Source organism: Leguminivora glycinivorella, chromosome 11 (genome assembly GCF_023078275.1).
Source record: "Leguminivora glycinivorella isolate SPB_JAAS2020 chromosome 11, LegGlyc_1.1, whole genome shotgun sequence".
Classification (NCBI taxonomy): domain Eukaryota; kingdom Metazoa; phylum Arthropoda; class Insecta; order Lepidoptera; family Tortricidae; genus Leguminivora; species Leguminivora glycinivorella.
Window position 1 is genome coordinate 416,824 of NC_062981.1, and position 144,179 is coordinate 561,002.

The 144,179-nt window shown below is 36.3% G+C and overlaps 2 protein-coding genes across 2 annotated transcripts; one reads left to right on the forward strand and one right to left on the reverse strand.

The window, feature by feature from the left end:
* The first annotated feature begins 36,546 nt into the window (after positions 1-36,546).
* Positions 36,547-39,079, forward strand: LOC125230946 (protein charybde-like). The gene is made up of 3 exons (XM_048136247.1): positions 36,547-36,888; positions 37,165-37,510; positions 37,738-39,079. Exons 1-3 carry the CDS (start codon positions 36,834-36,836, stop codon positions 37,820-37,822), a joined length of 486 nt encoding a protein of 161 aa, XP_047992204.1. The 5' UTR covers positions 36,547-36,833; the 3' UTR covers positions 37,823-39,079.
* LOC125231282 lies at positions 38,012-93,817 on the reverse strand. Its single transcript, XM_048136722.1, has 3 exons — positions 93,428-93,817; positions 88,501-89,208; positions 38,012-38,251 (listed from the first exon to the last, which is right to left on the reverse strand). The coding sequence occupies exons 1-3, from the start codon at positions 93,815-93,817 to the stop codon at positions 38,012-38,014; spliced, it is 1,338 nt and encodes a 445-aa protein (XP_047992679.1).
* Between the last annotated feature and the right edge of the window lie 50,362 nt (positions 93,818-144,179).

Genomic DNA, 144,179 nt, shown 5'->3' on the forward strand with positions numbered 1-144,179 from the left:
TACACAGCAAAAAGGAGTGTACAAGTTCCAATGAGGGTTCGGGTTGCCGACGGCTCAAAGGACAATAGACGGAACAAATTAGTTCCGTAAGTCCTCCCGTCGTTAGCACACCGCACCCTCGTTGGGCTCTGGCAGCCTTACTCGCCGGCAGGAACACAACACTATGCTACAGGTAGTTCTAATGATTTCACTCCATTACCATGGGATCGCTCCGAGCTGTTGTATCCATCGTAGGCGTTTATTTACCTGTATTATTAGAACAACTCCGTTACCCACATATGGACAGTCGCCATCAAATATATCGGAGCTGCCAAAGCTCTCTCAAATATCGGAACACATTCTAATCTCTTGACTATAGAACTATATAATACGGGACTAACAAAACCCATACAAAAAACCGGCCAAGAGCGTGTCGGGCCACGCTCAGTGTAGGGTTCCGTAGTTTTCCGTATTTTTCTCAAAAACTACGGAACCTATCAAGTTCAAAACAATTTTCCTAGAAAGTCATTATAAAGTTCTACTTTTGTGATTTTTTTCATATTTTTTAAACATATGGTTCAAAAGTTAGAGGGGGGGGACGCACTTTTTTTTCCTTTAGGAGCGATTATTTCCGAAAATATTAATATTATCAAAAAACGATCTTAGTAAACCCTTATTCATTTTTAAATACCTATCCAACAATATATCACACGTTGGGGTTGGAATGAAAAAAAATATCAGCCCCCACTTTACATTTAGGGGGGGTACCCTAATAAAACATTTTTTTCCATGTTTTATTTTTGCACTTTGTCGGCGTGATTGATATACATATTAGTACCAAATTTCAGCTTTCTAGTGCTAACGGTTACTGAGATTATCCGCGGACGGACGGACGGCCGGACAGACAGACATGGCAAAACTAACTATAAGGGTTCCTAGTTGACTACGGAACCCTAAAAAGTGTACCACTGAAATGTATGGGCTTTTTAGGTGTTAACTAGATGGCGCTGTTTTGCAGACGAAGTGGCCAAAATCATATTTTTCCCAAATATTTTTGCGTTTTTATCCATCCATACTAATATTATAAATGGGAAAGTGTGTGTGTCTGTTTGTTTGTCCGTCTTTCACGGCAAAACGGAGCGACGAAGTGAAGTGATTTTTTAAGTGGAGATAGTTGAAGGGATGGAGAGTGACATAGGCTACTTTTTGTCTCTTTCTAACGCAAGCGAAGCCGCGGACAACAGCTATTTCTATATAAATCATCCTTGCTCTTAACTATTGAAGCGTGTATACATAATTCTGAGAGATTTAGCAGTTCCGATATATTTGACGGCTTATATAAACCTTTATTCAGACAACCTCCTATCTCACTCCATATTACAATCAAAACACACCCCTACATTATTTACAATAAAGATGATATTTCAGTGAAATTCTGATTTAAATTGAAATTGGTACCTTTGGGAAAAGTATGGGAAAAGTTACGGAAACGGTACACATGTTATGTTACCTAATTTGAACCTTATGTCAACGAGTTAAAGTACCAGTCGGTTAAGTGTTGGTTGTTTGAACTAAACCTAAGTTGGTGAAGTCGGTTAAATAAGCGTTAATGAAAGGTAATGGATGGTAATTTTGGAGTTGGTACATAAATGAATGAGTTTAGTTCTGTACTTAATGTATTATTTACGGTACAGTTTGGTTGTTAAAGGAAAGGAGTTAAGTAACTTTAACTCAAATATTTACCATTCCTACCAACTAACTTACTTACTTAGGTATGTGTTTTTTTTTACTGTAAAAAAAAGGTTCTTACAAAGGTACCTAAACTTATCCCATATAACCTATTTGATTCAAAATCTACTATTTGTTGATTTTTCTAATTGTATACATATTGTGTAAATTTTATAAATTGTAACTCAAATTACATATTTCGATTCATGTTTTTTAAGATTCCGAACCTTATTTTAAAAGAAAAACGATGGAACTTTTATAGGTTCTAGTCTGTCTGTCCGTCTATTTGTTTCTCATGCCTATTCCATGCTAAAGAGAAACAAAAAAGTACTTAAGTAGCTTAATTAGAACCTAAATGGCAGAATTTTCACACGTCCTCTAAAATAAACTCTAATTAGTTCTTTGAAGCACGCCGCCATACAAAATGGCGGTTCTATAAGGGCTACCAAAATCGCCTTAAGCCGGCAATCGAACCCGGTACCCATTGCTCATCTACTAATCCTGGCGTGGATAATCGAAATAATATAATGCAATAAAATTTGAACCTAATAGTGGGAGGAATAAAGTTTAAAATGGAGTGGTGGTGATGGTAAAAGGTTATTAGTTAACAGTACTGGCGGGGGCCAGAGAGGGAAGCCTACTCGTTGTTTTAGTTATTTCTGAACTGTTATTAATATAAACAGGTACCAAAATATGAATAGTAAATTAAACACCGTGATTTTTTTTTGTTTTCCGTTAAATTCGACACGTAGCTAGGTTTATTATCAGGAATCACCCTGTATGTCACTTCACGCTATTTTTTTATCCTTTTCATACATAATAAATGAATTTATTGGTGTGAGAGACCCTTAAGAATAATATTCAAGTTAGTGTCAAGTGATTGACGGCACATGTCAAAACAAATAACATTGGGAAGTGGTAAAGGCTGTGACACACGTAAAGGCTGTTACGAAGCTCATCTCACAACCTCATCTTATGCCAATATATATTACCTAAATGCAATCAGAATCCTTTGTTCCTTTAAAGCGTAATCCATACTAATATTATAAATGGGAAAGTGTGTGTGTCTGTTTGTTTGTTCGTCCTTCACGGCAAAACGGAGCGACGAATTGTCGTGATTTTTTAAGTGCAGATAGTTGAAGGGATGGTGAGTGGCATAGGCTACTTTTTGTCTCTTTCTAACGCGAGCGAAACCGATGGCAAAAGCTAGTTCTTTATACTTTCGATAATAATACAAAACAGTCTGTTCTCCCTAACAAATCGATCGAATCAAAATCGCTCCTAACAATAACCGTCAGCTGTCCACCCCTACTCACTGACCTTGAACCCTCATCCCTAAACTCAACCTTAAACCTTACACCATAAAACCCATTTTCCTTTGATATAACCCATAAAAACTATTAACTGAAGGGTGTTTGTAGTAAAAAGGTTTTTAAATAGTTGGAGTTTAGGTTTATTTTTGGCTGGAAGGAGTTCGGTTAGCAACAGAGGGTGATGAATTCTAGTTATTATTTTGTTGGGCATCGGAAAGGTTAAGTTGTAATAATAGCTGTTAAAAATGAACTAAATGGATGGTTTTTTATGTGTAATAATTTAATAATTTTTGTGTGATGAGCACAGATAACTGTTCCTGAGTCATGGATGTTTTCTATGTATATAAGTATTTATATATTATATATATCGTTGTCTGAGTACCCACAACACAAGCCTTCTTGAGCTTACCGTGGGCCTCAGTCAATCTGTGTAAGAATGTCCTATAATATTTATTTATTTATTATTTATTTATTTAATAATTGAAAACAATAGATTTTTTTTTATTCAAATAAAGGAGTAAAATAACAATTTAATTTTTTCTGCTTAGGTAAATTCGTTTTATTCCTCTTTGGTTTGAAATTTCAGTTATTTTTGTTATCTTTCATGAATATTATAATGTTTTTTTTATTAAATTCCTTATTTATTTGCAAAGTAGCTTTTGCCCGCGGCTTCGCTCGCGTTAGAAAGAGACCTTTTGGTCTCTTGGTCTTGGTTTTGGTTTTGGTCTTGGTCTTTTGGTTGGCTTTTTTTGGTACTTTTGTAGTCTGTATCACTCTCCATCCATTCAACTATCTCCACTTACAAAATCACGTCAATTCGTCACTCCCTTTTGCCGTGAAAGACGGACAAACAAACAGCGTTCTCTCTATCAAAGATGCACGCTAGCTAAGCTGAATATGCACTTACATAGTGTTAGTTATACAGCGTGTGTATTCCATACGGGCGAATATCTTAATAACGATTAGTATCGAACCCAAGGAGATTAACTATATGTTTTCTTTTTGAATAGACGAGATTTTTTTTTCATATATAATAATTCAGCACGCAATGTATTACGTCCACATCAATTAGCGTACCTACCTAATTGTCATTACGACATGACGTTTATGTCATGTGAAATTAAGTTTGACGGCGTACATTGCCGCTTGGTCAGATTAAAAAAATTAACTACTCTTAATTAATAACACTTTTTAACAAAATAATTATCTTAAACGATTCGTTTGATTAGATACTATAACTGGATACATTATTCGCCCGTATGGAATCCACACGCGGTATACTTACTTATAATCAATAAAGAAAACTGGGGTTAGTCTGTAAATTATCGGAGTTTTGTAATTTTGAACTTCATGGTACGCTATTTTTGGTAAGAGGGAAATGAAGATTTCGCATGTTTTTTATTTTTATAAAAAAAAATTAGAGTTAGCAAATTTCCAACATGCTCGCCTTATGTTTAAAACTTAAAATACAACTTTTAAAAATAAGCACTTGTACATTAGAGTTATTTTAACACTTGATCCGAGCTCAAACACCAAATCGGCACGAAAAGATAGAACGACCCATAAAGAACTAGCTTTTGCCCACGGTTTCGCTCGCGTTAGAAAGAGACAAAAAGTAGCCTATGCCACTCTCCATCCCTTCAACTATCTCCACTTACAAAATCACGTCAATTCGTCGCTCCGTTTTACGGTCAAACAAACAGATACACACACTTTCCCATTTATAATATTAGTATGGATAAAAGGCATAAATGACTAAGTTACAGTTACATTTTTTCATGAAACATAAATAAAGAAATAAATAAATATTATAGGACATTCTTACACAGATTGACTGAGGCCCACGGTAAGCTCAAGAAGGCTTGTGTTGTGGGTACTCAGACAAAGATATATATAATATATAAATACTTATATACATAGAAAACATCCATGACTCAGGAACAAATATCTGTGCTCATCACACAAATAAATGCCCTTACCGGGATTCGAACCCGGGACCGCGGCGCAGCAGGCAGGGTCACTACCGACTGCACATGGCTAAGAACACTCCCGATTAACTCAGCTTTCAGACAAAAAAAAAACTAAATCTAAATCGGTTCATCCGTTCGGGAGCTACGATGCCACAGACAGACACACACACAGACAGACAGACAAACAAACAGACAGACAGACAGACACGTCAAAATTATAGCACCCCGTCGTTTTTGCGTCGGGGGTTAAAAGGGGACTTACTAAACAAAAGAAGAGAAATATACTACATCTTTTTAGTACGAGTAAATCTACATTATAGGTACCTAGCTTACAATTAGTTTAAAATTTTAATCACTTTACCCTCATAATTGAACTAAATCTTGAAACACTTCATGTACACAATAAACAATAACTCCAAACTCCTTGCGTTATCCCGGCATTTGCCACGGCTGATGGGAGCCTGGGGTCCGCTTTGGCAACTAATCCCAAGATTTGGCGTAGGCACTAGTTTTTACGAAAGCGACTGCCATCTGACCTTCCAACCCGAAGGGTAAACTAGACCTTATTGGAATTAGTCCGGCTTCCTCACGATGTTTTCCTTCACCGAAAAGTGACTGGAAAATAGCAAATGACATTTCGCACATAAATTCCGAAAAACTCATTGGTGCGAGCCGGGGTTCGAACCCGCGACCTCCGGAACGAAAGTCGCACGTACAAGCTTACCGCTAGGCTACCAGCCCTTTTTCAATAACTACAAACTATTATTCAAAAACATCATTAATTTTCAACTAAAGTACTTTATTTAATTTACATACATACATACAATCACGCCTGTTTCCCATATAGGGGTAGGCAGAGCACATGAAACTGCTAAAGTTACAGTGCCACTCTTGGCAAATAAGGGGTTGAAAGAAAACGAAACTGTGACATTGCAGTGACAGGTTGCCAGCCTCTCGCCTACGCCACAATTTACCCCATATCCCACAGTCGCCTTCTACGACACCCACGGGAAGAAAGGGGGTGGTGAAATTCTTAACCCGTCACCACACGGAAAAATTTAATTTATTTATTTAATTTAATTTTATTTTATTTTATTTTATTTATTTAGGATTACCAACTTGGATGCTCTTAAATCTAGATACAACAGTCTTAACTGATGTTTATCTAATTATAGGTAACCACAACTTACATAGGTGTCTTTCACCAGTGATCTACAACTAAACATGCAATACCTAAATCATTATTACCTAACTAATAAGTACATAATTTAATACCGGTCCATTAAATTACAAAAAAATGTTAGTTTTAGTTTTACTACCTACATTTGAATACAATAACAAAAAATAAAACCGCCTTCAAAAAAAAAGCGTGTTACAAAACACGGAGAAACTAAAAAGCCAAAAATAATAAACCTTCGAATTCAGATTTCTTATCGGATTGCAATAATCTAAACATCCAAATTATAAACAAATCAATTATTTTTGTAGTCGGTACCAGACCTGTTCGTCGCCTTGCTATTTCCTGTTTGCCCTACCCAACCATACGCAGGCTGGTCCCGACTCCAAAAATAATTGATTTGTTTATAATTTGGATGTTTAGATTATTGCAATCCGATAAGAAATCTGAATTCGAAGGTTTATTATTTTTGGCTTTTTAGTTTCTCCGTGTTTTGTAACACGCTTTTTTTTTGAAGGCGGTTTTATTTTTTGTTAAAAAATTAATTTATTTGTTGATTTTTAGTGGTTCCTAGTGATATTATATGTATCAGTCCGAATATATGTACAGTAGTGAAAGAATTGTCCTTTAACTCCTAACCATTGAGGAGTTGACCTTCCATCATCAGCTCAGCCACATAAAATTATTACCATCAGGCGCAAATACTGGTGCACCTTTGAAAAATACACAAAAAACATTACATGTGCCTATAACATTTGAAGAGTTCTCTCGATTTCTCCAAGATCCCATCATCAGACCACGACTTGGTGCCAATGGGACCATCTCGGGGTTATACCCGTTCGATCAAAAAAAAAAATTTGAAAATCGGTCTACGATTCTCGGAGATATCGAGTAACATACATACAAAAAAAAAAAAAAAAAAAAAAAAAAAAAAAAAAAAAAAATCAGTCGAATTGAGAACCTCCTCCTTTTTTGAAGTCGGTTAAAAAAAAGGTTATTTGGTAACTATTATAATATATTAAGTTTAATAGTATTTTATACAATCGTGATATAATACAAAGCTTTTCAGTCGAGTACAGTCAACCAATTGGAACCCTAGGCCACTGTAGAACTATCTCATAGTAACGTTATAAATCAGATTGTAGGAAATCTCTTACTGCTTGTTATTTTGACATGGTTGTAGAGTGGCCTAGGGTTCCAATTGGTTGACTGTACCATGTTTAGGCCACGAAGCTTGCTGAGTGGCCTAATAGTACGGTACGAGAGTGAAAAGCTTAGTTATATCAGGGTCATTATTTCAATGCATGAAACTGTGTTCAGACTTGATGTACAGAAAAGTATACGTAGTAAATGATATTTTATTAACTTTACGTGTTTATTTTGTTAATACTATTATCGTCCAATAATGTTTTTTAGAATATTGTAAGATATTTTTCTGAAATTGCCGATTTACGTAATAAACATCACGCTACGTGGTCAGTTCGAATGAGACATCGTCTACTGCTCACTACTGTTAAAAATACATATTTAGCAAAAACGCAATGTTAACTTTATATACTTATGTGGAAGTATGTTGGCTATAATATAAAACAAAAGCACAAAAAATACAGCAATGATGAATATCAATATTGACATGATTTAATTTGTTCCTAAAACCATCATCACTCTCGTGGTCACTCATATTTAGTAATATTTTTGGCAAAAAAAACTGGTCACATCGTAGTATTTATACGTTTTAAATACATTAGCAACACCGATACTCTGCGTCAAAAGTTTGGTAAATAGTTGGACACCGATGACGGACATCATTTATGATTAATAAAATGATATTGTATCTTGTCAAGTCTGTGTCAAAGATCGTGCGTCACTTTTGTTGACTTAAGTTTAGGTAAGTGTTTAATTATTAAATTATATTAATATGCTTAATTCATGCTTTCTGGGGTTAATTTACACGTCGACCATGTAATTCCGTTATAACTTAAAAACTATTCAGTATAAATCCGTTAAAGCAGACTATCGTCACTTTCGTGGTCGTCACTTTCGTGATCCGTCACTTTCGTGGTCAAAAGTCACTTTCGTGGTCGGACACGAAAGTGACTTTTGACCACGAAAATGATGCATCGGGAGATGAATTTGTTAAATTTAATTATTAAATTAAAGTTTTTTGTAAGATATATGCTTATAATACTTTGACATGTAGAAATAGTACGAAGTGGTAAATATTAGTATTTTGGTGATTAAATTTATAAAATAAGTTTTACAGTTCAATTATGCCAAAATGTCTGAAAAAATTTAAACGGATGCCAATGTCATTCATAGCAGAAGTAAGGTAGTAAGCTAGAGAAAGTTATTAAATAAGAAAATAAAATGGATTATTATTTAAAAAAAATACTGTTTAAATACCATAGCTGTGTTCACGAGAAGATACTTACTTCTCGTAAACAAAGCTACGCGAAAAAAAAATGGAGGGATCTAGCTAAACGTTACGGGGATAGAATAAAGCAAAACAAGCCAAATATACTAAAAGAGTTATTAGAGAAGAAACGCCACCTTCAAGTGAAATATCAGAATATAACCCGTCCCCTTCGCGCGCGTCTGCGGGTAAAAAAGCGACTCTTAAAAATCGCAGAAAATTAAAACACGATTATGTCGATTATTTAAGAAGAAAGGTGCAAATATTAGACACTAGATTGGCAAATTTAAATGACAGATAAGAGAAAAAAACAAAAAACAATTTAAAAGAGCAAAGAAAAGCTTGAAAAAGGAAATAATATGAAGATCAAAACAAGATACCCAAGGAAAAACGAAATCGATTAGTAAACTTAGATTAAAGAAGACATAGTTAAGATTTATTTAGAAGACATCGATATCTGTAGATATCTGCTGGCAAAAAAGAGAAAATAAGCTTATTAAACAAATACACCGTAACGTTCTGGAACAACGCGATCACAGGAAAACATTTACTCGGAAAAACCTTATTCGAAAAGCATCTAAGTGACAATTCAACTGAAAGTCGGGATGTTTGATATGAAAGTGTACAACATGCATACCATACCGATCTAAAAATAATAGGTATCACATTTAAAACAATATTTGATTCAATTACAGTGATTAAATTCAGACGTTAAGGCGTAGACTAAGTTGGGTAACTAAAGTGATGATTTGAATTCGTCACTTTCGTGAGCAAGTCATTTTTATTTTTTTTAATGAACGTGCAATGTTTATGTCAAGTTCATTGCTACCTGACTGATTGCAATCGATGGTTCCTAAATCATGTTATAACTGTAATTTCTATTATATATGTAAAAGGCTTAAAATCTGATGAAGTGTTATTTTTCGTGGTCATCATGGTCACTTTCGTTACCACCAAATATAGTTTTTTGAGTTTTTTTACATAAATAATTATTTTTGATCTCTAACACCATTAAAACTTTGATTTGTATATCTGACTACATCCATAATAAACAAAAAACTAATCAAAAAGAGCATTTTTGTTTTTGAACATTTTTAGAACCCCTTGAAATAATGACCCATCACTATTGTATACGATACTTTTTCTACGAGTCATCATCTTCATCATCAATGGACGGAAATATCATCATTCATGCAAGTTAAAATTAATGTTAATAATAGCGTCGTTCACCTTTGTATCAACATCGAATTACCTAGCAACCAATTGTTTGTAATAACCGTCTCTGATTGGCCGATAACGCGACAAATAAAAAAAAATGTATTTTAGATGCAGAAAAATTTGCCAGGTATCGCAAATTAGTATAGAAATTGTATGATGTTCTATTTTTGAAATTATTACAGTTAACTTAAAGTCAACTATAATGAGATTACATATATTATTATAGTTGAGTCGGAACTCCCATAGAGTATCCAACACTGAAAAGTTAGCACTTATAGTTTAGTCTGTGGTGTCCTAATTGACAGATTACAGTCGACGAGTAGAAAAAGGTATTGGTGGGTGATGTGTTCCTTCATTCATGGTAAACTTACTGAGTACATAATTTATATTATTAAACCAACTAAAGTTAGTTGAGTGAACAATTTGAATAACTTCTTATTCTTATTATTCTTAATGACAACCTATGAAGGGGTAAGTTACAGTAATGGTCAAGTTTCGTCTATTTTCTTCAGTAAACAATTATGCCTACATTTTGTATTACAATACACCCAAGGGAGGGTTAAAGCTGTCTGACAGAAATCGCTTTTTAGCGATAAGACCGCCTCTTGTCTTGCCTATCCTACTTAGTTGTTTCCTGTATTGAAGGGTGCAATAAAGAGTATTGTATTGTATTGTATTGTATTGTATTGTATTGTATTGTATTGTATTGTAGTGTATTGTATTGTATTGTATTGTATTGTACAATACCAAACAGAACGGATTTTCATTTTATGGAGTCACCTAGATACTTTCTTGAGGTAGTTTGAGTTTTGTGTAACCTGTGCGAAACAAGGGCGGGATGCTAGCTAAAAATAAAATTAAAATTTTGAAAAATACCCCGACTGCGACATAGTAGACCGATTTTCATGAAACATGGCTAAGAACACTCCCGACTAACTCAGCTTTCAGACAAAAAAAACTAAATCTAAATCGGTTCATCTGTTCGGGAGCCACGGACGGACGGACGGACGGACGGACGGACGGACGGACGGACGGACGGACGGACGGACGGACAGACAGACAGACAGACAGACAGACACGTCAAACTTATAAACACCCCGTCGTTTTTGCGTCGGGGGTTAAAAATATGTTAACATCGTAAGCAAGATACATGGATATGAACAATTTAAAGAAGTTCTCAATGACAAGCTGTAGTTTATTGTGTTACAGAAATGGTCCTGTTTGTGACTAAATTTCTTGAGACAGTAAGAAATAGTCAATTTGTAAATAAGTTGAGAAAGTACCTAAATAACTACGATAAGTTCGTCACAATATATCGAATACTTACTTTAATGTTGGTTGTCATGCAGAGCTCGACACACATAGATATAACCATAGTTATTTAATTCTAATCTTCTAAACAGTCCTGTTAAAAAATAATTTTAATAATAGCCACCTAAAGCTCGCAAGGGTGTCGGGGGCGACTAGTGACAGATGCGTTTTTGTTTCCACGCAGCGCTGTGATTGGCCGAGAGCGTGACGTGTTGATGACAGTTATGGCCGGCAGAATCTATGGCTTGAGGGGTGTGTGGTAATGGTGGAACGGGGCTTTGCAAACGTTGCTGCTAGGATTTTAGGAAAAAAAAAACAGTATAAACGATAAAACATCTAGCCGCTTAGAAACATACAAAAAGATTTTTCTTGTAACTTTTATCAATAATTAAAAATTATTTGTGATGTGGCGATGACAGTTATAGCCAGCAGAATTTATGGCTTGAGGGGTGTGTGGTAATGGTCAAACGGAGCTTTGCAAACGTTGCTGCTAGGATTTTAGAAAAATACAGTATAAACGATTACTTTGACATCTAGCCGCCCGCTTAGAAACATGCATATTTGCATAAAGATTTTTCTTGTAATATTTTTTTATCGATAATTAAAAACAAAGATATTTCTTTGTGATGTGTCGATGACAGTTAAGGCTGGTAGAATCTATGGCTTGAGGGGAGTATGGTAATGGTGGAACAGAGCTGTTTGTGCGGTGTTACAAAAGTTTTAGAAAAATTGAGGAATAAATGCTTCGTTTTCATCTGCCCTTGCTTAGAAATTTATAAAAAGGTCATTCTTGTATTTTTAGCTTGACAAATAAACTGAACTGAATCTGTCGACACGATTCGAATATTAAAATAATTAAGTATGTTAGTTATAAACTAACTCTAGATACAAAATGTCAAGAATGGAATTTCTTTCTGTCATCACTTTTCATTCTGTGATAATATCTGATTCATGTCGTACCACAGAATATTTATAATAGTACAAGTACAGAAGGTTGATTTTCACAAAATGCCGCCATTCTAAATTCTTACCTACATTAAGAGCGCTATGACAAAAAAAGGCGATATATTGTAAAATGTACAATATTTATCGGCAAAATTGTACACTTTACTCATACTAAAAGACAGTTAAAGTACTTGTTTCAGTTAGAAAATCTAATTAACTGTCGGTTCATTAAAAAACATATGGATGAAAAAGCGTTTTCAATTAGTAATGATTTTATTTCTGATGCTCGTTTAGGAAAAACCGCGCGAAGTACAGATTTCGGAGCTCTTATTATGTACAATTTGATAAGCTCACTCTCATAAATGCGGTAAATTTAAATTCCTAATATCTTGTACTTTAGGCCCATTAAACAATATTTATCATTTAATCCTTTGAAATTGAGAAATTGAAAGTAAAACGAACTCAATTTTGTCTTGAAAATACATCGAAACAAGTGATCATTTCTCCGAAAATCTACATGTTATCGAAGTTATTTTAGTATATAAATAATCTGCACAATGTGCTTAAATTGCTGTTATCCATTTGTCGTTATAATATTTTATCATGATTTTTTGCCAATTTTTTGAAAACTAGCCTTCCTGTCGCTATTTTACCGGCGACGGACGCCTGCGATTTCAGTGCCGCGCCGGAGCTCGAGGAGGTAAGACGTATGTCGCTTTGGTCTCCGAGTTTTCATCGCAAACGTCGAGAATATTTATCGTTGTGTGGGTCGGACGCCTTGTTTATACACGGGCTATCCTCGCATTGTGTGTGTGTAAACAGCGACCAACGACTTTGATCCTAGATCCGTAAATATTTGCTTTTGTAATACTTTGTTATGTTTGAATGTTAAAGTATTACAACATTGTGATGATAAAAATGTGAAAATTACAATACGGTCAAGATGATAAGACACATCAAGATGGTACTCGGAATCTGATGATGGAGCCAGAAGGTGGTCACCAGTACCAGTGAACCATGTAAGTAAACGACTTCGTGTTTAGGCTCGTTGGGTTCGTCTCAACAAGACCTTTGACAAGAAGTGGTACTCAGGGTCTGATGATGGAGCCAGATGGTGGTCACCAGTACCAATGAACCATATAACTAAACCCAGAGATGGGGAAATCGTAATCGATTCCGGATTACACGATTACTTGATTTTACTTTGTAATCTGACACTACTGGGTGTCAGAGTACTTGTAATGTAATCAAGTGAAACGGTAAATTACCATTACATGTAAAGGAATCACTAATCATCTATACAATCATTACTATTACCAATAATTCGGAATCATAGTCGATTCAAAATAACTGAAATTATTGACTTGATTACTTTCAGATTACGAATATGTAGTACCTCAGATTGCTGACTGTCACTTTGATACAAAAGTCATCATGGGTGTTGTAAAATAGGTTTTAGGGGGTGCTGATTCCAAAATTAATGATCAATGTGGAATCTGACATTGCTGACTGTCACTTTGACACAAAAGTCGTCATGGGTGTCGTAAAATAGGTTTTAGGGGGTGCTGATTCCAAAATTAATGACCAATTTGGAATCTGACATTGCTGACTGTCACTTTGACACAAAAGTCGTCATGGGTGTCGTAAAATAGGTTTTAGGGGGTGCTGATTCCAAAATTAATGACCAATGTGGAATCTGACATTGCTGTCTGTCACTTTGACACAAAAGTCGTCATGGGTGTCATAAAATAGGTTTTAGGGGGTGCTGATTCCAAAATTAATGACCAATGTTCAATCTGACATTGCTGACTGTCACTCTGACACAAAAGTCGTCATGGGTGTCGTAAAATAGGTTTTAGGGGGTGCTGATTCCAAAATTAATGACCAATGTTCAATCTGACATTGCTGACTGTCACTTTGACACAAAAGTCGTCATGGGTGTCGTAAAATAGGTTTTAGGGGTGCTGATTCCAAAATTAGTGACCAATTTGGAATCTGACATTGCTGACTGTCACTTTGACACAAAAGTCGTCATGGGTGTCGTCAAATAGGTATCCGGAGGTGTTTGAAAACTAATGACCAATTTGGAATCTGACACTGTTGACTGTCACTTTGACACAAAAGTGATCATGGGTGTCTTCAAATAGGTTTTCATGGGTACTGATCTCAATATTAATGATCAATTTGGAATCTGACATTGCTGACTGTCACTTTGACATAAAAGTCGTTATGGGTGTCATCAAATAGGTTTCCAGGGGTACTGTGCAATGTCAGGTTCCAAATCGGTCATTACTTTTTAAATCATTTCATTAATTTTGGAATCAGTACCCCTAAAAACTATTTGACTACACCCATGATTCCTTTTGTGTCAAAATGACAATTAGCACTGTGAGATTCCAAAATAGTCGTTAATTTTGGAATCAGCACCCCCGGAAACCTTTTTGACGACACCCATGACGACTTTTGTGTCAAAGTGACAGTCAGCAATGTCAAGATTCCAAATCGGTCATTAATTTTCAAATCAGCACCTCCGGAAACCTATTTGACAACACCCATGATGACTTTTGTGTCAAAGTGACAGTCAGCAATGTTAGATTCCACATTGGTCATTATTTTTGGAATCAGCACCCCCTAAAACCTATTTTACGACACCCATGATGACTTTTGTGTCAAAGTGGCAGTCAGCAATGTTAGATTCCACATTGGTCATTAATTTTGGAATCAGCACCCCCTAAAACCAATTTTACGACACCCATGACGACTTTTGTGTCAAAGTGACAGTCAGCAATGTCAGATTCCACATTGTTCATTAATTTTGGAATCAGCACCCCCGCAAACCTATTTGACGACACCCATGACGACTTTTGCGTCAAAGTGACAGTCAGCAATGTCAGATTCCACATTGGTCATTAATTTTGGAATCAGCACCCCCTAAAACCTATTTTACGACACCCATGACGACTTTTGTGTCAAAGTGACAGTCAGCAATGTCAGATTCCAAATCGGTCATTAATTTTTAAATCAGCACACCCGAAAACCTATACTCGTGGTATATGCACTTGAAATGTGAAAGTGAAAATGCTAGAATGACATGTAAACCACGAAGTTGTATAGTCATATTGTTCATTGGTATTGGTGACCACCATCTGGCTCCATCATCAGACCCTGAGCACCACCTTGAAGTAATTAGAATTGTATTTGTCTTATTTTATCATCATATTAATATAATTATACTTTACTCTAATACTTATCATATAACAAAAGCAAATATTTGGGATGGGATCTACTTTTATAATTATTACTTTAATTTTTTAAATAAATTTTAACATAATTGATATTATTTCGCGCTATATTCTCGTATTTTCGTACAAAATAATGTTTATTAGAAACCAAAAGTTTATATCGAGATAGTAGATTGTGGTTGTTATCAAAATTCCATAGAAAGGATCAAGATTGTTTTGTCCATTATTGTAGTGCGAGCGAGTGATAAGACGTGCTAGAAAGGGTCGGCATATTGGGCTCGCGCGGCGGGTAAAATACCTAATTTCGCCCGACGCCGAAATGTTATAACGCTCTTAACAAACGGACTGCACGCGTGCAGCCGACATTGAATTCTAATGCGCCGCGCGAAAGTCGTCAACTCGTCACCATTTCGCTAAAAAAATTTTCACTTTTGTATGAGCCGGGCCGCGCGAATCGGTCGAATCTCTATACAAAGATAAAAAAAATTTTTGCGAAAAAAAATTTTTATCCTACTTTTTCCTGATGAGAATACGATACTGAATACGCCCTTAAACGGATCACCACCATTTTTGTTACACCCTGTACATATTTTACTGCGTTTTGAATATTTTGAAAATTGACTCTTTTCAGGCGATACATTATGAAATTAGAAAAACCCATTTATTTAATGTGTATCCGGTTGTTTTAACATTTTCTAATTTCAATATAACTTCTTATATAAATACTCATATAAAAACATAATCACTGTTGAACTAACAAGGTTTTATTATAAAATAAGGATGTTACCTATTATAAATATCATTCTTCCGTTTTTGTTCTATTAACTTTTTTGTATAACAAAAAAGACAAAGAACTGGCAATAAACAATCAACTATATAATTTCATTTGATTTATGTCGTATGATTCATTTTCTGTAATGCAAAATCAGCAATTATTTACAGTTAGGAAATGACTCATGAAAGAAAACCTTCGCCACCCGCATTAACTATATGCAACTACAGAAAAACTATTTTAATACTTAATGCTGATTTTTTTCTACTAAATTCGTTCCGTGAGTCACCCGGTATGTGACTAAGGTTCATATAATGTATTAAATGTATAATGTATATCAGCCCTTGTGTATATCTAAGAACGAAAACTAAGCGGAAATGAAACAACAGTCTGCCCTCAAATACTTTAAAAAAAATATGTTAATAAATATAAATAAAAATGTCAAAACCGTTTTATAAAAGTTTACTTTTAAGTTAGGTACCTACCTAGTACCTACTATTGTTTTTCGCTTGATCGAGTTGGGCTTTTTAGGGTTCCGTAGTCAACTAGGAACCCTTATAGTTTCGCCATGTCTGTCTGTCTGTCCGTCCGTCCGTCCGTCCGTCCGTCCGTCCGTCCGTCCGTCCGTCCGTCCGTCCGTCCGTCCGTCCGTCCGTCCGTCCGTCCGTCCGTCCGTCCGTCCGTCCGTCCGTCCGTCCGTCCGTCCGTCCGTCCGTCCGTCCGTCCGCGGATAATCTCAGTAACCGTTAGCACTAGAAAGCTGAAATTTGGTACCAATATGTATATCAATCACACGAACAAAGTGCAAAAATAAAAAATGGAAAAAATGTTTTATTAGGGTACCCCCCCCTACATGTAAAGTGGGGGCTGACCTTTTTTTTTCATTCTAACCCCAACGTGTGATATCCCCTCTAACTTTTGAACCATAAGTTTAAAAAATATGAAAAAAATCACAAAAGTAGAACTTCATAAAGAATTTCTAGGAAAATTGTTTTGAACTTGATAGGTTCAGTAGTTTTTGAGAAAAATACGGAAAACTACGGAACCCTACACTGAGCGTGGCCCGACACGCTCTTGGCCGTTTTTTTTTCGAAAAGATTTAATTTTTAAGTTTGTCTATTCTAATTTGAAAGTACCTACTATCGATAGAATTTTTTTTTATTTATTTAAGAAAGAAACAAACGGTCTTTTACAAAAATATTAGTACATAGTATTTTAAAAATCTAAACCTGGAGTTTCATTTATGTTTTAAATATAATGCAGTGCAAAACAGTGAGTAACACTTTTTACCGTATAAATCTATCAGTTACACTAAGATAACAATATCTTTAGTGATGCTTACCCAATTCATTTATCTAAAAAAAATGCGCTTAAAGGAAAATCAGCAAATCGCCCTGCAGGGGGAAAACAAATAAAATTTCACGGTGTATACATGGGTATACACGGTGTACGGAACTACCTCACCTCGTGCTCAACCCAAGCACCTACGGAACCCTACAACCCCTATCGACCGGCCTAACGGCTTTGACGTAAATCATAACAACGGCCCCAAATACCAGTAATCCTGTATATAATGTAATTATCGTCCGAAGGTAACTTATGAGTCAGAAACTGAATTATGTGAGGGTGATATTAATTTTGGGTTTAGTGGGACATGAACTTTTTTTTTTAATATTGGGGACACCTTACACAGATCAACTTAGCCCCAAACTAAGCAAAGCTTGTACTATGGGTGCTAAGCGACGCTATACATACTTAAATAGATTAATACATACTTATATACATAGAAAACATCCATGACTCAGGAACAAAATATCTGTGCTCATCACACGTGTAAATGCCCTTACCGGGATTCGAACCGACTGAGCCAGACCGGTAGTCAACATTGAATTTAGTGTTTTAGCAGGGGCGGCTCACTTCGCGATTCTATCGCCGCGCTACAATTACACGCCGGCGGCCGCGAGCTCGCGGCCCATTCAGTGGTGACGACAGTGACGACCTTCGCGCGGCGCAATAAAATTCAATGTCGGCTGCTCGCGCGGTCCGTCCGCAGGTAAAAATGTAGAATGGCGGCACTTTGTAAACATCAAAGGAGTGAGCATTCTGTACTTGTACTATTATCCAATATTCTGTGGTTTTAGCTGAATTTCGTCACTTTACGTTGTAACTTGGGTTCTCAATACTCTCAGAGTAATGGAAAAGGCTCACTCATTAAATTTTTACATAACATTTCATTAATTTTCTTCATTCATACTAACCAGCGATTTTATACACAAAATAAGGTTCGATGCTAATAGAATGCATATGACTTCACCCTTAACCCTTCTTTTAATAAAAGCTGTAGTTATACCTATTTCTAGTGATTCACCAAGTAGTATAACATGTATACTGGTCGTGTTTGTCGCTCCTGTATTGGCTTACACAGCCATGAAAAACGTTGTCGCCCCACGTGACACTGCTTGTATACACCAATGATGATGATGATGAAATGTATACTAATTTGTGACGTTATCTGGGTAAAGGGACCTTATCGTCGATGGCGCTTACGGCGTTATGAGCGATGTTCGTATACAAATACGACGCCACGGGACGTAAGCGCCACCGACAATGAGGTCCCTTTACCCAGATAACGTCTCATATTAATGTTGATGCAGACCTAAAGAAATCATAAAAAATATCTAAGATTGAATTTTAATATGATAATGACGATTGTGAATTATTTTTTTTATACCCGTAGACAATAGACAAGATGATTTCATTGTAATTGAGATTTATATTGAAGTTTGACCACTACTAAACCACAACATCGGACCACTTTTGCGGTTACAATACATTCGTAATCGACTACCTATACCATTCAATAATATAGTATTAGCACAGTAAAAGAGTTATTAGTTATAGTCAAAGAAGATCGAGAATTAATGTCAAAGTGAATAGCCTGCGCACGACTCAGAATTCAAACTTATAAATGTCACATTTGACAAGTTAGCCTTGCCGCATTTCGGCACTATTTTGAAAAAAAAAAAATCTTAGGTATCTTCTTCTGTCACCGAAATGTCAAATGTAGACTGTAGGTATAGAGATTGGGTACGTGAGGTTACTGCGTATCAAAATTGAGTACCAGTGTGGGATACGAGATTTTTTCAAAGTTATTTACGATTTGTAATTTTGTATCGTAATAGGTAGTAGGTACATAAATCGTGAGGAAACCGGACTAATTCCAATAAGGTCTAGTTTACCCTTCGGGTTGGAAGGTCAGATGGCAGCCGCTTTCGTAAAAACCTTGTTCCTCCGTCCCCATTTCACCTTAGAACCACCAGACAATCGGCAATGCGGCATCACTTTACGGTTAGTATTCCAAAAATACGCACTAAGCGTTTCACTTCAACATTTATTTTGCGAACCGCCAAGGAGTGGAATGCCCTGCCTGTCTGTGTTTCCACATGAGTACAATCCAGGTCTCTTTAAAGCAAGAGTAAATAGGTATCTCATAGGTAAGCGTGCTCCACCGTAGACCGCATCATCACTTACCATCAGGTGTGATCGTGGTCAAACGTCTACCTATTCATACTAAAAAAAACTAATGCCTACGCCAAATCTTGGAATTAGTTGTCAAAGCGGACCCCAGGCTCCCATGAGCCGTGGCAAATGCCGGGATAACGCAAGGAGGATGATGACGAATAGGTAGGTACATACTGGGCATATCAAGTAGTTTTGATTGTATTTTTATTGTAGTTTTCTAAGGCGTTCTAGCATAAAAACCCCACTTTTCGTGTTCCACAGCACGAAACCCTTCTCCCTATTCTTATCTCGCCGCAGATAGCAATTAACTCGCTCGACGATTACGAAAAATGTGTTAACTGGCCCTGTGGCTACCGATACCATCTGTGGCAAAGACGAGGAAAGAATACAAACTGTAGATGTCAGTACTGTTTCGTACCTTACCTTTACAACGTTTACTGTACACGAACGCTGCCAGTTTTTTTTTCTAGACTGGTGTAGTGTCCAACTGCTGGGCAAAAGGCCTCCCCTCGCTTCTTCCACTCAACCCTATCACTTGTGTAATCCTGTCAACGTGGATAGAATGCTTCCAAGTCATCCCGCCATCTCTTTTTCGGTCTGCCTGACTCCGGCCTGCACACTCTGTGTTATTTTCACAATAGGGTCATGTCAGCAATCTGGATCCGAAATGTATAAAATTATCAGAATCTTGCCATACATTTCGGATTGTCGTTGAAAATTGCAAACACTACCTTGTCGTTGAGGCAAGAGAAATTATATTTTCCCCTCACTAGCTCGCAAAACGCATTTTATCCACTAGTGGGTAAAGTAATTTGACCTTGAATAAAGTCAAATTAACTGCTTTAAAATTGATAAAAGTAGATGAATCTAGTAATAAAGATGATTTACCATCTGTGGAACTACTGGAAGCAGTGATAAACGCATTTTTTGCGTTGTAGTTTCCTCGCTATAGTGAGGGGAAAAGTTTTGTGTTACACTTGGGTGCAAATGTATTTTACTTCTCGTGTGTTAAAAAACTCGCAAGTTCAGGATTCTATTCTCGAACCACGAGCGAAGCGAGAACTATAGAATCCTTTCACTTGCTCGTTTTTCAATTCCACACTCGGCGTTAAAATACAACTTTGCCCCCTTGTATAACAAATAACTATTAATTTTGCCCAGGGCTAAGATTAACACTATAAGAATCCCTACAGACATGTTTCTCTCTGCAATGTTCTTTTAAACATTTTTTGCATAATACGTAAATACGTCACTTTTAAAATATAACTTAATGAACTGATTTTTGTTGCGATGTATTACGATACTTAAGACTCAATAAAATAATCAATTCAAGCTCATTTTAGACTTTACCCATTTGCCTAACGAGATTTTTCTAAGAGGAACACAATGTAGACCTGGCATTAAGTCCGCCATTTGTACTGTTTTACTTTTTTGTATTGTATTATTAAATTAAAACGGGAATTAATCGCGTAAATCACCGGATTCCACGATTAGCAAGTGTAAACGTGAGAAAACTTCCGGTCCCATACCATCGGATGTAGTGAGTGTTGTATGTAGGCAAAGTGGCAACCCTAGCGTAAAAGTGACTCATGACAATGACAATCAAGTGCGGGTAGTTCAAAAAACTCATAGGCTACAGCTAGAAGATGTTGATACAACTCCCAGCCAGTCTACCCGTGACCACGGACGTAATATTGTCATGTCCGAAACGTCGGGTTAAATATAAAAGTAAGTTTTACGCGATTAAGTCTGTTTTAATTTAATAATATGAGTGAAGATCGTGTTAGTTTTCTGTATGGCAGGCAACTTGGTTTAGAGATTATTATTCTATATTTTTCCCTCGTCTCTGGTGTACACGGAAGCCAGATTAGAATACGAATACATTTGGTAGTTTCATTTACATAGTAATGTAGAACGGTAGTATACAAACGTGTGTTTATAACGCCAGCAAACTAATTATAAGACGTTTTTCTACTATCACTACAAATGGCCCTTAAAACGATTCGAATTTTAAAAGCAGTAAACACCTCACAATCGTTATATTTAAATCAGATGAAAAAAAGAAAACAATCTTAAAAAAAGCACCAGTGTAGTTCAGCATAATAAACTTTTGCTATTTTAATATTACTAACTAACCTATATTTAGTTGTAGCTGTGCATTTGTATAAAGCTAAATAGTATTAAAGCGTTTCACATTATACGATCCGATATTGGATGTTAGGAAGGACGTCAAAGGCAAAAATCGAAGGCGGCGCCTTTAATTTATAAGACACTGGTCCTACATCCGACATCGGATCGGCTTAAGACGCTACAGGAGCGAAAATGCTAAAATTGAAAAAAGCCGGGCCCCTTTCAATTTGGGAATTTTATTTAAAAATACTAGTGTTATTAATTGGATTTATCGAAAAAAAATCGTCCATTCAGAACAATTCAGTTAAAAGATATTGCGAAATAGTACATTACGATACAAGTGCGTAAAAATGGAAGTTCGAAACGAGTGGCGATAAATTAAAACACGACCGAAGGGAGTGTTTTAAATCGACACGAGTTACGAATTTCCTTTTTGCACGTGTATCGTACGACGTTTTTCAGTACAGATGAGCCTTCAAAGTTTCGACCTGGCATATAATGAACCACTTCTCGCACTAGTGCGTAAAAAAAACACCATCTGTACTGAAATAGTTATTTGTTATACAAGGGGGCAAAGTTGTATTTTAACGCCGAGTGTGGAATTGAAAAACGAGCAAGTGAAAGGATTCTATAGTTGAACCACGAGCGAAGCGAGTGGTTCTAGAATAGAATCCTGAACTTGCGAGTTTTTTAACACACGAGAAGTAAAATACATTTGCACCCGAGTGTAACACAAAACTTTTCCCCTCACTATAGCAAGGAAACTACAACGCAAAGAAATGCGTTTATCACTGCTTCCAGTAGTTCCACAGGTGGTAAATCATCTTTATTACTAGATTCACCTACTTTTATCAATTTTAAAGCATTTAATTTGACTTTATTCAAGGTCAAATTACTTTACCCACTAGTGGATAAAATGCGTTTTTACCCGCTGCTATTAAAGGACAAAACACGTGTTTCCGAGCTAGTGAGGGGAAAAAATCTTTAAAATCGAAGTTGGACTGTTTCCTTTTTCAAAACTTAATAAATCGTAACGAAATGTGAGAATCTCAACAACTATGAAATAATCTGTGTCGGACCGTTTTCAAAATTTTTCACTTAAAATTTTAGGTTTTGGCTAATTGTTACCAATTTTGAATACCACACCTTTTTAACTATAAAACTCCCGTGAGATTCATACATATTTAAAAATATTTTAAGCGGGTTACTCACGTATTAAGTCCCACCGAGCACCGAGCAAGCGCCCGCAGTATGCGTCGCGCTCTCGACATGTAAAGGCGGGGTGTCGCTACTCTTGAGAAAGGTTCTCGAAATTGAACCGAAACATGTCGAACGCTATATCGACTTAATACGTGAGTAACCCGCTTAAAATATTTTTAAATACCACACCTTTTTTTGCGCCAAAATCAATAAGGCCTTTTTGGAAATTTTTGATTGCCGTCTTTAAAAGTAAGAATATCAAAAAAAAATCAAAACCGACACAGATAAAAATAATAATAATCTGTGTTGAAAAAATCATTGCTCTATCTTCAAAAACCAGGGAGGAAATACTCGAGAGCGTTTGTATGGAGAACGACCCCCCCTGTATCGTATTAATTTTATTTTATTAAATTTTACATAAAATACATCGTTCTGTTTCACCCTGTATTATCTTTTCGGCCCGAACCGGTAGTATTTTGTATATTCTATTCACTAAACCGTGTTCGAATTTTTCGGTTTCTTTCGTCACGCTTATACTTTTATGCATTTTTGGTAATAAAACCCGCTTCCGACTTTAAGGCTGCTTTCAAAAAAAACGTCAAAAGAATGTAAAATTGATAGTTTTAGTCGGTGAAATACTACACTTTCCGTTATCCAATAGATTTATTTAATTCAAGTTCCAGTTAGAGCATCTTATTATCTTGATTTTTATAAGACTGGATTTTTGAAAACTAACTCACTAAATTAATTATGAATTTTTCTCTAATGCACGTTTAGAAAAACGCACGTATAGAGCTGAATCAGTCGATCTTATTTGTAAAATTTGGACAATTTTGAATATTAAAACGGGTAAATTTATAATTCGTATATCCTGTACCACAATCATTTCAGACTAGATTTTTATTTTAAGTTTTTTGAAAAAGAGTAAACTAGCCTAAGGCGAATTCAATTTTTTTCAGAAATTACCTAAAATTAAATGACAATTTCTTTGAAAATCTACATCACATCGAAGTAAGTTTTGTACTAAATTAATCTGCAACGTTTACTTAAATTGCTGTTATGCCTTAGTGATTATAAATTGCTATTATTGATTTTTGCCAATTTTTTGAAAACGAGCCTTCACCGGTACAATTATTACCACATTTGGACATTTTCTCATATTTTGTTAGATCAAGTAGAAAAAGTCCTATAATGTGATATATATTTATAAACTACTCGCAAAGCCCTTTAATTTGATACCACACACGGTATGATCAAGCGCTCGGTTGCGATTTCACTATTTTTAACACGAAAGCCCTCTTAACATACATAATTATGTATGTTTAGTTATATACATCCATATTTATTGTTATGTTAAAATTTGGAAAACTCGATGGAAAGCAGGCACCCATCCATGGCTATGTACAAAACCATTGTGCGTACCATTTATGTGGGACATAAACAAGAAATATCTGGGCGACCGAGCTTCGCTCGGTTCTATTTTAATATATCACGTCTTTAGATAAAAAAAAAACTCTTATAAATACAAAAACAAAAAAAAAGACAAAAAACAAAAACTTAATTTCTGGCCGGGATTCGAAACCCTGACACCTACGATCTATCTGCGTACATTAGACCGACCTCGTGCGACTGAGCTACGCGGAATCGATGCGCGCGCGGCGAAATTAAGGACCATATTTTACGTTTACAAATGCGAAAGAAAAACTCATGAAAACTCGAAAATTCGCGTTTTCCGGGATCTAAGGCTACGCTAGATCGATTTTTCACCCCCGAAAACCCCCACAAAACAAATTTCAGCGAAATCGTTAGAGCGGTTTCCGAGATCGTCGGTATATATAAATAAATAAATAAATAAATAAATAAATAAATAAATAAATATACAAGAATTGCTCGTTTAATAGTATAAGATATGTAATAGGTACCAAAGAGGATCGAGTATTATAGAGTACTGTCGAAGTAAAATGTGTAATCACAGTGCATAGACTGCCATCTCTTGACACAGGCTTGAAACTTTTGAACCTCAGTTTTGACAATTTGGCCCATACTCTCAGCTTGATATGTTTTAAAATGTCAAATACTAATATTAGTGCCATCTAGCTGAGCGTACCCGAAAGGTGTAATGCCATCTAGGTGATCTAGGCCACCGTACCTTTTTCTGTATGGTACTGAGGTACGTTTTTTCTTAGACTTTATCTGTCTATACGGAGTTATACACGGTGTTTCCGGTATCACTCAAAACCTCAGACACCCCAACTGATTTTTATTTTTTTAAACTCATCTAGAGTATTCATCTTTTAATCTGATCGTTACTTTTTTTTAATTGAATTTTTAATTTTCTGTACAGATCTACTTGACTTTTAGCTCTACACTCAATAAAATAATTGCTAACTACCATCATAAACCATAAGACTATTTATTTGTGTACGTTACTGCAACGACATAAGGTTTACCAATAGACAGCTAAGATGTCACTGTAAAATACTTTAAAGCTTTGTCACAGTAAACTTCAAATTGGACAGGTAATCGCAGTAAGTAAATAAACTCAATATTCAAAATGACAAGGTTGTAATTAGGTACGAGTTCAATTTGTTATGACTTATGATAAACATGATTAAACTGACAAACAACGTCAAACTAGTAGCGGAAAAAATAAAGCGTCCAAGTAACCGGCCAGTATTAATACCCCTAAATACTGAAAAAAGGTAAACAACCTCTAGCAATGCGATATACACAATGTTGTATTACGAGTACAATAGAATGGACATGTAAAAAATAACTAATAATACTAATTTAAATAAAAATATTACCCCCATCAAGATATAGCTCAATCGATTCTACTCTCGATTCTGAACAAACTGTTTTCAGGTTTTAGTGTTAAGTGAAACACGGTGTATGTATATGTCTTTGTAGGTACATATAAAATAATTTACAATAAACATATTGTTTTTTAATGCTAAATATTTTTAACCCCCGACGCAAACATGACGGGGTGTTATAAGTTTGACGTGTCTGTGTGTTTGTCTGTCTGTCTGTGTGTGTGGCATCGTAGCTCCCGAACAGATGAACCGATTTAGATTTTTTTTGTATGAAAGCTGAGTTAGTCGGGAGTGTTCTTAGCCATGTTTCATGAAAATGGGACTACTATGTAATGGTAGGGAGTTTTTTAAAAAAATAATTTTGTGGTTAGGTTATTATCTTTTTATTACGAAACCGTAGGTAAGTACCTTAGTTACGTATTTAATTTGGTAATATCTAAAAGTTGTATGTAGGTATTGTAGGTATATTACTTAATTTATATTTCCATTAACTTACGGTTTCAAGAATACCTACAATTTATATGAGTATGATTTGTATATGAGAGTATCAGATTCTTAGCGACTAACGATTTTTTTTTCATTACTTGTAACATTTTTTTTTTACATTTGGTACCCTATTTGTTGACTTTGTTAAGTCAGAGCCAACATATAACTACCGAACATTATCTGTGACACGCAAAGGGTTGACTTCATATCCATACAATATAACTGACTTTATAAAGATATCTTCAAAAAAAAATTACAAATTATTATTGTAACCGGTTCCGAACAATAGTCTAAAGAACGAGTGGATCGGAGAGGTATACTCGATCCAAGAATGATATAAATAATAAATAAAGCGTATCCTTGAAATATATGGGCTTTTTAGGCTTAAAACCAGATGGCGCTGTTTCGCAGCCTGGAAGTGGCCAAAATCATACTTCGCCCCAAATATTTTTGGGTGTTTTTATATTTTATAAGAACAAATGACATAGATATTTGTCAATACCAATTTAAAAAAAATGTGGGCATCATCAATGTAGTTATAGTATTTAATAGGTGGCGCTAAAAAATCGAGGTATCATTAGTATGAAGTGGACGAGAAATCTAAATATATAAAAGAAGAAGCTGACTGACTGACTGACTGACTGACTGACATATCAACGCACAGCCGAAACCGCTTTTCCTAGAGATTTCAAATTTGGCACGTAGGTTCCTTATACAGTGTAGAGGAGCACTAAGAAAGGATTTTCCAAAATTCACCTCCTAAGGGGGTCAAATGGGGGTTCAAAGTTTGTATGGGGAAACAAGATTAGTTTGACTATTTTATTCGAAACTTCACAGGAAGATTCCTTAAGACATATGACTGAATACGTATTTCAGGTTTTTTGAAAATTTAACCCCTAAAAGGGTGAAAAGGGGGTGATAAAGTCAAAAAATCAATATGGGTATCGTTTTTATGGTTTATCGGGTCGCTGATCACGATAAATACAACGTTTTTAAAATCTAACGAGGCGGAAGTGAAATACCTTCTCCCCTGTTTTGGTGCAATGGGGTTTAAATATCAAAAAAATATATAAAAGAAGATATTGACTGACTGACTGACATATCAACGCACAGCCGAAACCGCTGGTCCTAGAGATGTCAAATTTGGCACGTAGGTTCTTTATATAGTGTAGATGAGCACTAAGAAAGAATTTTTCAAAATTCGCCTTCTAAGGGGGTCAAATGGGGGTTCAAAGTTTGTATGGGGAAACAATGTTAGTTTCACTGTTTTATTCGAAACTTCACAAGAGGATTCCTAAAGACATATGACTAAATACATGTTTCAGGTTTTTTTTGAAAATTTTACTCCTAAAGGGGTGCAAAGGGGGTAAAGTCAAAAACACAATATGGGTATCGTTTTTATGGTTTATCGGGTCGCTGATCACGATAAATACAACGATTTTAAAATCTAATGAGGTGGAAAAGAAATTTTCCCCCCTGTTGTTGTGAAACGGGATTAAAATATCTAAAATAGCCATAAGTATAGGTTTAGTTTTTATCTTTACTTCTGGTTCAACAGATTTCAAATTGACACGGAAGTTCCTTAGAGGAGCACTAAGAAAGGATTTTTCAAAGTTCACCTCCTAGCATGATAATTTGACAGGGGCAAGGACAGGTACAGGGACAGGGACAGGGACAGGGTCAGGGTCAGGGACAGGGACAGGGACAGGGACAGGGACAGGAAGGGGTTAGGGATAGGGATAGGGATAGGGATAGGGATAGGGTTAGGGATAGGGATAGGAATAGGGGACGGGGACGGAGATAGGGATAGGGAGAGTAGGGGGTAGGGACGGGACGGGGACGGGGTCGGGGACAAGGATAGAGATAGGCAGTGTAAAATGCAGGTGGCTCAGTGGGAAGGGATTAGTATTTAAGTAGGCATCGGCGAGTATCCTGCATCCGTAATAACTATTACATTCAAAGTGCTGTAAGAAGATCGTTGTTTGCTTGCCTTTTATGTGTTTACGTTTGCAATAAGTATAAGCAAAATGGAAAAAATTGTAAGCAATAATGCAAGGAAGTATTTTTTACCCTAGCGACCATAGCGTTGAGATACTGGCTATGTGGGTTGTATGAAGTTTCCCCAGTATAAATATTTATATAGGTAAAATACATACATATTCGTACCTACTACCTACGCTGTGGTCGCTGTGTAACAATTCTACAATCATTGCAAGAATTTCTTTTAAAACAATAGTAATATGTGTAAGGTACAGTCAGCCAAAAAGCGGTGTAAGGTTCTTGGCTGACCGTACAGCAAATAGATCAGTTACAATGGCCCTCCAGTCGACAATTTCCCCGCTTTACCTTAATCGAAATAATCGCGGACAGATGTACCTACAAAAAAACCTACGGATCCAAATGAAAATCTTATTTTATAAGAATACTTTTATTACGCGGGCGAAGCCGCGGGTAAAAGCTAGTCCATACTAATATTATAAATGTGAAAGTGTGTGTGTCTGTTTGTTTGTCCGTCTTTCACGCCAAAACGGAGCGATGAATTAACGTGATTTTAAGTGGAGATAGTTGAAGGGTTGGAGAGTGACATAGGCTACTTTTTGTCTCTTTCTAATGCGAGCGAAACCGCGGGCAAAAGCTAGTCTTATATAAATTATCCTTGCTATAAGTACACACATAAACCTACATATTACACTACATAGTCCTATGGTTGCATAATCATACAGTCCATGTAAACCATATATGTTTTATATTTTTACAAAATAAATACTTACGTCATTTAGGTATCTAGTCAAAATACTGAATGTCAAAAGTTGTGTTGGTATTTGAGTTTGTCATTGTTATATCCGATTCATATCGTATTTGGAGCTAATTTTTGAGGCCTCAACAATATTTTGTTTTAATTCCTTATTTATTGTATTATTATTTTTTGTATTTTGATATGTGTTGTTTTTGATATTAAGTATTTGGATTAAATTGAATTGTCACTCACGATAAATCCACCACCTAAATAGCTAGACCGAGTAGAGGTATAGGCACAGATGTCATATATACCATAGATCAAGCAAACGTATCTACTTAGCGTGTCAAATGAACTCAGTGAAATCCACTGAGTTGTCCGTCTTTACTCGCAGCTTGCAGCTTTCGGGCGTCAATTTTTGTAAGTTGAAGTCAACCAAAACATAAAAAATGCCTCGTTACGTGATATTCAATTGCAACAACACAAAAATTATGAAAAATCAAGAGCCTGAGACATATTTAAAATTACAGGCAAGAATCAACTTCAGTACAAAATTTGACACGCTCGGCCCCTATACAAATATATGAATTTGTTTCTTCTATCTAAATTAAGTTCTGTGGGTATAGGTCTATAGGTATTAAGACATTTAAGACGCTACGGGAGCGAAAATGGAAAGGACGACGGTTTCCTCCATCAAAACTTATTTAAACGGAACGAAATTTGAGAATCTGAATAATAATGAAATAATATGTGTCGGACCGTTTAGATTTTTTGGCTAATTGTTACCGATCTTGAGTACCACACCTTTTTTTGAGCCATATTGAAAAAAGCCGTTTTTAGAAATTTTTGATTGGATCTAGCGTCTTTTCAAATAAAAATAGAAAAAAAATCAAAACGGTCCGACACAAATAAAAATAATAATAACATATGTTGAAAAAATCATTGCTCTATCTTCAAAAACAAGGGAGGAAATAGTCGAGAGCGTTTGTATGGAGAATTGACCTGTATCGTATCGTCTTAACTAAGCTATTGTATGCCAATATGTGTTTAGCTAATTACTAGCAATTTCATTTGGATAAACGTCCGTAAGTGCGTTTTCACATTATCCGATCCAATATCGGTGTAGGACCGATACCCTAAACATTACAGGCGCCATCTTGGATTTTTTTCCATTGAAATCCTTTTGACATCCGATAATATATCGGATCGGAAATAAATACTGGGATTTGACTATTGACTAGACTAAAGTATAATTGGTAAATAATTAGGCATATAAAAACAGTTGAAGCGATTTCGAGTTGATACCTAGTTTTTTTTTTTAACATTATACATACTTACAAACCAGCAAAGATAAGATCATATAGGTACCTACATACTTACTTTGCTCTACAACGACACTTTGATACTTACTTTGACCCACAATTTGATACTTACTTTGCTCTACAATGACACTTTGATACTTACTTTGACCCACAATTTGATACTTACTTTGGTCTACAATCGGTACTTACTTTGGTCCACAGATACTTATGTTGGCCCAGCATACTCCACCAAGCTTTACTTCTATCTCGTCCACATTGTTATTGTCCTGATAATAGTTGTGCCACATTAGAATTATATTTTTATCGATGTCATAAACAAAAAAAATACCTAGTCCTCCGGTCTGCTTATAGTGAGCATATTTTTTTAATATATGACATTTATTTCAGTTCAGAAGCTTCTTCTCTCCCAGTTATATTTGAATACAGGCGTATTCTAGTTTTAAAAAACGTCTAATATTACATCCAATCCATATCATGACTAGATCTAATTTTAGACTTTTTTACAATTTGAATACGCCTGTTATATTACTATAATCATATGGAACCCACTGAATACACGTAGAAAAAATACAAAAAGAATGAAAACTCGTATAAAAGAACAAGATTAAGGCACCATTTACACGACGCAAGAACTCGCAAGCGACTTTCATTACATTGCGGCATTGGAGTGGTAAATTGTAACATCAATAGTCCGCAATGTAACTAAACCATCTAAATGAGCCTTAAGAGCCATACTCGTGTATTCAAATAGGTCAGCAGATTAACAGCTGTCATTACAGGTCTCAAGTGGCCGCAGCTTTATCTAAACGACCAGTTATCTCACCCGATACGCTGGCACACATTCGGTCTCGATAAGGCTCGATAACCCAATCCCAAGGTCTCTAATTTAGGCAGAAATTAAAACACGATTTGCTTTAATGGGTTTATTTTTAAATTTGGAACATACAGACTAAATTCTTGATAAAGGTTAAATTAAAGAGAACGATTATACATCAAGATCATGTTTATACACATAGTTGTTGTAACATTTTGTAACACACAAGTACTATAACAAATATTATGTATAATATTTAAAGGTAATGACTTTATTTTTACTTAGACGTGTAGAAAAAAAAACATAATTAAAAATTGTAACGAAGAAAAAGAAAAAACAACTCAGTAACAATAGGCGATATTATTGCTAAAAACAGAAAACACATTATTGAAAAAACATTCATAATACGTTACATAACGCTAACAATGATGATAAACTTAAAGAAAAGGACGATAATATCAAAACAATAGCAGACACGTGTGGCACTGACTAAGAAACTCGACACAAACAAAGCTAATTTAAAATTGCTAATAAGTGGTTGCCTAAACTTGGCACAACGTTTACACGAGCATTGAATACTGATTATGGCCAACATTTGCCATGGAAATGAGCAACCCAGCCGAATACAAATGACTACCAACACTGAGCTGTAAACCCGTGATATTTGAATAGGTGGTTAAGGATTGGCGATGTTGGTTCGAGTTCCTGAATAAATATTAGGCTTCATAAGAGAATGAGGCAATCTAGGTGATGTTTAATGCAGTGAATTCGAGGCCTAAAATAGTTGTTTAAGGTGAATACGCTGCTGTTACAAATGAAGTGTCTACGCACTTTTGCGTGTGCAGCAGAAATATCAGAATATATGAAAATAAATATAACACTGTTATAATTCTATTTTTGAAATAAATACTTTGTTTTTAAAACTAACAACAGTATCAAATGTGCTATTGCAAACATAGTAACACACATACCTAATTATGTTAATACATGAATTGATTACAGCAGTACCAAAAGAAAAGAACCCAAAAAAGAATGCAATCTTAGAATTATTCTTGAAGACATTCAAGTCGATAGTAATAAAGGGCTACTTGGTAACTTGGTAAACCTGCCCCGACCGGTCGGGACTATAAGCCCATACGTCCCGTCACACGTCCCATCTCGTGTGGGTCCACAAAGGATGCTACCTGCTCAAGACTATTGTCAAGAACTTTATCGCAGGTTTTATTATAACCAACGGGCTTCCCAAATCACGCGACCCATAATAGTGACGTATTTTTATTGAATAGAGGATTATAAACGGTGATTTTGATTTTAAATAATACTTTAATGCTTTAGCGTAACATGGGAATTTAGATAAAAAAATCCTTTGTCGATGTGAAAAGTTAACGAACTTAACAATTTTTAAATGTTTACAAGTTTGCTGATCGTATCGAGTTTAATCACACAGTTCTCGCTTGTTATACTCGTGACAATGGATATTTGCTTTATTATATCATAAAGAAAACAACGGCGTTTCTTGATATCATAATAGCGTCATATTAATAAACTGAACAACGCTATCTACTTTGCGATCAAGTTTACTTAAACGATAATTTGATTTACATTTATATGCAGATACCTACGATGATTCAAATTTATTTTGAGCGATGTAAATTGCAAATGAGTTGAACAAGTAAACACATTTATATACAAAGTCCAAAAGAATGGCGGGGAAGTTGTCAAAAACCTTTGGCCCAGTTGTTTAATTTCGCTGGAGCCGATTTGGCCGATACCGGAAATTAAAAATGAATGGACACAATGCTTTAGGCATCCATTTTTATTGAAAAGCTAAAATCCGTGACTTTAATCTAACCTTATTGCATATAATACGAATTTAAAGTAGATATCTCTAGTCAAATTTTGCAATTTGCTTCGGTTGAAATAATTTGTTTTTTTTTTACCTTTTCTATTTTACAGTTAGAAAAAAATGTCATTTATTGAAAAATATAAGGTTTAATTCTATCACAATTTAGTTTCTTAGTTTCAAAAGTATTAAAAAAATTTATTTCATAATTTAAGATGTTAGCTAAACGTGGATTATTGAAAATGAGTAACTGAGACATTTTTGAATTGAGAATTACTAAGTATAGTTAAATATTACAGACTTTTGTTTTGTTGCTGTTCTAAAGTCGTAAATTGTAACAAAAATATCGATATTTTCTAAAGAACATCATTTATGAAACTGACTTTGATACACCAGTCCCCAACTTACAATTTGCAAACTCTTTGTCCAACGGACCAAAATGAATCACATATAATTTACGCTAAACCAAAGACAGGACGCGACTTACCGTGGATAATTGTAATTAAAGAGCAAACAATAACTCATTGTCTGGAAGTTATATTGTTAAACAATCGTTGGCTAATATCCGACCATTCTCAGTACTAATGGGACAGTTCTAGGCAGTTTAGAAATATAAAAAGGTATTGAAACGGTAGCAAAGGTGAACAATTAATGCTGAATTGGATAAAGAGCTGATGGAAAGAGATCTTGATGTGAAATAGTATAAACCTAACTATTTATGAGTTTTCGACTATGTTACTTTTATAAAAGTTTTCCGTATCTATGATTTACATTAAAATGTTTCTTGGTTAGATTTTACTGCTACAAGTAGTAGTAGGTTTGCCTTTGAAAGACGCAAAATTTATAATTTTATAACACTTTGTCTTTACAAACTTTTCTCACAGTTTCTATGACAAACTTTCAAAGGTGTTGGAAATGTTCCAGTCTGCGAGGCGCAAAAGAAGCATTTTTGTACTTTTTCATTCTGTAATTTTGATTGAAATCAAAAAATCTGCTCAGTAAGTTACAGACCGGTGCTCAAAAGTTATTTTTTGTACAAAGCTTAGTTTCGTACGAATATTACAACTGCTCCAGTTATACCCATTAGAAACTTAAATGCTCCCAGTCACGTACCCCATAACCCCATTACGTGCTTCTTACATCTGGATCTGCTATTTTAAGAACTGTTTAGTTTCGGTACTTTCGGTTCGTGTACCGGCTCTTATCGCTATGCCTATTAACTGTTCAGATAAAACGATTCGGCGTCGGTTTCGACATTCGCTCGATGTTTTTGGAAAGAAAACTGTTGGAGTTTACACGATTTTGACGGATTTTTTTATTTGAAGTTTTAGCCCAAAATGTCGAGAAAAAAAGTTGAAGAAGATTGTTAAGAATTACACAATTTTCAAGAAATATCTGATCTAACTTGAACTTTTCTTAGTTATCTTTTTTATCTTGTGTGATAATCTAGATATGACAATTAATAGGTATAATTTAATTAGGTGATTAATCATCAATTATATAATTTTCTGGTGATTTATAAATGAATTATTTTCTAAATTCACCTGTGACATATGTGGCAAAAGGTGTCGTGCTGCCATCGGACTACTAAGCCACCAAAGACGATGTAACGGCACCACACAATAAAATCAATGCAACAATCATCTGCTAAGATATCGTGGCCAGTGATGATTTTCTAAATTAACGAACTTATGAAGACTGTTTTTTTTTGTTGGATATAAACTATAATGAACCTACTTTAAAAAAAACTTGATTAGGTTTTAGGAACAAAATCAAATTTTCACTAATCATTAAAACTGATTACCTACTTTATTACCAAAGTTTTGTCAACTACTCAAGAAGTCATTATTGCGAGTATTTCAATACTATCAACACCTAAATGACATCGATAAATAAAAAGTCACTCAACACAATACCTCGCATTGAAATCGAGTGATGTTTTTCCAGCGCTGTGAGTCACGAAGGCCAAGTTACCGGCCGGCGCGGCCTAGCAACAGTTTTTACCTTCTTTTTACACCGTTTTTATTACTTATGAGTTTTTGCGATAGATTACACTGATTGTTTCGAGCTTCGTTATAAATGCTGATGTGTATTTTTTAATATTGTACGAAGTTTTTTTGTCAAGGTTTTACTAATCATTTTAATACTTCAATTACTAAGCATTATTTAAAGTCTACCAATTATTTAAGCTTATTCTGATGTCTTTATAGTAATTTTAAATTCTAAGCTGTCGATGTCGGTCAAATGTAAAAAATGTTATGGGGAACATTTAACTACTAATTATCTTAATTCTGTTAATAAACTCAACTTTTTTTTAGCATCTGATGTCTTTAAAGTAATCTAAAATTCTAAGCTGTCGGTCAAAAGTAAAAGATGTTTTGGTGAACATTTAAATTTCAAATACACTACATTATTCTCTGGGGCTGGAGGGACCGAGAAGTTGGTCGAACTTTCCCGAACTGATGCAACCGCTGATATCGTTACAACTTCTTCAATTTCCGCTTTGGGTTTTTTACTAGTAATCATTTCTGGAGTTTTTCGAAAGTTTGCATGAAAGTCTATATGGAAGTTAAATTGATTTACATACATAAGTTGGTGATTATAAAACTTAATATTTAGTAATTTTGGTAAAATCTTAGTTATATTTTGAGATTTTACAAACATTTCATCATTTTAATTACTTTATTAAGAATGAAAGTAAATTCGTTTTAATTTATTTACTTATACTTTTTTTTTATTTACACTGACTTACAGTTTTATTTTCATTTCAGGTTTGGATTTTTACTTAGGTACAGTTTTGGAGTTCCTTAAGAAGTGCCAAGGTAGATTTTATCATCACTTTTTAAACAAAATACTTATCTTCTAGCCTTATTTTCTTTAGGAGTAGCTACTTATCTACTTAGTTTTAAACTGCAATTTTTAACATTTAGACTAAAATATACGTTCATAAAGTTAAGAGAACAAACTTTTTTGTTATTTGAACACAGTTTTCATAATTTAACAAAATTTTATATTTTCAACTTACAATTCATGGTTCCATAATTAACCATATCATTACCACCTTAATTATATACTTAAATATTACACACAGTACTTACATGCTAAATACATTGTTACAAAACCGGCTATCATACACAGAACGAACACTGAAATCTTTTTATTAGACACCTTATCTGTGTTTATCGAGGACGCCAGCACATGAGCCAGCCACGCAGACTAGTCTGATATAGCCCATAATCCTACCTGATATCGTTTAAAAAACAAAATTACAAGTTACATGAAAACGGTTACCGATCGCAGACAAAGAACTTTCGAGAAACTTACAAACTAGCAGTCTTGTAACTTATAACTACACTTTTGTAACGTCTTATTTTGAGCACTTTGAAGGGATATAAACGGTTATAGCCCTAGGATTCGGTAGGATAGATGAACCGGCGTATGTGGGACAAAGAAGCCGGCCGGCCGGGGCCGGTGGCGGCGCGCAGCGGCCGAGCGAGACGACCGACGCGGCCGGCGGGCGGCGGGAACTGGCGCGCGGGGCCCCGCGGCCGCCCGCGCCTCGCCGCCCGCACCCCCGGCCGCGGCTCTCTATATAACCGCGCGTTCCGCCATATTTCGTCAGTCCGTCAGACAGAGCGACAGGGTCGGGTGGGTCGATAAGTGAGCCGCGGGCGAGTGACGAAGCCCTGTGGTTACGAGATCAGATCTGATGCAGTGTTAGCCTTGGACGTTTTCATTTCCCATCGATCTCTCACGATACACTAGTCGGTCGGTTGAGTGCGCATTCGCAGTACAAAAGAGACTTGTGATATTTTTCTAGTATATAAGTTCCGGGACGGAACACTTTAATTTTTCGTATTAAAAAGTGTACAATATAAGTAAAAATTTGGAAAACATGGAGATATTGCCGGTCACGAATCAGTTTAGCGGAGTGTTCAACAGTGAAAAAGGTGAGGATGCTTGACTTTCTATTTGCCGCAGCCGGCTTTCTAGCTCAGCTGTTGCCAAGCGGCGCGCGCACTTCGGCGATCAGCTGACGTGACAGTCGCGCTGCGCTTACCACACTGCGCAGCTCTTTACTTGTATAACTTTATCATTGCATTAACTTTCAAAAATAGTGATTATAAAATTTATAAATATACCTACTTTTTAACAAAATAGAATTTTCAACTTAAATTTTTGTGTTAATGAGCAGTAGTTCTAAAGTACCTTCTCTATTGTTATAGCTTGGAATGGGCCGACATGGCGGGACGCGCCGATGCCGGTGCCGACGGAGGCGGCGCTGGCTCAAAGGCTGGAGCGCGAGCTCCGCGCGGCCAAAGGAGCGAGCGAGCTCGCCGCCGCCGAGGTTCTCGTGCCCGCCGAACTTTTGGCGAGAGCGGCGCGGCAGCTCCTAGCGCTGGCGGAGGGCGAGCCCTGCGGCTCCCGGGGGGCGGCGGTCATCGTCGACGTCGCCGGCAGGAGGCTGGCGGCGTTCAAGATCGACCCCAACATGTTGACCACGCATGAAATTCATCTGCATCTCGAACATGATGCGACGAACTGGACTAGCCTGTTGCCGCAATTTTTAAAGTAAGTTTCTTGTCATACAAGCTCTTCGTCATATTCTCATAGTATTCTCAATTATTCATTGTGTAAACTTAATTTTCTTTCCATTTCAAATTTACTATGCCAAGTTTTTCAAACTATAATTAAAACTTTCGAAAACGCTGAACTGAAAATTAATTTCCAATTATAAGTGATAGGTGAAATTGTAAGTTAATTGATGTGATATTAACAGCTGTTTCCTATTGTTACAGAAATTTAACGCGAGGCGGCACCATCATAATCAGCCCCCAGTTCACGATAGAAAAACAAAAGCTCTTCCGAAGCGAAGCGGAGTGAACCCGCGATGCGAGTCGACTGACTGCCCTCCTCTCGATCTACGTATCGTTATTTTAACAAATATCAATATTATTATATGTATATTAATTATTATATATTTTTAATAAGAGAAAAAAAAGCACAGCGTGATATGTAATGTATAGTTGTAGTGTTAGCGAGCGGGTAAGGCGCAGAGTTGTAAAGGGCTTGTTACGACTTCTTCGGTTGAGTTGCTGCTGAGGTGAAGGAGGTGTAAGAAGCCTTGTCGGCGCGCTGAGGCGAGCGAGCGGTAGCCGGCCGCCGGTCGGCGGTCGGCGGCCCTCGCCCGCGTCGGCGCGCGATCCCACCGCTGCGCCGCCCGCGAGCCGTACTTACGTTATCTCCGTGTGTAGGACGCCAGGCGCGGCGCGCGCCCGATCTCAGCCTGCCGCGCGTGTGATACAGAATGCCCTGAACGATTTAGTTTTAGGTATTATTTTTTGTTTCGAGTTCGATTCTATTCTGAAGTTGTAGGATTCGTGTATCGTATTTATTAGAGGCGATCTCCGAGGAGGTCAGATATGTGTACGTTTTTCGTAATGGTACTAGTTCGTACATTTGTTTGTGATACTACTTTTGTAATGTATAAAATTTAAAGAGAAAAAGATACTATTATGAATGAGAGCACGCATGCAGATAATAATGTTAGAGGTGTATTATAGTGCCGAGAGTGAACGGAGGCAATGAGAGAGCCGGCGAGGGGCGGCGCGCACGCGATGGTCCAACTTGCCCCGCTATGCGGGTAAAGATGGAACCCGCGTGCGGGCCGCTGCCCCGCTAATATATTGCAAAGATCTCACGTTATATTATAGTTATTATTAAAAGTATTAAGTTATTTAAGTTAACATAAAAAGATTGTAATTTTTTGTAAGTTTGTTTTGTGCCGCCGAGCACGCTCTGGCGGTTTGACAAAAGGCAGACGATGCATTTTCTTCATCCAGTGTAATTACTACATATAATGTACATCAATAGCCTAACCGTTTTAAATGGAAATCTAAATGTTTGTAGGGTCCAGTGTTAACGCACAATACTTATCATAGAAATAGAATCACTTTCAACAAAAACATTTTTAAAAATGCTACAAAAACATTTTACTTCTAAACTTGAAATGTCGACATATACAAAACTAACAATAATAATAAATGTATCAATTGTTTATAATTGATATTTATTTGATAGACCGTAAAAGAAAATGTAGAAATTATTGAAAAGAAAATACATAGTTTCAATAATGGAAAACAATGGTTTCAATGATCCTTTCCCAATCCCGAGCCACGCCTTCGAAGAAGGCTTGGCTGTTCTATTACCTTTATTAGAATGCTATGGATATATTCCTGAGCGTTGAAAACAATCAGTCCATGACGACGAAAACAATGACATCACCGCATCAGCAAACAGCTTGAAAAACAAAAGCGGAGCGAACAGAAAAAAAACTAAACAGGCCGCCATTTTCCACATTAGCATATCGAATAGGCCCGAGTAAGATTTCGTGACCAGTTGTAACCGGTTTGAACTAGATGGGCGCTGGAACCGGTTCCGCTGCAACCCCATCCAGTAGAAACATACAAACAAAGCCATTAAATATACTAGTTTTGGTCGTTTCTACGTTTATCTCGATTCCACGATGGATACCAGATGCGTTCGAATCGCCTTTTAGAATATACCACTTACTAAGTCTATTTAGGTCTCGCAAACTTTGAACAGTTTTCAACTTTATCTCACTTGTTGCAAAACACATTTTCCGTGATATACCTTGTGATTTATCACATACTGACTTGCCAATATGATTCGTATCTATATGTAGAAGAAACATAGGTTCTTATCGTGGTCTAAATCACCATTTGAGCCGATTAAAATGATTATAAACTCGTGTCAAATGTTCAATAAAACGTGTATATAACATGTCACTCATAACATTAAGAAGAGTACTGGATACAGTTTTTATACAAATATGACTGTAATACCTGCATTTAAAGTAGAGTGTGGTACGACTGAATACTTAAACTAAATGTGTAATAACCTAAAATTTTTCAACAAATAGATATTGTCAGGAGTTCAGTACAACAACTACTTATTATTCCCTCTGTATCCTTGCATATAAAACTGCTATTTTTAAACTCAGAGTGAGTTAAATAGTTAACAAGTTGAAATTGAAGTTTAATTCAATGTAATTACGACTCGAGGTTGTAGAGATACCCTACTCTAGAAGCGTATATTTGGCAAGATATAAAAACAAGATGGCTGCCGTTTGACGAAAACGCCGTAAGCGTTGAAATTGTGGGCGAAGTTACGGCGTTTTTGAAGTGGAAGCGATCGTATAAAAATTATTTAACCGTTTTTAAAACTGGGACACGAGTCTTTGAAACCCAAACATGTGCTGAACCGATGAATTCGCTGGCCATGTTCAATTTAAATTTGTAATATTCGGAATTGAAAAGTTTCTGAAAGGGAAAATATGTTGTAACCGTGCTAAGTTGAAAAGTTTTTTTTGATGCATAGTAAATAAGGGATTTAAAGTAAGAAAAGTAGCAGTTTAATGCTAATTAACAACTGACAGTCGTGGACAGGGTTCTCTGGTTTAGAAGCGTAAAATGTGTTTTTCTCAGTCAGTGCCAGTTTCTTTTTTAAACCAGCTTGATTTAAGTTGTTGCAAAACAAGTCAATAAACTTTTAGGTCCTAGTACCTACTCCACAGATGTCATATATACCATAGATCAAGCAAACGTATCTACTTAGCGTGTCAAATGAACTCAGTGAAATCCACTGAGTTGTCCGTCTTTACTCGCAGCTTGCAGCTTTCGGGCGTCAATTTTTGTAAGTTGAAGTCAACCAAAACATAAAAAATGCCTCGTTACGTGATATTCAATTGCAACAACACAAAAATTATGAACAATCAAGAGCCTGAGACATATTTAAAATTACAGGCAAGAATCAACTTCAGTACAAAATTTGACACGCTCGGCCCCTATACAAATATATGAATTTGTTTCTTCTATCTAAATTAAGTTCTGTGACCTACTCATATAATATATGACTTCAACAAACTTTTTTCCCCTCACTAGTTCGGAAACACGTGTTTTGTCCTTTAATACCAGCGGGTAAAAACGCATTTTATCCACTAGTGGGTAAAGTAATTTGACCTTGAATAAAGTCGAAATAATTGCTTTAAAATTGATAAAGTAGGTGAATCAAGTAATAAAGATGATTTACCAGCTGTAGAACTGCTGGAAGCAGTGATAAACGCATTTTTTGCGTTGTAGTTTCCTCACTATAGTGAGGGGAAAAGCTTTGTGTTACACTCGGATGCAAATGTATTTTACTTCTCGTGTGTTAAAAAACTCGCAAGTTCAGGATTCTATTCTCGAACCACTCGCTTCGCTCGTGGTTCAACTATAGAATCCTTTCACTTGCTCGTTTTTCAATTCCACACTCGGCGTTAAAATACAACTTTTCCCCCTTGTATAACAAATAACTATTATCGATGTAGGGAACAAATCAAATTATTTTTATTAAATATTTTTTATGTTAAAAACTTTCATTTATTTTAATTGTTTTAAAATATAATAATTAATTCGATATCGGTGTCAGCGATCTAATGAAAATTTTAAATTACGTATAGAATCGATTAACTAGGTACATATTAAACTAATGTATTAGTTTATTTAATTGATTTTAAATAATACATTAGTCACAGCGGTAAGTAATTTCTACATGAACAATATTCTGCTCATGAAAGGTCCCATGTGTAGATATAACTTTATTTGTTAAACAATCCTTCTCAGAAGTATGTGCTTATAAACAAAGCGTTTTATGTAACACATCTTATTTGTGAGAAATAAGAGCGGATATGATATTTCATTTTAATAAAAAGCCCACAACGGAATCATTAAATGAAATGACGTACAACTCAGTTTACCATAATCATTATCTAAAGGTTGAACCCTTTCTATAATTATACATTGTTACTCATTACTTATTCCATAATGCGGGCAACTTGCCCGGTTCAACTCGAGGGTTTGACCCGTATCAAAACTATGAGTTTTCATTATTTATTCACGTTGGGTGATATGGGACATGATCTAGTGTAGTTGGATAATCTGACCGATCTGATATTTTTGAGGTACTCTTGGTAAGGTACAATTGAAACAACCCTTTACCAGGGAACCCTCTTTATAACTTGTACACTCCTTTTTGATGTGTACTTAAACTGCAAATGGGAGTGTACAAGCCAACGCGCATGTGACACTCCTTGAGTTGCAGGCGTCCATAGGTTACAATGACCGCTTTCCATCAGGCGGACCGTTTGCTTGTTTGCCACCGACGTAGTATAAAAAAAGGCAAATTTTGATTATTCTCGGGCCAATGCTATTTCAACTTCCTGATAACAAATTAGATTGAATTTTCGAGAATTGTCATTTATTAACCGACTTCTTTACTGAAAATAAAGAAGGAGATTATATATATTCGGGTTCATTTTATGTATGTTACCTGATTACTCTGAGACCCGTGCCGTGGTCCGATTTCGATAATTCTCTTTTTGTTTGAAAGGAGCTACCTCCAAGGTGGTCCCATATTAATCTGGAGCTGTTCTGATGATGGGATCCATGAAGAGTTGAGGGAACTCCCCAATTTTTAAAGGCATGTATGGTGATTTCAGTGTTTTCTTAAGTAACTCGAGTAGTTTCTCTCGAAAACTAGCACTTTCATAAAGTGAACCTCATGATGATGATTGTTCTTTTTGAAGTCTGTTGTATTTTTTTGTAAAAAGTTTTTATTATATTATAGTTAGATGAATGGGATCATAGGTAGGTAGTTCTTTATCTGCTATAGCTATGCTAGAGCACAGTAAGACGAGCTAAGCGAAGCGCAAAGGCACTACCTACAGTCTGACCAAAAAGAGTAGAAATTAAAAAGTGGCAACATCGTATTTTCGTCCCGTTTTCTCACACATATTTATTTGAAAGGGATGACACTACAAGTTGCCGTTTGTAAATCTCTACTCTTTTTGGTCAGACTGTATCTTTTGTTTGATTTTTCAGAAAATCTTTCTACCTGGATAACTTTCTGGTTCGAATCCGGTAAGGCATTTCTTTTTGAGTTCATCACTAATATTTATTCCTAAAGTTCTGAATGTTATTTATGTATCTACGAATGAATTTATAGCATTTCTTTTTTTTGCCATTTTTTTTATTTTGATTTTTTTAAGGAATTTTAGGTCAATTGTACTCAGAATCACGAGTACTTCCAATTTCACTGGGAGACAAAAAGTGTCCCAGAATTTCCATACATTTTTGTTACTTTCCTCTTTTGTTACCCCATACAACATGTACGGAAATTGGTAACAAAATAAGAAAAAATCGTATGGGACATTTTTTTAACTACTAGCATTGAAAAAGCTAGTGATTCTGAGTAGAAATAGCATTTTTTTTTCAAAAATATCACATTTCATAAGAGTGGCAAAAAAAAAAGAATAAACCGTCGCTCAGTAGTACATGGCTGGGTTCAAGGTAATGCATTCAAACTGCCTATGTAATAAATAACTTCTTGATCGAATCAAGCTAGCCCAAAACTAAGGCCTAAATCAAATTATCGGACCGGGTCCATTTTTCAAAACTGAAAGTTACAAGTTACAAGCGGAAGTCTATCTCCAACTTGTCATATTAGACATTGACTTGACAACCACTTGTAGATTGTAACGTGTAGCTTCGAAAAATGGGCCCAGGGTCGATATTTTATTAGTCAAATATTTATGTATCTTATACTTTTAAACGAGCAATTCTTGTATATTTATTTATTTATTTATTTATATATATATTTATTTACACTGACGATCTCGGAAACCGCTCTAACGATTTCGCAGAAATTTGTTATGTGGGGGTTTTTGGGGGTGAAAAATCGGTCTAACTTATCCTTAGGTCCCGGAAAACGCGAATTTTCGAGTTTTCATGCGTTTTCTTCGCGCGCCATCTCGTGTGCAGTAGTTGTACTGTTAAGACAGAATTCTTTCGGTCGATGTAAGTACTATTTATTGCAAACACTAGATGGCGACACAGGTCAAGGCTAAAACGAATAGAAAATACACTATTTGAGTTTTTGTGGCGAAATGCGCGCCATCTCGTGTGGAGTAGTTGTGTTGTTAAGGCTGAGAATTCTTTCGCTCGATGTAGGTACTATTCATTTTTGAACTAGATGGCGACACATGTCAAGGATACGAAACAGAACCGAGCGAAGCTCGGTTGCCCAGATATTATCTATTATCTACGCAAATATACACAGTGTTTTTTTTTTCCGTTAAATTCGACACGTAGCTAGGTCCATTATCAGGAACCAACCTGTATATCACTTTTAGTTAAATTCGCAAAAAAAAAATGTTTCATCATTTTCATACATAATAAATGAATTTATTAGTGTGAGTGTGAGAGACCCTTAAGATAACATTCCAGTTAGTGTCAAGTGATTGATGGCACATGTCAAAACAAATAACATTAGGAATTGGTAAAGGCAGTCACACACGAGTTTAGCAATTACCTTTATTTTTTAATAACTCGATAACCGCAAGAGTTAAGATGCTACTTTCTTAGAGAAATTAATTGTATGTATTTGATCTAAAAAACCTTCCCTTAAAGTTAACGGAATTCAATAAAACCAGGGTGTAGATATTTACAAATACAGTTTTACAAGTTACAGACAAGCTACTGATTTTAACTTTCACGATTATTACACATAATTATTTTTAAAATCGGGACTTAATCGCGTATAACTAATACATATTAAACTGACCTCTAACGTTTCAAGGACGGCGTTGTCCCCGTGGTCTCGGAGTCGGAGAAGACTGGCTTGAAATGACATCAACACCTTCTGACAGCCGCGCGAGTTTTTCGAACTACCCGCACTTGGTTTTGATTATCAACTTGAACTGTTTGCGCACTAGGGATGTTACTCTGTCGACATACAACACTGACGATATTCGATTTAACGACTGTCGATATTATTTTCCACTTACACTTATTAATGACAGGATTCCATGTGGTGTGTTCCAGTTTAATATGTAGTTATACGCGATTAAGTCCCGATTTAAAAAATAATTATACAGACAAGTTGTTTACTACTCAATCTAAAATAGTAAAAGAAGCAACAAACCGAGGAGAAGGTCGAAAAACAATGTTTTAGTCACGGCTTATTAGTTCACTTCTAAAATGACTTAAGTTACTTTTCTAACCCTTGACTTTATGCCCTTTTTATTTAGTTGCCTTTATTATGGTTCTTTTGGTAGCCTCTTTTATCGTGAGTTTTTATTTGTAAGTTTTGAGAAACAAACCAAACTTAATTTGATTTAATATGATCACAAATTGAGTGATAAGCTTTTACCTATTTCATCGATACTTAATATTATAAATGGGAAAGTGTGTGTCTGTTTGTCCGTCTTTCACTGCAAAACGGAGCGACAAATTGACGTGATATTTTAAGTGGAGATATTTGAAGTGATGGAGAGTGACATAGGCTACTTTTTGTCTCTTTCTAACGCGAGCGAAGCCGCGGGCAAGAGCTAGTAGTTTTATAAATGTGAATTAAATTTTGCTACTTACTGAAAAAAGATAATAATAATAATAATACCGCAGGGCGGTATGGGAGAGCAAGCAGCTACACGGGCGGTTCTACAAGGCCCTCACGGGACCCGATGTAGATCTGCTCGCATCGGTGAACTGGTTACGATTCGGGGACCTCTTCGGAAAAGCCGAGGGTTTTGCCTGTGCAATTGCGGACGAAGTTATGATGACGAACAACTACCGGAAATATATCCTGAAGGACGGTACGGTCGACATTTGTCGGGCATGCCGCCGTCCCGGAGAGTCACTCAGGCATATCATCTCCGGTTGTTCTCATCTAGCTAACGGTGAGTACTTGCACAGGCATAATCTCGTAGCCAGGATCATTCACCAGCAGCTTGCTCTTCAATACGGCCTTGTGGACCGCGAAGTACCGTACTACAAGTACATACCTGCGCCAGTTCTCGAAAATGGTCGTGCCACGCTCTATTGGGATCGATCTATTATCACTGACAGGACTATTGTAGCCAATAAGCCTGACATTGTCATAATAGATCGATCGCAACGCCGGACCGTGCTCGTCGACATCACCATCCCCCATGATGAGAATCTCGTGAAAGCCGAGAAGGACAAGTCCAGTAAGTACCTAGACTTGGCTTACGAGATAACCGCCATGTGGGATGTTGATTCGACGATCATTGTCCCGATAGTCGTTTCAGCGAACGGTCTCATAGCGAAGAGTCTCGACCAACATCTCGAGAGACTCTCGCTAGGTGGTTGGATCAAGGGTCAGATGCAGAAGGCGGTGATCTTGGACACGGCGCGGATAGTCCGACGGTTCCTCTCTCTGCAGCCCTAACCACCGGCAGCGTGGGCCCTGCCCCGCTGCTGGCGGCACCCTAGGTTAGGTTTTTTATAATGTGTTTATATGTTTTATATTGTTTTGTAAGTGTTTTATTTTGTTTTACTTTTATACTCATATTGTAAAAAACCTAATCTAAGAAAAGAGATAAATAAAGGAAATAATAATAATAATAAAATACTTTATTGCACTACTACAACGACAACAGCTAAACAAACAAATAAAGAACTTAAATAGTAGGTAACAACAGGCGGTCTTATCGCTAAAGAGCGATCTCTACCAGACAACCTTCAGACAACGAGATAGTGGATAGAAAAGAGTTAAGGGCAGTGCAAATATAATAAAAAAAAATGTAAATACCTAACTCAATATAAACTAAAAGCAAGAAAATAAAAAATAAATATAAGATTATCAATAAAATAAACTACATACAATCGTGAAGCGATAAAAATAAACTACTTAAACCTACACAAACTAAATAGATACATATTGAACATCCAAGCAAGAGAGAGTAACGACCAGGTAGCGCAAACAAAAAATGGGAAGAAGACTAAGGAAGAGATAAAAAGTGTTCCTTTAAACGTTTTTTAAAAATCGTCAGTGATAATAAAAAGTGAAAGAAATAAGAAAGATAATATTTTGAACCAAAAAAAAACTAGATATATAATAAATTAATATTTTCAGATGACAACCATGACTCGATCTGTTCTCGTCACACAAATAAATGTCCTTATCGGGATTCGAACTAGGGCTCTGGATACACGTGATTCACGCCGAACCGTAGCTACGTGACCTTAACACCGGCGGTACTAAGATCACGAATTTCACGAACACGGCAAGGTACGTACCTCGTACGTACGTACTTGCCTTAGCGCCCGGATTCACGTGACACGCCGCGGTCCGTGACACGCCGCCGCCCGAACCTATGTTCGTGTACAGAGCTTCGGGTGGCGGTTCCGTTGGGTACTTATCGTACGTTTTGTAGATTCAATACGCCCGGGAGAAAACCAAATCATGACTACTATGAATTATCACTTAGTACCTATACTTAATACTGGACGAAAGTTTTTTTTACATATGAATTAAACTTATATTTATGTTTTGCTTCGATTTTTATACAATACATATAACTAGCGGTCCTCCCCGGCTACGCACGGAGATTATCATAAAAATTGTTATAATAAGATATCCGTAAAAGATAGATATATGCCATCGCGGACTTTTTTGTAGACCTATTAGAGAGACACAATTTTCCAATACATTATTTTGATATAGCTCAAACGGTTTTGGCAGCGTTTTCGATTAAAGCTCTCAGCCAGCGGGATTTTGTCCAACTCGATTAGAAAATATCGTCATATTTTAACCAATTCAAACAAAACTTTAACAAATTATAAACCTAAACTTTCCTCAAGGATTACTCTATTCATAAATGAAAACCGCATGAAAACCCGTTCAGTAGTTCTTGACTTTATCACAAACACACAGACAGATGCAGCAGGGGACTTTGTTTTATAAGAGAAGATCAAGTGATTTATGGCGTTATTCGCTGTGTTACGTTACGGCCTAATATTGTTTATTTTTTGACATGTGCCGTCAGAATCCTCAAATACTCGACACTAACTTAAAACTGTAAGTGGTGACAGTTTAGTATAGTATGGAGTAAATATTGTCCCAGAGCTTAAGAACCTATTTTTCACACATGACAGCGTCCACAAAACGTAAAATCGTGTAATAATGGTTAAAAAAATCAAGTACTTAAAAACAATATTTCGTTTACTTTAAACATAATCTAAAACATGTTACATTTTTGCGGATCTTCGTTAGTAAGTATTTTACGATATTAATTTATAACGCAAGATTTACTTATTATGTCATTCATTTTTATTTTTAAACTAGTGCTGTGGCAGAGTGTAATTACGATTCAAATGACATTTCAGTAAGATAATAGAAATCGTTTATTTGTTTAAGCGCCTCCTTGTCCGTAGGGCCTAATCGATTCAACCAATTCGAAATTAATCGTTAGATTTGGCAAACGATACGTCTTAGCCACATCGCAACATACATCAAAACAAATGTGTCAAAAATGTGAACTTACGGATCCGGGACAATAGTTCTAATGAAATTCAGCAACACGACGCTTAGCCATATATTTCTGGTGAAGCATTATTATTCATATTCATATTCATATTCATTTATTTCGTAAATGCACAGATACATTACACGTCAACAGTTACAGTTCATATATTAAAATTTAGAATAATAATTAAACTTTAAATTTTTGAATTGAATTTAAGAGATCATAATACAATATTAAAAGTAATTAGAATAATAATTGGATACATTACATAAATGTTTAAATGTCACAAAATTCTTTTACATCGTAGAATGCATTTTTGATTAACCATTTCTTCAATTCTTTATAAAAACAATTATCATTTTCTAAATTTTGAATGTCATTTGGAATGCAATTATAAATTTTTGGACCTATTACATAAGTAGTTTTGGTAGACTTGGTGAGTCTGCATTTGGTCGTGGCTAGTTTTCCTCTTTGTCTGTCCCTCAAACATCGCAGATTGTCAGGTCTTAAAGGAAAGTTATGAATGTTCGTTCTTACGAATTTAGCGACATTAAATATATACTGAGACGGCATCGTCATTATGTTTAAGGAGATAAACAAATGTCGGGCCGGTGAGCCTGGCGGGGCGCGAGCTATTATTCTCACCGCCCTCTTCTGGAGCACGAAAGCGCGGCGCCAGTCGGCGGCGAGGCCCCACAACTCGAGACTATAGTTCAGTACCGCATGGAATAGTGAGAAGTAGCTACTGCGCACTTGTGCTTGCGGAAGTATGCACGATAAGCGTTTTAAGGCGAAGCAGATACCACTCAACCTTCCACAGATGTTACCGATTTGAATGTCCCATTTTAGCGCAGAGTCGATTATCACACCTAGGAACTTGGCGTTTTTTACTTGTGGGAGGACCGTGCCATTAACCGTGACAGCGAGGGGCCTGGGTGGCCTCCCACCTAAGTTAAAATGTAACACCTGGGTTTTAGCGACGTTTAAAACTAGTCCATTGACAGAGAACCAATGGAGTAATTTTTGTACGTCGCTAGTGATTGATTTTTCCAAACTATCGATATCAGGGGCGATAAGGATGTTACAAGCATCGTCAGCAAAGATAAACATATTTCCGTCTACAGCATCCGGTAGGTCATTGACCTGTAAGAGGAAACATAAGTTTGCAAGCGAAGATCCCTGCGGAACCCCTATGTCCACACTGCCTTCGTCTGATTTAACTAGACCATTTTTCAATACGACTGACTGCTGTCTATTTTTTAAGTAGTCTACCATAAGTAAGTCGTAAAGTCGGGCCACGCAATCCGAAATGTTCGAACTTCGTGGCTAGCACGGAGTGGTCGCAGAGGTCAAAGGCGCGTGTCATGTCGCACAAGTCGCACAACAGAATGGCGACGTGTGACGATTTTTCTTTGGCTATGATGGAATCGAGAGTTTCGCGAATGACGGCAACACACGAGCGGTGGCGTCGATAGGCGTATTGTTTGGAGTGTAACAGGTTAAACTGTTCTAAAAATGAATACACTCGATTGCTTATCCCCACTTCGAATAATTTGGCCATAGTTGGTATTATGCTAATGGGTCTATAGTTTTTAGTTCGTCTTTTTGACCTTTTCCCTTATAGACGGGTACAACTTTCACCTTTTTTAATATAGTAGGGTATATTCCCAATTTTATGAATGAATTAAAAATTATAGTTAATTGCACGATGACGAATGGCAGTGCTATTTTGAGTAACTTTGTTGTAGTATCGAATATATCACAAGTGTTTTTGGTAGTTACTTGTGTTGCGATTTTGTACAACTCATCTTGGCTGAAGGGAGTTAATTTGATGGTAACAGGACTAGGCTTAGAAGAGTTGCATAACAATAGTTTAGCCAGTTCGGGACGAGCCGTGGGCGCGCATGTCGTATTTGCAGCTGATAGGAAAAAAGTGTTTATATCATTTGCTAACCGGTTGGGCGAGTCATATTGTTCACCGCGGGTATCTTTCATTATCTCTAAACTGCACTGTCGCTTGCCAGATGCGCGTCCAGTGACGTTGTTAATAATTTGCCACAGAGTTTTTTGTGTGTTATTACTGTGCGATAACATGTTTAAATAGTACTCTCGTTGAGTGTTAGCTAGACTTTGTTCAAATTTTAAGGACATCGATAATATTCGCGGTAGTAATTCGATGCTAGTTGGATTTCTTTTTGAGATGTCAATTAGTTGTATGAGCATTTGTTTTTGCATAATTAAGCTGTTAGTGAACCAAGGACAGTTATATTTTTTAGAATGGCAAATTGGACGATACGGAAAGCATATGTTTGAGGTGTTGTTTAGGACGTTTATTAGTGATGTTAAAAGGGCGATTGGGTCGTTATTTGCCCTCAATTCGATTTCGGGCCAGTCTATAGAGTGAAGGTGATCTTTAAAGGACCTGATTTTGTGCTGTGGAAATGTGCGTGAGGAAACGGGTAAAGTGTTAGTGATTTCGTGAGTGATTGTGAGTTTTTGTGCGTAGTGATCGGACAGGTGAGTTTCAACTGATTGTAGTTGTGTGTTATGTGCGCTTAACAAGTTATTTGTGTAAATATGGTCTAAACACGTACTCGACATGTTTGAGACGCGTGTGGGAAAAGTGACCGATTGTGTAAAATCGAAAGACGTGATCAAGTCTACCAAAGCGCACTTTTGTGTGGAATCGGCGAGATAATCAACATTGAAGTCGCCCATTATTATTATTTGCTTATTTTCTAATACTATCTTATCTAATAATTCTTCAAAACATAAAATGAATCTTTCAAACGTTGTCAGATTTGATCGGTAAATACATATTATGATTGCATTATATTTAGGAAGTTCAATTGCTGAAATTTCAAGGACATGTTCTGTTGATATATTACATATGTCAGTCCTTTCCAAGAATTGAAGGCTATCTTTTACATATATGGCAGAGCCACCATGTTCTAATGTTTGTCTACAGTAGCTACATGCTAGTTGGTAGGTATTAAATGCTATAGATGAGATTTCGTTAGATTTTAACCAATGCTCAGTTAAACATAAGATGTCACACTGTAATTCGTTGCAGAGTAATATGTCTATTTGTTTTGTCTTGCTAGCTAGACTTCTTATATTTTGATGACACAAAACTAGATGCTTACTATGTTTGAGTGCAGTCTTGATCGGTTTTCGCGGCTTGTCTTGGGTTATGTCTAGTGGGTTTTCTGGTGAGAAAGGGCTGCCATTGGTTTATGGTGACATGCATTGGCCACGCAGACGGTGACGTGAATTTCTCAAAAACCGATTCTGGGATGCCGATTTTATAAGATTTGTAGCTGTCTCGTTTCGACTGGATTTCTTCTACCACATATTCTCCACTATGTACATTTTTGAGGTGTTGAGCGATACTGCTCGTTGTAGAGTTTGTGTTGAAAAAGCATCCGTGTACATACTTCATGTTTTCGACGCCTTCTAAGTTGGTATTTTCTGCAGAGCCGCGCACCATTAGCTTGTTTAGTCGCTTGTTTTTATTTCTGTTGTGGGCTTTGGTCCCTTTGTTTTGAGGGGGCGAAAGATTTGTCTGAGAATTAGTTGGTGTGTCGAGATTTTGAATTAACGGTGTGTTATATTCACCTACTCTAATATAACCTACTCTAATAAATATTATGATATTCTTAAGGTTTTCACATTTATTCTTTCATTTATTATGTATGAAAATGAAAAAGATTTTTATAAAAAGTGATTTACCTACCAAGTGGCTTTAATTAATTAATATTTAAGCTTGCTACTATGTAAGAATATAACGTAATCTTAAATGTAAACAAGGCAAACAGCAGTGTAGATGAACAAAAGATCAAGTTCTGTGAATCTTTGAGACGTACTATGATGACTATTATACTCCAGGTAAAAAAAAATATGCACACATGTGCGCGGGGCCACGGTTAAGACAAAAAAAATAACAGCTGCAGTTCTTATCAGTTACGGTACATTAAATAATACTTTTAGATAGTATATTCCTTTAAAGCACTGTATTGTTTGACGAACGAGCTCAGCTATCTTACTGTGGTGGTATTTTGTAAATAATAAGTGCAGTTCCACCACGTGGTAATAAAGACAGTAAGATTTACGAGCAGCCTCTTGTACGTGAAGCTGAGTGAAGTGAGCGATGTGTTATTTTTACATTTTGGGATTTTTTTATTTAATCTGGATGGGGCTGATTAGAATTTTAGTTTATTTCAATTAGTCACTTATAAGATCCCAGTTGACCAACACTTGAAGGCCTTGACACTTTACTTTAGCGGTGAATTTAAAAGTTATTGTCGTTGTTGTTTTGTTCAGTTTTTGTATTGTTACTGTTAATGTTTGAAACTCTTAACAACGAAGAGAGGTTTGGTGTGGAGATATGCCACCAGAGTTGGAGATTCAGCTTTATGTAGTCTCTGCAAGGATCGGACAAACAATGAGTTTCCGTGTCGTCATGGTACTACAGGATCTATCGCGAGGCATTTGACGTCAGTTCATTTGAAATCTGCTGTTACTGTTACGACATCAAACGAGTAAGTTAATTTTTTAAATAGGTGTAATCCATAATAAGTAAATGAAAGCAGCAGAGGTCTAAGTTTAAATACCATGAAAAAATAATTTTAAAGTTATTGCATGTAAATAGTATAACGAAGCTCACTTTATTAAGTAATGCTTTATTAAGCAATCAGTAATAAATGGCTTAGTTATTATATTAATTATTATTTTTGAAACAATTTGAAACAGTTTAAAACAATAAAATGATAATCCTGCGCCTTGAACAATCTTAAAGTAGACTTTTTTTACGACCATCAATCTTATTACTATATAACGTAATTACCTAATTAAATGGTGGCTATAACAGTTAAGTTGGCGTAAAATGTATAACATAATTATTAACTAGGTATGTGATAAAATTACGTTTCCGTGGATGTCATCCCATCGTTACATTCTTAATTTTTATACTAAATTGACAAATTTCATATTCCGTTCATCAATAATTGAATGGTACCGTGTATCTTCCTATTTCCTTATCTACCTATTAAATCTTATTAATCAGAGGGCAACTAGAGAGTTTTTGTCAACGAACACTGCAGACACATAATAAGCAGATTCAAAGGTATCACGGTGTTAACGCATGGTATTTTTCAACCACAACCACTCAACAGATAAGCTTAACAAAGGATAAGGTATAGTCATGGTATAGTGCCTTAACATAAAAGTAATATTTTAGTGAAAGTATAAGCATTTTCTGAATTTGAACTCGAAGCGTCGGTTGTAGCGTAGAGACAATGCTAACAGCTGGTGGTTATTCAATAATAAGTTGAATTTAGAATTACAACTGTTGAATACTTTTGGATAGAGTAAAAGACTCAAATGACTGGAAGGAAACTTTATCTGAAACGGTTACCAAATCTAGCAGTTACGCTTACAAAAGGTTACCTACCTATATCGTTGGTATTTTAATAACCACTTCTAAATTAAGCCTATCGGAAACCCCGGATCGTTTATTCAGTTATATTTATTTATTACTTTCATATTAATATTTGAAAAACCGCAGTATTGAACATAAATTTTAATTCAAAAGTAATTAAAATATAACCTCACGATACCGACATTTTTATTCATAACTTATAGAGACTGCATCCGATCTTATCTTCTCTCATGAAACGCCGCTGGCGGACCGGGCGTGTCACGTGAATTCGTACGTACGTACGTACGGATCTACGAACGTACGTACGCTAATTTCACGTGATTTATTTTCACGTGACGAACGAACCAGAAATCCGTTGCCGTGTATCACGGCAACGTGCGTACGGCTACGTGTTCACGATACACGGTCACGACCGGGAGCCCTAATTCGAACCCGGGATCGCAGCTTAGTCACTAACCGACTAGGCCAGACCGGTCGTCCCCTGTATAGAGGTATGTCTAAGGTTTTAATAAATAAATAAAACGTAGGTAACGAGTGATACAGATGTAATGCGAAAAGATTTGCCTTCGAATTGTTACGGAAACGTACGAACGTGTCATGCTATTTCAGTCAGTCTAGTACAAGATGTACTGACATTGACTGAACTAGCATGACAAATACGAACGTTTACGAAGGAAACCCCTGTACATATAAATCAACGCGTACATGTATAATTATCGTGATGACGAATCGAGCGATGCCACACGTGACCATTTACATAAGGTATTTCCATTTTTATTGGAGATTTCTATACATACGTATACGGATGTCACTTCACCTAGCCAAGTAGACCTTTCTAAATATATTATGAAGAATCTGACTGACTGACTGACTGAGGTGACATATCAACGCACAGCTGAAACCACTGTTCCTAGAGATTCCAAATATGTCACGTAGGTTCCTTAAAATGTAAGGTGTAGAGGAGCACTAAGAAAGGATTTTTCAAAATTCACCTCCTAAGGGGGTGCGGGGCCGCGGGAAAAAGCTAGTTATGGTACAAAACACTATTCGGAAATTTAGTGGATAGGAAAAACTTCTCAATACTTTATCGATGTTTGTCATCTTAGTGCGTTTTCACATTACACGATCTGATATCGGATGTACAACCGATATAATACACATTAAAGGTGCCTTTGATATTTGCCTTTTGCATTCTTCTTACATCCGATATCGGATCGGATAATGTGAAAACGCAAGCTAAGAGAGGCTCCCGGTTACTTTATAACTTTCCATAAAATCAGAATAATATATGATATTGCAATCTGAATTTAAACCAGTTCAGTGTATTTCCAGTTTTTTAATCCGGCTCGATACACACATAAAATCATTGCAAAACAACTCAATAAATTGTTACTAAGCGGGATGAGTCACAGGGCCTACCGCGGCCATTCGATGTTTGCATAGATATCTGTTCGTTTTTTTATGGGATAGGAGGCAAACGAGCAGACAGGTCGCCTGATGGTAAGCGATCACTGCCTCCCATGGACACCCGAAACACCAAAAGTATTGGAGGTGCGTTGCCGGCCTTGTTTCCAAACGTTAGTAGGGATTTTGACAAAAACGTCTTTGAAATGACATTTACTAAATATTGGAGTAAAAGACTGCGCCAAGAGGGACATGGCAGCCTTTAAGATCGACTACCAAAACTGGGAGAAGCTTGCGGAGAAGCGGACAGAGTGGCGAAAGTGCGTTGGAGATGGTCGCAGGTTCGTCTATGAGACCTGGTTTGCGGAACTTGCTGACAAAAGGGAAAGAAGACAGCATAGCGAAACGTCGCAATCAGTTGCAAGCTTCCCTTGTCAGCTATGTGGCAAAATATGTCTCGCATAGGTCTCTTTAGTTATCAAAAGCGATGTCTCTCGGACATTGCACCATAACTCGTCTGAAATAGACGCTAAGGTAGTATGTATGGAGTAAAAGAGATAGATTTAATCTTCGGCATTGGCGGTAGGCCCTAGACGATGTTTACATGACTTTTACGTTAGGTGTTAGTTTCACATATATGAAGTTATTATCAGTGTTATGTAAACAGTTACTTACGTCAATACATATTTTACATTGATTAGCGGACAAGATATTCGAATATAAACACTAAGTTATTTGGTCTACAAGAGCGCAAAGTTGTTGTTTATGTCCTCGTGCAATTTCGTGGCCGAAATAGTATTATTGATGTTTTATAACACGGTGTAACAGCCTAATGTCAATGCCGTGGCGCTATCCCTGTCACACAATGTTAGAAAACATTAAAATTAAACGTTTTTTGGTTAAAATAGCGCCTACGTGCTCTTTGGTGCAAACAACAAGTTAGATTTTGTTAAGTTTAACTATTAGTACATTCTACAAGGTACTTGTCATTTAAATCAACAATATATTTGATTCAACAAGTCGATTTGACATATCGTCACTACTTTTAAAAAAACTTGTATCTTCGTCTGTCAATGAAAAGAAAATTGTAGTATGTATGGAATGCATATAGACTTACTGCGTTTTAACTTTGAGGAACAGCGTGAGATACGAGATTTTTTAAAAGTAGTGACGATATATTGTTTTAAACATTTAAGTTTGGCTTATTCAATCAAACATCTTTTAACGAGTTTCATCTTGTTGTTCGTACAAATTCGAGTTGTATCATCAATATTGTGATTTATTCCGTTTACTAAAATACTTTTGTTTCAAACGGATAAACCGGCAAACCCGAACTTGTTAAATTCACAATGCAAATTTCTCTCAGTGTAAGTGCGTTTTCACATTATCCGATCCGATATCGGATGTCGGACCGGTATCCCATACATAACAGGCGCCATCTTGGATTTTTTCCATTGAAATCCTTCCGACATCCGATATCGGATCGGATAATGTGAAAACGCACTAACGATACCGTTCATTATACATTTTTTTTACTGAAAAAATTTTATAGGTTTGACTTTAGGCCGATTAAAAAGAAGAGCACCAATTTTCTTTTCGTGCAAAAGAATCAGTTCAACCATCAGAATAATTGTTATTGGTAGTAATAAACGATATATCCGTCGGAGATAGGCCTAGAAAGTTATTGCTGGCCGCTAGAACCGAGCCGTAAAACTACAGTTAACCTACTGCGTCTGAAATCGTTGCCAAATTGTACATGTGTTTTATATCTACACACACTGTACAATTGTACATATACTGATATCTAACGTTTTTTCAATTTCCTTGTCACTGTGTAGAATATATTTTATGTCACATTTAATTATACATACATACATATATATAATCATGCCTGTATCCCATAAGGGGTATGCAGAGCATATGAACTACTAAGTTTCAGTGCCACTCTTGGCAAAAAGGGGTTGAAAGAAATCCAAATTGTGACATTGACGTGACAGGTTACCAGCCTCTCGCCTACGCCACAATTTAACCCATATCCCACAGTCGACTTCTACGACACCCACGGGAAGAAAAGTGGTAGTGAAATCCTTAACCCGTCACCACACGGGGCATATAATTATACAGTGTATAAAGTTAATACGGGCGAATCTCTTAACGGTAACGTACCTAACGGTGAGTAAAAAGAAAAAATAGGTATTCATAAAAAAATAATTCGGCCTTCAATGCAATGTAATGGAAACACCCTCGCGTGTTAAATGATCGTTGACAGTTGTCATTGACTATCATAGCAATCATTTTTAGAGTACATTGCTGCTGAGAAAATTTTCAAAAAATAATTATGGGGTGAAAATTAAGAGTAACTCAAAATATCTTTTAATTGACGATAAAATAGTAAATAGGTATTCAATATAAAAATACTGGCTAAGGTCACTGACCCATATTAATTAATTTTTCTTCTTTTCATTTTTTTAGAGGCTATTAAAAATTGATTTATTCACATGATAAATTTACATACCTACCTATAGGCTAGTTTCCTATACTTAAAATAAAATATTTCATGCAGTGCACGAAATACAGCACCACACAATTAGAAGAAAAATATGAACATTAGTTATGTTTAAACATAATTTCTATTTAATAAGTCAAAAAGAAAGATATAAAGTAAATGAATTGACCGTGACGTCACTCCTCAGTATTTCATAGTAATTCCATATTTAGAAATCGTTTTGACAGTTCCTAAAAAGAAGCTGATTTGACTAGTAGGAAACTAGCCTATTGTGACTAAGAAAGCATAAATAGGTATAGTCCATTTCAAATACGAAGGCCCGATGGCACTCGAAACTTAACAATAGGGCTCATAATGTTTGCCTTTTGTTATCTAATTAGGCCCACTTCAAATTGGCACGCGTCGGTGCAATATTTTTGTCGGTGCAATCAGGTATCTTTTGTTATCACTAATCCTATTGTTAACGCTAATTGACCGTCTCAAGTGCCACCGGGCCTTCGTATTTGAAATGGACTATAATTATACATTATTCTGATACAAATGCCTTTCCAGCTCAATGATGAGGTTAAATTTAGTACCTATGCCAAAAATGGGATTGTTCTGTCTCCTTTAAGGGTCCCCTGCTCCGTCTTCACATTCGAAGGCCCTGATAAGTCTCCTGGGTGTCTCTCACCCTTACGGAGACTGCTCGAATAAGGGAAATTTTGGCCTTAAACTTTAACCAAAACCAAATGTTACTAAAACGTGTACCTAAAACGATATTTTCAAGCTAGATTCATGCATAGATATAAATAACCTAAACACAAAATTAAAATTTTGAAAAAACCCCTGACTGCGACATAGTAGACCGATTTTCATGAAACATGGCTAAGAACACTCCTGACTAACTCAGCTTCCAGACAAAAAAAAACTAAATGTAAGTCGGTTCATCCGTTCGGGAGCTACGATGCCACAGACAGACAGACAAACAGACAAACAGACAGATACGTCAAACTTATAACACCCCGTCGTTTTTGCGTCGGGGGTTAAAAAGTAGTCGCTATTTTTAACATTTTGCTCTTTTTAGCAAAAACATATACCTACCTAAAACATATAAAATGGCAAAGATATAAAACGCCAATATGAAACCGCATCGATGCATACATCGGATAGAAAATGGCCGGTAAATTTACAATTTGCCGTGAGGACGATGCGGAGGAAATGAGCCAAGTGCGGCACTACGGGAACTAGAAGCGAACTCACGCGATCGAGTATACACCTTACTCGTCCTTTGCAAAAAATGGTATGCATCCTAACCTAAGATGGATGCATGGTTGTAGCCTATTCATATGGCTACCTATTACCTATCTCCATTGTAATATTAATACATTGTTTTATTATCACAAGACATAATTATTATATTAAGTACCTACAAATAGGATCGAGTATTATAGAGAATTACTGTCAAAGTAAAATGTGTAATCACAGTGCATAGACTGTCATCTCTCGACATAAGCTTAAAACATTTTAACCTCAGTTTTGACAATTTGGCCCATTTTGTTAGCTTGATATGTTTTAAAATGTCAAATATTAATATTAGCGCCATCTAGCCGAGCGTTCCCCAAAGGTGTAACGCTATCTAAGCCACCGTGCCTTTTTCTCTATGGCTTTGAGATACGTTTTTTTCTTAGACCTTATCCGTCTATACGGAGTTACATATGTATTTGGTATCTACTAACTTGCACAAAATTTCAACTTCATTAGAAACCGGGAAGTTAGTCAAAAGCATGCATGATTCGATCTGTACTAATTATAATTTAATACAACATAAAAGTGTTCCGATAAAACAAATATAAATCTTTCATTCAATAATGCTTCATAAAGTAAAATAAAATGCAGGTTAAGACTTCCTATGCGTCATATGTCATTTAGGAAAAAACAACTGTTTGTAACAGTTTGCAAAAAATATGCATTTGAACACACCTCCTAAACCGCGAAGTTAGATATTTTCTTATGTATAACATTACTTTTTACAGTATTGTACATCCATACTATCCATACCTACTAATATTATAAATGGGAAAGTGTGTGTTAGTTTGTTTGTCCGTCCTTCACGGCAAAACGGTTCGACGAATTGTCATGATTTTTTTAATGGAAATAGTTGAAGGGATGTACATAGGCTACGTTTTGTCTCTTTTAACGCGAGCAAAGCCGCGGGAAAAAGCTAGTACATTATAAATGAGGTAATGGGGACATCCAAAATTAGGTACAAATTGGCAGGACCTTGCTCAACACATGGAGGATTGAAAAAAAAACTTTTTTTGACGAAATAACTTTTTTTTTGCAAATATCAAACCTTTTCTTCTCATTTTTCATAGATTTTTTTTTCACTGAAATTGAGTATGTGAGAGAACGAGTTCAGTTCCGGGAGAATCTAAATTTGGTAGGTATTATACCTACCTACCTTATAAATGAGTCTCATGATTCTGTGTAGAAAATTTTGTATAAAAATATTAAAAATTCCCACATTAGGAAAAAAATAAAACAGACAACCAAATAAAAATCTGCCAATACCGATTGTGAAATCAAAATAGAATATATTAATTTAATTTCACCTCAAAAAACTAACATAACACATATTTCCGTTTTCGAACAATAGACATCATCTACGTTCTGCTCGACGTATCCCAAATTGAATTGATAATAGCAAAAAACTGTAGCGGTCAACCTTCCATCTCTTTCTTAAACTAAAGATTAAGTAAAGGGTGAAAGAGGTAGTACAGTTTTAGATGTTCTTTTAATATGAGATAATGAATAACGAGGGGCAAAAGGTACAGATCAATCAAAAGATTACCGACACAGATGGATCGATTGATCTTTGCCATAAGCCTCTTCAGGTTTTTGACTTTCTATCTAAATTTAGTTTAGATCATTAATGACGTCAAGTTTGTGAATAAGACAATCAGGATTAGTGATGGTACAGTTTGGTTTACCTCAAAGTTGAGGTGAGATTTTTGAGGTAATTTTTAGTTGTATATTATTAGCTGAGGAAGATTAAAATAGACGATTTAAAATATCATGCACGACAATGAGAAAGGATAACTAGGCATCCGAAATTCCTCAAGTTTCAGTACCACTTTTAGCAATTAAGATTTGGAAAGAAAACAACTTAAAGAAGTCAAGAATATCAAGATATCACAGTGACAGGTTGCTGCACCTGTCACTGCGATGACCCACACCACGATTGAGCCCGTTACCCTCAGTCGACTTCTGCAACGAACAGGGGAGCGATTTTTGGATATCGAACGCATGAATTTGCCGTTCGAAAGTCGTAGCATTACGTCGTTTTCCACAGACTTTCGAACGGAGAATTCATGCATTCGAGATTCAAAAATCGGTCCCCAGGGGAGGAAAGGGGCTGCTGACTTTTTTTGCCATCACACGAAACCATAGTATGCTGACATGTGCTGTGATATGATTATATTACTTCGAATAAACCTTCGAATAAATTTATTTGAGGTGTCTTGAGGTGAGGGCATCACTGATTCAAACATGATTCGACAGTTTTCGAGACAAGACGTCTGAATCAAAATCATTCATTATACAACATATATTCTGATCAAGATGGCATGTTTTTGTTTTAACTACGAAAACAATAAACATACACAGGGTCTTTTGTTTATAAGACGTGATCTAAAAAAATACTTATTAAGATGTGGGCGGTGAAAATAATTTATATGTTTTTGAATTACCTAAGCTGCTTTATCGATTATGTATTTGTTTCTTGCACTGTGTACAATAATAAATATTTTGTTTTGTTGTACCAATTTCAAGTTTGTTGCCTTTTTTAACCTTAGGTAGGTATTTATTTAAACTTTCTTGAGCTCTTTACTTAATTTTGTTTCTTGCACTGTATCAATAAGTAATTATAAATATTATAATTTTGTTTTGTTCTATCAGGTTTAAAATGTCTGTTGTGTTATTATTTAACCTTATTTATTTAAATTTTCTTCTACAAAGGAAGTTACAAAATAAACTATGAATAGTTCACTTATACAAACGTGGGCTTGATGATAATGACATTTCATTTTATCTTCTAATCAACCAGAATAAAGTATACATTATAATAAGAATAGGTAATTAGGTACCCCACATAATGCAATTACATATACTTACACTTCATACGATTGACGACCAGTCTGGCGTAGTTGGTAGTGACCCTGCCTGCTAAGCCGCGGTCCTGGGTTCGAATCCCGGTAAGGGCATTTATTTGTGTGATGAGCATAGATATTTGTTCCTGAGTCATGGATGTTTTCTATGTATATATGTATGTATTTATCTATTTAAGTATGTATATCGTCGCTTAGCACCCATAGTACAAGCTTTGCTTAGTTTGGGGCTAAGTTGATCTGTGTAAGCTGTCCCCAATATTTATTTATTTATTTATTTATTTATACGTAACACATTTTTAGTTAAATAAAATGCTAAAAATGTACATTATTCGATATTAGATAGTTACCTTATAAGTTTAGTAAGTACCTAGTTACTTAATAGGGTACGAGTACCTACCTAACACTGTGTATTTAGTCTTTAAAATATATGTACCTATTCCAAAATTATTATTATAAAATAAAAAATAACATGCAAAAATATTTGCATTATTCAAAGAAAACAGCTTCTCCATTTCATTTCGTACAATTTTAATTCGCACTGTACTTCAAAGTCATCCATTTTAAGTTACTTTTGTGTTTTCTATGTATTTAAGTATGTGAATATCTATATAAGTATTTATATCGTCGCCTAGCACAAATAGTGTAAGCTTTGCTTATTTTGGGGCTAGGTTGATCTGTGTAAGGTGTCCCCAATAGATTTATATTTATATAAAAAAAATATCCTGAACCTAAAAAGGTACCTGAAAAAATATCTTCTTCTTCTTCAACCTAACGTTTTCCCGGCCTAGCGCCAGGGTCCGCTTTCCTGCTCAGTCTTCTCCACTTCTCCCAGTCTTCGACATCCTTAGCGTGCGATTGTTCTCTTTCATGTCCTTACCTACCTGAAGAATCTAATTAAAAGAAAATGGAAGTTACATAACGTTACAGACCAATGGTAACGCAGCCACCGGGATGTTACAAGTTACAACGCTCACAAAATGAGATTTCGGTTCGAGCTAATTTAGCAGTATGGTTTACTTCACGTTGCCGCTATTCGAATCATTTGATTTGCTATCGATATTCGAGTCGATTTGAGTCGATAGCTATTTCTGCCGATTATGTTCAATTGTATATGCAATGTATGAATATTCCCTGTTCAGGATCTAACTTTAAAACGGGTATAAGGTAATACAGCGGGACAAAATATAAATCTCGACTGGGGCAATTGTAACTAATCCATTTTTTACATTATTACACTACGATGTTGAGTTCTACATGTATCCACTGAACACGCCTACCATATATAGGCTAACCTAACCTAACACTCTATTTAATAATGCAAACATTGTAAACATGAAAAAAAAAAAACGGACCAGTTACATTTGCCCCCCAGTCGAGATTTGCCCCGCTGTACCTTACTTACTTTTAATATAGTTGAATCCTCCAAAAATCCTTTTGACATTAACGTAGGTAATTAAACTAAATAAACAAATATAAAAAAATAAAAATCGTTTAATTCAGATCCATCATTGATTTATACGATGTTAGTATAAAAATTAAAGTAAAATCAAAATCATGTAGCAAGTCAACATTTTTTTGCATCAGTCATCTTCTGGGCAAGCTCACTCCATCGTAGGCCACGGCTTTGTTTTTGGCTAGTCTGTGGCCAAGAGTACGCCCATCTATAATTAAAAAAAAAAAACATTTGTACATTCATACATCATACAGGGTGTAACAAAAATGGTGGTGATCCGTTTAAGGGCGTATTCAGTATCGTATTCTCATCAGGAAAAAGTAGGATAAAAATTTTTTTTCGCAAAAAAATTTTTTATCTTTGTATGGAGATTCGACCGATTCGCGCGGCCCGGCTCATACAAAAGTGAAAATTTTTTTAGCGAAAAAAAAATTTTCTTCTACTTTTTCCTGATAAAAATACGATACTGAGTACGCCCTTAAACGGATCACCACCATTTTTGTTACACTCTGTACACTATGAATATTGCGAATAACTATAATAGGCTAGTTTCCTACTAGTCAACTCAGCTTCTTTTTAAGAACTGTCAAAACGATTTGCTAATATGGAATTACTATGAAATGCTGAGGAGTGACGTCACGGTCAATTCATTTACTTTATATCTTTATCTTTGACTTATAAAATAGAAATTATGTTTAAGCATAACCACTATATTTTTCTTCTAATTATAAAATATTTTATTTTAATGATAGGAAACTAGCCTATTCTATTCATAAATATGTTAAATGTGGGTAGGCGTTAGGTACCTACTGCGATGAGTTTAGGGATTGCAATCCGGTCTGATATCCAATCCGGCCGGATCCGGCCGGATTGGCCTTGAGGATTAAAAGTAACCAAATAGTAACTTTTTTTGTATGTTTTCAGCATAATATGAGAAATATGATGGTATTTTGCTTCGCGATTAATAAACCAAAAGTTGAAAGCTTAGAAATCAACATTTTTACCAGGTAACAAGTGAATTTTACTAAAATAATCAGTCGCAAATAAAATTATTTCGTTTTTTTTTAAACTTTCATAGGATAACAAAATTATTTTTACTGCATTGTTTTACAGTAATACCTATAGAGCTTTTAAGACACAATTAAGAACGGGCATTATAACGTTACCTACATCCATTATGGGATAACTATTTAAAAAAAGATAATTATGTTTTGTGTTATTTTACAGTTAACTTTTCTCAGACACAAAGAAGAACTAAAAAAAAACTACAGTAGCTAAATTAAAGTCATCAAGAGTAATTGACCTTAGTATTATTTGCTATTGCTGAAACCACAATCTTACTGGATACCTTTTAAAAATGTTCATATTTAAGCTTTGAATTGTTTTTTTATGATTATTGTAGCAATGTGCCGTCATACTTCTTATATCATGCTGAAAACGTTGTTGTTCTTGTAGTCCTACGTCACCACAGAGATGCAAAGGGCCTTCTCAAGCTCGCGCCATGCCTTCCTATCTTCAGCTACCTTCGTGGCCTCCTCCAGCTCGACCCGGTCGCTCGTAGTTCATTCTCAACGAACCGCTTCCATAAGTTTACAGGGCGCCCGGAGCCAAGGCTCCTTCCAGCGGCTGGCGAGATCCAGCCGAAAGAAATGGTTGCGTTATTTCGTTAGAGGGAACTCTTGGAATTGTGTGCTACCAATGTACTTTTTGTGTCGCGGTTTCCTCACTAATGGGTGTTTGCTGGCATATACTCAAAAGGTCTTGATTTCGGATAGTGTTTGGCCAGAAAACGCGAAGGATCGACCTCAGTGACATGTTAACGAAAAGTTTTGTCGTAGTGCCCTTTGTCACTCTCCACTATTCCACATTTTGCATCCAAGCAAACAATTGCACAGATTTCACTACAGATTCAAAGACGGAAAGTTTGACGCGTCACTTGAGCACATTATTTTACTTCCAAACGGCCTAGTAATGCAAAAAACGTACGTATTAAATTATTTTTTGATTGGAAATCAGACCGGATTGCAATCCCCTGTTGAGCTACATTCAAATGTTAGCGTAAATGTTATTTTTTGCACTATTCTAACATATTAAATTATATTACCGGATCCGGTACCGGATCCGGAGAATTTCACCGGATCCGGTAGCATGAAAAAAGCACCGGATCCGGCCGGATTACCGGATCCGCCGGACCGGATTGCAATCCCTAGATGAGTTATTTAATCAGTCAAATTTACAGTTACACCCACACATTACGAGTCAAATTGAATTCTTTTTCTTCGTCTTCTGTTCCAAATAAGGCACATAAAGGTGAACCTATTATGACCTTTATATTTTAAATGTAAATTTTTATATATAGTTCTTTAATTGTTAAACATATATATGTCTTTCTCATTGCGAAATAATGGTATTTCGAACCTTCCGAAGAAGTAAACACAATTTATTATTATCAATGTAATATAAATATTATAACCTAACCACATAATTAAAATTTTAAAAAACCCCCGACACAGTGGACCGATTTTCATGAAACATGGCTAAGAACACTCCCGACTAACTCAGCTTTCAAACAAAAAAAAAACTAAATCTAAATCGCGTCATCTGTTCGGACGCTACGATGCCACAGACACACACACAGACAAACAGAGAGACAGACAGACAGACGTAGACAGACAGACACGTCAAACTTATAACACCCCGTCGTTTTTGCGTCGGGGGTTAAAAATGTACTTGTACAAAAGTTGACTACTTAGATGGTCGGCAGTCTTCAAGTAAGTAAGTAAACTCTTTATTGTACAATTAATAACAAAAAACAATAATTACAGTAAACAACAGTACAAAGGCGGACTTATCCCTTTGAGACTTCAACATTTCTCGACAAAAGTCTCACCTCGCCTACTTTCAAACCTGCAGGAAAAAACATACGTCTCATCTTCTCTCAACTTCCCTGTTGTTGCTGGTGTCCATGGGTGGCAGTAATCGCTTACCATTAGGCGATCTGTCTATTCGTATATCATCGCCTCATAAGTCATATGACAATGACAATAGGCGACCAAAAAAACTAATTAGTCCGTCAGTCCGTTATTTTTTATTTTTTCTCGTAAAAGAAAAATGACGACGGTACAGTGCGTTGAAGTTTCGCGTGACGTCACGCCTAGGTACAATTTTTACTTAGAAGTGACGTCACAAGCCCCCACTCCTGAACTTTGATGCTCTATATCTTTGTATTTTTTCATTAATTAGAAAAAGCGAAAAATATGTGTTAAGTATTTTTGGACGATCTAACTGACGGACTAAACAGAATGGCATTTTTTATGTAGTCGTCATCCCTATTAACTAGTTGAATACTTTACTACTGGATAATTCTACAAACAATATCTATCCGGAAACTTATGATCCACCAATAACTGATTAAACAAGAACTATAGTTATTCATTAAGAAGTAACGAAAAAAGCCAAAAATACGCATGTAAGTTGTTACCCATATCAATACAAGGAACAGCACTCGGCTGATAACGTTATCTCGCCTGGCAACCGCTTGCCAAGGCATTTCTAAATATAGCTACGTGTTTGCAAACTATACTTGTCGAGGTATCAAATATTTATTTATTTATTTATTTAAACTTTATTGCACAGTAAAAAAAATTACAAAAGGCGAACTTAATTTTTCATTTCATTTATTCAGTCACATAATAAACTTACAGTAATATCACCAAGTCGTTTACATGCTAAATGTCAATTCTAATATACAAATGTCAAAAAATATTGTAAAACTAAACTATTTAAGTACACAGTATTGAAATCTAATAATTATAATAAGTAAGCAATAAATTTCCTAGTACTAAAAAACAAATTCAATCAGACATCAAATGCAATTTAAAAAAAAAAAATAACAAATATAATTATAAAAAAATAATATAAATTATCAGGGAAACATAACATTTAAAATGCCAGAAGGCATTCTCTACCAGCTAACCTTTGGGCCAAACAGAGATCTATAAGAGCTTAATAGGTGCAGGAAATGTCGCAATGACGAGAAATGGAATACCTACTAAATAACCATAAATGATTATATATATCATACAGCTTACTATTATATATATTAAAAATATATGGTTTAGCTGAGAACCAATTTTTTTTAATTACTTGTATCTGAGTATGCGAGTAAAATATCATATTTTTCAGTACAGGGGGCCGATTTTTGAGTCTCACTTTCACTAAAATACCGGTTGAAAACGGTGAATTGCCTATTATTTTCAGTGACAATTTTCTGAATTCGAACGCCGTACGTGAGACTCAAAAATCGGCCCCCAGATGGTATTTTTTTTACGCACTAGTGCGAGAAGTGGTTCATCACATGTCAGGTCATCTGTTCTGATCGAAAAACGTCGTACGATACACGTGCAAAAAGGAAATTCGTAACTCGTGTCGATTTAAAACACTCCCTTCGGTCGTGTTTTAATTTATCTGCCACTCGTTTCGAACTTCCTTTTTTTCGCGCTTGTGTCGTAATGTACCTACTATTTCAGTACAGATGGTGTTTTTTTACGCACTAGTGCGAGAAGTGGAGTCAGCTGGTCATCTGTACTGAAAAACGTGGACTGTACTGAAAAATACACGTGCGAAAAGGAAATTCGTTTTTTTTCGCACTTGTATCGTAATGTTCTATTTACATTGTGTGCTCAGAAAGGTGACGATTATTGACGAAATCTATACTATAACGATCCCTGGATTTCAATCTATCTTAATACTAAAATTTCATATTTATCGGTTCAGTAATTTAAGCAGGAAGATCTGGAAGATGTAACAAACCAACAAAGTTATTATTATTGCATTTTTAATTAGTTAGTAGGGTTTCGATCAAAGGAGCGTTCAAGTATTACGTAACGCAATTTTTGAAGATTTTTGACCCCCCCTCCCCTCCTTGTAACGCACCGTAACGTTTTACTGTAACCCCCCTCTAAACGTTACGTAACATTCTAGTGACCATTTTACCCAAAAGTCGCAAAAAGTTATATTATTGTTTTTATACTTGGTATAGTTTTAATTGCGTTTGCAGTAATAATACTTAAACGAAAAGGTTTTCCAACTTGCGAGAACAAATTAAAAATGACGACCAGACTAATACAATCGAGGGATTCCTCGTAAAACGTAAATGGAAAGGGTTGCCAATTTGGGAGTTTTAATTTCCTAATTTAAAAAAAAACAATGTTACGTAACGTGTTGTAAGAAAGACCCCCTCCCGCCCCTGTAACGCATCGTAACGTTTTACGAGACCCCCCCCCCCCCCAAATTGCGTTACGTAATACTTGAACGCTCCCCAACAAAAACACTCATTTCATTATAAAACCATAATATATTTAGCTTAAGTACATTTTAATATAGACTCAAATTCTTTATCGAAAAAATTAAACTGTAAGTGACTAGGGTACATACTTACTATCTTCTTACAAAACGGTAACTTAAAGAACAACTGAGATACCTACAGCTTACCTACCAATAACTTAACAGTTTTCATACAAAACCCAAAAACAAACAAACATTATAATCCCACGGAAGTAACCTATCTAAAATTCTTTGTTACCAAGCCAGCAACTTACACAATTTCGTTACCCGTACCGCCATCTATCGCCGGGCGGCGGAACTAAATTCGTTTCTAGGCGTTCTGTGTGCCTAGGTACTATTGATTCGCGCGGTATTGATTCAGTAAAGCTATTTTTAGCACTGAAGATAGCTGGTGACAGTTCATAGGGACTTTGTAATGAGATGAAGTTTTTATTATTCACGAAGTTGTGGTTTTTAAAAGGCTAGAAAGGGAGTCTAAAGAATTATACACGTTATTATTCAGTTAGTGAAGGAAAAGTAAAAGTAATAATAAAAGTACTGTATTATTTATTATATAAACTTCCTGGTAAAGTAAAGCAGTTACATCATCCTCCTTGCGTTATCCCGGCATTTGCCACGGCTCATAGGAGCCTGGGGTCCTCTTTGACAACTAATCCCAAGGCACTAGTTTTACGAAAGCGACTGCCATCTGACCTTCCAACCCGAAGGGTAACTAAGCCTTAGAAAAGAAAAGAAAAGAAAAATATTTATTGATAACAATTGTTATCCATACTCCATACTATACTATATTACTATATTACTATTACTATATTACTATATTTACTATACTATATATACTATATACTATATATACTATATATACTATACTATATATACTATATATACTATATATACTATTACTATATTATTACTTTACTATATTATTAATATATTATTTATTATTAATATTATAAATGCGAAAGTAACTCTGTCTGTCTGTCTGTCTGTCTGTCTGTCTGTTACGCTTTCCCGCTTAAACCACGCAGCCGATTTTGATGAAATTTGGAACAGACAATCTTTAGACCCTGAGACAGAACATAGGCTACTTTTTATTTCGAAAAAAGGGATGAAGGGGTTGAAAAAGAGGTTGAAAGTTTGTATGGGATTTCTTAATTTTAAAAGATAAAACCATGAAACTTTATATTTTAGCACTTGATAAGAAATCATTAAACATATATTTAAAGTCACATACAGGTCGAACGCGATTAATTAACATTATTTTTACCTTTAAAATAAACATGGTGGGAAATAAAAATTAACTAAAAGCGGGTAGATTATATTTATTTGTCTACCCCGAACATTTATATAAATTAATATCGGGTAGTTTTGTGTTGTTTACATCTCCGGTGACATTTTGCTGGGACGTCAGTCTTCCGCGACTACGGCCAGTGCAACCTGGCCGAAACGTTGGGAAAAAAGGTAAAAATAATATTAATTAATCGCGTTCGACCTGTATGTGACTTTAAATATGTGTACAAAGCGCGAGAACTTTTTATTTTTTATTTATTTTTTATTTTTATATTTAAAGTGTTATATCATTAAACATCTTGATAAGGAATAAGGATAGGGATAGGGACAGGGATAGGGATAGCGATAGGGATAGCGATAGCGATAGCGATAGCGATAGCGATAGGGATAGCGATAGGGATACCGATAGGGATAGCGATAGCGATAGCGTTAGCGTTAGCGTTAGCGTTAGCGTTAGCGATAGCGATAGCGATAGGGATAGGGATAGGCATACGGATACGGATACGGATACGGATACGGATACGGATACGGATACGGATACGGATACGGATACGGATACGGATAATATGGGTATCGTTAGAGGGATACGGATAATCGGTCGGCGGTCTCTTACAATCAATGTGCTCTAAGACGATCGTTGTTTGCTTGCTTGAAGATTACGTTTGCGATAAGTATAAGCAAAATGTAAAAAATTGTAAGGGATAATAGAAAAAAGTACTTTTTACCCACCGATCATAGTGTCGAAATACGGGCTATGTGGGATGTTTATAAAGGTTTCCCCAGCGTATATAGAATTACCTACGCTGTGGTCGATGTGTAATATTTCTACAATCATTGCAAGCAAAAGTATTATGTGCAATCGAAATAATCGCAGATAAACCTAAGGATCCAAATGAAAATCTTAATGAATACTTTTATTACGCGGGCGAAGCCGCGGGTAAAAGCTAGTATGTCCATATTTTGTTGCATAATATTTATGTCTCTATGTATATGTTATGCGTTTATCATCATTTATAAATTGATCAATCTACCTAATACAATTTTATTGTATTATTACTTACTACATACATATCCAAATCGTTAAAATACAACATTAAATTGTAAGTGGAATGTCAAATAACTCATCATAATTGTAGAACATCTTGTCAAGGAGCCATTTTTTAATTTTTAATTTGAAAGTTTCTGTGGAAGCTGCATTTCTAATGTGATCGGGTAATCGATTGTAGACTGTGGGTCCGAAGCAGTAAATCGACTTCGCCGACTTTGCGAGTTTGCCTTATTGGAATTAGTCCGGTTTCCTCACGATGTTTTACTTCACCGAAAAGCGACTGGCAAATATCAAATGACATTTCGCACATAAGTTCCGAAAAAGTCATTGGTACGAGCCGGGATTCGAACCCGCGACCACCGGATCGAAAGTCTTAGCGCTTACATGCTCTATAATTTATTATTAAATTCACAAAGTAGCATTAAGTGAATTGTTGGTTACTGTTTAGTAAAGGCATATTTTTGTTGATATTACATAACAGTTTTTTTTTCCTACTTATTATACCTAGGTACCTGTTAGCACACCCGTAGTCTTTTATTATATCTTATTTTAGATTGTCGACATGGTGATAACATTTTGATTTATTTCATGTATAAGATCCTAAGTCATATCAAATTAAGATCAACATATTCTGAAAACAGAATCGGATCCCAGAGGCGTATTTACATTTTATTTTGATATAGGAAGTGAGAACTAATGAAAATGTACAGGTAATATAAGGAAGTTTAAATAAAAGTGAAGATAGTCGGGTAAATAAGTTGTCTGGGTGTGTTTAGTAAACTGTGATAAACGTGACGTGATAATTTATCTGATTTATATTTAATTAGAACAATAATTATCAGCTGTCAATAAATTACATGTAAAGGTAAAAAAGATGGTGACACATGTGTACATAAATTTTTGAAACTAAATTGAAGATTTCAAATGCTATTTTTAAGCTATGATAGGTGACCGAATCAACGAGTAGATATGTAAATAAATAGGTAACCCAGTTTTGATTATGTCCCATAATATATTTACTGAGGCTGCCTAATAATCCTGGGCTTCTAGGGTAAAATTAAGACTTAACCTAATATTTGCTGTTTAAGCCCTATTTGTTATCAAAGAGTGTTATTTTTCAGACAGGACAGTTCATTTAAGAGTTACATCTAATCGGTACACATAATATGAGCTAAAAATTAGACTTAATATAATTTTATGTTATTAACTTATTACCAGCTAAGAGATGTAACTTGAATGGCAACTGCAAAGCTGCAGCTTCAGTTGCCGTAAGGGGTAGGCAGAATACATGAAACTGCTTAGATTAGTAACTAAGGGGTTGAAAAAATAAACAAAATTGTGACAGGTTGCAAGCTTCTTGTCTACGCAAAAATTGAGCCCATATCTCATAGTCGACTTCTACGATACCCACAGGATGAAGGGGGGTGTAATTTTAAACCGGGCTTAACTTAGAAACAATTTTTTTTCAATGATAATAATCTAAACCTTTTTAAAGATTTTCAATGGTCTTCCCCCTAGCATCAGGAAAGCACCCAATAAGACTACATTCAAAAGATCTGTGCGTAATTTCTTTGCTGGTAGTTCCACATAATATAAAATAGTACAAGTTGGTAGTTCAAAGTAGAATTAAGTATCTATCTAACAAGTTTAAAATGTATATATTAATTATGTATATATGAGTATATTTATATATCATTAAATTATATTTATGTATTATATGTATTTATGTATTATTTGATGTAAGTATGTTTTAGATTTCTGATTTTCTTTTTCTGTTCTTTTGTTTTCAATGCACCGCCTACAATCTTCTCTGCTTTGCCTTAAGGTTGACTGGTAGAGAATGCCACATGGCATTAAGTTCGCCTTTTGTACATTAAGTTTGTCTTTTGTGCAATAAAGTTTAAATAAATAAATAAATAAATGTTTTTTTTTTACGTCGAATGCTTTGTAGGATGCGGCAGCACGGCCGAGAAAGTAATATTTCTACTGAGTTGTTGTAAAATGTTAATTTCCAAGTCGAAATCTGTCAAGCGGGTCAGGGGGGCAAACCGGTACGTTTCCGTGAGGACAGTCACGATCGACGCAGCGATGCAGTACAAAAAAATAAAGTAAAAGAACATTGGAAACGGATTAAATCGCGTATAATGAATTTATAATTCATCCCGACGTTTCGAACTCTTTACAGCGTTCGTGGTCACCCGTTGAATATAAATTCATTATACGCGATTTAATCCGTTTCCATAGTTTTATTTCATGAGTAACTATCGCGGTAACCGAAGACAATATTAAAAGAACTTTGTGAAACAGAAGGCACTTTTACTATATTTACTGGTTAGTTTTTCTTGGTTTACAAATCTTCTTACTACCCTTATCCCTCGTTATGTGGGGTCGGTACAATGCGTCTTCCTCTTACATTCCCCTCTTTCGTCATTTCAACACTTACTTCTTTCTTTCCTATATCCTCTTTCACACGCTCCATCCATCATTGTTTGGGTTTACACCTCCCTCTCCATCCCTCTACATTCATCTCTTTCTTTTGCCTATATGATATGATTTGGTTCACTTCATAGATAATATAATAAGAAGATCATACCATCCAAATGCATTAAAATGCGATTCACTACACCACATATAGATGGCGCTACAAAAAATGCCTTGTTGCCATCGATTATTTGTAGATTGGCGTTAAATGTCACTTTCGAGCCATAAATTTATGTCAAAAGTGACATCGCCATCTACAAGTATAATCGAAAGCTACAAGATATTTTTTAAGGCGCCATCTGTGTGTGGTGTAGGGTATGCGCGTTCTTAGGTGGTCGCATTTTAATGTACGGGATGGTATATATGAGCTTCTTATATTTAATGTAAGGTTTTGATTTGCTGGACCGAGCAGCACCATTTATAAAATAAGTGTTTTCCTGTCTGATGTTTTAGATTTCTTAGGCGGAGGTACGTACCACTTAAAATCGTTATCTAACTCTTAAAGGGTTAATAGGTTTTCTAGTTTCATATAATTTACATTTAATTAAGGTTAATTGGTTTCTTTCTTTTTAGATTAATTAATTTTAGCATTAAAGTATCGAGTAGCAGCATTTATGACGGGAGAAGTGGCGTACTAGAAGAGACGCCTACGCTCAGTAGTGGGCGATAAAGCGATTATGCGATGATGATGATGACGATGATTTATGCCTAAAGTGCTATCTGTTGTAATAGTCTTTGCGCATGTTATCAATGTTGATAAGGGCTTAGTGATAACAGCGATAAGTCGGTGCTTGGCCCCCGATTACGGGCTAGCCAAGGTTTGTTAAAAATATGTCTAAAACTATGATATACTAGCTTTTACCTGCGGCTTCGCTGGCGTTAAAAAAAGACAAAAATACTCCATCCCTTCAACTATCTCCACTTAAAAAAATCACATAAATTTATTGCTCCGTTTTGCCGTGAAAGACGGACAAACAAACAGACACACACTTTCCCATAAATTTATAACATTAACTATGTGGTAAATTTTTTACCTTTTTTGAATTAACTAACGACCCGCCGTACCGTATAATACCGTCATATTACAATCAATTAAAACAAGATTAGACCTTAACAAATTATATACTTAAACCTTCCTTAAGAATCACTTTATTCATTTTAAGTGTTTTTAAGTTTATCGCGAACACGCATACACACACACATGAGAGACGCGGCGGAGGACGTTCTATAAGGTGTAGAGAGAGATGCTGATATTGGTGATTAACAACAATGTCAACAATCACAAGAAGTATAACATCACCCCGTATTCAATCTGGCAGGCAAGCATGGTCATAAAACATCAGTTGCCCGTCTCTCGAAAGGTACAAGCCCTGTATTACAAGTGTGTTTCCATGACAACCCATACGATTTGACAGTTCGCGCACTTGTAATACAAGGCTTGTACCTTTCGAGAAACGGGCCCCAGGCCGTCCCTATCGTACTACTTGTAAGTGCTGGGGCCGATTTACCAAAACCGTTACATGTTAAAAACGGATGTCTCTTTCCAACTTGTCATATTAAACATTGACAACCACATATAAATTCTAACGTAGCTTCGAGAAATGGGCCCCTGATGTTTTACCATTTATCGCACGACCATGATGCTTATACGCGGTTTCAACCTAGGTCTTCTCATATCATTACCAGTATCAAGTTGCATATAACGTCACAAAATGCAGTAAACAAGTGACATTGCATCACCAAATAATAATATCTTCATAGAAAACTTTAGTGACTTAAGACATTTGGTTTATTTTCCGTGGATCTGTTTGATAGGCGTTTTGTTGTTATTCTCTTGCTTGGATACATGTATTGGTATTAATAAGGTTAATAATACATGTTATGTGGGTAATAAACACTTGTACTCTCTACCTCTGGCTTGCCTTGGCTGGCCGTCCAGAGTGGAGTCGTTAGGGCTACATGCCCCAGGGGTGGAAGTGAAAATTTGCATAAGACGCGAGTTGGTGCAGTGGCTTAACAGCCACTGGGCAGAAAGCGGTGTACACCTCTCGACACCCTTGAGTTCTCACACCGGTGTTGCCCTTGAGCCATCTTGGATGTCGCTTTTTGTGGGGGCCCATCTTGTGGGGACGAGTCACCGTCTGCCGGAAATAAAATTGGATACCGTTTTATTAGGCAGGCGTCCGGTTTTTTATCCATAGCCCAGTATTTAGTCCATCACTTTCATCAAAATAAACCAGTTCATTTTAGATTCCATTAACTCTCAAATAGTCCTTACACCCTGGCGGGTGTTGCCTCTGCGTGTGTCCCATGATACGGGCAAGGGCAACATCCGTTCGGTGTACCCCTTACATTTCATTAAAGTGTCGAAAGGGCCTCTACGCGTTGGCTTCGGCCCCGCGCACGCCTCCCAAAGGTCCGGAATACCATTGTTCCGTGATGGGAAAGAATTACTTACCCTGGACTTTCATCACGAAATAACCGCCATGTGGGATGATGATTCAACGATCATTGTCCCGAAAGTGGTTTCCGCGAACGGTCTCATAGCGAAGAGTCTCGACCAACATCTCGAGAGACATCAAGGATCAGATGCAGAAGGCGGTGATCTTGGACACAGCGCGGATAGTCCGACGGTTCCTCTCTCTGCGGCCCTAACCACCGGCAGCTTGGGCCCTGCCCCGCTGCTGGCGGCACCCTAGTTTAGGTTTTTTATAATGTGTTTATATGTTTTTGCATTGTTTTGTAAGTGTTTCTACCCCTGTTATATGTAAGCATAATAAAGGGCGAACTACTTATACCTACATGAACTCTTCAGGTCAAAAACTTCCTGCCTCAAACCGCTATAACTGTGGAAATAACTGTTCGTGGAAAATTAGGAGCAAATCTTAAGGACTTGGGAGTTTTATAGGCCAAGCGATCCTTCGTCTGTTCATTTCCTTCGAATATAAAAGGAAAGGTATCAAGATACTAACGAACGTAGTTATACAGTATTTTGTGCCCCAATGCTGCTGCATTAAATATAGCAATTCAAGCAAATTTGACAATAGAAAATGCTCGAAATTCACACTTTCTCCAGGACGATATTTTTTTCCTAGTGACGAAAAGTTGACACACTTTTGATAATGGTGTCGGTTGCGCTCATTCTTGAGTAGTAGTCTGCCAAAGGCAGATCCAAGGCTCTTTTTGGAAGCAACCTAGAGAAGCTAAGAAAATATTTTCGGTGATTATCAAGAACCCTTCTCCGCGTGTACACGTGGCGACTAATCGTCTCATTAACGGTCATTAGGGCCAGTCGTTAGTGCAATCGATCGATTGTACTATCGTTATGCTTGAATAATGAGGAAAATTACTACTTACTTAGTTGCAGGGTTTGTTTTTAGCGATTATCTCCTTTACACATTCATCACATTCACCATTAATCATTTGGATCACATTGTGTGTTTTCATTTCATTTTCTCACGATAGAACGTTTTTCATTTTCTATTTTTGGCGATTTTTAATTTCCATTTTTTTAATGTCCAGGAGTATTTGGGCCAAATGGCCTTCCAGGCGCGATAAGAGAAGGAAATCAAACGGACTGAAAACACCTGGAAGAGCTATTGATCCATAAAAGATCTGATGAAGGGCTATCTCCCATTGTCACACAAGCGGAGACTCAATTGTGTAATTGTGCGTACTTTTAATTCTCACCTATACGGTGCACAAACTTGGTCTTTGACAGCGTATCAGAGCACTGGTTTAAACTTTCACGATTATTATAGTCCATTTCAAATACGAAGGCCCGATGGCACTCGAAACTTAACAATAGGGCTCATAATGTTTGCCTTTTGTTATCTAATTAGGCCCACTTCAAATTGGCACGCGTCGGTGCAATCTTTTTGTCGGTGCAATCAGGTATCTTTTGTTATCACTAATCCTATTGTTAACGCTAATTGATCGTCTCAAGTGCCATCGGGCCTTCGTATTTGAAATGGACTTTTTTTTATACTCATCATTACTTTTAAATCGGGACTTAATCACGTATTACTGCATATTAAACTGACCTCCAACGTTTCAAGGACGGCGTTGTCCCTGTGTCTTGAAATGACATCAACACCTGACAGCCGCGCGAGTTTTTCAAACTACCCATTTGGTCTTGATTATAAACTTGAACTGTGTTCGCTCTAGGATCGTCTCAGAAGTCCAAACTTGGGGTTTGCCAGCAAGCAATAGGTATCATTAATTGTGGAGAGCTGTAAAATTAATGGATCGTATCCGTAACACTACGCTGCGCTCCACGATAAAAATTGTCTTGTGGCTCGGAAAGTGGCCAAGCTAAAGTAAAACACTCCAGGAGTCCGCGAGTAAAGAAAGTAGCCAAGTATGACTAAAGTACGAACCTTTATCACTGGCTTATATATAGGTGGCTTTCTATCTCAAAAGACTCCTTATATAGGTTTCAAGTGCAATAGCGATGTTTTTATTAGACATTCTAAAAGTGCAATTACACGGGCAACACAATTGCCAGCAATTTCCAGTTGCACTGGTATGTGAATTGCTGGCAATTCAGGCAATTGTGTTGCCCCTGTAACAGCACCGTATCAGAAATTTGTAAGAGCCCTTCTGTGCTTGAAAGCCACATATGACTTTTTTCAACGTACAATTGCTCATCCGGATTGAGCCAGCATGTCTGCGCTTTTTACCCATCGGAACCCGCATAGCACATCCTAAACGCATAAAACTACCTACAGGCCCATAAAATTAAGTGCACAATGACGTTCTACTATATATGTCACGTCCACAGACGAATGTAAGTGATCTATGTCGTATAGGTCTGAGGATAAAGTGTAAAGTTACTTGATGAGTATGTTTTTTTGAGAATAGCATGTATCATAGATCTTATAGCGTTAGAAAAAAGGTGCTTAGTTGTATACCTTTGGCGTCTTTGAGGATGAGTTTATTCGTAGCTGAACAATTTACGAATTTAGATTTTATACTGATAATAAAGTATAAAGTGTATAGCTGTGTGGTGGAAATTGGTTCTTTAATGGCTTTTAGAGTTTGAAACCAATGACCGTATCAGACCCCGTAGCCGAATGGCATTTCTCCGACGCCAAACGAAAGCGATACGCCGCTGGCTCTGTCGCGCCAATACGCAAGCGCGATAGAGATAGATATCTACTAGCGCTTCGTTTCGTGAGCGTCTACCTGTCCTTATGTCATTAATACAATTAGACAAAGACGTGTCATCTATCTCGCGGCGACATACTCCCGCGGCCATCATGTGCTAGGCCTACTGGTGATAAAGTTAGGACCCTAATTGTTAAATGAACTAAAGATTTTGGTTTCTGATTAGGTTTGTTTGGAGTGGAAACAGTATAAATTCTAATGGGATCCTTTTCTGATTGTGTTTGTTTAATGATACAGAAACTGAGCACTTGGATCAAATGATGGTAAGAGATTATTGTCACCTATGGATACCTATTTAACAATATTTTAAGCGGGTTACTCACGTATTAAGTCGATATAGCGTTCGACATGTTTCGGTTCAATTTCGAGAACCTTTCTCAAGAGTAGCGACACCCCGCCTTTACATACGCCTTTTTTTTTAATACGTGAGTAACCCGCTTAAAATATTGTTAAATATGTATGAGTCTCACGGGAGTTTTATAGTTAAAACCTATGGATACCACTTGAAAAACCACTACTACGAAGTGCTAGCGGCCTTGAAGATGAGATAATTAAACGTTGTATAAAAAGTTATACAATATAGGGTCACGTTGACCTTGGTAAATATTGCCTTTAATGATTAACTTGTCTAATCTAAATTTTTGAAACCCCAATGAGTTTTTCTGAACTTATGTGCGAAATGTCTCGCTTTTCGGTGAAGGAAAACATCGTGAAGAAACCGGACTAATTCCAATAAGGCCTAGTTACCCTTCGGGTAGAAAGGTCAGATGGCAGTCGCTTTCGTAAAACTAGTGCCTATGCCAAATCCTGGGAGTAGTTGTCAAAGCGGATTCCGGGCTCCCATGAGCCGTGGCAAATGTGGGGATAACGCAAGGAGGATGATGAGTCTAATTTGAAATATCAATTCCAATTAGATAACCTGAATAGGAAAACGTCCAGTCATATCTGCTATGCGTTGGCTGCATTTGCTATAAAGATACTCCATACTTTTAGGTTTTTAAAACAACGTTAGCAAATAATTTTGCACATTTTCGTAGTAACAACATTTGTCGGTTAACATGCAGTACCGATCTTTGAATTTCGAACACACGAATGTCTCTGGAAAATGACGAAAATGGAAAATGCTATTTTTGAAGAAGGACGGCTGAGACCACTCGTTTTCGATTTTTTTTAGGTACCTAGTAGAATTTAATTAATCGCTAGTAGTAGAGATACTATTTGAACGAAATTCACGAAACCGAATGGTCGACATTTGAAAATCGGCCTGAACCAGCCAAATACAAAAATACAAGCGGATCTGTCAATGAGAGACTTGCCTTAACCTTCTTATTTGTTTGTGTAATGATTTCACAAGAGAGGGAGCCTGTTGTGGCTCGAATTGTTTTTTTTTTTATGGAATGGGCAGCAAACGAGCAGACGAGCCGCCTGATGGGAAGCAGTCATCACCGCCCATGGACATAAGCAACATCAGGGGAGTCACTCACGCGTCGCATTAAATACCTGCTTCTTGAAGAACCACTACATTTATTTATTTAAATGCTTATAAATAAAAACTATAAGTTATAACTATAGTTTAGTAGGTACGTTATATCACCTGACCTGATAAGGTTAATTGCCTAGAATCCAATTAGAAAAGCAATCTGACGCGTGGTCACTGTGGTTGCCCTGACGATGGTCAATTAGTTCATCGGATCGGAAATTTGAACTAGAATATACCGCATTGGCCTTCGAACAATCAATCTAAAAGGGGCTATTTTAATCAAAGTTGTACCTACACTTCTCTATTTTTGAAGTAAATATTTTAGAAAGAAGAAAGAAAGAAAAAGCATTTATTAGCACAAAATACATATCAATAACTATCTTAAACTAAGACTAGTTACAAACAAAAAATTATAAGTTGCGCTAAATGGTCCTTACTCAGCTAGGTGTCACGGTATGGGCCACATGGCACTCTCCGCAACGCTGGTTTTCTGTAAGGCCTAGAAGATGGACTAGGTGGACTAAGTAAATGGACTATGTACAATTTAGACGATAATGAGAAACTTAATAACATAAAAAGTCTTAGAATGTTTGTGTGTAATGTATGTACATGTAGATGTGTGTGAGTGTGCACGGTTGCCTAAGTGTTGCTTTCCTACTTAGCCAGTATGAAATTGCGAAGATGAATTTTGAATGTGGACTCGGTTTTAATGTGACTTCCAACTGACAGCGTTAAGCGTTTAACGCTCACTGATAGCGTCAAACCTTTAACGCTCCGTGTCGCCAATTCGAATTTTGAAATACCCCTTCCTATTTAAGTAAGGGCATTTATTTGTGTGATGAGCACAGATATTTTGTTCCTGAGTCGTGGATGTTTTCTATGTATATAAGTATTTATATATTAAATATATATATTGTTGTCTGAGTACCCACAACACAAGCCTTCTTGAGCTTATTGTGATCCACAGTCAACCTGTGTAAGAATGTCCTATAATATTTATTTATTTATTTATTTTCATTTCCACGTTTCACTTCTTTCGCGCGGAGGGACTCCACGCACTATTTTTTTTCTTCAGAGTGATATCCTAATATTCCTAATGAGAAAAAATAATCATCCAAATATGCTCCATTCATGGCATGTCCTGCAATGTTATCTCCAGTTGTGTAGTTTCCTTTTCTGCCAAATGCATAACCAAGACTGGCATTGAAACTTGAACAGGTTCATGTGATCTGCAATCTGCATATCCCGTTTGGAATTACAGACGTGATAGTATGTAAGTGTGATTCATATCTACCTCGCATGTTAAATACCTTTAATGTTGCTACCCGGATTTTTGACATTTTCAGCAGCAAAACAGTCAGCAGCAATATCGTGACGCCTTGCTGCAACAGTAGGTACCTAATCCTGATGTTATTCTTCTTGCTTTATCCAGGCATGCCACGGTTCATGAGAGCCTGGGGTCCGCTTTGACAACTAATCCCACCTTACTTACCATTAGGCCACCAGAACATGTTAGTAATCCTGATGTAGTGAGAACCTTCATATAAGGTGATATAAGTTAAAAATTGACTAGAATCTAATTAGAAACTCAATCCGCTGCATGGTCATTGTGGTTGCCCTGGCGATGGACAATTAGCTCAGCTCAGGATCGGAAACTTGAACTAGACGAAACCGCATTGGCCTTCGGTACTAAGTACAGTCAGCACAAAACGCCTTACGGTACTGGCACAGTATAATAAAGAGCTATACGAGCTTGGACTGTGCGCGTAGGAACGCGCCGATTACATGTATTTGATCGCTATTGCCTGAGGTGGTACTTGGTACCTACTTGAATTTTTGACAATTGGAGGTCTATTCCCCATTTACTGGAACTCATCATCCTCCTTGCGTTATCCCGGCATTTTGCCACGGCTCATGGGAGCCTGGGGTCCGCTTTGACAACCAGTCCCAAGCGATCTTACATATTTTTAAATTAAAGGAAAAATGGAAAAATTCACACCTCCGGCAGGATTCGAACCTGCGACCTTTGGCCTTGCCGGGGCCTTCGTTCATTGTAATATCGCTCGCAGACGTTTCTGCATGATAAAAAACAAATTTAACTAATCCCAAGATTTAGCGTAGGCACTAGTTTTTACGAAAGCGACTGTTCTCGACCTTCCAACCCAAAGGGTAAACTAGACTTTATTGGAATTAGTCTGGTTTCCTCACGATGTTCTCCTTCACCGAAAAGCGACTGGCAAATATCAAATGACATTTCGCACTTATATTCCGAAAAACTCATTGGTGCGAGCCGGGGTTCGAACCCGCGACCTCCGGAGCGAAAGACGCACGTACTTACCGCTAGGCTAGCAGCGCTTTTTATCCCTATGTACTGATGGAACTTGAAAAGGTTTATTTTTAACCTTTTACCTACATCTCTGCATATGATTTGAATTTTATGATCGGTATCATAAAATTTACCATTATTTTAAGATTATTGTTATAAAAAAATTAAAAACGTCAGTCTGACCTATACGTTTAAAATTAAATTAAAAATTCATATTAATATTAATGATATGGACTTGTCCGTGGTGTCCTGCCCGACCGCAGATCCGGTGCGCAAATAGCTCTTGACAGGTGCGTGTGCGCATCCAAGCGTTAGCTGGGAGGGCAGTTTGGTAAGTCTTCTTGAACGTAACACGATTGACGAAAAATGTTCTAGCTGTAGGACCCTTGAACACTATTAAAAAAAAAATAGAGATTTTGTTCTCCATGTAACATTAAAGTTCGGTTTTCATTTTTTTTATCGGTGGTTTGGTTTCCGTCTTTGAAAGTAGGTATCATCACTGAACTGAGCTGTGGTTGACTGGTAGAGAATGCCTTAAAGCATTAAGTTCGCCTTTTTGTACTGCTAGATTTTTCTTTTGTGCAATAAATATTAAATAAATAAATAAATCAATATACATTAATCTGTTGTGCGAAGTTGCATGGAGAGATTATAAATGAATTCATGTATAAAATCGCCATGAACCTTTACAGCTCACTGTACATACATTCCGTTGTGCATATAAAATTTTCATTTTCATTTTTTAGTGTGGTTTTTTTATATTGACATTTCTGCAACACAAGCCTTCTTGAGCTTACCGTGGGACGTGGGACTCAGTCAATGAAAATGAAAATGAAAAATGAAAATTTATTGGTAACATTAGGTTACATGTCAATCGTTAAGTAAAATTTAACTTATTTAAAACATCAATAGTATTAGGCATATAAAATAACACGCTATATACCCCGTAAATAACACGATTTTAACTTAATATGATTCTTCCTAGTAGGTACATACATGTTTTTCTTTAATTGACACTGATATTATAGAAATTTCATACATTAATATTGAGTTATTACATACTTTAATTTTGAGTTAATAAATTAATATTGAGTTATTACATACTGTGTAAGAATGTCCTATAATATTTATTAATTAATTATTTATTATTCTAACTTTCTTGGCAGATAGAGTGTACTCAAATGTAGACTTATTTATATACATTTAATTTATCATAGGCACCTACCGGTTGACATGGTCATTTACATAATCTACATTATTGTTGCATAACTATTTATTAAAGTACCTATAATTAATCGCTGACCTTACTTTGAGTAGCTTAAAAGTACCTATACAATGTGCTCTGTTCGACATGCACCGTGAAACAGCCGTGTTAACCACCATTTTATGTGTGAAATACGTTTTTGGGGGACCCAATAATTAGAATAATTTTACTATTAAGCTTATCTGATGTTAAAACAAAGCTATGCATAATGCAGGTGAGAACAATATAACATTTTTTATTATAAAAACGTCGTAAACACTTCACATTTTTTTTACACTTATAACATTTTTGCCGTCACACCTCGCTAGTTAACTCAGTATCCAAAAGGCATATGTGCCGTGTATATCCTATGAAGTTATGTCATTTAGTTTCAAGTGTTTTTGTTATAATTATAGTACGTATGGGGAACTAGCAGCTGTGACGGGGATCAGCTGTTTCATTGAAGGTATTAATAATGGGGTTTTTAAGTTTATGTCCTTCAGAAGAAGGTCACCTGAGTTGAGTACGTGGTTGTTGTTAAAAAAGTGGATATTTGTGCGCTGGACTGCGCATAATAGAGGAGCCCGTTTTTAGGGTTCCGTAGTCAACTAGGAACCCTTAGATTAGATTCGCCATGTCTGTCCGTCCGTCCGCGGATAATCTCAGTAACCGTTGGCACTAGAAAGCTGAAATTTCGTACCAATATGTATATCATTCACGCCGACAAAGTGGTATAATAAAAAGTGGAAAAAATTATCTATTACCCCCCCCCCCCCCCTGATACGTAAAGTGGGGAGTGATTATTTTTCATTTAAACCCTAACGTGTGATATATTGTTGGATAGGCGTATAAAAATGAATAGGGGTTTACTAAAGTAATTTTTTCTACTCCAGCACTTAAATCTGTCAATTAGATTATTGTCAGCGGTATCCAAATTAAGTTCATTTGAGTAACGATGAGAAAGTCTATTTGTCTATAGGTTCATATGATGACTGCTAGCAGTAATCATATGAATATAGGAGTTATGTTAATTTTTTTTTAAAAGCACAACTTCCATTTATCAGGTATGTTTTCATTTGCAGCAATAAGTAACTTTTAATAAATAATATAATATTTAGGTTCATAATTTAAATCAAGATGAAAAAATAAACTGCAATGCGTTTTTAATATGAGATATTGCAAAACAAAAGGTAAAAATCATAATTTTATCCAATAATTTTACATTCGATATTTAAATTAAAGATAAAAAATTCAGTTCATTTCGGTCATAAAAAAAAAAAAAAAAAAAAAATTCTTGAACGCAACCATATTTTTCGTAATTGAAAACCGGCTTATTTTCTATTTCTCTTGTCTATGGTATGTTTGACATTTGTAAACTTTTGACGAAACTATTTGAACTACATATTTCGGTGTTGTGTAGTTTGTTTTAATTCGACGTTATTGTGCAAAAACTTAAGTGATTATGAGTGATTCTGGTGAACAATGTACTTCCGAAGAAATCAAGGCTATGGCGCTCAAAGTGACTGACAATTTGTTACCTGAAAAGTCACCAAAAATGTTATGATTGTTTTGACATGGAAATTGCAAAAAAATGTTTCAACTTTCTCTGAAACCGCGTTGTTTGTGTGATCTTAGGTATTCTGTCCAACATTGCGGACAGAATACCTAAGATCCGCACAAATGTTCCCATTCATGATATGAAGTACGTAAGTAACCCATTTTATTATTCTCTAGGATATAAAGGATATTGTTTTTTTAGCCAAATACAAAGCAGAGTAGCAATTTACATAACATATTGTATACATAATTATGTTGTTAATGAAGTTTATGGTATTTTATAGTACTTAAGTAGGTAAATCGATTGCGAGATAAGGTTAAACAGGCAGAAAGATGGACATGACATTGTAGGCGGATATGATGAAACTACTACCTTCAGAAGTTCTCAAGTCAACATGGGCAGTTCATAAATATGTGTACATTTTTTCACCTTATTGCAACGAGTTAGGGTGAAGAAATGTACACATATTTATGAACTCGACTGTACCTATGTTGTCGGCCTGATTCCAACATTAATACATACATACATACATACAATCACGCCTGTATCCCATAAAGGGGTAGGCAGAGCACATGAACTACTCAAGTTACAGTGCCACTCTTGGCAAAAAGGGGTGGAAAGAAAACAATATTGTGACAGTGCAGTGACAGGTTGCCAGCCTCTCGCCTACGCCACAATTTAACCCATATCCCACAGTCGACTTCTACGACACCCACGGGAAGAAAGGGGGTGGTGAAATTCTTAACCCGTCACCACACGGGCACATACAAGAACATTAATATACATCAAAAATTAGACCTACATAGTAGTTTATAGTTAGACTCATACTGGGTTAGAGTCACAACCCGGTAAGTATTTATGACGTGATATTCATTGATTTCAAAGAGCAGAACAAAAAAAAATATTTGCTGCCAAATTAATATGATATGTAAAATACGATATTTATTTATTTAAACTTTATTGCACAATACAAAAAAGTACAAATGGCGGACTTAATGCCAGATGGCATTCTCTACCAGTCAACCATGGGCTAAACCGAAAGATCAAGTAGGTGCAGGGTCCTAGCTAGTACAGTTAGAGTAGGTAGGTACATAAACTTTCAACTTTTGTTTATCACCTTGGCTTTGACAAAGTAAGTCATCATCATCCTCCTTGCCCTCTCCTTGAGCCTGGGGTCCGCTGTGACTACTAATCCCAAGATTTGGCGTAGCACTAGTTTTTTACGAAAGCGACTGCCATCTGACCTTCCAACCCAAAGGGTAACTAGGTCTTATTGGAATTAGTCCGGTTTCCTCACGATGTTTTCCTTCACCGAAAAACAACTGGCAAATATCAAGTAACATTTTTGCACTTTTCCGAAAAACTCATTGGTACGAGCTGGGGTTTGATGTAAGTATAGGCAAAGACATATATAACTCCGTATAGACAGGATCTAAGAAAAAAACGTACCTCAGTACCATACAGAAAAAGGTACGGTGGCCTAGATGGCATTACACCTTTGGGGTACGCTCAGCTAGATGGCGCTAATATTAATATTTGACATTTTAACACATATCAAGCTAAGAATATGGGCCAAATGGTCAAAACTGAGGTTCAAAAGTTGTAAGCCTGTGTCAAGAGATGGCAGTCTATGCACTGCGATTATACATTTTACTTTGACAGTAACTCTCTATAATACTCGATCCTCTTTGGTATAGGTAAGTATTAGGTATACTTACGATACCTACTTATAAGTTTTTCTCAGAAAAATTACCAGAAAAAAGACTTACAACCTTTTTTTACCATCATCATCGCCCCACGCTTGTAGTCACAATCAGAAACTACTAAATAATATACCTTCATAAAAAGTCACGTTAGAAGGCCAGCGAAGCCTAACGTGCAGCACAAAAAATATTTTTAACGGATAATAAAAACATTATAACAAACTTATGATTATGTTTATGTAAAGTAAGTTCTACACGTGCTACGCTTAAAAAACTGGACTGCAGCCTTCACACTTGAGTACAGTGGCCTTTGTTTGCCCACCGTACTCTAAAATGTACAAAAGCTTTATGTAAGATGCGCGTGTAATGTACAGAGTACACCTAGCGTTGTACACAGAATGGGGAACAGTATGCATACCGCTATGGACTACGAGCTCAAAGCCGCCAGGCCTTTCTCAAATTCTCAAGGATGAAACTTTAGGATAATTTAGAGTTCGTATCGACGTTTAATGTCTGCATATTACCTAGTTCGGCCACTTTTTTGCTGTGAGGTTTTTTTGAAAAACACTAACTTTCCTTAAATTTTCAAGGCTGATTTTTATATATCTGTTAGAAAGGAATGTAAGGATTTGATAATCATAATTTCCTGACCATTTGCGCTGGATTTACCTTGAGAAATTAGGGTAAATAACAGAGACTTTCAAGATTAGTTGTCAAAGCGGACCCCAGGCTCATGAGCCGTGGCGAATGCCGGGATAACGCAAGGAGGATGATGATGAACAGAGACTTTCAAGTGTCTGGTAAAAGAAAATGTGGTGGAAAGAAATCACTGTTGGTCACGATCCTCAGCCATGAGGGAAAGACTAGAAGATAGTTAGTAGGGAAATATGGGATAATTACGGACTGCGGGTAATTTAGAACATTGCGCACCTAGAACGAAAGCGACCAAGTACTCAAAGAAATCGCTATTTACAGAAATAACTAAATCTCTTATATAAAGTACGATAACATACCGTTAGCTAGTTGTAAGTAGCAAAAGTGACATCTCGCGGGAAATTGAGTAATCACCTAGGTAAGCGTTTTATTCAATTCAATTCAATAATTTTTATTTCGGAAAAAATCCATAGTGTTAGTGTACATTCCCTTAAACCTATGTTAGTTACATTTACATATTATTTATTACATCTAAAAAAAAAACTACAACTATAATAAATTATACACTTGGCCTCTGGATTCCATATGTACACCATCCCAGTGTCTCCAGATAGCACAAGCAGGCGATCCCAACACTAGGCGCACAAGGCTGTTGGAGCTGTCTCGCACGCGACGCATCAGGGAGGCAGTTCTTTTGCGTATTATAGCACCGAAACTGTCAGTGCGGGCCTCAGCGAACATGCCTGCCGCACTGCAATAACGAGGCAGTCCCAACAGCATCCTGAACCCATTGTTATACTGCCTTTTTAGTATAATTTGTCCACAGGCTACACGTGTAAAAGGATTGGCAAAATGCTTTAAATAGCGTTATTTTGACATTCCCATTACACCGCGCAAACCTGCGGGACAGCATATTACAACGTACCGCCAATGCCCTGCGTTCCCTCTCTATATCTGTGTCGTCCTGAAGAGTATCAGTCACCCAGTGTCCGAGATACTTAAAACGCGTCACCCTTTTAAGAGCGGTACCACACAGGCTGACTGGTGGTAGTTCATCAAAGGCCTTGTTGCCTGCTTTAAAAACTAGTAGCTCGCTCTTACTTGTGTTGTATCTCAGACCATGTGCGACTGCATACTCCTCACAGATCTCCAAAAGCTTCACTAGCGCACTGACTGACGGACACAGCAGCACCATATCGTCCGCATAACTGATGTTGTTCACCGTGGTTCCACCTACTGAACATCCGATATTAGTGCTGCTGAGTCCGGCAATCAGCTCATCCATATACAGGTTGAATAAGCGTGGCGAGGAGAGCCCGCCCTGCCTCACCCCGCAATCCAACCTATACACGTCCGAGTGCGCGCCCGCCCATCTCACCTGGTTGGTTTGATGCCCGTACCAATACCGGAACAGGTCAATCACCTCCCTCGGAGTGCTCGTGTTATTTTCCATCTTATTCCATAGTATGTCATATGACACCGTGTCGAACGCCTTCGATAGGTCCAAGAAGCAAGCAATCACTGGAGTTTTTTCGTCAACGTAGTACTTAACGGTATGCTTGAAACAAAGAATAGCGCTTTCTGTCGACAGACCTGGTTTGAACCCAAACTGCGCATCCTGCGTTTTGATATACTGCGACAGTAAGTTATCAAGCAGACCGTCAAGCACCTTGGCCACCGTGGTTGCCAGTGATATTGGTCTGTAATTGGAACTATCGGAGGCGTTCCCCGTTTTATTTTTTGAAATTGGGACAACTATAGTTTTCATCAGATCCTCTGGAAGATGACAGTGACTGATACCAGAGATTATGGATTTAGTAGATATGTCCACCCCATACAAAAAAATGCGACCGCCTAAAAGCACGGCAAATGTAGATGGCGTTACTACAAATTTCTTGTTGCCTTGAGATCACTGTTAGATGGCGTTAAGTGTCACTTTTGAGACATAAATCTTTAAAAGAATATAATGAATTTTAGGACTCGTAACGCCACGCATGTACTAGATTGAAAGTTAGTTAATATTTCGCCACCCTTACTATCGCTTAAATAGCTCAGTTATAATAGCGTAAGACGATGGACGCGGCCCTGACGTCGTGGGTTCGATCCTCGGCAGTGAAAATCTTTTTTTTTTCTTTTTTTTAAATCTTTTATACCCTTTTTAACCATCTCTTTTTAAATAGTGATTTTTTTTAAATATTAGATTCACAACCCATTTCATTGAAATTTTGTTAGACACATGTAATGCAATAAGTTTAAAAATTGTCTTTCAGTATTAGTATTGATGGAAGGTAACCTAAGGTTCAACATCGTATCCATCGTACCTACTAACTAAAAACTAAAAACGATACAATATACGACTTAAACAAAACGCGGAATATAAATACATAACAAAAATTGCCTTGTGTTGCTTAATTCCGTGATTCAATATATGTATTTACAAAAGCTTTGCCGCCATCCACGTCTTACTCAGCTTTGACATAAGATTGAAAATCACTTAAACATTAGTCTTTGGAGTCAAAATCTTTTTACTATTTTTACAATGAATGAATGACAAGTCTAGCTAGGAGGTTTTCCACGAACACCAGAGTTTGCGCTATGTGATATATGTCACTCTATATGCCTGGATAGGAGTAAAAGAGAAAATGTCCGCGATGTGTTAACCCAGGTGACAGCAGTAAGCCCTCAGTACTAGTACTGTCACTGGCTGTCATGGCCAACATACTGCGTTTCGATACTGGTAAAATATCGAAGTATCATTCATTATGTTCTTTTTGTATCTAGGTTATTAATTATATACGAATATCAAAATATCAAAATGATGATAATTGATGAATATCAAGATGATTTTTAGTTTAAAGCAAGGAGATAAAAATATTTTCAGAAATATGTACCTACTCTTTTTATATAACAAAACGCATCCATCAGTCAAGTGCCGTATAGCCATCATCTTCTGTTTCTGAATTGATTTTTAATAATAATTTACTAAGGTCTAAATCAGTTTACGACCAAACTAGAGTTATGCGACGTTGCAGTCAGCAGTCTGGCAACGTTGCATTTTTAAGTAACAAAACATTTAATATTCATTCAATTTGTCGTGAAAAGTCTTCATGACTTACTACTCATATTATACCTATAAGTTACCTAATTTCGTCACTCTGATTAAGTAGAAGTTTGGTGTGGCGGTCAAAGATACTGCTTTTTAGCTGCGATAACTTGAGCAACAGAGGTTCGAATCTCGCCGGAGACCTTGCTTTTTTGTGAATCTTTTTGTATTTTTTTAATATTTTGTGTTTGATTTATTTTTATTAATTATATTTGATAGGAAAATAAGTACTAATATTTCATATCTCAGGTTTGACATGTTTTTACACCCCGAACTACCAATATTCAATGTTTTATCAATCTGGACCAACACTTGTCACTTTAGTATGGTAATGAAGAAACTTTTCAAAGAATTTGGTGAATAAAATTGGCCTATTAACATAATTATTGTTTTATTCCCCAATAATATACAATATCTATCATTTTGACAACTTTTGTCTCATTCTGATCATAGTGCCGTCTGACTCTGTCGTGCTGATATTATGTAGTTGTTTGTGGTAAAACATTTTTATACTACTAAAAATGAAATAATCAGAAAGTCTTCCGTCTTAGTGCATTTTCACATTATCCGATCCGATATCAGATGTAGGACCGGTATCGATATCCCATATATTTAAGCCGCCATCTCTGATTTTTGCCTTTAAAATTCTTCCTTCATCCGATATCGCGGATAGGATAATGTGAAAACACACTTAGAGTTGTAATATTTTACCTAGCATATTTTGGTTTTACTGGAATGTACGTTCAAGATAATTCAGAATTATAATATAAATAAATAAATATAAATATTATAGGACATTCTTTTACACAGATTGACTGAGGCCCATGGTAAGCTCAAGAATTATCGTTAAAACTTATGCAAAAAAAAATCAAAAACCATAAAATAAAAATAAACACAAAAAAACTGTTATCTTCACTTGTGTCTCTCCGCTGGGATTCGAACCCGTGATCTCTGATTTGAAAAGCAAACCAACTTCAACCGAGACCATAACGTGTCTTGACAATTGGCCCGAAATTCGCCATCATCTAGCTTTCACTAATGTGTCAGGCGTTTCGATGTTCCTGCTGAAAAGTAAATACTTAAGTTAGTAAGTTGCACCTGTCAAATGATTGAAGAGGAAAACGTGAGACGGATGTATGGGATGACAAGTCTGTACTGTATTGGCAAGGTGCAGGGTGCAAAGCGGGTGGAGGGGTAACTAAAAGGATGACAGCGCTCACTATGGCCAAAATTGACATTCCTGTCACTGACTTACGCTGTCAAATCCATATTGCAGTAAACATTTTCGAGATAAATTTAATATGGGCCTAGTAAAATTTGTTATGGTGAATTGTAATAACACCAAGAAAAATAGCGACTAAATTCTAGCTATTAATCCCAGACCGTGGTGGAAACGAAACCACCGTTTAAGTGGATAATTGCCGTGAGAAGAAAAATGTCATCTAACCTCTGAAGTTTTATTTAAAGTGCATAATCATTTGATACAAGTATTGAATTGAATTTATGGTGAATTTGTAATGCAAACTTTATTGGAGGTAGAAAAGCCGATGTGGAAGCCAATCCCAGTTACGAGTATGTTCCAAAATCATTTGAGTTGTTTCCTCATGTCATGTCTGCTCCTGTGTACAAATCGAAACGGATTGACAAAAATGCGTAAATATAGAAGTTTCAATGGGATGAAGCAGCACGAAAACAAGAAAATCAGAAGCAGGCCATCCACCAAAGGCTTATCACATTTTAAATAAATTTCCTGAGAACTTATTTCATCGCATTGATGATTACATATTTGTTGTGATATGGTAAACCTCTAATATTTTCAAGTAAATGAAACAAGTTTTTGTAATGTATAATTATTATAATTAAAAGTTATTATAGCTAGTTTCTTTTTATTTTACTATAAACCCTGTATCCTGTCCCTGAATGATATAATACCTACAGTTAGCCTATGAAAATGACATATCAACAATTTCAAAAACCAATGATTTATTTATACTTTATTGCACATAAGTTCAAATGGTGGAATAATGTCTTCAATCTCTAGAAAATTCCCAGCTAGAACCAATTTCTTGCCTTTATTCATTGACCGATATCGCATATTATGTTTAAGTCGCCATCTTTGATTTTCGCCTTTAAAATCCTTCCTACATCCGATATCGCGGATCGGGTATAATGTGAAAACGCACTTAAGGTTGTTATATTTTGCCTATTCTGGAATATACGTTCAAAATAATTAAGAATTATCGTGAAAACTTACGCAAAAAAATTCTAAACAAATAAAAAACCATAAAATAAAAATAAAACCCAAAAAACTGGATATCTTTACGTGTGTCTCCACCGAGGCTTGAACCAGTGACCTCTGGATTGAAAAGCGAACGAACTTCTGATGAGACCATAACGCGCCATGACAATTTGCCCGAAATTCGGTATCATCTAGCTTTCGCTACGTGTCAGGCATTTCGATGTTCCTCCATAAAAATAATCAGTTAGTCAGTTCCACCTGTCAAATGATTGAAGAGAAAAACGTGAGACGGGTGTATCTGATGACAAAGCTTGCAAATTTATTAAATATAGATATGTGCCAAATGGGACTATGAGCGACATCTATCAATTTCCGCTGCAAACAATAGTTTCGTTTTGACAGTCGCATTTTGTGGTACGGGGTGGCTTAGTCTGTATATATGTGGTTTGTGCTGATACACAGGTTAAAAAACAATTTGAGCACTAGAGGTAAGTGTACACCTGCATGTACCAGGTGCTCTATACTGAGTCCGTCATGCCCCGGGGACTTTCCTCTAGTCATGGACTTAATGACGTGATTCACCTCCTTTAAAGAAAACCTTACTTGAACCTCTCGACGCGCGTGACGATCATCAGTAGAGAACACCTGACACACCGGCTCGGGGACCTGCTTTACAGTCTTGAAGGAAGCTCTGAACAAATTTGCGATATCGACTGGTTCACAATGGCCATCAACCGCTGCGGGGACACCTGTTTTAGGATTCAGCTTATTTGTGGACTTCCAAAACTTTGCAAAGTTTTTGGCTTGGTGGTGAGTAGCTAATATGTCCATTTTAATTTGAGTCTGATTGTCCTGACACCACTTCAGCTTATCCTTGAAGAGCTTCCGAGAAGAACACATATCTTCATACAACGGCCCTGCCCTCGGTTTCCCAAAAAGGTGCCACCGCTGAAAGTACATCCTCGCACGTGTATGAGCTTCCCTCACATACCTATTCCATCCCACAACCTGCTTGCGCTTTATACACTATGGTGTCAGTTTTGTTTTAAAGGTGCGAGTGTGGGTAGGCTCTTTTGTTTCCACTTTACAATTATTTTAAGGGAAACATCAAGTTGTTGAACTGTAAAATCTTAAAGGGTTATACAGCTTACCTTACGGTGACTGCTATTTGTCTTCGATTATTAATAGAAACGTCTTCTAGACTTTATGTTTACCTGTTAAAATATAGAAATTCACATGAATACTTAAGTATTGTACCTTTTTAATACCAAAGGATAATCTTCTACAGTGACATTGATACTTGACACCGACAATTCTGTGCCTATTTTTTTTATACCACGTCGGTGGCAAACAGGTATACGGCCCGCCTGATGGAAAGCGGTCACCGTAATTTTTCCGTATTTCTCGGTTGATAAGTAACATTGTTACTCAGCGTCAATATTTCCTTGTTGGACAGGCAATGAACGGCAAAGTGTCACTGTTGGGTGACAATTGTCATGGTTGTGGAATAGGCCACGATCTAATGTGCTGCTAAGATGTAGTCATTATTCATTTCGTTCGAACTTGTCGCCACAATATTTAAATAAAATCACTATTATATTTTCACCAGTTAAAATTGGCCCAAATACGATTTCAACCGTTAAAGTTCTCAAGTTTTCTTACTGTTCATCACCTGAGCGCTGCGCACGCGCCGTAAACGGTGTCAAGGCTGCCAGTACGTGAACCCGCGGATCTTATTTATAATAACTATTCGTAGCAAACACATTTGTGGCTATCCTACACAGAAGAGTGCTTACCTGGACTAATTTCTTAATTTGTGGATAACGTTGTTGACTGTGCATAAAACAATACTTATTATGTAATTCCATTTATAAAATGTATTTGTATAGTTGTTTGTTATCCCTTGAAAATAATAAAATAAAATAAATAAATAATTTTTGACTATAAGGACTCATTTTTGTTACTATTCTATGATTGAAAAATTCCTTGTCTAATTTAGAACTAAAGTAACCTAATCCAAATCCCTATTGAGTTTGTATCGATTTCGTCATATAGCTTGGAAAAAAAAAAATGGAACTAATTTTTTTATCATAGCAACACTCACTTTACTCATGTAAAATTAAAATTTTGAAAAAACCCCCGACTGCGACATAGTAGACCGATTTTTATGAAACATCTAACTCCCGACTAACTCAGCTTTCATACAAAAAAAACTAAATCTAAATCGGTTCATCTGTTCGGGAGCTACGATGCTACAGACAGACACACACACACACACACACACACACACACACACACACACACACACACACACACACACACACACACACACACACACACACACACAGACAGACAAACAGACAGACAGACAGACAGACAGACAGACGGACAGACGGACGGATGGACGGACGGACGGACGGACGGACGGACGGACGGACGCACGGACGGACGGACGGACGGACGGACGGACGGACGGACGGACGGACGGACGGACGGAAGGACGGACGGACAGACGGACAGACAGACAGACAAACAGACAGACACGTCAAACTTATAACACCCCGTCGTTTTTGCGTCGGGGGTTAAAAAGAAACTCAATAGTTGTCTATTCTTTTTTGCCATGCTGAAAAAGTCAAGTGAGTGTTTCTTATGGAATATAGGATATAGGACTCCTTTGTAAAGGAAAGTCACGTTTATTTTTATACCCGTACCTGCTCAGAGGGAGTATTATATTCTGGTTTTAGCGTATTGTTTTGATCTGGAAAACTTTAGGTACTTATGCAGATGGAAACGGAATGTTTTTGTTCTGAATATAATGGAAACTAGAGCTATGGCGGTTTTAAGGTCACTCTGCATATAAAAAACTAGCTTTTTCCCGCGGCTTCGCTCGCGTCCTAATCTAATCCCTTAGGAGGTGAATTTTAAAAATTCCTTTCTTAGCGCTCCTCTATACCTTATAAGGAAAATTTAGAATCTCTAGGACCAGCGGTTTCGGCTGAGCGTTGATATGTCAGTCAGTCAGTCAGTTTCTTCTTTTATACAGTATATTTAGAAGATGATCAAGAATTTAATTTAACATTATTTGTATTTGCAGAATTTGTGGTTAAAAATGTTGGCGCCATGTGTAAATACTTACCAACGACCGGTCTGGCTCAGTCGATAGTGACCCTGCCTGCTAAGCCGCGGTCCTGGGTTCGAATCCCGGTAAGGGCATTTATTTGTGTGATGAGCACAGATATTTGTTCGTGAGTCATGGATGTTTTCTATGCATATAAGTATGTATTTATATATTTAAGTATGTATATCGTCGCTTAGCACCCATAAGTATAAGCTTTTCTTAGTCTGTGGCTAAGTTGATCTGTGTAAGGTGTCCCCAATATTTATTTATTTAATTTATTTATTTATTTACTTCGACCGACCAAACTTATGTAGGTAACAGATTATTTTACATTTTTTTTTGTTATATAGTTATCAAGAATTTGACGCTATTTAGAAGATTTATTGGATTATTGCTAACTATGTATGTTGGCGCCGTGTGTAAAATACATCGATAGCCCAGACCTATTATTATAACATGATTTTCAAAATAAATGTATATTATTATCTATTTATAATATTTAACTATGTGAAGTAAATTTAATTTTATACTGGTACCTGTTTTGCGGGAGTGACGTGTGATTCTAGTTTTGTCACATTATGTTTTGATCTGTGAACTTTAGTGAAGATGAAGGCGGAGATATTTTGTAAAATAGGACAGTTGGCCACATTTAAATGTTACTGGCATTTTGTTCATAATATACAAGTAGGTACCTATGTGAGGTGTGCAATAAAGAGTATTGTATTGTATTGTATTGTACCTACTAATATTCTTTCATGTGTACGAAATTTAAATGTTTAAAATTTTAAAAATCTTGAGTACTATTCTATAACTTTTTTGACGACCGGTCTCGCCTAGCGCGTAGTGACCCTGCCTGCTAAGCCGCGGTCCTGGCTTCGAAAGCTGGTAAGGACATTTATTTGTGTGATGAGCACAGATATTCGCTCTTGAGTCATGAATGTTTTCTATGTAAGTATACAAGTATTTGTATATTAAATATATATCGTTGTCTGAGTACCCGCAACACAAGCCTTGAGTTTACCGTGGAACTCAGTCAATCTGTGTAAGAATGTCCTACAATATTTATTTATTTATTTTATTTTTCTGTTCCGTTTTCCGAGGAAAAGGTGGATAGACTATGTGAAATATGACATGATAGGAGAGCAAGTTTATAATATGACAGATCATAGAGATGAATGGAAGAAGCATGTATTCTATGCTACGCCGACCCCAAGTGACTGGCATAACGGCAAGAGATTAATAAAGATGATGATTATGTTTCTTATTACATCCATGGATATTTTAAAGAACTATTTACCTACAGCAAACATTTATACTAGCATAAACCAAACATAAGTCATAGAACAACGCGATGTTCATTCTAGTTTTAGTGTTTTGTTGTGATCTGTGAATCTTTAGGTATGAAGGTCTTTAGGTATGGTAAAAATACGGATACATTTCGTAGTTATAATAGAACGGTTTGTTTCATCGGTATCATATTGTTTGATATTTAGGGAAGAAATTATTTATTTATTAAAAACACTTAAATAAAATTTCCAATAAAAATTAAACTAAAATTAAAAATAAAAATTAAACTAAAAATCTAAATCTAAGGAGGCCCCTGAGGCATAGTGCCCAAGATGCTGGCAGCATTTCCTCGCTGAATTGCAATACTTATACGTTGAGCGAGGAAGCTGCCAGCTCTTTTGTCCCCCGTAGTATCTGTTAACCGCTTCGCCAAGTCCTTGAATAAAATCTGGACGCTCGGGCCCCACGGACCGAGGGTCTCGACTCGACGCCAAAAGCAACAAAGTTGTAATTGGCGTCGAGACCTCCGTATTTGATATTTTGTTTCTAACTGCCAAATAACTTACAAATTGTCAGTGAGTTGCGCGCAATTTTTTTTAAATAAAAAAATATATACTTATATAAATAATTCATGTTGCTATGCTATAACGACCTGTCTGGCGCAGTCGGTAGTGACCCGGCCTGCTACGCCGCGGTCCCGGGTTCGAATCCCGGTAAGGGCATTTATTTGTGTGATGAGCACAGATATTTGTTCCTGAGTCATGGATGTTTTCTATGTATATAAGTATTTGTATATTATATATATCGTTGTCGTTTTGTATATTATATTTACCGTTTCCGGTGTCATTCGAGGAAGTCGTGTAGTGAGAGTGCTCCGAAATTTTAACGAAATTCTATGGATAAAGTGATCAGTGACACAAATAAACACAAAAAACCAAGTGCCGCCATAAAAAACAAGTGAATAGTGATATAAATATCAACATAACTATCAAAAACCAGAAAATATTCACAAAAGCAACGTATTTTTGAGGTTATAGAAGATCGGACATTTTCATACAGTGTTACCAACCTGTCAAACGCAACCGCATTACCGCACCCGATCGATATCGATTAAAGGCGCAATCACACGATTTGACGTTCCGTACTACGTATAGTTTGTTCGGTTAACCTCACTTCACTATGGCCACCGAACTGTCACTGTCACCCGAAATGTCAATGTTGTTTACGAAAATGCAGGAAGAGTTCAACAAGCAAACTAAAATACTCAACGAAACGATTACTAATAATGTAATGAAGAGTATCGACGCGAAGATTAACCCGCTTATCGAAGAAAACAAACAGCTTAAAGTCGAAATCGAAACTTTAAACAAAAAAATTAACTACTTGGAAATAAACTCAAAGAAGAACAACTTGCTCATACATGGGCTTGAAGAATGTGAAAATAATACGCAAGAACTTATGAATACAACGATAGAAGTGCTGAAAAATATCGGAGTAAAAATAGACTTGTGCGAAATAAACAAAATAAATAGAATAGGTAAAAAGAATAACAATAATAAAATTAGACCGATTCTCCTAACTACCACAACATTCCACAAAAAAATGGAAATACTAAAGAATAAAAGAAAAATGGAACAAAATACATATATATCAGATGATCTAACAAAGCAGGGAATGGAAGAGAGGAAGCAGTTGCTGGCGGAACTAAAACAAGAAAGAGAAAAAGGAAATTTTGCATACATTCGACATAACAAAGTGGTAGTCAAAGGCAAGTTGAGAGAATCCGATAAACGCAAGAGGTCAGAGTCCAGATCACCAAACACAAGCAATGGGAGCGAGAAGGTTATTTCAACCCCGAAGATCCAAAAAGCAAATGCGTTTGATATAATGAGAGCAGGGGCATACTCCCAGTCAGAAAAGAACACATATAGAACATAGCAATTAGCAGACACCGGAAAAATACACTCAAACACAACGCCAAAACAACAATACAACAACAATACCCCAACCCGGCTGGTCTCCGTGGGGTATAACGACCAAAACCCTCCAGCTTTAAGTAAAACAAGCAACAATCAAGAACTGACATGTACTCCAAGAACCAACCTGCCCGCAAAGTTAAAATCACTCAAAATTTGTACATACAATGTAAGGTCTCTTGCAACAACTGAAAGACACCTTGAGCTAATGCACTCACTGACCAACATAAACTGGGATGTGATTGGCCTTTCCGAGGTCAGAAGGCTGGGCAACGAGATCGAAGAACATGAAGATCATATCCTATGCTACTATGGGGCGACTAAAGGATTACACGGGGTTGGCTTTATCATCAAAAAGGAACACAAAAACAGAATTATACAATTCCGAGGTATATCAGAACGTGTAGCCCTTCTACAACTGACATTCGAGGAACACACAATTACACTAATTCAAGTCTACGCACCCACCAGCAACTCATCTGAAGAGGAAATGAACCAATTCTACAGTGACATCGAAACAGCGCACACACTAAGTGTTGGAAAAATGCTCATAATTGGGGACTTCAATGCGCAAATAGGCTGTCCCACAAAAGAAGAAGAAGGTCTTGTTGTGGGTAGATTTGGCTATGGGAAATGCAATGAAAGAGGCGAGCGTCTTAAAGAATTTGCATTAGAAAATAAAATATCGATCATGAACACTTTCTTCAACAAAAAGCCAGAGAAGAAATGGACCTGGATTTCACCAGACAATAATACCAAGAATGAAATTGATTACATACTCTCAAACAGCCCCAAACTAATAACAAACATAGAAGTATTAAACCAAATAGCATTTCCATCTGACCACAGGCTACTTAGAGCATCTATACAACTAAAAGCATCAAGAATGAGTAGAAGAAACTTCCATGTGTCGACAAATATCCTGAAAACATATGCTGAAGTAAATAATTATATGAAGGAGCTACAGGAGCGACTCAAAATGACATCTTCAAATCATACAAGTGTACAAGACTACTATGACTCGCTGGAAAAAGCTATGACAGACAGTCTGAAGAAAAAAGCCTGCACACCAACAAAATCCCACAAAATACTCAGTGAGGAAACAGAAGCACTAATAAAGAAGAGGACCGAGCTAATACGAACAAAGAATAAGGACAAAACAACAAAAGCCGAGCTAAGTCAACTATATAAAGCAACAAAAAAATCTATTAAAAAAGATTATAACAATCACAGAAATGAAGTCATTGCAAGAAACCTAAACAACTACAGAAGTACGAAGAGGGCCTTCAAAGAACTAAGCACACATAAAACTTGGATCCAGAACCTGCATCACGGAGGCAAAGAAACACTAACAAGGAAAGACGTCAAAGGGCTGGCAACTGATTTCTACAAAGAACTTTACAAAACAAGGGAAGACGACATGATGAAGCTAAACACCTGCAACAATACGGTTTCAGACCTAATAGAAGCATTCACTGATAAAGAAGTACTGAACCTCATAAAACAACTCAAAAATGATAAGAGCCCTGGCCCTGATGGATTGAGCAATGAAGCCATCAAACTGGGTGCACCACTGTTAATAGCTCATCTAACGCAACTGTTCAATATGGTACTCTACACAGAAACTGTACCCAAACAATGGTGCACATCCGACATTATCTTATTGTTTAAAAAAGGAGACCCTAAAAACATAGCAAACTACAGACCCATAAGTTTAACATCAAGCATATACAAGCTTTTTGCTTCACTGGTACCAGAGATTATGGATTTAGTAGATATGTCCACCCCATACAAAAAAATGCGACCGCCTAAAAGCACGGCAAATGTAGATGGCGTTACTACAAATTTCTTGTTGCCTTGAGATCACTGTTAGATGGCGTTAAGTGTCACTTTTGAGACATAAATCTTTAAAAGAATATAATGAATTTTAGGACTCGTAACGCCACGCATGTACTAGATTGAAAGTTAGTTAATATTTCGCCACCCTTACTATCGCTTAAATAGCTCAGTTATAATAGCGTAAGACGATGGACGCGGCCCTGACGTCGTGGGTTCGATCCTCGGCAGTGAAAATCTTTTTTTTTCTTTTTTTTTAAATCTTTTATACCCTTTTTAACCATCTCTTTTTAAATAGTGATTTTTTTTAAATATTAGATTCACAACCCATTTCATTGAAATTTTGTTAGACACATGTAATGCAATAAGTTTAAAAATTGTCTTTCAGTATTAGTATTGATGGAAGGTAACCTAAGGTTCAACATCGTATCCATCGTACCTACTAACTAAAAACTAAAAACGATACAATATACGACTTAAACAAAACGCGGAATATAAATACATAACAAAAATTGCCTTGTGTTGCTTAATTCCGTGATTCAATATATGTATTTACAAAAGCTTTGCCGCCATCCACGTCTTACTCAGCTTTGACATAAGATTGAAAATCACTTAAACATTAGTCTTTGGAGTCAAAATCTTTTTACTATTTTTACAATGAATGAATGACAAGTCTAGCTAGGAGGTTTTCCACGAACACCAGAGTTTGCGCTATGTGATATATGTCACTCTATATGCCTGGATAGGAGTAAAAGAGAAAAATGTCCGCGATGTGTTAACCCAGGTGACAGCAGTAAGCCCTCAGTACTAGTACTGTCACTGGCTGTCATGGCCAACATACTGCGTTTCGATACTGGTAAAATATCGAAGTATCATTCATTATGTTCTTTTTGTATCTAGGTTATTAATTATATACGAATATCAAAATATCAAAATGATGATAATTGATGAATATCAAGATGATTTTTAGTTTAAAGCAAGGAGATAAAAATATTTTCAGAAATATGTACCTACTCTTTTTATATAACAAAACGCATCCATCAGTCAAGTGCCGTATAGCCATCATCTTCTGTTTCTGAATTGATTTTTAATAATAATTTACTAAGGTCTAAATCAGTTTACGACCAAACTAGAGTTATGCGACGTTGCAGTCAGCAGTCTGGCAACGTTGCATTTTTAAGTAACAAAACATTTAATATTCATTCAATTTGTCGTGAAAAGTCTTCATGACTTACTACTCATATTATACCTATAAGTTACCTAATTTCGTCACTCTGATTAAGTAGAAGTTTGGTGTGGCGGTCAAAGATACTGCTTTTTAGCTGCGATAACTTGAGCAACAGAGGTTCGAATCTCGCCGGAGACCTTGCTTTTTTGTGAATCTTTTTGTATTTTTTTAATATTTTGTGTTTGATTTATTTTTATTAATTATATTTGATAGGAAAATAAGTACTAATATTTCATATCTCAGGTTTGACATGTTTTTACACCCCGAACTACCAATATTCAATGTTTTATCAATCTGGACCAACACTTGTCACTTTAGTATGGTAATGAAGAAACTTTTCAAAGAATTTGGTGAATAAAATTGGCCTATTAACATAATTATTGTTTTATTCCCCAATAATATACAATATCTATCATTTTGACAACTTTTGTCTCATTCTGATCATAGTGCCGTCTGACTCTGTCGTGCTGATATTATGTAGTTGTTTGTGGTAAAACATTTTTATACTACTAAAAATGAAATAATCAGAAAGTCTTCCGTCTTAGTGCATTTTCACATTATCCGATCCGATATCAGATGTAGGACCGGTATCGATATCCCATATATTTAAGCCGCCATCTCTGATTTTTGCCTTTAAAATTCTTCCTTCATCCGATATCGCGGATAGGATAATGTGAAAACACACTTAGAGTTGTAATATTTTACCTAGCATATTTTGGTTTTACTGGAATGTACGTTCAAGATAATTCAGAATTATAATATAAATAAATAAATATAAATATTATAGGACATTCTTTTACACAGATTGACTGAGGCCCATGGTAAGCTCAAGAATTATCGTTAAAACTTATGCAAAAAAAAATCAAAAACCATAAAATAAAAATAAACACAAAAAAACTGTTATCTTCACTTGTGTCTCTCCGCTGGGATTCGAACCCGTGATCTCTGATTTGAAAAGCAAACCAACTTCAACCGAGACCATAACGTGTCTTGACAATTGGCCCGAAATTCGCCATCATCTAGCTTTCACTAATGTGTCAGGCGTTTCGATGTTCCTGCTGAAAAGTAAATACTTAAGTTAGTAAGTTGCACCTGTCAAATGATTGAAGAGGAAAACGTGAGACGGATGTATGGGATGACAAGTCTGTACTGTATTGGCAAGGTGCAGGGTGCAAAGCGGGTGGAGGGGGTAACTAAAAGGATGACAGCGCTCACTATGGCCAAAATTGACATTCCTGTCACTGACTTACGCTGTCAAATCCATATTGCAGTAAACATTTTCGAGATAAATTTAATATGGGCCTAGTAAAATTTGTTATGGTGAATTGTAATAACACCAAGAAAAATAGCGACTAAATTCTAGCTATTAATCCCAGACCGTGGTGGAAACGAAACCACCGTTTAAGTGGATAATTGCCGTGAGAAGAAAAATGTCATCTAACCTCTGAAGTTTTATTTAAAGTGCATAATCATTTGATACAAGTATTGAATTGAATTTATGGTGAATTTGTAATGCAAACTTTATTGGAGGTAGAAAAGCCGATGTGGAAGCCAATCCCAGTTACGAGTATGTTCCAAAATCATTTGAGTTGTTTCCTCATGTCATGTCTGCTCCTGTGTACAAATCGAAACGGATTGACAAAAATGCGTAAATATAGAAGTTTCAATGGGATGAAGCAGCACGAAAACAAGAAAATCAGAAGCAGGCCATCCACCAAAGGCTTATCACATTTTAAATAAATTTCCTGAGAACTTATTTCATCGCATTGATGATTACATATTTGTTGTGATATGGTAAACCTCTAATATTTTCAAGTAAATGAAACAAGTTTTTGTAATGTATAATTATTATAATTAAAAGTTATTATAGCTAGTTTCTTTTTATTTTACTATAAACCCTGTATCCTGTCCCTGAATGATATAATACCTACAGTTAGCCTATGAAAATGACATATCAACAATTTCAAAAACCAATGATTTATTTATACTTTATTGCACATAAGTTCAAATGGTGGAATAATGTCTTCAATCTCTAGAAAATTCCCAGCTAGAACCAATTTCTTGCCTTTATTCATTGACCGATATCGCATATTATGTTTAAGTCGCCATCTTTGATTTTCGCCTTTAAAATCCTTCCTACATCCGATATCGCGGATCGGGTATAATGTGAAAACGCACTTAAGGTTGTTATATTTTGCCTATTCTGGAATATACGTTCAAAATAATTAAGAATTATCGTGAAAACTTACGCAAAAAAATTCTAAACAAATAAAAAACCATAAAATAAAAATAAAACCCAAAAAACTGGATATCTTTACGTGTGTCTCCACCGAGGCTTGAACCAGTGACCTCTGGATTGAAAAGCGAACGAACTTCTGATGAGACCATAACGCGCCATGACAATTTGCCCGAAATTCGGTATCATCTAGCTTTCGCTACGTGTCAGGCATTTCGATGTTCCTCCATAAAAATAATCAGTTAGTCAGTTCCACCTGTCAAATGATTGAAGAGAAAAACGTGAGACGGGTGTATCTGATGACAAAGCTTGCAAATTTATTAAATATAGATATGTGCCAAATGGGACTATGAGCGACATCTATCAATTTCCGCTGCAAACAATAGTTTCGTTTTGACAGTCGCATTTTGTGGTACGGGGTGGCTTAGTCTGTATATATGTGGTTTGTGCTGGTACTCAAGCGAATTACCCCTGCAATTGACGCCTTCCAACCCATAGAACAAGCTGGTTTCCGCTCAGGATATAGCACCACAGACCATACGCAAACATTGGAACAAGTTATTGAAAAATATAATGAGTTTAAAAGGCCTTTGTATGTTGCGTTTGTGGGTTATAACAAAGCCTTTGACAGTATAAGTCACAGTGCAATATGGGAGGCACTGAACAAGTCTAAGGTAAATGGAAAGTACATTAATATTTTAAGGAATATATATCAGAATAGTACCAGTAAGGTGAAGCTGGAAACCAGAGGCGATGAAATACCTATAGAAAGAGGGGTGAGACAGGGTGACCCTCTGTCACCCAAACTTTTTATTGCCGTCCTGGAGAATATATTTAGTAAGCTGAAGTGGTCACAAAGAGGTATAAGAGTCAATGGCCGCTATTTGAGTCACCTGAGATTCGCAGATGACATCGTCATTCTTGCTGAAACACCAAAGGACCTAGAAATGCTTTTAAAATCCCTAGATCAAGAAAGTTCTAAGGTAGGCCTCGAAATGAACCTTACAAAAACCAAAATAATGACAAACAGCCACCAAAGACCAATCTCAGTAGGAAATAAAAACATAGAATATGTTAGCAACTACATTTACTTGGGAAAACAAGTATCCTTTCATAAGGATAATCATGAAGAAGAAATTTCCAGAAGAATAAATATGTCGTGGAAAAGGTTCTGGTCTCTCAAAGAGGTTCTCAAAGGAAACTATAATCTTCAAATGAAAAAAGTAGTAATGGACACATGTATCTTACCATGCCTACTGTATGGTTGCCAAACATGGGCACTTACAAAGACCGCACAACTAAGAATAAGGAGTACACAAAGAGCTATGGAAAGAAGTATCCTAAAAATTAAAAAGATAAAAAAAATAAACAGTAATAAAATAAGGCAGAAGACAGGAGTAATAGATGCTCTCAAAAAAGCTAAAGCTTTAAAATGGAGATGGGCTGGCCACATATCTCGCTATACGGATAGAAGATGGACCATCGAGTCAACGAAATGGAAAGGGCCACCGGGAAAAAGGCGTCAAGGCAAACCTACGACCAGATGGGCCGACGACCTAGTTCAGGCAGTAGGAAAAACCTGGATGGAAGTGGCTAAAAATAGAGATAAGTGGTCAGAGCTGGAGGAGGCCTACACCCTGAAAGGGGTTCATAACTAAAAAAAAAAAAAAAAAAAAAAAAAAAAAAAAAAAAAATCAAGAAGGAAAGTAATAACTAGAAAACATGTAATAATAAAACAAAAATTGGTTATGAATAAAGGGCTTTAATAATAATTAATAATAATATATCGTTGTCTGAGCACCCACAACATAAGCCTTCTTGAGCTTACCGTGAGCCTCAGTCAATCTGTGTAAGAACGTCCTATAATATTTATTTATATTTTATTTATTTATATGTATAACCGTTATCAAATGACGCAAATCTACGTTATTTCTAGCCTAGGCATTGAATCTCGATCTCGGTTCATTGTATGATGACAAAAACAGGCTACGCAACAAATGAAGAGTTATCTGCTGAAGTCATCAACTTCGACCTGTAACAAAAAATAACAACTTAATCTGCGTAGGGAACAAATCAAATTATTTGATGAAATATTTTATAATATTCTATTTCAGTTTATAACAACTTAATGTTTTGCATAAAAATACTTTTTTTCGTATAGGAGTGAAAACTTTTACACTTAAAAGTAAAATTATGTTATTAAACACTCATAGCTATATCCAAACCTAGTTGAATACAAAACAAACGCATAGTTGTCAAGTGGCAATTTAGTACAGTAGGGCCACGCGGCCGCTTCACTACACTACACAGGTCTGAGTTACTTAGTACACGAAATTATTTGAGATGACCACCACTTTTCTTTACAATTCGCCTCTTTGGCATTTTAACCCTTTACCAGGCGAAGGTATGTATTCCTCCCACACCTTATGTCGGTTACCGTAGTCAGGTTTTAACTCCAAACCTCCTACAAAATATTTTGTGAATCCCTGAAAATAGTATTTTATGATCTACATTCACAACACGCTTCTAAGTTCTTTTAGGTTGCACGAGAAAACGTATTTAAATTACTTTTATGTAGTCTAGGAGATATGCTCGTTTTTCGTAACATTTTTGACTTATATAATAACCTAACCACAAAATTAAAATTTTGAAAAACCCCCGACCGCGACATAGTGGACCGATTTTCATGAAACATGGCTAAGAAGTAAGAACACTCCCGATTAACTCAGCTTTCAGACAAAAACTAAATCCAAATCGGTTCATCCGTTCGGGAGCTACGATGCCACAAACAGACACACACACAGACATACAGACAAACAGACAGACACACAGGCAGACACGTCAAACTTATAACACCCCGTCGTTTATGCGTCGGGTGTTAAAAATAGCTGGTAGGTAAGTAATGAAGTATAAAAAATAATGTAGGTATGTCAGGATCGTAGTAACTAAAAATATGTAGACCATGCATACCCCTCCGGGAAACAGGCATTATTAATGTTTATGGCTATTTCTGATACTAGAAATAAAGCGGCAAATTTTCAAAATTCAGTTGAGTATCGTCCCATAGAAAATTATAACTGCGCCTTATTCTAATAAAAAACTAGTTCGTTTCACTGGCTTTGTATATATCTGTAAAACCTTTTTCAATTAGTTGCTCTTAACTAGTTGCCAATTAGCGCTGAGTTAGCAACAACAATGCAACAAATGCACAAAACGCAACGCAGTTATTATTTCTAATAAGCAATGCATGAGTTATTCTTATAATTAGCTGGCCAATTATATATAATCGCAACAGGAAACCTAAGTTAGTATAAGAATAAAGGGTAATCAAAGGTTTCAATATGTTATCAGGAATGCATTGAACCGTACTTTAACTTAATTAAGGAAAAAATTCATTATTATTTATGTTACAAGTGTTTCAATCAATATTAGGTGATTATGAACTATGAACATGAATATTAGGTGATAATGAAATAATTACGAATATGGTTCTATCTGCAAAAGTTTTTATAAGACAAAAATTAATATATAAAACAAATTACTTGTTCATGAGATAAAACTATGGAAACGGATTAAATCGCGTATAATGAATTTAAAATACATCCCGACGTTTCGAACTCTTTACAGCGTTCGTGGTCAACGGGTGACTGAGGAAAAATTAAAATGTGCAAAAGCTACCCACATACAAGAAATTATGTATATTAAAATATTAACGAACCATGACCACAAATAATATAGATTTCTAAGGCAGGTTCACACACTATTAATAAAGCTAGTTATACAATATTCAAAAATTTTTACCATTATTATGTTAAAAAAATAATTAACCAATTAATCTACACAAAATTGACAAAGAACAAACTGCAAATGTCCAACACCATACAACACAAATGCCTCACAGCCTTCGTCGTGCTTGTTCCATTATCAGATGTACTACTGGATCCCAAGCCGGTGGTAAAGTAAAGCCATCCTCTCTATTAAAGTTTGGATATTTTTTGATCTCAATGGCCTCTCGCAACATTCTGGGTATATATCGCTTCTCCTTAGCAAGAACCAGAGGCTTGTCAAACTTTATAGCATGATTGACTTTATCCATGACATGTTCAGAGACTGCAGACCTTTGCCGACGGTGCTTGACATCCGCTATGTGTTCCTTCACCCATGTGGAAATGCTTCGTTTCGTCTGTCCCACATATGACAGGCCGCACTCAAACGAAACGTCGGGATGTATTTTAAGTTCATTATACGCGATTTAATCCGTTTCCATAGTTTTATTTCATGAGTAACTATCGCGGTAACCGAAGACAATATTAAATTACTTGTTGTTTTAGTTAAGGATACGCATTGGTTACTAAATATGATCAATAAATAAAGATAATGAAACACTGTCAAAAATTTGTTTCACATAGACATCGGTTTAAAAAAATCGCAAATACCAGGATCGGTTTTTGTCACCTTACGATTCACTATCCAGGAATTCAACATATATGCGAAGGTCTTACTCCACTACTTTTTGAAGGCCTTTACATATTTAAAACTAATAAATACCAGTGTTTGTCACATATTCTACATTTTTACACACTTCAGCTTCGCGTACATCGCCCGATAGTCAAACAGATGTGACATTTGACAGTAGTGTAGACTATTTACGACCTTTTCCTTCGATACCCAGAAGACAGTATGTGACATGCTTAAACTCATTAAAACATTCTCCTTATATTTACGGACTAAGGTTGAAAGTTAAATCGGATTTTCTGATTCGCATACCGCTGTAGTTTCTGGGTTACATTCGGAGTTTCCTCTTGGCACTAGTCCGTCGGTTTGTAGTTATAACAACACAATTACATGAAAAAAAACAAGTCTTCCTTGCAACTCAAATGAAAAAAATACGTGTTTATGAAATTGGCATAAAAAAACAAGTCACTACGGATAATTTTTGACATCCTACGTATTTGCGTCGAAAACCACGCGGAGAAGAGTGGTGACGGATTCACGCAGTAACTGTGCCATGATGGGGTATCTGCATCTTTGAAACAAATTGTTCTAACACGTCTTTAGTAGGGGGAAATTAGCTAAAATTACGGCATAATTAATGGAAGGTTTTTTTAAATTGAAATATGTACGTTATAGACTGAAGTTATTTTTCATCAACCCTCCCCACTCCTCCCCCCTCTGCGTCACCCCTCTACCCTCCCTTAAAGTGCCGAAAATGCGGTTTTTCTCGATTTCTGACAAAACTGTTGAAGATACAGGAAAAACGCGTAGGAACGAAGGAATCCTTAATAAATTTACTACAAATCATTCATTAACACTTTGGTTCTAGCACTTATAGATTTCGCGTGATCCGTCACGAAAGTTGGTCCTTTGCTGCAATTTTCTTTAATGAATGTTAAGTTTTCGCCCAAAATGCTTACGAAATCGTGGAAATTTGTTTGATATGACTAAAATATTGTAACCCATGACTAAAATAAAATTAAGGGGGAAAAATCACTACCATGGGTGGAATTTCCAATATGTCTTGGAATTCCAGTAACTATTTAAGACGTAATATTTTCACGGTAGTAGTGGCTAGGAGTACCATTGATCCATATAGTATATCGATGACTGGGGATGAGCTTTTGGTAGCTGTTGGTAGAGCCCTGGAGTTTCATCCAGAAGCCGTGAGTTCAAGTTCCACCCATGGTACCTAGTGATTTTTCCCCCTGAAATTCATTTTCAGTTTATAATATTTTAGTAATATCAAACAGATTTCGTAAGCAATTTGGGAGAAAACTTAACATTCACTAAAGAAAATTGCAGCAAACGACCAACTTTCGTGACGGATCACGCGAAATCTATAAGTGCTAGAACCAAAGTGTTAATGAATAATTTGTAGTAAATTTATTAAGGATTACTTTGTTCCTACACGCTTTTTCTGTATCTGCAACGGTTTTGTCAGAAATCACGAAAAACCGCATTTTCGGCTATTTAAGGGGGGAAAGAGGGGTGACGCAGAGGGGGGAGAGATGGGGAGGGTTGATGAAAAATAACTTAGGCCTATAATGTACATATCCCAATCAAAAAAAATCTTCCATTAATTATGCCAATATTTTCATACATAACTTTCCAGAAGCAACGTACTACTTGGGCTATCTTAGAAAATGTCTAAAACATGTCTTTCTTGTATTTATAATGAAATATACTTAAAAAAAAAACAACTGTTCGAGTGTTCGCTAGCATAATTTTTGGCATCATACGTAGTTGCGTCGAACACCACGCGGAGAAGAGTGGTGACGGAATTACGTAGCCAACCTATTCCGTGATGCGGTATCTGAGACTGAAACAAGAAACCCAATTGTTCAACACGTTTTGGACTAGTATGGTTTACAGAAATATAAACCATGTTTTTTTTGTACGTAGAACAATACCTTATGTTTTATGTCATCAGTCGTAGTGTGCAATATTTCTTTTTAATCACTGTTTAATAAAGATTCACTTCAGATTTACCAATTTCCATAAATAATGTTTTCTCTTCTATTTACATTTAAAATTTTGAGCAAATTTTATGTAACAGTTAATGCAGACCTGTGCCCATAGGTTATGGTAACACCTTACTGACGTGGTAAACCACACGTTCTACCCGGAACATCGCATCGTCATAATTTACGTTGTTTTTTTCTTGTCAGACCAATGACCTTTCTAAAACATGTGTTCTGGCGCACGCACGGAGTAGAAATAGAACGGTACTGTTCGACGCAGAAAGAAAGATTTTGTATACGCTGGCGGTAAATGAACATACATACCATATAACCCAGACTATTACCAAGTTAAGTAGTTATTATTATTTATTACCAAGACCCAGACTGCGCCCCTCAATGCGATGGACAGACCAAGTGAGGGCTCTCACCGGGTCACCCTTAAATCTCTGCGCGCGGAACGCTGCAAATAGAGCAATATGGCGGGAAACCATTAAAAAGGCAGCACAACGACCCCAATGACCACGACTACTCTGACAAGAGTATACGACTAAGAAGAAGAAGAATACCATATAACCTAACAGAAACACACTTATAATTCTCCGTTACAGAAGGTGGAAAATAAGTGCCCCTGCTTGGATTGAGTGACTTGTATTTGTACCATAACTATTACCTAGTAGTTACTATTCAGGAGTTTACCATAAGAATAAATTAGTTTTGGCGAATTTAATTTCCACCTATTAATTTACTTTTGCTGGTAAGTTTTAACATGCAACCTGCATTGTTTAGACAAGCATGGCTCAATTTTCATCAATACGATTTAATGTTTAAAATATACATATTTATCAAGATGATTTATCATAAACGTTTAAAAAAAACCTCGTTTAAAAATAAGCGCGTTAGAAAACATGGAAAAACTAAAAAGCAAAAAATAACTAATAAACCTTTGAATTCAGATTTCTTATCGGATTGCAATAATCTAAAACACCCAAATTATAAACAAGTCAATTATTTTTGTAGTCGGTACACGCCCTGTTCCTCGCCTTGCTATTGCCTGTTTGCCCGACCCTACCATACGCAGGCTGGCCCGACTCCAAATTCCCTCCCGAGTTCCCTAGATTTCTCCAAGATCCCATCCTCAGACCCCAACTTGGTGCCAATGGGAACAACTGGGGGTTATGCCCGTTCAATTAAAAAAAAAATTTAAAATCGGTTCACGATTCTCGGAGATATCGAGTAACTACATACAAAAAAATAATAATAAAAAAATAAACATTCAGTCGAATTGACAACCTCCTCCATTTGAAGTCGGTTAAAAATATAACACAAAAATCACTCATTAGTTTGAAAAACGTTTTTATTTGTTAAGTGAAAAGATTTTGTTGTCCGTAATAATGTAGTTTTTTGAAGATTGTAAATTAAACTAATAATTTGTTAATATAGGTAAGTTTTGTGCAAAGTGCAAAAGTTTATTAAATGTAATTATATATTTACTATCATGCTGACTGTACCGCCGAAAGCGCACGGCAAAACAAATAATTTAGCCGCACATAATTCGTTGCGATCATTTAATTTAAACCAGATTTCCTGAGAGCACCAGAACTTTCTAGAAACACGATAGTTTCTTAAGAATCTGCTTAACCATGTGGATAACATAATTTTTAGCTGTGAATAAGAAGTTATTTTAATATAAGTATCATGTCTTACCAGCTTCTTTTTATCGAGAAGCTTGCACCGCTAACATCTTAAATGTTTATTCCTTGCTAGTTTTGAGGCAGATTTTAATTTGTGGTATGTTTAACTTTTCTACTCAGAATCATGAGCTCTTTCAACTGGGAGACAACGAGGGAGAAAAAATATCTTACATTTTTCTACCGAGTTACAATTTTATTTGTCATAGAAAGAACTTGTTCGGCCGTAACTAGAAAAATTAAAAAATTTTGGGACGTTTTTTGTCTCCTATCAGGATCGAAATAGCTTCATAATTGTAAAATTGGCCCTTTAAGGTTTGTGCCTATACAGATGGAGTCATAAGGCCACTAGTTGCCTGAAATAAAACGTGAAACAACCAAACAAGCACGAAGAACAAAAATCCTATTCATATCTGACACAGAGCTCGGAAGTATGACACGTCGAGCCCACAACGCAGGCACGTAAAACATAACATGCCCGAACTTGAGTTGCGCAATAAAAGGACGATTGTACAATGTGTTGGGGATATTACCAGGTTGATGATGAAAACTATTACTTGTACCATCACATTTACTTTATTCACTTATAACAAACATATTAACAACCAATTTACAATAAATAATTCAAGACTTCTTCACTACTACTCGTCTGTACTCGAACTGGCCACCGTCACTGCTTGTCCGCCATTTTTATAACATTCCAACATGGCGGAAACCCAGTGACTACTATTAGTCAATTGATATTCTTTAATACTTTCATCATAAATGACAGTAAGATAAATCAAAATAAGGCATTAATAAATAATTACTCTAACAGCTCGGCCATCCTGTTCGAGGCGAGACCCTTCGCCAAAACTTAATGTGAAATAATTCAAAAGAAAGACAATATCAGTTTATACAAGAAAAAGATTATAAAAGTGTAGTATAATATGCATTTGAAATAATTCTTAAACAATAGAAATACAAAACATCACTCACTTCATACCGATACCTTTACCACATAATTACGATATGCTATAAAATGGATTTTTAAATATTTCCATAAATCTTATCAAGAAATATAGGCTCGTGAAAAATAAATATATGAATAACGTTAACTTCGATACAATTAAATTAATTAAATTAATTACATCTAATTAAATTCATTATATCCAATTGAATTCATTACATCTAATTAAATTATGATAATTAAATTAATTTCACAAGTTATAAACATATTTAAGTAAACAATGCAACCCTTCACTTCACACTTCACTCGCGAAACAAGCAAAAAGAACATATTTACACGGTTTTATGACATCACCACCTCATCACACGATTGAATGAAATTCCCGTGCCGCCACGGGCTTCGGCAACATGATGTACCCGTCCGCTGCAACAGCATCATGGGCCACCCAAGCTCTGTCAGCCTGGATAGTGCTGCCGATGCTGCTCATCACGGACGCCGGACATTGCGCCGCCAGACGCAAGCTCGCATACCATGCCAGCGTATGAGGACCCACGGTGGACGATCGAAACAGAGGTATCTTTACCCTGACCCTCTCACCTGGGCACTCCTGGGTCGGAAGTGAATCTACACCCCGACCCTCTCACCTGGGCACTCCTGGGTGGTAAACGAATACCAGACCCTGGCCCTTTCACCTGGACGCTCCTGGGTTCTTGATCTGAAACTTGCAACACTTTCTTTAGGAACATAATTTCGACTGTCTTCGAAATTATGGTAAAACGATTATGGTTCGGTAATCAATTCAATAAGTCATAATGTATAGATAGTCGTTATGATTAATTAAATTATTGTCATCGCCTATTAATATATCTACTGTTTATATATACTGAGTAATTATATTCAAGATTTTTCAGATGTATATATCATACACATTTACAGAATCTTTAAATACTCAAATGACCTGTCAATAAAATATCGCGCCTAGTTAATATTTACCATTTGTAACGTAAACATATTATATTACGCAACCATTTAAGACTAATCGCAAGTACACGACTACGGTGTAGGTCTTTATTATTATTATGTTTGTTCTTTACATATCTCGGGACCATGGGGTCCCGGACTTTTGTAAGGCATACGTGGGGCCGAAGCCAACAGCGCAGAGGCCCTTTAGAACAGTTTAATCTAAATGTAATGTGACACTAACCGGCGATTGTCCCTGTCCGCACTATAGTAATGCACCCAAGGACAAGCCCCGGTTAGTGTAGAACTATTGTAAGAAAATGTACACAAAGAAACCGGGCTATTAGGTTGAGTTGCTAGTGGATTGGTAACCGGTGCTATCGGAAAAACTATGGCACCTGCCTTGCTCATATGTTACAAAACATGACAAAATAGGCAGGTGGTGACTCGCCAACTCACTATATGGGTCCCCGAAAACGGCCGCTCGCACGGAGCGACAAGGGCACAACATAGCGTGAGCGGCTCAGGGTGTGGAGAGGTGTGCGCCGCTTTCTACCCAGTCTGTACGAAACAGCCACTGTGCCAACTCGCGTCTTATGCATATTTCACTTCCACCCTGCAAGCATATAGCTCTGGCACCCCACTCTGGACGGCCGGTTAAGGCAAGCCAGAGGTGAGAGTCCTGCGGCCCCTGCTCAGTGTTCACTCCGGCCGGCCAGTGAAGGCAAGCCGGAGGGAGGGGCCTGACCGACTCTCGGGGGCATGGGACCCAAGGGACGCCACTTCCCATTCAGCTCGCCACAAGCTGCCCTGGGGGCTTATTATTATTATTTTTATCCTGTTATTATTATTTTAGGTGCTAGCTAAGATTGATGCAATAGTATGCCGAAATAGAAAAACTCTTTGTACATATACTATTTAGGTTACAGGTCAACAATAGCGACACCCGTCAGACATTATATACATAATCTCTTTTTTTTTATATATACCGTGTCGTATGAAAAACCAAATACGATATCCGACGTATCTTTATTCGCGCTGATTACAAGCCGCAAGTGGTAAGCAATTCATTTAATTATCAAAAGATCTATTCACACATAAAGCAAGTATATATTTTCTTTTCATGAAGAGCTATCGCGAATTTAAAGGCAAAAGATTATTAATGTTTGCTCTCTAGATTTCAAATTGCACATTTTCAATTTATTTCTTTTATCTATGAAAGGGAAACTAGTCGTTAGTAACGATTTTATTTTAAATCTAATAGGTCTCTTCATAACCGATACAAAGTTTAAGTACTTCACTTTTAATATTTTACGAGCTAAACCTGCTAGGTAATAAGTTTTATATGTTATCAATAAAGTCTCTTTTTTGTTACTTTATTCTTGATCACCTAAGACTATAAAACATGTAAAGAACTGGATACACGTATTACACGTAGCCAAAAGATAAATATGTAATTATTGCTGTACTGCTTTATCCAATCAAAAGTCGCAAATAATACATTCTGATATTAAGGCACAGTCATTTATGTTATACTTTTATATTAATGTTTCATGTATTTATAAAGGTTGAAATGAAAGTCTTTCACGTTCATCAACGTGCTTAAATGTTATGCACGTATATCCACGCGCTTTGAATCTCGCACGTTCATCCACGCGCTTTAAATCTCGCACGTTCATCCACGCGCTCTAAATCCCGCACGTCCATCCGCGTGCGTCAACCATTTATTCTACAAGATACGATTCATTGTGCAATACCCTGGCTCAAGTCATTATTTTATACTGGGGCCAAAATACTCGAGTTTACGCGTACATATGACTCTATGACCTACATATGACTGACTCTACATATGACTGACTCTACATATGACTGACTCTACATATGACTCTACATATGACTGACTCTACATATGACTGACTCTACATATGACTGACTCTACATATGACTCTACATATGACTCTACATATGACTCTACATATGACTCTACATACGACTCTACATACGACTCTACATACGACTCTACATACGACTCTACATACGACTCTACATACGACTCTACATACGACTCTACATATGACTCTACATATGACACTACATATGACACTACATATGACACTACATATGACTCTACATATGACTACATGTGACCATCACCCATGTCATGTCACATGCACCATAATATATAAGCATATCAAGATTGAATCGTTATTCTTAAGAAGCAAACAAATATTACTAATAGTCTGAAACATGTCTTAATGATATTTATTCACACCATAGATGTAATTTTTCGATTTCCCATCGAATTATCACCCATGATCACCATGGTAAAATGCGAAGCATTTTATTTTATACGTTACTTTGATTAAATAATTCTGCCATCACTGGCCATTATAAAATAGTATTCATAAATGTGGTAGCATACCGTCAACAATCAAAATGAGATCAATCAGTCCAATTCGTGAAATAAAACGTTGAAAAACAACACATTTCAATTCGTTGAGTTTTAAAACTTTAAAATGCTAAACATTTTTATAACGAGTTATCATAAAATATCTGAAGATGATTAGAGATACAACATACTCTCCATTATTCATACCAGGGGTTGGCAACTTTATTATCAAAGTTGTTTATTTAAATTCAGTACTTAACATAATTAAACTACCCACAATTGCACAACTTCAATTTTAACGGTTAATATAATATGTTAAATTCACTATTAAATATGTATTTGCAAATGACCAGGAATCGTTTTTGTTCAAAATCGTACTTAAAGCATTAAATATCAAAATTAAGAACTGCATTATAATTCTCAGTTTGAATTGAGATCAACTTTTCATAAGTATACATAATTTTTACCAATCTTGTGTTACCGGACACGAGGGATTAAATTATTGAAGTACTTTATGAGAACATATTTTACACAGCGTATTTCATTCAGTATGAATGTTTAATTGTTTATCTGATCTGTATAACTTGATAAGCTCGAATATGTATAATTATATTATAATAACAGAATACAACAGCAGGACAATTGCCTCGTTGGAATAAATTACACCACTTTTCGGAAACAACATAAAATGGCTTGTGTTTAACAACTCGAGGCATCGTTAAATAACGCAGTCGTTTAATCAGAACTTTATTTCTATTGATAAGATACAAATTTACTTTACTCATAATTCCACGATTTCCTTATGCCAATTAATTTATGAAATTTTACTGTCACAAACTGAATGACGTATCATATGACGGCGCTTATTGTGTATCCAGAATATACTAGTCATATAGTTATCAGATTTATGTGTTTCAATAACTAATGGGCAATGTAATGTTACACACCTTTTGTAAAAAGATTTTTAGGTACAAAAGTAAGTCATCTTTTAAATAAAACAATAATGAGAGCTCATTAATTTATACTGCCATGAGGGTAGATTATCAAACCAGTTTCAGAACATGAAGTTTAATTTTAAGAAATAAATATAATACATGTCTCACTTACCAAAGCAATTTAAATGCACGTTTCGTTAAATAAATCCGTTACATTATATTGACTAAAAAAAAAAACCTTACACTTGTGCGGCGTGGCAAAAATCTTATCGATTTTTGTTTCATCCAACTTCTGAACTGTTGGGGATATTACCAGGTTGATGATGAAAACTATTACTTGTACCATCACATTTACTTTATTCACTTATAACAAACATATTAACAACCAATTTACAATAAATAATTCAAGACTTCTTCACTACTACTCGTCTGTACTCGAACTGGCCACCGTCACTGCTTGTCCGCCATTTTTATAACATTCCAACATGGCGGAAACCCAGTGACTACTATTAGTCAATTGATATTCTTTAATACTTTCATCATAAATGACAGTAAGATAAATCAAAATAAGGCATTAATAAATAATTACTCTAACAAATGAATGCGGAAAAACAAAAGCTATATTACTCGTAGGTAATTTTTAGTGCCAAAGTATGTATTACGATACAAGTGCGGAAAAGACCAAGTTCGAAACGAGTGGCGATAAACTAAAACACGACCAACAGAAGTGTTTTAAATCGACAAGAGTTACGAATTACAGATGGTGTGTTTCTTACGCACTAGAGCGAGTAGTGGTTCATTATTTGTCAGGTCGAAACTTCGGAGGGCCATCTGTACTGAAAACGTCGTATGATACACGTGCGAAAAGGAAATTCGTAACTCGTGTCGATTTAAAACACTCCCTTCGGTCATGTTTTAATTTATCGCCACCTCTTTCGAACTTCCTTTTCTTCCTGATGTAGCAGAGGTCGGAACCAGAACTATGACATGTCGGGCTCATAACGCAGGCACGTAAAACATAACATGCCCGAACTTGAGCTGCGCAATAAAAAGGATGATTGTACAGTTAATGCGGTAACAGAAAAGCTATACAGGGTGAAATAAAAAGGACCGTTCAAACTTTAAATAGTGACTTTTAAGGTCATAATGAACAAGATTTAATATGGGACCAATGCTGAAAATGGTGTCGCTTACATTGTGGCGTAGGCGAGAGGCTGTCAACCTGTCACTGCAAATGTCACAATTTCGTTTTCTTTCAACCCCTTAATTGCCAAGAGTGGCATTGACACTTTAGTAGTTTCATGTGCTCTGCCCACCTCTTTATGGCATATAGGCGTGATTGTATGTATGTATGTGTATGTACATGTTTTTATTACAACGGAATATAAAAATGAATACATAAGACTGTATCGTTAAGTATGAAGACAACTTTGAGTAGCCGTATTTATTTGCTATTATTTTTTTTTTCTTATAACAAGACATGGGCTTTAATAAGGCACATAATAAGGTACACATTTTGTCCTAGAAACTCGACGTAAAGCATATGGTTTAGACAGTATTGACTTAATCCTTCCGAGTACCAATTACGATTCCGGACAAATGCTACTAGAAAATTCACAAAGTGCGTAAAAGACGATACGATTGTGAAAAAAAATTGTACCGTGCGAACCTCAACGACACATGATCCACAAAGCAGAATATCTGGACATAGTCTAGCCACTGTTATTTTAAAAATATAAAGTTCAGGATCTGTGTATGGCGGTCATTTAGAGAATGTGGCATGGTGCTTACTCTAACTCCGACTTTGATGTCGAATTTGACTATCATACACTGTTTATATCGATCTGGTTTAGGCACTGTTCAAACACCACGAATATCAATTAGACTTTGGCCTATGACTAATTTTTTTTATCTGTTTCTCTTATCCTGCTCTCATCAAAAATTTACGGCAATCCGGAACGTTGCTCAAAAATGCGTTTTTTTAAATTATATAAATTCACCGCATTCATTCTGCAAGTACCCAACTGAAAAACCACGAAGAGGACTCTTAAAGAATATATTTTAGCAGCATATTAACCTTTGTTTGTTGAAATCGTACAAAGAGTCATTGAAATATTCTCAAATTAAGCCAGATAGGGGTTGTCCGAAATTTATTTGCTAGACCTTAATGAAAGTACCATAAAGTCCCTAAAATAAAAAAATATCAGACCTTCTTATATTAAATAGTGCTTACCAATACCTTCAGATCATACTCTCGGAACATAATAATACAAAATTATGCACATGTCAACATTTAGACGAGGTTTGTTTTGTCCTTATACTTAACGATACAGTCCTTATTAAGATAATGGGGAAATAATTAAATACAGCAGGTAATGTGCCTGCAAAAACTACAGCGTCATCATCCTCCGTGCGTTATCCCGGCATTTGCCACAGCTCGTGGGAGACTGGGGTCCGCTTTGACAACTAATCCCAAGATTTAGTGTAGGCACTAGTTTTTACGAAAGCGACTGCCATCTGACCTTCCAACCCGAAGGGTAAACTAGACCTTATTAGAATTAGTCCCGCTTTTCACGATGTTTTCCTTCACCGAAAAGCGACTGGCAATATATCAAATGACATTTCGCACATAAATGCGAGCCGGGGTTCGAACCCGCGACCTCCGGAACAAAAGTCGCACGTACTTACCGCTAGGCTACCAGCGCTTCCTGCAAAAACTACCAAATATTTTTTAAGATATAGATATCTTTTGCTCACAAGTTGCTGGATGCGAACCTTACTGGGAAGGTTACCGTTTGCTACTCGTGGGTTCAGGCAGATAGCGCCGCGGGCAAGGGTGTTCCAGGTTCGGATCCGGCAGGGACTTTCCGTTTGATGTTGGTTAGTTTTGTGTTTGAGTATGTTCTAAAATTAGTCTTAATATAACTTCATGTTATTTTAGACAAACATTATAAATAACATTGTTGGGTTTCGGTTTGAGCTTGAACACGAAACTACCGTAAAGTTACATTTCTCAAACATGCAATGAAATATTGTCTTTACGTTCCTTAAAATGGGCTGGGAAGTATCGCTTTTTGGGCGCAACAACTCGAGAGGACTGTAAAGGGATTTCATATTATTTTTTAGGCCTAGGCCTGCAAAGTAACTTTTTTTTTATAAAATATAATATTTTATATATAAATTTTATACATTATTTTATAAAAAAAAATGCTCTAAAGGACAATAATTGTCCTTTAGAGCATTTTTTTTTATTTTATTGTATGTTTGAGAAAAGCACTATACATGCCTCGGCGTGAAAACGGACTCCCGACCTCGTATCCCTATCCGGTATATACCCGCTTGGCCGGAAGTCCTCATTTTCCCGGCCTCTGATGTAATGTACTATTACTCTACCGAGCTCATAGAGGAATAAGTAAGGGAAGAGTTGTCTCCATACATCAGTAAATGCGGGTTATTTGTATATGCATAGTTAAGTGACATATAGCGACAATCACGCGTCAACTAGCGTAAATTATCAGTACTGCTACTTGTCAATAGATGTCGCGACGAACGAAAAGTCTAATGCTCACCAATTTTTAGCTAATATTACAATAGTATTAATCAGTATCCTGTTTTCAATTCCTTCCGCTTGTAATATTATACGTTGTAAACTGTTCTAATATAAATTTTTGGCACACGACACACAGTTGCCACCTAATATCGAGTAGTGGTACTGATAATTCACGCTATTTGACGCGTGATTGTCACTAGATGTCACTATAACTAGGCCTATACAAATAACCCGCATTTACTGATGAAAGACCGAGCGTAAGTTTAGGTACTCAATTGGAAATTTATTAAACTCTCGTTCCAAAATAAGGTCTAATTTTCTCTGAAAACCCCACGTTTCTGCTATATTATGACAAATTACTGAATGTTCTTTGACGGAACTGGTGACAGAAGAGCTGGCGATTTAATCGTATAATGTATCAGAATTGCGGTACAGCGAGAAAATGTCGCTAGTATCCTTGGTACAAAGCCTATTCGTATTTGAGGTATAAAATAGCTTTTATTATTTATGCTTCGTCTTAGTTTCTATAGGTATTTTAATATTTTCATGTAAATAAATGTTTTATCTTATGCAAATAAATGAATTATGAAAAAAAAAAATAGAACGTAAAATTGTCCTAAAAAATTGACCTAAAAATAGGTTTACAACTATGTATAAGTTTTTTTTACTGTCCTATAGGAGTATTTCTCATTAAAAAGTATGGTTACCCTAGTATGACCGTCTCAGTGTAAGTTTGTCGTTACTTTCTCCGGGCCATTTAGTATATTATGTATAATGAGTCTTTATTGTCCTCAACAAACATTACTCTTTATTTAACTGTCACGTAATGATTCTGGGATTAGGACTATTAGTATTAGCGTTGCATAAAGAAGATCAATAGCTTTTTGGCCGCTATTGTTTTTGGTTGAGACAGTGAGTAAGTATTTATCATTTTCTTTTTGCCTCTGTGTAAGATGATTTTAAAATTATTGTAATTATCTTCACAACTATTCCTAAAATGCTACAAAAGCAAACGTCTATAGTCAGTTTTAGAAGCAAGTAAAATAATATTAAAAATATCAATTAAATTTTCTTTAATTTCAACACGTTAATTGCTAAGAATGAATAGCACTAAAACTTGAGCAGTTTCATTTGGGAATACATGTATTTATACAGAATATTAGTACTTGGGTATAGTATTTTATTATAGTATTTGTTCTAATCTTGTACCTATTTGACTTTAATAGACATATTGAAAATTATTATTTGATATTTTATCATACAAACATACAAGATGTAACAAACCTAGTCCTGAATCTGATTGCATTTTCTAATTCGACATCATCTTACTATTCAATATAACTAGTGTAGATTGATAATGTCTATTTTTATTTCTGAGTAATTAACTATTTTGCGGAATCTATTGTTAATTTTATTAATATAAATAAAACAAAGACAACCTTACAGTCTAGAATTATTCATAGAAAAAACTTGATTTCTAAAAGACTATTTTGTTCATAGGAAACCGGTAACTCTTACGCTTATTAAGACGTTAAAAGTATTCAGTTCCGAAATATTACATACACATATCAATATGATGGCACTTGAAACTGTTTCAATTTATAAAAATCGCAAGGATATTTTATTGTTAACATTATGTTATTACATTACACATACTAAGCAAATAAAGACGACCTCAAACGATTCTAGAATTACTCATAAACAAAACTTTAATTCAAAAACATAGTATACTTTACGAAAACTCGAAGGACATACGCTTATTTAACATAAAAACTTTTGAACTACTTCAGTTAGAAATGTCATAAATACAATTCAAATTGGCGAGTCTTATGACAGTTTTAGTTCAAAATCCTGCGCGTGCGATATTCACGTGAATACCAACTGATCAATAATCGATTACAATATCGCAAATTGCAAATTGTTCCTTGTGAATCATTTTATTGTTTTAGTACAAATATGTGTCCGCAAATGAAGACTAAAGGTTGCACTAAGGGCATTTTGTTTGAACATCTTTTGAACATCTACGAAGTGGTTGTTCATGGATTTGAATTCCGGTAAGGAGGTATATAAATAAATAAATATTAGAGAGTACTCTTGCACAAATTGACCGAGTCCCACGGTAAGCTCAAGATAGCGCACAATATTATATACAATATACAAAAATATACTTATGTTCATAGAAAACAGCCATGAATCAGGAAGAAATATCTATACTCATCACACAAATAAATGCTCCTGCCGAGATTAGAACCCAGGACCATCGACTTAGGAGGCAGGGCCACTACCAACTACGTCAGACCGGTCGAAAATATGGTGCCCGATTGATATTCCGAAATAAAATACGCCGATTTTCGGTACGCCGACAACGATTCGCCGACGTCTTTTTTGGCCGAATAACGATTGGAAGATTCTCATGTCGCATAATATTCGTTCGGAAACGGAGTCGGTAAGTAGAAATTTGATACGCCGATTTACTTTTCGTCGAATAATCATTTAGTAATTGTAAAAATTGGCCGATAAAAAATTGGTCGAAACACAAGAGGTCGAGTGATCATTTGGTAACTTTTTTTGGTGAGTTGGCTGGAACTTGCGTACAAACTGTTCTGCAGATTCAAAAATGTAGTTGTTAGATCGTTTATAGAGTAACATTTATTTCAACTACTTATTTATATTAATCATCAAGTTCTGATTCTAAGGATTGATTTTAGTAAATTATGTATTGTTGTTTTCAACTCACCAAATTTTTACTTTAATTTTTTTTATTTCTAACATAATGTTGCCAGTGTATGTAAATTATTACGACAACGCAACGAAATTAATTTCACATTATACATTGTTTAAGAAAAAAAAAGTGTCTATTAAGTACGTAATTTTTTTACAACAGCGAGAATTCATTCATTCGAAATTATTTTAACAATGTATAAAGTGTGAAACGTTATTCGACAAAACGTGGCCTAAACGAAAATATTACTTTGCTAAATGAAAAATGTCCAATAATAATTCGGATAATTTGCACAGAAGCGAACTGAACTTTATGCGAACCAAGATTCTACGTAACCTTATTCGACAAAAAGTGACAGCGACAGTTTGATTATTCGGCTAAATAACATTCGGCGAATCGTTGTCGGCGAATCAATAATCGGCTAAAAAATTGTCGGAGAATCATTAGGTAGCCCGAAAATATATGTACCTCATAATGTTTGATTATGTTAAGTTTATAACCGTTTTTTGTGAGCGCTGCTCGCTTTCTCTATACAATAAACATCATCGTCCATCATAATCATCTATCGAAAAAATAAAAGCCTACATATATTATTCTATGAAACACACATGGGAGCGACATTTTAAATAGTTATTTTCTGCTTTCCGTCAGTCACCGTAGACCAACCGATGACTCAGTGGTTAGCATACAATGCGTGGTCGCGGGTTCAAACCCCGTTTCTAGAACATTATTGAAGGTCGCCCCACTTGGATTTGTGACTAATGAGGTTATACAATATTATGTGTAACTCTTTTGTTTAATCACTTTTATAGACATTTGGTCTAGTTATAGGAGGGTTATAGGAGGTAGGGCATAGCGAATGATATTCCGCTTTGTATGGTAGGGCACAGCACAGCGGATATCGTCTCGCTCGAATCTAGAGCAGAGCCCAACTGGGGTAGTACCTCCGCCTTACAGAAGACCGCAGCCAAATAGCACTAGACCCTACTCATAGTGTTGTGTTCCTGCCGGTGAGTAAGGCTGCCAGAGCTCAACGAGGGTGCGGTGCTGATGGCGGGAGGACTTACGGAACTAACTTGTTCCGTATATGAGCAATTCCCGAAAAGTTTGTACATTTCGATCACGTCTCCGATTTTGATCAAAATTGGTAGGCTGATAGAGTCCATGATGCTAAGCAAGATCCACTAGGTTTCCCAAAATGTCCTAGGTTGTTTGTATGAAACCTTCCTTTTTTGTTACTAGATTTCTATACATTTTCGGTAACAAAAAAGGAAGGTTTCATACAAACAACCTAGGACATTTTGGGAAACCTAGTGGATCTTGCTCAGCATCATGGACTCTATCAGCCTACCAATTTTTATCAAAATCGGAGATGTGATCCAAATGTACAAACTTTTCGGGAATTGCTGATTTTGTCCTTTAGAGTCATCGGCAACCCGAACCCTCCTTGGAACTTGTACACTCCTTTTTGCTGTGTACTTAACACAGCAAAAGGGAATGTACAAGTTTCAAATGGGGTGGCAACGCGCATGTGACACTGTTTGCATTGCATGCGTTCATAGGTTACGGTGACCGCTTTCCATCAGGCGGACCGTATGCTTGTTTGCCACCGACGTAGTATAAAATAAAAAAAAAGTTTTGTGCGGTTTATGCGAATTAAGATTTATTTGATTAATAATGATTATGTTACGTCAATTTATACCAATTTATAAATATATACTTATTACTTATCTTCTCACTAATAGTCTTAATATATAATTGAGAATAAAAATATCAAACAAGTATTCATTTTTGTTGCGGTTTTTATCAGGTACACTTTTGACAAAGCCCATGGGTTTAAAATTTAAACATTTTTTTTTATAGGATAGGAGGCAAACGAGCAGACAGGTCGCTTGATGGTAAGCGATCACCGCCGCCCATGGACACCCGAAACACCAGAGGTGTTGGAGGTGCGTTGCCGGCCTTTAAGATGGGTGTACGCTCTTTTCTTGAAGATTTGATTTAATGTATATTTTCAAATTTCCTTCTATCCTTAAAATGTGTCATAATTAAAATCTATGCCAATAAGTAACTATCGACATCAGAGCCGATCATCATCATCATCATCATCCTCCTAATTGCGCTATCCCAGCATTTGCGGTCCGCTTTGTTACCCTTCGGGTTGGAAGGTCAGATGGCAGTCGCTTTTGTAAAATTAGTTCCTACTCCAAATCTTGAGATAGATTGTCAAAACGACATCAGAGCCGATTCATGCGATAACTATCAAGAATCTACATCATATCAGACAACGCTACCGCTTTCCAGTTTTACCCACAATACTGCAAAATTGTGACAAATGGCGGACTATAGTGAGTATGCTATAAGCAACCACATCGATAATGCAACCTATTAAATTAACGGGTATTGTTCAAACCGGTTTTATCGAGTCGACACAGGTGTAACGGCTAGGTGTGCAGGAGACATTAGTAGAATAAAGACTGCCAAAGTCACTTCGGTGGTTGCTACAACGCTGCCGTCAGGACATATATCAGGCATATATATATAGGGGTGGTGAGCTACAACCTCGGCCTTGTCGTCACTTTCTATCAGGTGTGACTAAGGTCAATCACTGGCCAGTTTATAATGATAATAATAATGTAGAGGTTTCTAGATTTCTACCATAAAATCCGAGTTATATTATTTTAGAATAAGAATAGATTCTGAAGGAAAAAACGCTTTTGACTACTTATTAAAGTTTTGGTGTGGTGTAGCCGTTGTATTTGCTGCAATTTTTAGATTGGATTTAAACTCGCGCCTGTAAGTACATAAGGTACAGCGGGTCAAATCTCGACTGGGGAGCAATTGTAACTAATCCATTTTTTCCATTATTACACTATGATGTTGAGTTCTACATGTATTCAATGAACACGCCTACCATATATAACCGGTGTACACTCTATTTAATAATGCAAACATTGTAAAATATGAAAAAAATGGACCAGTTACATTTGCCCCTTAGTCCAGATTTGTCCCTCTGTACCTTATTCCTAAAGGAGGTCTGTAGGCAGATCACACGGAACTGAACGGGTTGAAAGAAATCGAGACCACTAATACAATTATTGCCGATACCACAACATTAAACCCATATCCCACAGTCAACTTCCACGGCACCCAAGGGAGGAATAGGGGTGGTCAAACTCTTAACCCGTATCCGCATATGGACAGCTATTAACAGTACGTATTATTATTTCATCACGGTGATGTTATCTATTCTTAGTCCGTCCCCACATGGGGAAGTACTATTAACAGTCCTTATTATTGTATAGATCTGAAATGCACACAGGAGTCTCAGCAGATTCTACTACATATAACAGACTGTTTATTTCAATAAGGCCTTAATATCCGTGTGTTTCTGATTAATATCAAATATCTGCCATTCGTTGGCAGCGTGATGCAGTCTGCCGGCGTATTCTTTCAATTTTATCACTTATCTGCGTGGATGAAGCATCCGTCACGCTTTGGCAAGTATGTCAGTGTGAGAGTGGCAGATGTCTTATCCACGTGGATAAGTGTTAAAATTGGAAGCATTAATACGTCGTCTGGTGTTAGCTGACATGTGACTTATTGCATGATTTCTTTATTATTTTCTTACTAGCTTTTGCCCGCGGCTTCGCTCTCGTTAAATTCGAGAATTGCGGATTGCTCCATACAAACTTTCATCCCCAATTTCATAGAAGTGGGGGGGTTAGAAAGAGACAAAAAGTAGCCTATGTCACTTTCCATCCCTTCAACTATCTCCACTTAATTCGTCGCTCCGTCTTGACGTGAAAGACGGACAAACAACACTTTCCCATTTATAATATTAGTAAGGATTACATACATACATACATACATACAATCACGCCTGTATCCCATAAAGAGGTAGGCAAAGCACACGAAACTACTAAAGCTTCAGTGCCACTCTTGGCAAATAAGGGGTTGAAAGAAAACGAAACTGTGGCATTGCAGTGACAGGTTGCCAGCCTCTCGCCTACGCCACAATTTAACCCATATCCCATAGTCGCCTTCTACGACACCCACGGGAAGAAAGGGGGTGGTGAAATTCTTAACCCGTCACCACACAGGCCATAGTAAGGATTCTTCTTAAATGTCTTTAGAGCCCTCAAGAACGCAACGCACGGTCTTCCGGACCTTTGGGAGGTATATTTTGATACTTAGATCATAATCTAACCTAATCTAGAGGGACTCCACGCCCTGTTTTTTTTTTGGGCTCGCATTGTGTTAATTAAGATTGTCCTGCTTATGCAAAGCACAACATACTGTATCTTCATTAATACCTACTGTTTTGTCTTCAGGGTTATTATACTTATTAGTTTTCATAATCCGTCTATCTTGTCTTCGCCTTGACTCATTGTTATTCAATGAGTGGAACAGGCGATTATTAACAAGTTTTACGATTTGTATGCATCATTTTATTGTTTAATTAACTAAGATTTATCGCAGTGGTGAGCTGGTGAGCAAACTTTTTCCAACGGGAGCCAAATTTGAATGGAGATTAGAGGGCCAAATTTACGCCAAAAATGCATTCTTTAGAATTTATTTTTGCTTAAAATCATTTGGCAGAAGAATTTTAAGCAAAAAAGTTTGATAAATTACATTAGGGGTGACGACTACATAAAAAAATGGCATTCTGTTTAGTCCGTCAGTTAGATCGTCCAAAAATACTGAACACATATTTTTCGCTTTTTCTAATTAAGTAATGAAAAAATACAAAGACCCACCACCAGTGGGCTTGATCGCTTTTTCTAGTGTATGGTATCTATTTCAGTTTATAATTTATATATAGTAGTGTTACTACTTAAAAAAAACAAATCAAAACAATATTTAATAAAATAATTTGATTTGTTCCCTACATCGAAAATACAAAGATATAGAACATCAAAGTTCCGGAGTGGGGGCTTGTGACGTCACTTCTAAGTAAAAATTGTATCTAAGCGTGACGTCACGCGAAACTTCAACGCACTGTACCGTCGTCATCTTTCGCTTACGAGAAAAAAGAAAAAATAAGTGTCTAAAATTCTTTGATAATCTAACTGACGGACTAATTAGTTTTTTTTGTCGTCTCTACTTTTATCAGAACGTTTTTGACAACAGTATCAAGTTTAAGAAGTTACGATAAAGCCTATCACATGTTTGCATAATCAAAAACTGACCTTAAACGCGCGGAAGCCGAAAACCACTAAAACAATCATCACAGACAAACGATAAAGGCGAGCGTTGGCCTCCATTCTGCGTTTATTTTATCAGCACAATGTTATTTGGATAAATTAAGAACCCAGCTCCATATTAACATAACCACCAGTAAACTGACCGATTAAAGAAACACCTCAATCCTTCGTAATACGGTTGAGAACCGCACGCGCTAAAACTGAACGATTTGCGAAAACTCTGATAGTAAAGTAGGTTGATCGTACCAGATTCAACCGGTTTTGTAAAGGACTTATTACGTATGGATTTTATGACGTTTCTGTTATCGGTTTTTGGGCTTGAGAAAGCCGAGGTTATTGGTATGAGGAAGTTTTAGTGATTATTCTGTCTAGTCAAAATCATAAAGATAATGAAGTCCTTGGGAAAATCTTTGGAAACATTTGTTGTAGGTATTTTTTCCACTTTAGGTAGATCAGTTCTAAAAACATAAACGTTGCATAAAAGAGAAAAATGTGGTTCTGATAAGACTGTGATTTTCGAGCAACTCATGGATCACTTTAACATGCACCAAGTCTAACGCCGTGTCTTGCGTGGGCGACGATCGCGTGACCGTCGCGCGACCGTCACCGTCGCGTCTCATCGCATCGTCTACTTCCATATCGATAAGGTTTGATTTCGTATGCGTCGCATCGCCGTCGCGCGACCATCGTGCGACCGTCGCCCACGCAAGCCACGGCGTAACAATCTTGGTATTTCGGGTGTCCGCAGCAAATCGCTTACCATCAGGTTACCTGCCTGCTCGTTTGCCTCCGCATTAAAAAATCTAAATAGATCAAAACCATAACTAGTTTTTATTCTTAAGTCAGAATCATTCTCCAGCGCTGGTAGTCAGAACTGTCAGAAGCACAAACGCTCACGATAATATCACTTTAGTAGTTAGCTATCTCTGTCGCTCTTCCGTTTTGGCGCAACAGAGTGCGACTGCGCTGCGTTTTGCTCGGCGGCGTCTGGCGTTAACGATTGCCAATCGGCTAGGTCGCCTTTTGTAAGACATGCTTTGTCCACATTGCTGTCAGGACCCATTTCTTCAACAATGACGGGTCCAAGTTGACATTTTCATTAAAATCTGGTCTATGATAGGACGTTTTGGCGAGTGAGTCTTTTATTGTGAATTTGTGAACACAACAAAGTGAGAAAAGTCAATATAGATTTAAAAATAAAAAACATATTTTGACATTAATTATTGGCCATGGGCGAGAGGCTGGCAACCTGTCACTGCAATGTCACAATTTCGTTTTCATTCAACCCATATTAAACCCCTTATTTGCCAAGAGTGGCACCGAAACTTGAGTAGTTTCATGTGCTCTGTCTACCCCTTTATGGCATACAGCGTGATTATATGTATGTATGTTATTGCCAAGGATGGTTAACATTTTCTGAGTCTATCACTATTTCATTTAACTAATATTCGTAATTAAAACTATCATTGCAATTTAAAGCAAATAGGACTTATGTTGCTATGACCTGCTATCACACTACTAATTAATTTGTTATTAAAGAAAACTGAATTACATATAATTATGATGATTAGATAATGGATAGAAATACACTGTAAAGCAAAGAGCTAGGACTATTTTCAGTACAAACTTAAAAAAAAATCGAAAACTAGTATTTACTTTAGACTTATATTGACCGGGATATAGACCGTGATTACCTTTTTGATTTTTGTCGAGCTCCCGATATTTCGACGCAGTTGCATGCATCATGATCACGGAAAACAAAAAGGACAAAAATCAAAAAGGTAATCACGGTCTATATCCCGGTCAATATAAGTCTAATGAAAATAACCGTGAATCATTCAAAACTCTTAGTATTTACTTACCAGTACAACGGTACCGGTATTTAGTTACAAAGTTTGAGTTTATTTGAACTCGTTAATTGCTAAGTGTAGCTCTCAAACTTGTGCATTGTCATGTGCTTTAACTACCCCATTTGGGACTACAGCTGCAATGTGTAAAAACTACTGCTGCTGTATGTATGTAAAATTATGTAAACATAAACAAACAAAAGAATATACATTATAATTGTCATGTTATTCCAGAATGTTGTAACTTCAGGCCTAGCATCCACAATCGCGCAATAAGCTAGTTTCCTAGACAAATCAGCTTCTTTTTAAGAACTGTCAAAACGATTTGCTAATATGGAATTACTATGAAATACTGAGGAGTGACGTCACGGTCAATCCATTTCATTTATATCGTTCTCTTTGACTTATAAAATGGAAATCATGTTTAAACATAACTGATGTCATTTATGCTGTAATTATAGGTACATACATACATACATACAATCACGCCTGTATCCCTGTAATAATTATGTGTGTGGTGGTGTGATGGTGTGCTGCTGTAATTATGTGGTGCTTTATTTCGTGCACTGCATAATAGTACATTTCGATACAAGTGTGAAAAAGAGGAAGATCGAAACGAGTGGCGATAAATTAAAACACGACCGAAGGGAGTGTTTTAAATCGACACGAGTTACGAATTCCCGTTTTTCAGTACAGATGGACTTCCGAAGTTTCGACCTGACATATAATGAACCACTTCTCGCACTAGTGCGTAAAAAAACACCATCAGGGTGCGTAGCCGAATGGCACAAACGCTCACGAAACGAAACGCTAGTAGATATCTATCCCTATCGCTCTTGCGTATTGGCGCGACAGAGCCGGACTACGTTTCGTTTTCGTTTGGCGTCGGAGAAATGCCATTCGGCTACGGGGCCTGTACTGAAAAAGATTTTATTTTAAGTATAGGAAACTAGCCTATTCTTATAAGTGGTATGCCTGCGTCAATGATGACTTTCGATTTGAATCCATTGATATTATATAAAAAAAAAAAGAATTATAGTAGTTTCTAAAGCCTATGTTAAACTAACAGCATATACCATGTTAGAAATAAGTTTTTTTTTAAAGTAGGCTCTTAAGAATAGACTAAAAAGATTAAGGAACCTGTGGCCGTTTGTCTTATAAATCTCTATTTAGTGGAATTTAGGAGTTTTAACTCAAAACTTGTCAAAAATAGATCACCCTGTGAAGCCCCTTAAATAAAAGAAAACTTTTTACTTAAATAGTCTGGTTGTTTAGAGCCTCAAGCTATCGGATGTAACCATCGAACCTTGGAAGTTCCTCAAGAGTGTTCCCACTATTTGCATACTATCTTAATTGCCATCGGCCGACCTCGTGCAATCAAACTTTCCGTATCACTGTAGACATAACAGGACTGGCCCTAACTAATTTTAAAGTACGATCCCATTTAGATGATAAGTATAAGATAAGTATAATTAAGATGATAAGTAGCTCTGTAACTATAATTTAATAATTGAAATATTTTGACGTGTAAAAAATGTAAATTTTTATCAATAAATGTATCTTATATTATCTTATCATCGGCAGAAAGCAAATTAGGCATGTTGTACCAAAAAAAATTTGTAGCAGCTTTTCTTTTACTTATTTTTTTTTTATTATTATTATTTATTTTGAAAAAACAACTTAAACTAATTTTTTACATTAAAAAACTTGCCAAACTGTTACGTTTAATGGCAAGATGCGCTCATTTTTTAAACAATCTTAAATTTTATATCTTAACGGGTAAGTAATACGAGATATAAGAACGTATCGTATGGGTAAGTAATACGAGATATAAGAACGTATCGTATATTACTTATAAAATATACGCTCACTTTGTATAAGCTTGTTCAGCATAACGTTCACTGGTTATAATGCTCAAAATCGATAATAGCAAATCATCTAATTTCGAAGTGGATAATGTTTATTCTCTATAATATCAGTGTATATAAAGATTAATGTATATAACGTTAAGGATACCTAATATTTATAACATATATTAATCAATTATTCTAACATCAAAAGGTGTAATGTTCATAATATCTAAGATCTATGTTTATAACGTTTGGGATACCTAATATTAATAACATATATTTATTTTTAACAAGCAGAAACGTCTGCTAACGATTCTAAACATTTTTATATTAAAGGAAAAATGGAAAAATTTACGCTTCCGGCGAGACTTGAACCCGCATCATTTGCAATCCGTGCAAGACTCTTAACCAATTGAGCTACGGAAGCCACGCCGGATATCGCAAATCTTTCCATGCCTTTCCTTATGTACACACGTCTTCAACACAAAACATATATTTTTCAAAAAATTAATCTAACATCAAAAGGCGACGTTCATTCTGTGTGTAAGATTTTAAATGCATAATAACCTAACCTAACCCACTTTCTTAGCAACAGTTTTGTATGGGGGTCGCAGTTCTAACCTAACCTAAACCTACTTTCTTAGCAACAGTTTTGTGTGGGGGTCGCAGTTCTAACCTAACCTAAACCTACTCTCTTAGCAACAGTTTTGTATGGGGGTCGCAGTTCTAACCTAACCTAAACCTACTTTCTTAGCAACAGTTTTGTGTGGGGTCGCAGTTCTAACCTAACCTAAACCTACTTTCTTAGTAACAGTTTTGTGTGGGGGTCGCAGTTCTAACCTAACCTAAACCTACTCTCTTAGCAACAGTTTCGTATGGGGGTCGCAGTTCTAACCTAACCTAAACCTACTTTCTTAGCAACAGTTTTAATTGTGTGGGGGTCGCAGTTCTAACCTAACCTAAACCTACTTTCTTAGCAACAGTTTTGTGTGGGGGTCGCAGTTCTAACCTAACCTAAACCTACTCTCTTAGCAACAGTTTTGTATGGGGGTCGCAGTTCTAACCTAACCTAAACCTACTTTCTTAGCAACAGTTTTGTGTGGGGGTCGCATTTCTAACCTAACCTAAACCTACTTTCTTAGCAACAGTTTTGTGTGGGGGTCGCAGTTCTAACCTAACCTAAACCTACTTTCTTAGCAACAGTTTTGTGTGGGGTCGCAGTTCTAACATAACCTAAACCTACTTTCTTAGCAACAGTTTTGTGTGGGGGTCGCAGTTCTAACCTAACCTAAACCTACTCTCTTAGCAACAGTTTTGTATGGGGGTCGCAGGTCTAACCTAACTTAAACCTACTTTCTTAGCAACAGTTTTGTGTGGGGGTCGCAGTTCTAACCTAACCTAAACCTACTTTCTTAGCAACAGTTTTGTGTGGGGGTCGCAGTTCTAACCTAACCTAAACCTACTTTCTTAGCAACAGTTAAATGTTATATATGGAGAACGGTATGGTATATATAAACTGATATTAAGCTAATATAATCGTTATATTAAGTAATGTTATTTATGGTGGACGGTATACTTAGTGTATGGTATATAAACTGAAATTAGCTAATTTAAACATTATATTAAGAAATGTTATGCACGGTGAACGGTATACGTAGTGTATGGTATATAAACTGAAATTAAGTAACGTAAACGTTATTTAAAAAACGTTATGTAAAACTAATATTATGGCAATTCAGCGTTATTTATTGCAAAAGTATTGATTTTGGTGTTATATCTAACGTTCATTATTGCTGCTGAACGTTAGTAACATGAAATTATATATATTAACGTTATATCTCGTGGGACGCACCCATCTTAACCTATTTACATAATTACGTACATGCTATAGGTACTTACGCGTAGGCTAAATAATTTGAAGAACACTACCTACCTCCGCCTTACAGACCGCAGCCAAATATCACTAGACCCTACTCATAGTGTTGTGTTCCTGCCGGTGAGTAAGGCTGCCAGAGCTCAACGAGGGTGCGGGGTGCTGACGACGGGAGGACTTTCGGAACTAATTTGTTCCGTCTATTGTCCTTTGAGTTGTCGGCAATCCAAACCCTCCTTTGAACTTGTACACTCCTTTTTGCTGTGTACTTAACACAGCAAAAGGGAATGTACAAGTTTCCAATGGGGTGGCAACGCGCATGTGACACTCTTTGAGTTGCAGGCGTCCATAGGTTACGGTGACCGCTTTCCATCAGGCGGACCGTATGCTTGTTTGCCACTGACGTAGTATAAAAAAAACTTCTAATGCGACTTCCAACCTATAAATTGAAATAGATAATGATATCTATTTCACACGAACACCTTGAACACGAAAGAAAAAAGGGCAAGGCCCACTGGCGGCCGAGCCGGGAATCGAACCCGGGTCTTCAGCTTATGCGGCTAACCCGGCGGCGGTTATAATTTATATATAGTAGTGTGACTACTTGAAAAAAAAAATCAAAAGTATTCAATAATAGTTATTTGTTTTACAAGGGGGCAAAGTAGTTGTTTAACAGCACGTGCCAATATTGATACCTGAGCAAGCGAAAGATTCCAATATTGAACCGCGAGCGTAGCGAGTGGTTCAAAAAGTGGAATCTTGAGCGTTACGAGGGTATCAAGGCACGAAGGTTAAACAAACTTTGCCACCGAGTGAAACACAAAATTTTTCACCACACCAACACGAACAAAATACTGACTATAAAACATCAAAATAAATTAAATTTGACAATTTATTCAATATTTATGATACAAAATCATCCTTTATATGTAAAATCTAGCAGCCAGATTAAGACATCGAGTTAAAATTTGTATGAAATTACTTTGCCCCCTTGTGGATAAAATGCAATTTTGCTATCTGTTTTCGAATAGCAAAGAAAGCCTTTACCAGTTGGTGTGGTGAAAAATAATTTGATTTTCTCCCTAGTTGTATAGGTACCCCTTCCTATTTTCATTTCTACATTACGAAGTTTCACTTCCTACGCTGACTCTACGCACTATTTTTTTGAAGTGAAACTTCTAATGCGATTTCAAACTGACAGCGTTTAACGCTCAGTGTTGCCAACTCGAATTTTGAAAAACAACACACGAAGTTTCACTTGTTTCGCGAGGAGGGACTCCACTCCACGCACTATCTTTCTACTAGGCCTACGAGTACTGAATGTCTGAATTAAACATAGACATAGTTATTCTTTAACTACATCCTTTCCATTTTCTCATCGGAAGATCAGCGCTGGAAGTCACCAGCAACACGCTGAGATGAGGCCATTTCGTGGCACTTCATTCCTTTCTGTCTTGTTGTTATTATGTGTATTTTGTCTTACCTGTGTTCACGAATAAACGTTTATTCTATTCTATTCTATTCTATTTTAGCATTTTCGCTCCTGTAGCGTGTTAAAGAAACAGTTATTTTGTCAATTCAGCTGGGTTTTTGTGAAAATGGCGGAGATATATTTATTCAGTTTTAAATTATGTTTGCGAGGTCTACTCTACAGCCCACCAAGCCAGAACTGTGTTTAATGAACATTGTGTTAACATTAGGTCACTTAGTGTTAGTTTAAAGATGTACATTTTAAGAGGATTTCTTTCAATACCTTCATTCCTAAGAGTGGCGCTGAAACTTGACTTTTACGAACTCTGTCTATCCTTTATGATATTCACGCCAGTATTTCCAAAAGAGGTAGGAAGAGTGTACGCTCACTTTTATGTTTGTAAATAAAGAATGAACATTCGAACTGAATGAACGGTATGTTTTTTTTATACCACGTCAGTGGCAAACAGGTATACGGTCCGCCTGATGGAAAGCGGTCACCGTAACCTATGGACGCCTGCAACTCAATTGGTATCACATGCGCGTTGCAGACCCATTAGAAACTACAACACAATTACAAGAAGAAACATATCTAAACACAATTATAGGTACCCACAAGTTTTGTGTAGATACACAAATGAACGCGACCGACCATAAAAAATAGAAACATTTCAAGTATTTCAACCACAAATAGCACTAATTCGAATAGACTAAACAATACTGGCCTAATTTAATGTTTACGATTCCATGTCTGAGTTTTACACAAAGGCGAATATTGAATATTTTACATCAATTTTGTGGGTAGTTTTAAAAATGAAAGCTCGGTAAATTTGCGGTCGCTTTGGTTCGCTACATTCAATAAAAATATAAACATAATTATAAAAGAAGAAAACAATATTTGTTACGATTTAATACTGAATCAAACAGATTTAATTTTGATGAAAATAATTAGGCTTTAAATTAAAGCTTGCCATTAAAAATAAACTGTGTGAGGGAACAGCAGGGCTAAGATGGATGGCTGTCTAATATCATGTGTCACCATGTCTGTCACGTTCTAACAAGTATATAAGTGCGAAAGTGACGCATGATATGAAAAGATTAACAAGCTCAGACGAAGGATACTATAGACTTGACGCAAGCGTACACCCGTAAGGGACAGATATAGAATAATGGAGCAAATTTAAGAATTACTTTAAAAATGGCTGACAGTTTACCATAAACAACCTACGTAATTTGGGCGGATAATAAGCTTGACAAGTCACGTCCTTATTGTTTGCCACAAACTCGTTTGTGGCAGCGGCGAAAAAGTGAAACTATGACAAAGACAAAAAATAACATTTTGCTCTCTGTCACTCTTATTATAATTTGTATGTGACCATCTCGTTCGGTAGTGGTATTATTATTTGGCTGTCTAGTCTATAGTATCCTTTGTTTAAGTTAACAGGTGACACTGACCATGATACGGTGCACTCATTATAAGGGCCTATCCGGTTTTTTTTTCTCTGAGCCGGACTTAGTTTTGGAACCATGACTGAGCGCAAAGTAATTTCCCATATAACTAATTAACCCTTCGAGTCCCAAGCATCTATATGTATTTACTTATATTTACTGACATCATATGATGTCGCTGGGACTCGAAGGGTTAATGCTTGTAAATATACTTGTCCTAATTTATCAGCACCGCGTGCTGTAAAACGTGAAAATAAAGTACAAAATATATATTTTGACTAAAATAAAACTGGCCGTTGTATTACACGCTTGACACCATTGAGTAATTATTACTTCGTATAGAGGAGCTATAGCAAACAACGAACGTGTCACAGCCTGTAAGCTGAAGGCGGGGCGAGGGGGCGGGGTGTGAACCAATGGCCTGCTTCCGTAACGTCGCAAGCGCTACGATTTTACTCGGCGCTTACGACCTTTCGGTCGCAATGATGAGCCCTGCATAGAGTGCATAGATTAGAAGTCGTAGTATAGAAGTGACATGGGTTTACATGGGCATTTTTTTAATTTATGACTCTCAATTAGCGTGAGTTGTTAACAAAAAACATAAATCGCTGTTAGTTTTGTAATGATAATGAAGCTTGAAATCTGTATTTAAAACTAAACTTGTTTCACGTTCTGAATTTAGATTATAGCTTAGTATAATTTACATAATTAAAACAAAAACGATGTTTTTATTGAAATTCCATGCTTAATTATCGTTGCAAAACTGACAGCGATTTCACTTTTTTTTAACAACTCTGTGAGGCCCATTTTTTTTAAATGACCACATATAAAGCTGCATACGGACTGAGCGTACATGTGTACACGTAGCCGCAACTGGATATTAGTTATTTATGTGACATTTGCATAATGGTAGGCATTAAAACATGAGTGTTGTTTTTGTTGTGTTAATAAGATAACATGAGTGTTTTAATGCCTAATTATGTATTCGCACACATAACTTTATCTACATCCATGTATGTATGGGCGCGGGTTTATCGTCCCATAGAAAATTTGAATTTCGCGCGTTTTTATACTCCCATAATTTGCTTGATCGTCTACCTACCCAAATTCATTCAGGCAGGTTAGGTACTGCACTTACATTTACATACTCACATGAAATTCGACACGCGTATTGAGAATCTGTTATAGACCGAAATGTCGGAAAACTGTGCAATTCTGACAATAATAATTAAATAACCTTTTTTGCGTCGATAAATATATATAATTTAATGTATGATAGGAAACTTGAACTAACTTGCGATATTGTCACGTCTGCTTTTGTTGCATTTTTTACTCTTTGGTTTCAACGAAACATGGCCGCCGCAACATGGCGCTTCGGCATGAGTTTATATTGATACATTTTTTTTAAAAGAAAGCGTGTTTAAACAAAAATGCAGTAAACCTACGTATGAAAAGTCACTCCTTGGCTTTTGTTAGATTTTCCTGAGCAGTTTGTACAGTACCTCACTACACATGACGGCATTATTTAGACGAAATATTTTTCATTGCGATACGTCAATCTACCACAGCCGTTCGGCACAGACTAAGCGCGTTTGTGCTGATCAGCTCTAAGTGTTGTTACACAAAATCAAGTTGAGGTGCCCTCTCTAGTTAACATAATTACTCAAAGCTTGACACAAAACTATTTACTCAATTGCGTTCTTTTGTTCAATGAAAATCCAAGATGGTAGCCAAATGAAAGTTCATAAAATGACGTATGTGAACATCGTTTATACAATTTTAAACTCAATTTTACTTATATTAAAGTAAAATTGAGTTTAAAATTGTCATTAAAATTGTCAAATTGGTCATCTTTTGTGATGTAATGCGTATTGTGAGTGAAATTTGTTTTTCCACCATTAATTAAAATACGCACTTGTACTAATATTGGCTTTACGGTCAAAAATTTTATTTTGTGTTATTTTGGGATACCTATTTCGCAACAAAAATAAGGTATCTCATACGATTGCCTGAAAGAGCTATTTATTTGGCGCATTCAAGTTTTCCTAACGTCTTTTATAGTAAATACATTACGATACAAGTGCGGAAATAGTAAATATCGATACAAGTGCGTAAACTCGCGACTCGAGTTATGAATTTCCTTATCGTGTATGTGTATCGTTCGACATTTTTCAGTACAGATTGCCCTCTGAAGTTTTGACCTGACGAAATTAACCACTTCTCGCACGTGTGTAAGAAAAGCACCATCTGTACTGAAAATTCATATTATTCTGTTATTTTAGGACATGGCCTGCCCAGTCGTATTTCAGCTTGGCGGTTTTAACCACAATGTTGCAGATTTGGTGCTTCAATTTGGCCTTTTGCGCCTCGGCGAGTGACCACGTTGGCGCACCGTAGGTTAATAGGGTCAAAATTTTGAAGTTACCAAATTGAAATACTTCTCTATTAAATGTTTTTTTTGCGACATTTTCAAAGGAAAATAAATGAAGTAAGCACAAACATTACTTATAATTAACGTCTTGAACAATGTCAATTGTTTTACATTTTTTATGAAACAGTGTGTTGATTCAGCACCGACAAACAAACGCTGTAGAAATTGAAGTCACCTTCGGCGGCTTCTGCATATGTCTTTAATCAAATTCCATTGATAATAACTATTTAGCTATAAAAAGAGGGAAGTAATAAAATTGCGTCTATAACGGAAAAGATGAGGAGTGGCAGGTTGGCGTGGTACGGTCATGTAATGAGGAGGGATGAATGTCATATAGGCAAAAGAATGTTGGAGATGAAGGTTGGTGGATGGAGAGGAAGGGGTAAACCCAAACAACGATGGATAGATTGTGTGAAAGAGGATATGAGGAAGAAAGATTTGAGTGTTGAGATGACGAAAGATAGAGGAGAATGGAAGAGGAAGACGTGTTGTACCGACCCCGCATAACGTGGGAGAAGGGTAGGAGGAAGAAGAAGAAGAAGAAGAATAACTATTAAGCTATACAGCTACAGGTAGTCTGTATTCTGAACATTTAATACTAATAAAGATGAGAGGAAACATTAATATTTAGTTACAAGTACTTTAATTTATTACGCCATAAAATAAAACTATGGAAACGGATTAAATCGCAACGGATTTTTTTTTTTTTTTAACATAGTAATGGTAATTTTTTTGAATATTGTATAACTAGCTTTATTAATAGTGTGTGAACCTGCCTTAGAAATCTAAAATATTTGTGGTCATGGTTCGTCAATATTTCTTCTATGTGGGTAGCTTTTGCACATTGTAATTTTTCCTCAGTCACCCGTCGACCACGACCGCTGTAAAGAGTTCGAAACGTCGGGATGTATTTTAAATTCATTATACGCGATTTAATCCGTTTCCATAGTTTTATTTCATGAGTAACTATCGCGGTAACCGAAGACAATATTATTACGCCATAGTTTTTTTTTTAGTTTAATGTATATTCGACTCATAACATAGAAATTAACTATAAAATAATTTATAAAGTACTTCTAAGTCACATACTACCCTGCGGTATCACAAATAAAATTTTATTCGGTAAGGTGTTAAAACGGTAAGGTGGTGACGGGCGGGCCCAGGCGGAGATGGCGCGACGACCTGGGGGGCTACCATGAAGTGCTAAAGCCGTTCAGTTTAGGTTGAGAGAGAGGGACGGAGCTATGGAACTGCTATAGCTTCGTCCCTTTCTCTCAACCTAAACTGAACGGCTTTAGCACTTCGTGGTAACCCCCCTGGACGTGTATCTCAGCGACTGGCCGGAGATACTTACCTCCGGATACTTACCTCCCTATTCATGAACGTTCACTAAAGATATCAAGCCGATAAAGTTCGTTTGTCCCTTTCTATCACACCAAAACGTCGGAAAGGGACAATAGTTATTTGTTATACAAGGGGGCAAAGTTGTATTTTAACGCCGAGTGTGGAATTGAAAAACGAGCAAGTGAAAGGATTCTATAGTTGAGCCACGAGCGAAGCGAGTGGTTCGAGAATAGAATCCTGAACTTGCGAGTTTTTTAGCACACGAGAAGTAAAATACATTTGTACCCGAGTGTAACACAAAACTTTTCCCCTCACTATAGCGAGGAAACTACAACGCAAAAAATGCGTCTATCACTGCTTCCAGTAGTTCCACAGGTGGTAATAAATCATCTTTATTACTAGATTCACCTGCTTTTATCAATTTTAAAGCAGTTAATTTGACTTTATTCAAGGTCAAATTACTTTACCCACTAGTGGATAAAATGCGTTTTTACCCGCTGGTATTAAAGGACAAAACACGTGTTTCCGAGCTAGAGAGGGGAAAACGAGCTTTATCGGCTTGGTAACTTTATTTATGAATAAGGGAGTTAGTGTTTTTTTTAATACTACGTCGGTGGCAAACAAGCATACGGTCCGCCTGATGGAAAGCGGTCACCGACACCTATGGACGCTTGCAACTCAAGGAGTGTCACGTGCGCGTTGCCAACCCATTGGAAACTTGTACACTCGCTTTTGCTGTGATAAGTGCACAGCAAAAAAGAGTGTACAAGTTCCAAGGAGGGTTCGGGTTGCCGACGACTCAAAAGGACAATAGACGGAACAAATTAGTTCCGTAGATCCTTCCGTCACCAGCACAAGGCACCCTCGTTGAGCTCTGGCCTTACTCGCCCGCAGTAGGGTCTATGATGGTCTATATCAATCACTGGCCAGTTTATAAAAAAAAAAAGACATGAGTCATGAGTAGATAGGGACTATGAGTAGGGTCTAGTGCTATTTGGCTGCGGTCTTTTGTAAGGCGTAGGTACTTCCCCAGTTGGGCTCTGCTTCAGATTCGAGCGAGATGATATCCGCTGTGCTGTGCCCTACGATACAAAGCGGAATCTCATTCGCTATGCCCTATCTCCTTTTTTTTTAACAAAATGTTTTACGATGAAATCGTGTAGGTACCATTTTTTTTGTTGTATAATGATGAAAAACATACAGTAGTGGATAATAAACAGCTCACGTTTGAAATACCCTCATATTGTGCTATATGTTTAACTGTTATATGCATTTGAGTAAATAGTTGATTCACGCGCTTTTCAGACTTTTGCTATTTTCTGACTCATACTGGAAATACACCTGTTTGGAAAAACCTTTCATATTCAATGCTATTACAATTAGTTTCGAAGAAACTGTGTTAAATATCATTTTAATTTTCCATTGCGTCCGCAATTAAAATAATATATCTATGTATATCATTTAGAGCAACTTCTATACACAGCTTCTATGTACTTTACTAATAAAAATAACGTCAATTATATTCGTCTGTGGAATGAGCTCCCTGTCGAGGTATTCCCGATGAACTACAGTATGGGGTTCTTAAAAAAAGGAGTGTACAAGTTTCTAATGGGTCGGCAACGCGCATGTGACACCCCTTGAGTTGCAGGCGTCCATAGGTTACGGTGACCGCTTTCCATCAGGCGGACCGTATACCTGTTTGCCACCGACGTGGTATATAAAAACAACAATTTCATAAGATTTACACTTATTTGTTTACAATATAGATATTTACCTTAAACATACAAATGTATATAATTACAGTTGCATTAATAATTTATTGTTTCTTGTCCTTTGTCAATCGTACAATACATATAATTACATTGACATGTTACTAATGTTTACAGTGTGTAAATCTTATACGGGCAAACCTCTTAACGGTGGTAAGTATAGAACATAAGATTTGTGATTAGGTAACTCTTTTTTTTTATCCTCACAAAATAATTCGGCCTACAATGTAATATAAACACGCGTGAAACGCTTATTGACAGTTTTGAAAGCTCGTATATATATATTATAAGCTCGAATGTAATGTCATAAAATGTCATCGCAATCATGTTTACATTGCTGCTTAGAAAAAAAATCTAAAATTACTTATGGGGTGAAAATTAAGAGCAACTTAAAAACACTTCAATCGTAACACTATACTATGACAATACTACATTAATAAAAGTAATAAATTATGTTAAATTTAGGGTAAACGTTATTAAAAATGAGAGCAACGTAAGTATAGTGCATAGCATTGTAAGAAATGGGCGCTGTCTTGCCAACAAAAATTCTATATATTGATTTAAACTAACACGATCTTCACTCATATTATTAAAAAAATTCTATGTCCGGTTCCAATTATTTCCAGTGTTAGGCTTACACACTGTATATGTAAAGTTATTTACTTGGCGCTATCAATATGCTCGTATATA

Excerpts from the sequence above, each read along its gene's own strand:
- LOC125230946 (XM_048136247.1), top strand. The coding sequence starts at position 36,834 with ATGGAGATATTGCCGGTCACGAATCAGTTTAGCGGAGTGTTCAACAGT. Across the intron at positions 36,889-37,164 it reads AGTGTTCAACAGTGAAAAAG|CTTGGAATGGGCCGACATGG; the intron begins GTGAGGATGCTT and ends CTATTGTTATAG. Across the intron at positions 37,511-37,737 it reads CTGTTGCCGCAATTTTTAAA|AAATTTAACGCGAGGCGGCA; the intron begins GTAAGTTTCTTG and ends CTATTGTTACAG.
- LOC125231282 (XM_048136722.1), bottom strand. The coding sequence starts at position 93,817 with ATGTGTTCTTCTCGGAAGCTCTTCAAGGATAAGCTGAAGTGGTGTCAG. Across the intron at positions 89,209-93,427 it reads GACTCAGTATAGAGCACCTG|TATATCAAAACGCAGGATGC; the intron begins GTACATGCAGGT and ends TTACTGTCGCAG. Across the intron at positions 38,252-88,500 it reads GGGAACGCAGGGCATTGGCG|GGCATTCTGTATCACACGCG; the intron begins GTACGTTGTAAT and ends TAAATCGTTCAG.